General features: G+C 40.6%; 2 protein-coding genes across 5 annotated transcripts; one reads left to right on the top strand and one right to left on the bottom strand.

Moving 5' to 3' along the window:
* Positions 1-9,800: 9,800 nt before the first annotated feature.
* Positions 9,801-14,429, bottom strand: LOC128734305 (multivesicular body subunit 12B). Of its 2 annotated transcripts, XM_053828426.1 has the most exons (5): positions 14,093-14,429; positions 13,465-13,942; positions 12,519-12,669; positions 12,274-12,450; positions 9,801-12,031 (listed from the first exon to the last, which is right to left on the bottom strand). In XM_053828426.1, the coding sequence occupies exons 2-5, from the start codon at positions 13,923-13,925 to the stop codon at positions 11,912-11,914; spliced, it is 909 nt and encodes a 302-aa protein (XP_053684401.1). In that variant the 5' UTR covers positions 13,926-13,942; positions 14,093-14,429; the 3' UTR covers positions 9,801-11,911. The 2 variants fall into 2 exon arrangements, with proteins under 2 accessions (XP_053684401.1, XP_053684400.1); XM_053828425.1 differs by having other exon boundaries at positions 13,465-14,429.
* Positions 14,430-18,203: 3,774 nt separating this feature from the next.
* Positions 18,204-64,124, top strand: LOC128738396 (uncharacterized). Of its 3 annotated transcripts, XM_053833483.1 has the most exons (8): positions 18,204-19,254; positions 49,629-49,913; positions 49,982-50,129; positions 50,196-50,338; positions 50,416-56,385; positions 57,185-57,292; positions 57,370-57,829; positions 62,010-64,124. In XM_053833483.1, exons 2-8 carry the CDS (start codon positions 49,824-49,826, stop codon positions 62,126-62,128), a joined length of 7,038 nt encoding a protein of 2,345 aa, XP_053689458.1. In that variant the 5' UTR covers positions 18,204-19,254; positions 49,629-49,823; the 3' UTR covers positions 62,129-64,124. The 3 variants fall into 3 exon arrangements, with proteins under 3 accessions (XP_053689458.1, XP_053689457.1, XP_053689459.1); XM_053833482.1 differs by having other exon boundaries at positions 49,982-50,338; XM_053833484.1 differs by lacking the exon at positions 57,185-57,292 and having other exon boundaries at positions 49,982-50,338.
* The last annotated feature ends 66,854 nt before the right edge of the window (positions 64,125-130,978 follow it).

Raw genomic sequence — 130,978 nt, 5'->3', positions numbered from 1 at the left:
TCCATCGATATCAGCTATGGCAAATAACGCACGAACACGGTTTTCCGGATAAACTGATTAGAGCCGTTTATCAGGGTTCGATGAAAGCAGAAGTTTTTCAATTGTTCGAAGCGTTAGCAATAAAACCCGTTCTAGCAAGGGAAAGAAATTGCTAAGCGTCTGCTTAAATTCTACTTTGCTAAGAAACATTACTGAAACTAAAGTTTGAAAATAAAGACATTTACTGAAAAACGTCGACGTTTCTATTGATTCCGAAAAATCCGCCAATACCGGTATTTTAGCGGTATTACCGGGATTTCATCCGCCAATACCGCAATACCGGTTTTCTCCAAAAGCATCCAATACCGACAGCCCTAAACGAGAGGAATGACTTTCACTAATTTTTAGGCTATGCAGATGACTTTTATATCATAGTCCGAGACTTTGCAACGGCGGCGGCAATCCACGCCAAACTGAAAGCGGAGTCTAGGAGGAGGAGTTCGTGTATTTGGTATCGCTGGTGACCGCGGACAACGCTAGTAAGGAGATCCACGGGCGCACTCAAGCGGGAAATCGGACCTACGTTTTTCGCAAAACGCTACGATCAATAAGCACACGCCGCCGTACGAAGCTGACGATGTACAAAACCCTTATTAGACCAGTAGTTCTTTATGAATTTGAAGCCCTGACACTGCTCACGAAGGACATACGCGCCCTGTTCGAGCGGAAGGTACTGATGACGATATTTTGCGGAGAACATACTGAAAGCGGAGATTGACGGAAGCGTACGAATCGCGAGTTACAGGCACTGCTTGGAGAGATTCCGTACATCGTACATCTGGGGAAAGCCAGTAGGCTGCGGTGGGCCGGACACGTCGTAAGGATGCCGGATGACAGTGCGATAAAAACAGTTCTCTTTAACAACCGCACCGGCATCAGTAACATGGGGCTCATCGTGCAAGATGGCTCGACCAGGTCGAAAGTGATTTGCAACTTCTGAGACGACTAAGAAATTGGCGACGAGTGGCCCAAAATCAAGTTGAATGGAGACAATTGCATGAGCCACCTCGGTTCTAGGTTGTTGTCAACAACAACTACTGCATGTTTGCAAAAATACATCTACGCAGTAGGAAAATATACAGTGTGACACATATGTATTCGAACAAAAACTATTTTTGTAAATAAAAGCTGAATTTCGAATTTTACTTTTAGAAGTTGTTTACCCATAGATACAGAACGCAACAAACAATCATTACTCTATTAAATTGCATTTTGCCTGGATAACACACTTCAAACGCTTTTTAAAGTCGTTACATGCGGCACGCACTACTTCCATCGGAATATCATCCCATATCTTGGTGATAACCAACTTAAATACATCCTAATTATGATATTTATAATCCTTGAGCATACATGTTCCATAATATATTTTCCTGAAAAGTGAAGTGAAGTGAATTATAGGGGGATATCTTTCAAATGGATTGAAAAGCTCGTTGGTAGCCATCACTAATTTTTTTTTAAATTTTTGGAAAAAAGTGTCTCACTGATAGACATCTTTCCCTGGCTAATAAAATAATCGACTTTAATCTTTTTCTGGAAGCAAGGTATCCACATGCATTATTTATGTTCTAAGTAAAGCGTGGGATATAAAAACGAAAAACTGTTTATTAACTATTTCTCACCTGGCGTAGGATGATTTATCTATTTTGAACAAACGATACGTCTACTTTATTGGACATTTTTCATTTGATTTTGCCGTAAAAGTAAAAAATAGAGAACACGTAACGCCTGTCCAAAATATATAAATCACCCTACGTCCAGATAATTATTTTTGCGTGAATATCAAAACTTAAAAGTTCTTTGGCTTTATTTACACAGAAAAAAAATTAAACGGTAAAATTCGCAAGCTACTTTACATCTAGTTACAGTATAAATCGACCTCGAACAATTGGTGCATTCTTAGAAAATCCTCCTCCAATTAAATTTATTGTACGTTTGGAATAATTTGGTTTTGAGATTATCCGTTTCGTTCTAGCCAGCATGGGCGGTAGCGGAGGTGATGGTGGTGGTAGAGGTGGTCTCAGCATTAATGGTCTCCGGTTTATATTGTTGCTGAGAAAATTCATTTTCTGCGGCATCGGAGGCATCCGAGGCGGAATTGGGTGCATTCTTTCATACGTAGTTATCTCTTCACTCAAGATCAGCGGAGGAATACTTTTGTCGAACTCGTATAATTGCACTTGATCGTGCATTATAGGTGATTTTTTTAATGGTAACATTTTAGGGAATGTTTCGTATTCACTAAAAGGTTCCAAATATCCATTTACATTTTTCGAAAATGGTTGCTGGTAGCTTCTGAAAGCGGATTCCTGTGGTATTCTGTCATGGAACAAATGGTGACTGGTTGAGGGTTTATAAAGAGCAGTTTTTAATTGTGACTCCAAAGAAGGCATATAAAATGAGTACTCTTCCAGGTTATCGAAAGCTGGTGGCTTAAGGAATTTAGAACCATCATCAAAGTCAAATAAAGCTGGTGCAAAGTTCACTTGGTTTTCACTAACTCGATTATAAGTAGTGGGAATGTACGACGACGCCACGGGTAAACTATCGGCACTTTGAAGGATATGTAATGTCTCATCAGGTTTACTACTTCCAACATTTATGCGAAATTCTTCGTCACTATTGAGAAACTCTGGCTCGCCATCGATCGAAGTTGGAGATGCTTCGTATAGGAGCGTTAATGTATCGTCCAGATCCTCATTGCCGTGTCCTTTGAGCACTCGCCATCCTCCCTTAACGTCCATACTTGGAGACGGTATGAAATCTCGTTCTAGAATGCACGTAAAATCTTTGATAATGAACTATAACATAAATTGTTGTCACTAACTTTCAACTTGGTCTAACGCTAATGTACAGGTCACATAAATCATTAACAAGGTCCATAATTTTTCCATTACTAACAGATAATCAAATCCGCACTAGAGGTATGTTTCAAAACCACCAACAAGCAATTGATCGTCAATGATGGAATTGACCTACGTTTTATAATAGAAAGCAATCCACCTTCTACGATGCGGTCAAGCATGGTCGGGCCTGCCAAAGAAAGTAGTTGGCGTTCCTCAAGCTAATAACACAGTTCACGATGACAATTAGTTTCCATTGGTTAAGTGGACTGGTTATTAGTCTCATGCCCAAGACCTTGAACTTGACGCACTCTAATGTATGTTAGCAAACAGATGATAATAATGTTAACAATATTTAGTTTTTGATGCATGGCCATTTCGTACGATCTGCTTTATTTTGATATCTAGTAAAATCGATACAATAAGGTGACAGCCGGAATAGTTAAGAATTTCAAAATAGCTGTCGAACAAGTCCCTTTAAAACAAATTTTATTGATATCGCCTTACAATCAAAATTCTACCCAAATTAAAAATACGAAAGCTTATCCTAATTGTTACGATCAAAGTCACGACCGCCTAGACTGTGCTCAAAATAGCTCAGAATCTCTATTCTGAGTTCTGGCCAAAATGTATGTTTTGAATGCATTGTTGTATTCTTGTAAACGCTTGTATAAAAGTGTAATAACTCTTTATTGAACGTTTGGCATCGCAAATTATTTTCGTATAAAAAAATATATTAAAAAGTAAAGATTGAAAGAAGAAACTTAAGAAAGTTAATAACTGTGATAACTAAAATTTTGGAATTTATATCTCAAGCTGTCAAAAAAGACAAAGATATTTGAAGAAGATATGATTTACTGAAATAAAATTTCAGTAAATTGTCCATTGTTGAAAAAAATTAGTGAACATTTAAAAACGGTCCGTAATCAGCTGTTCGGCTTCTGTTTGATATCGGAAGAGGAGCGTTGTACGACCACAGACAAACAGACGAGATACTCGCGTTAATTCCATCGTCCAATCAAAAAATCGTGTTTACAAAATAAAATCGGACATAACCTAACCTTAAGCAGTTTATTCAAGAAATGGGAAATTGTTTTCAGTTAAAAGCTGTTTAGGTTGAAATTGAGTGTTTTTCATTTGAGAAAAAATCGAATTGAAATAAAATCAGACAAATGTTAAAATTTAGCCTCTCAGTTGGCATCGAGGTATGTTGTGTGTTCGAATCTCGGCTGGGAGAGGCTGTAAAAGTCCATAAGATTGAGCCTTTTCGGCCAGGGTCGAAACAAGCTAACAATTTATCCTGCATGCATGTTTGATTTTCAGTAAATGTAGCAAACTACACAGGCTACGCGTTTTAAAACCAGAAACTTTGTCACGGCGTAGGTCATTTGCGCTAGACTGAAAGCGGAGGCCAGGAGGATTGGGATGAAAATAAATGCGCCGAAGACCAAATACATGTATGGTAGAGGCTCAAACGAGAGCAACGTGCGCTTTTCGCGGACGACAATTGTTGGCAACAACGAACCAGAAGTGGTAGATGAGCTCGTATGTGGGATCGCTGGTGGCCACGGACAACAACACAAATGAGGAGATCCAGCAACGTATTCAAGCAGGACATCAAGCCTACTTCGTAAGACGGCACGATCAAGAGGCATAAGCCGCCGTACGAAGCTGACAATGTATAAACCCCCTTCTGGACCGATAGTTGTTAGGGATTTGACAATGCGCACTGAGGACACACGCGCCCTTGTGGACGGCGGACTACAACTTCAGAAACGCCTGGGAAATGGGCGACGAATAACCCAAGACCAAGTTGAATGAAGCTTAAAACAGCACGAACCACCCCGGCTCTAAGCTGCTGACGACGACGACGAAGTTCGTATAACCAGCCCCGCAAATTTTCTTGTGTCCTAAACCAGGACCCGGCATAGTCGAAACAAATAAAAGACGCTGACTTTCTATTACCTTCACATCATACACGAAGAGACTGGTCTCATTTGTTGAACAGAATGTTTCAAGCAAGCGCCAGCTGAAGTTGGTGACTGTTTCAAGTGACGACAACTGAAAGTCAGGCCAAACACGATTTGTAGATGTTGACAAAGTAGGTTAAATATTACATGCGTTATATTGTAGGAAATGTTACTCAAATTCAATTCATTTGCGTTAAAAGTTACTGACCTTCTACTGAATGTTTGATAGGAAAGTGAAAATGAAACTTCAAAACCGATCGTCATGCTGACGTGAAACCTGTTTTACTGACGCAGATTGAAACCAGAAACCAGAAGCGGAGTTGCTTCAATGAAAATCGAAGCTTCATTGCTTCATTGTCGAGTGACAATTTGCAATTGAAAGTGATGTTGTCGGGCCCTACTCTAAGCTGATGGCTGTGAAATTTCAAGCTTGAAAGTATAGAACAATTTTTCTTCTTGGGGTTCCCCACCGGCACCAGGAACAGAGTGGCCCAACGAGCAAGATGGCAGGACCAGATCAAAAGCTACTTGCGACATCTGAGACATCTGGAAAATTGTCGACGAATGGCCCAAGATTAAGTTGAATGGAGACGACTACTTGAAACAGCATGAGCCACCTGAGCCCTATGCTGACGAAGAGAACGACATTTGTTTAGGGCAGGGCTGTTCTGCACTCAGTGCACCTATTTTGCTTTTTTAGCTGTAACACCTCAATCAAGCGAAATTCGAAAATATTATGTATGGGGCATTTATAGAATCAATTATTATCCACAAGGTTGCTGAACTAAGTATTGCTCTATCTTAAGTAAGTCTTAAGTCTTAAGCACAGACAAACAGACGAGACACTCGCGATAATTCCATCGTCCAATCAAAAACCACTCATTTTTTAAAAAAAGCATGTTTCGCAACATGGCCACACCGCGGCGTGCAAGTGTTGCTTTGAGTTTTCAGTATAAAGCCATTCAAATGTATAAAACCCTACAGCATAAAACCCTGCAAATGCAAGTTACTCCGCAACATGCATATAACAGAGGGTGCTAGTGTGCAAGCAAAATGTGCAGGACGATGGTTTTTAAAGGATTTTATTCTAAGTGTCATGTCAGTTCGTCAGTGTCTTAAGTAAGCCGTAAAGCACTCCCAATTCACACAGGACGGTGCGTAGAGAGCCTGGGGTCCCCAATTGTCAGACAAAGGGTGAATAAGGGGATTCTAGAGTTTTTCGACCCAGTCCGCTGCACAGTGGATCCTCTCCAAACAAAAGCTGGACATAAATAAAAAAGTTGCCCAAAGGTGCTGAAAATGCCACCTAAGGGTAATTTTGGGTCGCTGAATCTGATTTTTGCATCTAAAATGTTCTAAAATTATCATATGAACGTCTATGGTTGATTAAAAAAATATTAATACCGTAAATCATATATTTTATTTTTCTGCAAATACCTTTTATGTATTCTTAGTGTTTTGCAACAAACTGAACTACTAAAATAAAAATAAATTGGGCATGCTCATGTTTCCAATACATAACTGTGTTTCAATTTGAGGTATTATTTCATATTCACGTATGTTTTGAAACAGATTAAAACTGTTTTTTGGCTATAGTGTTTCTTGCTATCCTTGAAATTTTGAAGCAATTTGAAAGTTATTGATGGATAACAAAAGTAATGACCTAATATGGAAGCGACATATGAATCAGAAAAAGATTTCGTTCGATTTCAGATATTTAAGATGATAAAGAAATAATAAAGAATCAGGCATGGCACAATCATTTTGATTCAATCCCCATTCATTTGACAGTACCGTCTCAATCAAGCAGAATCCGAAAAAGTTATGTATGTGGCATTTGTAGAGCTAGTTATTATCTTCAAATCTGCTGAATAAAGCTAGGCTGTATCTTTTGTATTTAAGGTACTATATGGTTGCTACCCCGTTGGAAACCGAATGAGCGTTCACTTGACTACCAACGGGGCAGCAGCATTGTAGCACAGTGAATACAAAAGATACAACTCTGCTTTATTCAGCAAAATTGTAGAAAATAACTAGCTCTACAAATGCGACATACTCAACTTTTTCAAATTTTGCTTAATTGGGACGGTACTGTCAAATCAATATGGATTGAGTCAAAGTGATCGTGCCAAACCTGTTCAGAATTCATCAAATTTGAGACCTTGGCGCAGCACGGCGCAAGATGCCACTATGATTTTTGAAAACTAGACAAAATTTCCTGTAAAATGAAACATGAGCGGTCTATGCACTAGTATGCACTCCTATGTAGATGGCGTCCTACAGACCGAAACACTGTTTCAAAATCAAATACTAACGTGTATTTCATATTGTAACTTTTATAACAATGATGTTTTGTGAAATCTAAAAATTCCATTGGATTCCCAAGAAAATTTCCTATCAAAACACATATTTGCATGGACTGGTGTTCAATATTTTAAACTTACTAAAACGAATTGAATATCACAGGGTGTACAGTTTTCGCATTGCGAATTTCAACAAATTTCACTGACTTTGGTATCTTCAAACAATTCTACAAGCTTTAGTTTTTACTCGATTTACCTCAAACCGCTACCGATTTACCGCTGGGGTTCACATGTTTACCAATATCTACGATCAGCATCAGCTTCATTTGATTAGCGGATCTCTCAGCTTGGGTATATCTGTCCGTATGTTCCTTATACTCGAAAAGTACTGAACCGATCGGCGTGAAAATTTGCTTACAAGGTTTTTGGGGCCGGGGAAGGTTCTTATGACGGTTAGAGACCCCGCCCCCCTAAGAGGAAGGGATCCCATACAAATGAAACACAAATTTCCTCATAACTCGATAAGTAATCAAGCAAGTGGAAGCAAATTTGGCATGTAGGGGTTTTAGGAGGCAGGAATTTTTTCTATGGGGAATTATGGGGGCTTCCTTACAAATGAAATACAAATTTTCTCATATCTCAAGAACTAATCAAGCAAATGGAATCAAATTTGGCATGTAAGGGTTTTTGGAGGCAAGAATTTTGTCTAAGGTGAATTAGGACTCCTCCCATATTTAGGAGGGAGGCTCCTATACAAATGAAACACAAATTTCCTCATAACTCGAGAAGTAATCAAGCAAATGGAGCCAAATTTGGCATGTGGGGATTTTGTTGGGAATTTATTTTTTGATGGTTTGAGACCCCTCACCCCTGTGGTAGAGGGATAAGGACTCACATACAAATAAAACAGAAATTTTTGTGTAACTCAAAAACTTCCATAAAACATTAGTCAATAACAAGACCGCCAAAAACTATCTATAGTAACACTAGATGATTCAGGATGAGACGGCAGCAGGCCGCGAGTGTTGCTAACCACTGGGGAGGGACAGCCCCCCCCCCCCGCAGAAATCACCTCAGTTTAGGTTTATTTGTTTTTTTTATGTGTATTGACCACTATTACTTTCCTTCAGTTGGGTCCGAACGAGCGATAGCGATAAAGGAGGATCACTCCTACAAAATGGTACTATCCACGAAAACGTTTTCCGTGAAATGGTACAATACAATCATGGCGAATATTTAAATACTATCCGCTGCATTTTATCTGGCTAAGCAATGGGGGGGGGGGGGGGTTGTCTTCTGCTTTACTGTAAGGAAAAATTCCAATTTTGTATAGTAAACTACCCATACGTTCATAGTTACGTAACTGCTTAAATGAATCATCTAACAGGGTGGCAACTGGATACGAAAAACCAAATTCCCTGATTTTTCCCGGTGTTAAATAAAATTTTAGGTTTCATATTGCGATATAATTTTAACCGAAAATGTGTTACAATCATTGACATTTGAATTGTTTATCAATCTACGAGGTATTGAGAAAAATTTCCTCACCTACTCTATTTCCCTAGGCGAATTCTTCAATCACTTTCTCTTATTCTGCCGACCAGCAAATTACACTCCTCCCGTGAGTTCCTCATCTGAGTTTTAGTGCCCATTGCCGTGGTGCTTTTCCTGCCAGTCACGCGGAAATGTTCGCATGTTTAATTTTCGTTCTTCGAGCCATAAGCCATGCAAAAAAGCAGTTTAATTGAGCTAATTTTTAATTTCGCTTTACCACTGGTGGCTGTTCTACTTTCTGACCAACGCGGCTTATTTCACTTTGCATGGATTTTTCGGGATTTACACTTCTGGGCCCAAGATAGTTGCTACACCCGCCTTTCGGTTACAACTTGTTACAACAGTACAACAGTTATGTACTGCCGTGAGTCAGTGGAATTTCTCCAACATTTTTCTCGAAAACCGAATTTCGCTGCGATGCCAAATGTCCGTCCTAAAACTTCAATGCCATTCGATTCGACTTAACTAACGCCGCGCAAAGTGAGTGCAAACTAAATTTGTTATATCATTTCATTTGCCACGCAGAATAAGGCCCTTTGCAAAACACTGAGCTAATTATCGATAACCCAATCTATCGTTTGTGTGCCGTACTTCTTTATCTATTTCTAAGTGTTCTTGACTACTCAATGAATCGATCATTGGGGTTGTTTGAAAAATTCCCTGATTTTGTTAAAAATTCCCTGATTATTCCAGGTTTTTCCAGGTAATTTCAAATTCCCTGATAATTCCAGGTTTTCCAGGTTTTTCCAGGTAGTTGCCACCCTGTCTAAGGTTGAGCTCCTCAGAAACTTGCAAAACTCGAGATTTATATACAACACAGTTTAATTTGTGGCAATGCGAAGTTTGTCGGCTCCTAGTAAAGAAACGTTATACAGATTTAGTAAGTGTTGCTTCGATGGCCCTCCCTTACCTAATTTTTTGCTTCTTCTCCTGTACGTCCGATCACATTCTGTTTGGATATTACAAACACAGTAGCTTTCATCATTTTCTTTTACAGTTCACACACTGTAAAAGTGTAAATGATAGTTTCGGTAGTTATTAAAAGAATGTTTTGTTTTCGTTTTAATGTATATTTTATATTAGACCTAACAATATATCCAATAATAATAGTATACCAATAAACAATGTAAATTGATGAAATTAATCAATTGCCAATGACTAATATATGTATAACTGCTGGGACTCTGTTTGGCTTCCAGGTTTGTCAACGGTAGTTCTCACGCGAATGTATCTTATAAATTGGACTCCACTTTTTCGAAAATGTTCTCATGTAACGCTCAATGAGAAAAGGTAGGTACATGTTTATCTGGCTATATAAAATGCTCCGGACCCAATGAAATGGCGAGGAAATAAGTTATCGCTTGGAACACATGTATGGCGTAATGTGTGTAATGCACGCCGAGTCATTCACGTTAAGCGTCGAAATATTTTTTTCTTATCATTTCTTTCTTTCCAAACGTACGTACTGAATAAAATGCGCATAATTATTAGTAGATTAATACTCGTTCTAAATTAATACTAGTTCTAAATATCCGCAGATATTCGTTGTTTTTTGGCCTAGTTTAAACCATTGCAAAAAAAATGAATCTTCCAGTGTAAACTTATAAAGAATAGAAGTAAATAAGCAGCAAATGACTCAAGGGTGGCTTAAAAACTGTCATGATTCTATGTGAAGATTTTGGAAAACCAGTCCAGCTGTGAGTGTAATGAAGAAAATGTAATGAGCATTATCTATCTTTTCACAGGTACGTGAAATCTTGAAAAATTATCTAGAGTTGATCTAGACGATCAACTAATGGGAATTTCAACGTCTTTCTTGTCACGTAGTGCATATTATAGAATAAGCGCGATGGACCGTACTCCAGTGCTGAATGAGCAAATGAGCAGCCCCGAAAGATGATTGTCCTAAACAAGAATTGCCCCTAATTTATTGATGCCCGACACCGATTTTTTTTATCTAAAGCACCTAAGCACGTTTTCTGTAGACCGTACTTACTCTCCCGAAATTATATAGGCAGCTTAACGTTTAGACTGATCACTCATTTTTGCGTCTCAACAAGAGCCATGACAGTATTTTTGCTAATTTTTGCCTATGTGTGACGCCTGAGTCCCACTGTCTGAAGCCCACACCTAAGAAAGATTATACGTTCAATACCAGGTAAATCTGAAAAGAATTATAGTTGATGTTCTATGGGTTAAACAATAACCAACTGTCCTTTGTGTGCCTGCGTCATGGTTGCAATACATTACAAATGTAACCTCAAATGTAATATAAGCGGTGATACAAAAAACTCGATATAAATTTTTAAAAATAGTAAGTTTAGTTGACATTATCATGAAGCAATCAAAACGTCCTGTAGCATATAACCTCGTGCAGGAACGCCTAATAACCCAACATTTGTTTTTTAATTAGTCTTTGTTCGGAGCTAGTATTAACAAATAATTAGAAAATCATAATCCTATGCGTCTTATTAGAATCCCAAACATCAGCCAAAAAAATAAAAATTCCGTCCAATTAAACTACTGTATAGTAGTGCAACTGAATGCATTGTCTTCTTTATTACTGAGTAGTTTATGACGCATATCTGATCACCTACTTATTGTTTTAAATGATCGCTTAATTTGGGGACGATCGGAATACATATAATAGGGTAAAGAGTTGTTGCCATATCGAACTACTAACTCTAACATACCTATTTGATTTATTTTCAGAAATATGTTTTGTTAAATTATTTCTAGCCAATATTTTAAGTTTCTTTGTAGGAAACGGCCAAACAGCATTTGCTACTTTCTGCTTTCTATGTATCAATTGTTCATGCTTACTTTATCGAGATAGGGCAATCAGTCTGCAAAGAAAATTAAGGTCTAACGTCGTCACTACTTACTCATTGATATCTCAATTTATGTGATGATTTTCGTATATTTTAACTATTCTTAGAAAAACAAAGCTATATGGTAATATAATGCTATGTTCGTATATGTGACAGCAACCAGGTTATACCTCGTACCGCCAGTTGCATTTATCTATCGGATTATATTTTTTAATATCAAAAAAATCAAGATCTAACTGTATAGATGGAGACAACATGAATGGAAGTTCTTCGGGTAAAGTGGGCAGGATTTAAAAAATACTTGCTTTTAACACTACATGAGCGTTCTAACGTTTACATTCCTTGGCAAAAAATGCATGCACAGCCAACAGCTAGTGGAAGAACGGGTTAGTATTATGAGCGTTCGTTGTCTTGGTTGTGCAGAGTATTTGCCGCTCCAGATGGAAATCGTATTCTAGTTTAGCGTCACTGACTACATGCAAGGGAGGAATCTGAAATTGGACACAATAAACTGACTGTTACAATACCAGTAGATAGAATATCTTCACAAGCTGTACATCTTAAAACTGGGACTAAAAACTAAGACACAATTTTATTTTCGCCATACGCATAATGAGCGATACCATATTTGATTTTCTTGTTTTTTTGATCAGATTGATACACAATGCTTTGCTCTCACGCCTTTCATAAGCTTTTTCGCCCAGTTTCAAGAATTTGCAGTGTCATTACAAACCTCGGTAGAATACCTGCACAGAGCAGGATTTAGTACAAACGGCACTTCTTCCATTTCAGCGTGAACATTTAACGTCCCCGTAGAATAAGCTGGCGGCTTTGGAGCAGGCCGTTTCGGAGACAACTGATATGATGGCAGTAGTTGTTCATAATCATGATCGAGAATTTCAGATGGAACCTATAATTGAAGTAAACCTTAAATTTACATACGTTTGAGAGAAATTAGAAAATCGAAACAGTACGTACCGGATAAAAAGAATTCTCTTGGCTGGCTTGGATTTTCAAATCTTCTATTGTTTTTTCGAGATCCGAAATACTTTGTCTGGAAGGCACACTCGGCGGTGCTCGGTGGGCAATCAATGTTGTCTTGTAGCAAATTAATATGCCATTGATGTCGCTAAAAGTGCGTTATATTAAAGACAAAGAAACATTTCATGTTGCTATAAGGAAAGTGCTAAAATTTATCAATACAAATATCTAATAATTTACAAATGGAATAGTAAAAACAACAGTTCCCGGAAAGCGCTAAAAAGATGGTCAAGAAGGCGACATTTTGATGTTTTGAAATGTATATGTGTTGCCATTATTGCACAGTTCAAATAGCACCCAACTGGAACGGAAAGCAGCGATATTTTGCTGCTTAAAACATAAAGCCTAATAAAATACGGAAAGAGCAAAACCTTGGTTATGATATACGTTACTAAAGCAGCTTGACCTTCTATATATTCGAAACATTTTGTATACGACTGTTAGCATAGGTATGCAGGATGTTTCATGGCTTGTTGGACTTCAATCAGTTTTGTATCTCAATGCCAACGTCGAGGAAAAAACGTAAAAACAGATTCTGGATGTATATCATTGTTTTGATCTAGGACGTTTCTACCAGTCATCGGCTGATTTCTTCGAACAATGATAGTAAAACGTTTCTAAAAACTAATGCAGTTCCAATATTGCGCCTTAGGGTAAGCGAAAAATCGTTATTGGAAAATAATAAGCATAGCGATCAGGGAATCAGAGATTGGTAAATAGTGTTTATCATAGACAAAACGATGGTGCAAGACGAACACATAATTTTATATTAGTTTAATTTTTATAAGTGTATTCCAAAATAAGATATTTTTTAAATTGATTATTTCAGTACAGTTTTCATATCCAAGAAAAAGGAATCATGTATGACATTCAATACACTTACCCCGCTAGTGTGAAGCCTTCAGGGGCTTGTCGTAGTCTAGAGCACAGTATAATATCTGTGATGGCCTGCTTGGCAACACCTTTCTTCGCCAGCCGATAGACAATCTGCTTTTTGCGCCACGCTCTCTGCTCGGTGTCGGCCGTCCGCGTAAGCTGAGAGAATCCTTCGGGTAAGGCTTCTTTGTCACCAATCACCTTTAGCGTTTCCAGTATATAATCCGGCAGTCCTTCTGTTTTCGATTGGCAGAGGTACCGAGCAGTTTTCTTGCCAAACAGAATATTCTCTCGCCACAGGTCAGCATCTTGATCTTGGTCGTAAGTTTTGTTTATTACTTGAAAGTTTTTAGGACACTTTTCATAATCTTCCACCAACTGTAGCGAAGTAATCGGTCTGTTATCAGGCAAAACGCAGATTATCGTATTGAGAATATTTTTTTGATGCTGCGTTTTTGTTTTTAACATTTTGCACGGCAGCTTATCTATTACAAGCAATCGGTGAATCACTGTATGAAATTAGCTCAAAGCAATAAACTGGAATCTATCAATTTGTTGAGCTAGATTTCTTATGAATCACACTGGCAGAAAGGTTTGATCGACCATTGAAAAACACGATAGGAAAGCCAACTAACTTATTTTGGGATTCCCAGCAGTAGCACTTGGTAGTTTTACACCTCTCTTCTAATATTATTTACTCCGACAAACTAAACGGTGAAGTAATTTTACATTTCACTTCCAATAGCAAAACTAAGAAAACCCGGATGCTCCTCTAAAAATGCAGTCGTCATTAGGAGCATAAACTACACTAAATATATCACAAAATGCTGCAAGAATATGAAGGGAAAATATCAGCCAAACGAACTGTCGACTTGTGCTTCGCACAGGTTCGCAAAACAAGAGCAAGCACAAATTATTCACAAACTATTGTAGCAGTAAGACGTGATAAAACTGACATTATTAGTAGAGAGAGGATTTTATGCAGCGAAACAGTGACTAAACGCATAAAAATCTATTCATAATATAGCGAAGATAAAAGAAGTAAAACATTTGGCAAAAAACCAACAAACCTCAACAAACCAAAACCAACTCCACTCAACTTCTTCGGAATCATCCAAATTCTCGAGAGAAAATTTCGAACTTTGCACGAAACGGCCTACGCTCACTTTTTTGACAGTCCTGAGTGGTTTGTTTACACTGTATAGAGTATAACTGTCGACCAACATTTGAAAGGGGCGGATAAGCCAACTGTCAAACAGAACGAGTGAGAGTTATTTTTGCTGGAGCAGCATCTACGGGGTGAAGTGGCTGTCAAATTAATACATTTTCGATGTCCCATGCATAGGACTAAAATGTTAATTTTGACAGGAACCAAAAAATTTGCTGGGAATTCCCCTTTACCGAGGACCATTTGAAAGTTGCTCTCTTCACTCCTACATGAGAAAGAGATAGCAACACACCATGCCCTTGAGCAGCATAGGAAAATGAGCTCTCACTCGTCCTGTTTGACAGTTGGCTTATCCGCCCTTTTCAAATGTTAGTCGACAACTATTCGCGTTGACGAACGTAAGCTGCTGCCACCTTCAAAAGTTTACTGTAGGGGTGAAGCGGAATAGGAATTTGTTGAAGAGCGCAAGAGATCGAAATATTTTGGTAGATTTTCACCCACATGTACATTGAGCTTGCTGACGTTTATCGTACGCACACATCGACGCGCGATTTGTTGTTGCTGATGTTGTTAGATTTCCACATTGATTTTACACGTTTGTTTTTGTTTTCCCCCAATTATACCCCGGTTAAAAAACATACGTTTGAGTGATAAACGATAAGTTTTTGTAGCCTTTTGCACTGGGCTTAGCAAGCTCTATTGAGCTTGCTGACGTTTATCGTACGCACACATCGACGCGCGATTTGTTGTTGCTGTTGTTAGATTTTACATTGATTTTACACGTTTGTTTTTGCTTTCCCCCAGTTATACCCCGGTTAAAAAACATACGTTTGAGTGATAAAGCAAAAGGCTACAAAAACTTATCGTTTATCACTCAACGTATGTTTTTTTACCGGGGTATAACTGGGGGAAAACAAACGTGTAAAATCAATGCACAATCTAACAACAGCAACAACAAATCGCGCGTCGATGTGTGCGTGCGGCAAACGTCAGCAATCTCAATAGAGCTTGCTAATCCCAGTGCAAAAGGCTACAAAAACTTATCGTTTATCAGTCAAACGTATGTTTTTTTACCGGGGTATAACTGGGGGAAAACAAAAACAAACGTGTAAAATCTAACAACAGCAACAACAAATCGCGCGTCGATGTGTGCGTACGATAAACGTCAGCAAGCTCAATACGGGCATTTCTATGAGTGTACAAGTGATCGTTTAATGCCGTCAACGCGAATATAATATACACTGAGAAAACTTTTCGTATAGTTTCTATGTGTCCTACATATCCAGCTTTCCACGGACGATAATGGCGGATATTGAGCACAAGTGGGCACAATCTTTTGACATGCATTGGAGGAGCGTCGAGTTCGCCCTGACGGAGTTACTATGGATACATTCATGATTGTTTGTTGTTCGAATGCAAAAATGTAAACATTGTTCAATTTTGCAGATCAGCTAAAGAGGAACATAATTGAACGGAGAACAAGTTTTATGGATTGTGGCTTTGCAGTTTTCGCAAATTTCAGGGAGAATGTCGAAATACGCAACGGAAAGTTTCTTATCAAGTCGAGACGCCGTTCGAGAGCAAACTTGACAACGGCTCGACCAACATGAAGTTAATGTTTGCGTTAATGTGCAATGTTTCGAATGTTTAATTCGCACGATTGTGAAAAAGTATTCTGAGCCAGTGCCTTCAGCAAATAATGGCCGCAAATCACTATAAAAGTTTGAATCCGTTTAGTTATGTTCCACTTCAGCTGATCTGCAAAACTAAACAATGTTTACATTTTTACACTCGAACAACAAACAAACATGAATGTATCCACAGTAACTCCGTCAGGGCGAACTCGACGCTGCTCCAATGCATGTCAGAAGATTGTGCCCACTTGTGCTAAATATTCGCCATTATCGCTCGTGGAAAGCTGGATAAAACTTAGATTTTGAGCTTGAATGCACAAATTTTATGCAGTATTGTTGTGAAATTATAAGATTGCCCAGGTAACCAATAAGCATTAGTATAAGCAGTAAATCAATCGTTTATTAGCATCCCTAGCGTTTTATACAGCAGGTTGCGGTTTATCAGCCTTTTGACTGCATAACTTTTGTAAATTCTATTTAACTTCTTCTTGTCGGTAACTAGCTGTAGATAAGCATTGCCAGCACTATATGGGGGATAGCAGTAAAGTAGCCGCATATTTTGCCAAAATAGCATTTAAGTAGCATTTAAGGCAACTTAAATGCCTATTGGCTTGCATTTAAATTGCATTAGAAATGCTTATTGGTTACCTGGGTGATTTATTCTACACCAATTTATGCCTTTAAACTTGATTTTTGTAACTTTTATTTAAATTAAGATTTGAAAATGTACTGGCAAATTATCACAGTGATATTTCTCATTGTTCACACTTTGTTAGTTGCGCCCTTATCGCGAATCACTCCGGAGTTAAATTATAGCTAAAAGGCTGTGTTTAACTGCTTTCTAATTAATTTCAGTAGTCTTAAAATGTATAAACCTTTAAGTAGGCACCAGAACCAAAAGTACCAAAACCAATGAGTGGGACATGCACAATGTATGTAATTTGACAGCCACAGTACCCCGGTGATTGCTAGAGCATTGCATACTTTTGAGATGACATGCCGCCACTCTGTATATAGTCACTCTAACTTTACAGACCATTTTTAGAGTGACTATATCCAGCTTTTTACGAGCCATAATGACGGACGTGTTCGTATTATTTGAATAGCATGTTTGACATTTCCCTAATACATCGCACGTATTCTTTCCGTACATTCCTTTAGTATTACCGTGAACGCGTGGAAAGAAAACGTGGGATGTATTAGGGAAATGTCAAAAATGCTGTTCAAATATTACGAACATGTCCGCCATTATGGCTCGTAAAAAGCTGGATACAGAGTGGCGACATGTCATCCCAAAAGTGTGCAATGCTCTAGCAATGCTTATTTTCTTTCTCTTTTCTAAATACGCGTTGGGTTGGTCGTCTGCTCGATTGGAATGACACTAACAGATAATTATCAATCCAATTTTGACATTGTCGCCACTCTATATATAGTCACTCTAACCATTTTATATGACAAGCGACAAAGGTAACGTGCTGATATTGATATTGCGCTTTCCCGTGCTGGTACTTTGACAATCCACGGATGACCCCACGGGAAAGCAATATCAATGTCAGCCACGGGGCGAATCACTTCAAATTTAATAAATATATTAAATATATTTATGCTTATTTACATACTTTTACCCGGGTGCTAAATATATTTACCGGTATTGATGAATTTCCGTTCACAAAACCAATTCCAGCTGGCTCCTCTCTCTCTCCAGGTTCCAACCAGTAGCAACATCGACACACCACTGATATACTCATTGGTTCAATACCCATGCGGCGAATTTTGACATTTTTGTGGTTACCTTCTTATCTAGATAACATACAGGGTTCACGAACACTACCAAATAAACGCCTAAACTAAACTAGTGAAGTTACACTTGAATTTCAGGCTGGCAACGCCATTTTTGTAGACCTCACAAATTCGTCTCCTGTCAGCAGCAGCAGCAGCAGTAAAAGTGCGTACAACCAATCGGAAAAGTTTGGATTTTCTGTTGCAAAAGTTATTGAGCAGTGCTCAAAATAATCGGATTTTCTCGCCTGAATCCCGCCGTGTCGGTTTAAATTAGTTTACAGCAGTTTGTTACGCGTTTTAAGAGTGATTTTCGTGTTGGAAGAAAACGGAAATTTTTTATTCCCTCACAACCCGGTTGCAAAGATCAAGAGTTTCTTCTTATTCAGTGCTTTCTGCATCCTACTCATACATTCACCGCGAGCAAGTAGAGGTTCTCTTTTCTGTGACCGTAAAACGCGTCGACGACAATTTCTCTTGAATGTGTGTATGAGCGATCGGTCTTCAGGTTGTGAAGAATTGGAAAGCAGCGTAAAGCGAACGCTTTCGTCAGTCGATTTTCGGAATAAAACCTTGTGAAAATCGTACATCTGAATCGAGAGCGTCGATTTTCCGAAAATCAGCAAGGATTTTCGAAAGCGCACAGGTGAAAAGCAAAAGTACCTGCATCAGCATTCCGTACTGTCGCTCGCTTATCAGTAGCGTGTGTGCGTGTAACGTGTTGGTGTGCGTGTCGTAAGTAGTGGGTTGTGTTTCCGGCGGTGGTGCGCGGAAGAAGCACTCGCTTTTTTTCTGTCTTACGAAGGGGCAAGTGGAAAAGTAGTGAAAAAAAGTTTCGACAAGAAGAAGAGGCTTTTTAGCTAGAGCAGAGATTTCCCGTTACGAAGTGGAGTGCAAAAGATTATTAAATTTCCAGCTCCAGATTTTCCAGCAAAAAATCTCGATTCGAGGCAAAATCTCAATCGCATCAGATTCGGCTAGCGAACGGACTGTCGGAATATAATTTTCTTGTGGGCAGTGAATCTACTAATTTCTAGCTGCAGTAACGAAAAAATAGTATATAGTGTGAAGGTTTCCATTGTTCGAAAACCGCAAACGTCATCTCACGATTTGGAGTACCAACGGCGTGAGGATATAATCGGAGTTTCTACAAAACGAGCAGAGCGGTCTTTGGTGCAGCAGAAATTAAGCACACGGATCGACCAACGACCTGCGGGTGAGTTATTTAATTTGAATTTTTGATTATATTTTATATACCTGTCATATGTTTCAATTTTGTTAAGTTCGTAGTCCAAACTGAGGCTGCAAAGTTGTGCAGGTAATAAATGGGTCGAAATAAACATGGCTAGTTGTGTTTAGTTGGACAGACATGATTTAAGTAATGTGTAATTTAATGTTCTATATGTTACTTTGCCTTAATATCATGTCACCGCCACGGCAATTTGAATTATATTGAGTAGAAATTTGTATTTAACCGCATACTAAAATTGTAAAGAGATGTAAATTACTAAAAGCGTTAATATTTATATTGCGCATCTAGTCCGAAATTTACGAAAACCGTAGTTTTATACAGGTAAAAAGCCGTATGAATAAAGCAGTGTGTTATTTTGTACCATTGAACTACCTATTCACTGAGTATTAAAAAAATGTATCATTTTTTAAAAAGATTCAAAGATTGCTTTGGAGCAGAGATCGTGTTGTAGCTAGATGTTTGAGGTAATATTAACCGATGTTGTAAATTCACAGCAATTTTTTTAATCTTGTGATAGATGTTTTAAAATAAAAAACTTTACTGATAAACGGGCGTGATTAGTTTAGCATTACATTATGTCCTTTAAACTAACACCGCGTAAATTTGATTCTTATCTTAGATAGACATTATTTAAAAAACAGGGTTTGAGTTAATCAATTATTGTGACAAACAGAATTCCAGTAAATCATAATTACTAACCACTAATGAGAAATTTCGCCTATGCACTTAGAGCTAACAATCTTCTGTAAGAAATCGACAATTACAGAGAATGTTTCCAAGTCATACCTTGCCATTGAAAGGTAGATAAAAAAACTAAAGCGAGTTTTACTCAGAAAAGCAGACAGAGTCCGCCTTGTCTGAGTGCGCGTGACAGCAGGTACCGACGATATTGGCCACGTCTGTTCGTGCAAACGTATGCGAACTATCGTAGAAACAGACAGCAGACAGGTGTGTGCGTGTATGTGAGCGAGTGACGTTCTTTCGGGGGATCTCCGTTGCCCATTCATATCAATTCCGTGTCGGTCGACTGTGCAGCGTTGTAACATCAATGACAGTCAGCCAGACGAATAAGCTGTTTTTTTTTCTATTTGTTTATGCAGCTTGGCAGAGGCAAGCTGCTTAACCTTAGAGCGGTCGCGTTAAAAAAAGTTACATAAGCGGTCGCGTCGTGTACTGAGTACACGGCGAATAATACTGCCTATATCTCAGGACTGACATGAAATAGAAGGTTGCGGTTTTCGACAAAGTTGTTTATCAATTTAAGACGCATCTGGAAACGAACAATAAAGTTTGAAAACTGATCCGCTAGATGGCGCAAATGGGGACCAAAACAAATGATTCTAGAATCTCGATACTAGAATCTCTAATATCTCGGGACTGAGAAGAGATAGACGATTGCTGTCTTTGGCAAAGTTGTTTATCTGGACGAGATCAATCTGACTGCGGATAACAAAATTCGGAACTGATACGGTAGATGGCGATTATAACGAGCATATTGAGTTTTTTTTGGAATATCTCAGAGTCGTGACGAGATAGACTGTTATTGGGTTCTACAAAGTTATTTGTTCGAACAAGACACATTTGGAAATTCATAACAAAGTTTGAAACTGTCTCAGTAGGTGGCGCGCGTGGTCAAATTATAATTTTATGATGATATCTCATGACCATGATACGATAGAAAGTGACGGTTTTTGACAAAGTTGTGTGTCTAGACAAGACGAATTTGAAAATGATCGGTCAAATTCAGAACTGTCCCGCTAGATGTCACAGTTGGTAAAATCATATTTCTTTTTGCGATATCTCAGCTTATGTCGAATAAACGGTAAAATGGCTTATCTGGTCTGGAAAAGAACACCAAAATGTTTGTAAATAGTATTCTTTTGACGATTTTCCCAAAACAGAGTTTGTGAATCATCGACAATGTTGACAAACTGAATAATGCACATATCACCTAGGGATACATGATACTTATTCAACTTACCCAAGTAGCACACTTACGATACTTTTATTTAAATCAATTTATTAATGACTCACATTAGTTGAATAACAATTAGTTGTACAGTTTTATAATGAGTATGTTATTAGGGAAGCTTGCTATGGTATGTTGAGGTAATGCTTTAAACATTAGAATGTTAGAATTATGTTGACACTTACCATAAAACAATACAAAACGAGCATTTGTTTGTTTTATTTCCTGCTATGATAATGAGAATGAAAAATGTACATTAGATTCCTAACAATTCTATAATATTCTTATTACGGTCACTTATATCATACAGGAAATAACACACACGTAATACAAGGAAAGAGTAAAGAATTCGAGCCCAATGAAAAAAGCAAGCTGTTTTGCAAATGAGTATCAAGAGAGTGCACTTCAGTCGTGTTGTCGCGTTAGCAAAACAAATAGCTTTGGTTTTATCATCACGCACACGTTAATAATTGCAAGCATCAACGTTGCCATTATGCCTGTCTGCCAAGTTAACTCCGGGATACGTTGCTGGCCCAACAAGCCACTCGTCGTATGTTCGAGTCTCGACTGGGCGGTGCCGCTTCAGAGTTAATAGGATCTTTGCACTAGCCCAGTGATTTTCCTGTACTCTAATAACCGGCAGCGATATCTATCGATAAAGAAGGGTCAAGTTCTGAAGGACGTTTATATCCATGCATGGTTTTGCTTTGCTGATAAATCTAGATTTTACCAGATTTTTTATTGCATGCCAGACAAAGTTCTAAATCTTCCAGATATTTGGTAATGTCCCAGATTTTTGCCAGATTTTTGTTTCTCCGTTCTGCAAAGGAGTCATCGCTCCTAATTTCAGACAACATTTTGTACCGGCGTTGATCAAAACTGGCAAGACGTTTCCCGAAAAAGTCCTCCCCATCGGTCAAATTGATCGCCAGATTTTGACATTTATTCGTGTTTGCCAGGTTTTCGAATAAACCTATTAGCGACCCTGGGAAGAATAGGGACTCAAACACTCTAAAATATTTTTTTAAGAATGTGATGGAAACGCAGCACGGGTTTCCAGGAATCTTGTTCTGGTGATATTTCTATATAGACGATGTAGACGACGAAATTGCTTCGTCAAAAGCATTTTGATCAGTCTGTGCTCTTCATCTTGTCTTTTGATAAAAGTTGAAGCAATACGTATCAATTGCTTCTTTCAGGAAACCATAAAAATAGCTGTTGATTGACTGGAATTGACAACGCAATCGATGATGAAAAGGACAACGATACGTTATCTAACGTGTTTTGACTACAGAAACCACTTTGTAGCGAACAGCAGTGTTCTATGCCATCATGGTTCCGCAATATTCCGAAAATAATTTGATTTTCTCATCATCTCCACCTACTACTACTTCATTCCGAATTTAATTTACCTTCATCGGAAGCATATTGACATGATAAACAACTTTGTCGAAAACATCAACCTTCTATCTCGTCATGGTTCGGAAATATCGCCAAATGAATTAAATTTCACCGTATACTCCATCTAGCGGACTAGTTCCAAACTTCAGAGTTCGTTACCAAATGCGTCTTGGCTTTACAAACAACTTTGTAGTAAATAGTAACCTTTTAGCTCATTACGGTTTTAAAATATTCTTAAATGAATTTAATTGCTTCATTATTAGCGCCATCTAGCGAATCAGTTCCGAATTTTGTTGTATATCACGGGATGTGTCTTAACTAGATAAGCAACTTTGTCGAAAGTCGCAACCTTCTATCTATTCACAAACTTGAGTTATTGCCCGCCGTGTACTCAGTACACGACGCGACCGCTTGCGTAACTTTTTTCATTTCAAAAAAGTTACGTTAGTGGTCGCGCTGGTGTACTGAGTACACGCGCGCGGACACACCATTTTTACAAGCATCTTTCGACCACTTTTTTTATTTCTTTTTTCTATATTTTGGCATCATTAGAAAGAGGAAGAGTAGATCTTCGAATACAACCAAAACCTGGTGTGATTTGATTAAAATTTCGATGATTTTTTTGCGTTTTTCGAAAACGCGTGTACTCAGTACACTAGCGCGACCGCTCTAGGGTTAAGAGCTATGCGATTGTTAGGTGCAGCAAAAATGTTTTAGGAAAAGATTGATCCAGCTTTCTTTCTGACTAATTTTCTTTTGTGCACGGTTGTTGAGTCTTGAGCCGACTGTTTATTAGTTGCATAGGGTCATACATTTCTGTATGTGCTGCATAAACCGCTGCTGCACCGATTTAAAATAAATTCATTTTCTTGTTGCAAAATCATTTTTTATATTGCCCATTTAACCTATTTCAGTTGCCATTTCTGGTATATGAAAAGAAAAAAATCTTTTCATAAAATCCGAATTAATAGCGTTGATCGACGTGTGCATCATGATTGATTAAATGAAATCCAAATTAAGTCAAAGATTCAAATTTATTCCAAGATATGTTCACTCAATTGTTTATTTATCACAGAAAATTCCAGTATCTTAATTAGGATAGAATTATAAATTTTCGAAATAAACCATGTCCAAGAAAATCGGAAAATTGCCCTTAGAGTTCTCTGAAAAAAAAGGGATGTTGAGTTTTTTTAATATTCTTTTTGTTCATAAGTCCAATAAATTCATTTAAATTTCATAAATTTGAAAAATTTTGAGTTTTGAAAAATGTCGTGTGGTGATTTTTACTAACAACAAACTAGTACTGGTTTCAGTTGAGAGAATATCGGAAGTAGTGTGGTAATGGAAAAATTTAAGTCTGGTCCAGGGATGGAAGATCAGTGATTTTGATAAAATCTGTGAGTTATCGCCACAAGCACAGATCACGATCCGTACAGATCATTACGAACACTGAATCTTTACATCTCTTACCTAGCTGCGAGAAAAAAGGTCACACATGTTGTTTGTATTGTGATTCATACGATGCACACAACCAATCGTCTGTAACTGTTATATTTCTCAACGCAATCATGCAATGAACATGATCTGACATAAGGTTTGTCATAATCTGTACGGATCGCGACAAAGTGTTTGTCGCTTACAAGTAGTGATGTCAATAAATCTGAATCTGATTGCTTCTATGATATTGATCGCTAGAAGCGATTTTTTTTCCACCCCTGGTCTGGTCTGTTACAGAACTATCATAGAATACAGAAAATTACCAAGTATGAATTCGGTTGAACGAGCAGTTGAAGAACCTGCCTGGGCAGTCAATTATTTTTCACAATTTGTATATCATTTTTTCCAGTTCTTCCAATGTTCGTTCTTTACAAAAACACATTTACTCTCCCTAGCAAGAAGTACAAATCAATTTGACCAGTATTATAAGTCAATATCAAAATGATACAAAATTGGTATCGTTTTTGTTGCAGATTTGGGGGTGACATGATTGGAAGACTGAGATAATCCTCCCCTAAGTACGTTGGGTGATTTGTGAATGTTACCTTCATACCTTAACCGTAATGTGCGGGACGCTGCCTAATAAAGCGACGAAGTATCCGTGTGTACATGCTGTGCCATATAGTTATCGAGCCTGCCTTACGACAATTCCTCCTGGTGGCTGGTAGAGAGCGTGGTAACCCTTCGGGTGTTCGTGCTGATAGATGGAGATACGCTTGAAGTGATCGACGAATTTCTTTACCTGGGTATGTTAGTGACATGTGACAATTATATGAGCCGTGAAGTAAAAAGACGGATTGCGGCTGCCAACAGGGCCTTCTACGGATTACACGAAAATATGATGAACAGATGGTAACAAGGCAATGAAAAGGCGACTAATATACGACTAAAATAAAGAGATTACAAAAAGATGAAAAGGCAAGAAAAAAAGATGCTTTATTTGTTTGTTTGTTTATTAAAGACACTTTACACCCTTCGGTGCATTCGTGTCTGATAAAAAAAAATAATGAAAAAACAGCAAATAGACGTCCAAAAAACAATGAAGAGGTGGCAGAAAAACAGCGAAAGGTGAAGAATAGATGACGAAAAAATGATGACAAATAGGCGATAAAAAAGATGGCAAACCAATGTTTTATGAAAGAGTCTAAAATTTATCGAGTTTGATTAGTTTTTGAGTTACGCGAAAATTTCTGTGTTATTTGTATGAGAGTCCTTATCCCCCCCCCCTACCACAGGGGTGGAGGGTCTCAAACCATCATAAAAATTCCTGTCTCCGAAATCCCTCACATGCCAAATTTGGTTCTATTTGCTTGACTAGTTCTCTAGTTATGAGGAAATTTGTATTTCATTTGTATGGAAGCCCCCCCTCTTAAAGGGGAGAGAAATCATAATTCCCCTTCTAAAATCGTGAATCTCGGATGACCTTTTTCACAATCTTGAGTTTTGCAAGTTTCTGGGGAGTTCATGGGTTTTTTAATATACAAATTTTCCTCACAGTAAAGTAGAAAACAACTCCCCCCATTGCTTAGCCTTTTAAAATAAAGCGGATAGCATTTAAATATTCGCCATCATTACAAACCATTTCGCCGAATACCATTTTGCGGAACACCAATTCTCGGTTGACCATAACGCGGAATATAGAATTTCGCAGAATACCATTTCGCGAAAAACCTTATGCGGGATGTACCATTTCACGGAAAATCTTTTCGTAGAAAGTACCATTTCGCAGGGGTGACTCAACTGAAGGAAAGTAATATAGATCAGTAGATCTAGGAAAATAAATAAACCTAGATAGAGGTGATCTCTACGGGGGGCTGCCCCCCGCAGTGGCCGGCGCTTCCGACGACAGGTCACCGGCAACACTCGCGGCCTGTGGTTGTCTCGCGCTGAATTATTTAATGTTACTATTAATAGTTTTTGGTGGTCTTGTTATTGATTAATGTTTTATGAAAAAGTCTAAAACTTCTCGAATTCGATTAGTTTTTGGGTTACGAAAAAAATTCTGTTTTATTTGTATGATAGTCCTTATCCCCCTACCACAGGGGTGAGGGGTCTCAAACCATCATTAAAAAAAATCCTGCCCCCAAAACCCCCCACATACCAAATTTGGTTCCATTTGCTTGATTACGGTTCGAGTTATGAGGAAATTTGTATTTCATTTGTATAGGAGCCCCCCCTGCCTCCTAAAAAGGGAGAAGGGTCCTAATTCATCATAGAAAAAATTCATGCTTCCAAAAACACCCACATGCCGAATATGGTTCCATTTGATTAATTAGTTCTCGAGTTATGAGGAAATTCGTATTTCATTTGTATGGGAGCCCCCCCTTCTAAAAAGGTAAGGGGTCCTAATTCATCATAGAAAAATTTCATGCCTCCATAAACATCCACATGCCAAATATGGTGGTATTTGGTTAATTAATTCTCGAGTTATGGAAATTTGCATTTCATTTGTACAGCCCCCCCCCCCTCCTAAAGTGAGGAGAGGTTTCAATTCACCATAGAAAAAATTCTTGTCTCCAAAAACACCCACATGTCAAATATGGTTCCATTTGATTAATTAGTTTTCGAGTTATGAGGAAATTTGTATTTCATTTGTATAGGAGCCCCCCCTCCTAAAGTGGGGAGGGGTCTCAATTCACCATAGAAACAATTTTTGTCTCCAAAAACACCCACATGTAAAATTTTGTTCCATTTGCTTGATTAATTCTCGAGTTATGCAGAAATTTGTGTTTCATTTGTATGGGAGCCCCCCTTCTTAGTGGGAGGAGGGGTCTCTAACCATCATAAGAACCTTCCCTGGCCCCAAAAACCCCTATATGCAAATTTTCACGCCGATCGGTTCAGTGGTTTTCGATTCTATAAGGAACATAAAACAGACAGAAATCCATTTTTTTAGGCATCGATTTGTATTGGAGCCCCCCCCCTTAGTGGGGGGAGGGGACTTTTGCCATCGAGAGAACCTTCCGTAGACCCAAAAACCCATACATGCAAATTTTCACGCCGATCGGTTCAGTAGTTTTCGATTCTAAAAGGAACATAGGGACAGACAGACAGAAATCCTTTTTTATAGGTATAGATTAGGACCCCTTACCTTTTTAGAAGGGGGGGCTCCCATACAAGTGAAATACAGATTTCCTCATAACTCCAGAACTAATCAAGCAAATGGAACCAAATTTAGCATGCGGTTTTTTTCGCAGGCAATATTTTTTCTATGGTGAGTTGATACCTCTCCCCTCTTTAGGATGAGAATCATGACCCCTACCGCCTTCAATAGTGGCGGGAGCTCCTTTTTTTTTGTATGCCAGAAGGGCATTGGGTTAAAAGGCCACTGCGACAGTCTTAATGATCGTCTTTTGTGGCAGGCCCCGATTGCTGTACACAGTTTACGGATCGCTCATACCCATTGATGGAGTTGAGCGGAATAGTTGTAATCCTGTGCCCCAATTCGGTACTACATGGTTTATAAAGCCAATGACCGTTTTGCGATTTAGGCTCCATACCTGATATGGAGTAAGAAGGAAACTTCCTAAGAAGTTGTGCCTTGATAATGTAAGAGCTCCGAAATAGCAGAGCAGATGCGCTGAACTTTCAGGTTCAGAGTTACAAATGCGGCACGTGTCGAATGATACCTTGCCGATATTCTTTAAATAATAAAGAGCGGGGCTGTGTCCTGTTAGGAGTCCCGTGATCGTGCGTAGTTCACTACGAGTTAAATGGAGTAGTTTTTTAGCTAGTGCAGGGTTTGGGTAGATAAACTGTTTAGCTTGTCTACAACCCTGTGTTTGATTCCAACGGGATACTATTTCTAACTTTTCTCATGCCATCAGTTCGCCTTTCACGGCGGATGTGGAGGTCCCCACGGATCGGTTCAGGCAAATAACTTGCTGAACCGATCCGTGTCTTGCTAAGTTGTCAGCAAATTCATTGCCCTCGATTCCGCAGTGACCGGGCACGCAAAGTAATAAAACTTTGTTTTGGTGGGAGAGTTCCCTCAATGCTGTGCTGCGCTCCCAAACTAATTTGGACACGCATTTGGCGGACTTGAGTGCCAGTAGTGCTGTTTGGCTGTCCGTAAAGATACCGATTTTCGCATGCCTGTACTTTTGTTTCAAGCATATTGTTGCACAGATGTCTATTGCATATACTTCTGCTTGGAAAACGGTGGGCCACTTTCCTAATGAGATAGTTTCCCTGATGCCGGGTCCGTAGATTCCGGAGCCTGTGCAGGTCCCCATTTTTGAACCATCAGTAAAAAAACAGATAGTTCCAGATGGAAGATCGGGCCCTCCATTATTCTACATTGAGCGATCTGTTTCAATCACCTCATATGGAACGTCCATATTGGGCCTGGCTTCCATGCAGTCAGAGACTGAAGTTACTAAGGGTGTCAGATTGAACTCCCGAAGTATGCGAAGATGGCCGATTTGGTCACCTTCGAGTATACTTTTACTCCTTTGCAACCGTAGTGCGCCAAGCTCTGCTTCCTTCTTTACATGAAGATGCAAAGGCAGTAAGCATAGCATTGCCTCCATGGCTGCAGTAGGTGTTGTACGCATGGCACTGGTCAGGCGCTGAACTTTGTTTAGTTTGGCTTGGGCTGTCACCTCATTCACCTTTGGCCACCATACGACTGCAACATAGGTTATCCTAGGCCGTGCAATAGTAGTATATGACCAAAAGGCTAGTTGAGGTTTCAATCCCCAGGTTTTGCCAAACAGCTGCATGCCCAGATAACCGAAGTTGCTTTCTTAACAGCATAATCTAGGTGGGTAGCCCAGTTGAGTTTTTTTATCGAGAATTATTCCGAGGTGTTTGTCCTCATTACTGAAGCCCAGTCTGACACCATTCAGTATAGGGGGAGTAATGGTATGTTTCCTTCACCTAGTGAATGATATAACTACTGTTTTGGTGTGGTTTACATGAAGTCCCTCTTGTGAGCACCATAACATGGTGGTGTTTAGAGCTCCTTGCAAGCGACTTGACATTACTGCGTCAAACTTACCTCTGACGATAAGTACAACGTCGTCGGCGTAAGCAATGGTCTCATAACCAACCTGTGATAGCTTGTGAAGGAGTACATCGGACACCAGTGACCAGAGCAGGGGGGAGAGAACTCCTTCCTGTGGACATCCTTTGATCACCGAAATCGTAACCGACGTATCTCCCAATGATGCTGTAATTTCTCTGCTCGAGAGCATTGCTTGACTCCAGCTCATTGTAGTGTGGTCGATTCTCTTTTGACAGAGAGCCGTATTAATTGACGCGAAGGGCGTGTATCGAAAGCACCTTCAATATCAAGAAAAGCACAAAGTGCTGTCTCTTGATATTTAAGCGATTTCTCAATTAACGTCACTAAGCAGTGCAGTGCGGTTTCCGTAGATTTACCGTGTTGGTATGCATGTTGACTTACATGTAACGGAGAGTTTTTTAAAAACTCATTGCGGATATAGTTATCCGTAATTGACTTCACAGCTTAAGAAGCGGTGAAGTCAGACTTATCGGTCTGAAAGCCTTAGTCATGGTTTTGTCTTTTTTGCCAGCCTTAGGTATGAACTTCCGCCTATGATGTATGACTTTCCGCCAATTCTCCGGGATATATCCCAAAGTGAAACTGGCTCGAAAGAGGTCGATGAGCTCGGGCATTATAACACCGTCCGCTTTTTGTAAGAAAATGGGTAGAATACCATCCGGACCTGGAGATTTCATTGGTTCAATGACCCATTCCGCTCCTGCCCGCCTATGTCTTGTCTGGTGGTCACTGTCGAGCCAGGGGAGTGTGTGTTTATTAGAACTTCAAGAGTTTCCCTGGTGGTAACAGTGAGACTCCCATCCTCTTTTAATTTCCCTAGACCAACGCAGTGGTCCTTGGACATCGCTTTCTGCAGACGCGTAGTCTCTGGCAGAGTTGGTATGGTTTCGCAAAATTTAACTCGTGATTTCCTTCTGGCTTTTCGTAGCTCAGCGTTGTATTTGGTGAGGAGGGCCCTGTAGTCTTCCCAGTTAGACGTGGTTTTGACCCTATTGAACAGACGCCTAGCCTTCCGACGGAGATTGCTAAGCGTCTCATTCCACCAGGGCGGGAACGGGACAGTTTACGTTATAGGCGTCTGTGATCTTGCATTGCAGGTCACTAGCGGCGATATCCAGCTCAACTGGAGTTCGTATATCATTGTGACAGGAATTACGTGAGGCAATCAGGAACCCTAAAGTTCCCTAAAGGAACTCCAATTGGTTTTCCTCGGATTCCTGAATTGTTCTCTCTTTAGAGGATTAGCCTCGATGTCGAAAATGATGTGTCTGTGGTCTGATAAACTTGGTTCGTCAGAGACATGCCAATTTTTGACTTTCTCAGCTATAGAGGCGCTTCATAAAGTAAGGTCTAAGACCTCTTGTCTGATAGCGGTTATAAAGGTGGGGTCATTCCCTACATTGATTACATTGGCATCGTTAGAAGTAAGATATTCAAGTAGGTACTCACTCCTGTTATTTGTGTCTGAGCTGCCCCACATCACGTGGTGCCCATTTGCGTCGCAGCCTATCACGTACGGCCTGTTGACTGCCGTGCAGTACCGCACTAGTTCAGCAACCTCGGGCGGTGGTATTTGGTCCTTGTCCCCTGGAAAGTAGGCGGACGCAACGACTATCTCCTGCTTACCTCTAGTCGTCGGGACTACCACCGTAATGGGAACGACGTCGCGTTGGATGAATTCTGTAATTGGAGAAAATGTTATTTTCTTATTTAACAGAATGGCAGTCCTAGGCTTGGACTGTGTATTACAATAGATCAACTTACCATTAGTGCCGGATAAACCGAGGATTGTGGTATCGTTGATCCATCGCTCCCGGATTAGAGCAGCACTCAGCTGCTCTTTGGTGAACCTCCGGCATAGGACACTAGACGCGCCCTTGGCATGGTGGAGGTTCACCTGAATGCAGCGAAAGCTGCTCAGTTTGAGGCAGGATTACCGTTTTCAGCTTGATCCAATACTGGATCGAGCCTTGGCGAACGGGTATCAGCAGCGTTTTCGCTGAGTTGAGCGGCTGGTTCCTATGTACAAATGAAATACAAATATCCTCATCATTTGACATGTGGGGGGTTTTGGAGGCAAGAATTTTTTTTATGATGGTTTGAGATCCCTCACCCCTGTGGTAGGGGGATAACGACTCTCATACAAATAAAGCTGAATTTTTTTCGTAACTCAAAAACTAATCGTACTCGAGAAATTTTAGACTCTTTCATAAAAGTTTAGTCAATAAAACAAGACCATCAAAAACTATCAACAGTAACATTAGATGATTCAGGGCGATACGACCGCAGGCCGCGAGTGTTGCCGGCGACCTGCTGTAGTAAGCGCCGGCCACTGCGGGGGAGCAGTCCCCCGTAGAGATCACCTCTATCTAGGTTTATTTATTTTCGTAGATCTACTGACCTCTATTACTTTCCTTCAGTTGGGTCACCCCTGGAAAATGGTAAAAGCAAAGCAAAGCTCAGGTGCTACATTCCGTTATCGAAACTTGACCTTCTGTTTTTATACGACAGACTTCGCAGCCAGCTGGTTGCAGGACAATTGCAGGGTCAGTTGTTACGATCCTATTAACTTCTAACAGCCTCTCCCAGTCGAGATTCGAACATACGACGACTGGTTTATTAGGCCAGCGTCATACCTCGAAACCAACTGGGAGGTATGGTGCTTTCTTACTGGTTACTGGGAAATGGTACTTTCCACGAAAAGATTTTCCGTAAAATGGTACATCCCGCGTAAGGTTTTTCGCGAAATGGTTTTCTGCGAAACTCTATATTCCGCGTTATGGTCAACCGACAATTGGTGCTCCGCAAAATGGTATTCGGCGAAATGGTTTGTAAAGCCAAGTGTCCACTATAGAGTTATTTTGGTAGAGTAAAAAGCGTAGAGCGTAGAGACTCTACCAGCTGTGTGTACACTATAAGGCGTCTCTACTACTTTACCACTCCACCTAGAGAAGCCGTAGAGAAATTTTACGTAGAGCTCTACCACGCACTCTACGGGGTGTGTCCACTGGGGAAACTGTAGAGCGTAGAGTTCAACCAAACACTATGTCAACATAGCGTTTGGTAGAGCTCTACGCTCTATCTAACCTGCTAGATAGAGCTGTAGAGAACAATTTCGCTTTTGAACCGATTTCGCAACATGACGCCATATTTTTCTGATACAACTGCTGCGAACAAATTGTGTACCTATGTATATACAGCAAAGTGTGCGTAAGATAAATGTCAGAAATATAGCACATTACAGGCCAAATGGAAATTCAAGTGAATATTTTATTTTTAAGTGAAATTATACTACCTCATATAATATTTTTATTATCCAAGAAAGTAATTTTACATTATGATAGGCCATTTTTTGGTAATAATTGACAGGTAGGGTGGTTGAAATTTACACAATGATCCAGCGTTGCCAACCGGTTTTTACGAAAATCTGGAAAACGAGAATAAAAATGTCTGCCAAAAATCTGGCCTCTGTCATCTGGCCTAATGGAAGACAATGTTTGAAAACCGTCTTTTTTGGTCTGATTAGGCATCAAAAAGTCTGGAAAATCCAGACAAATCTGGAAGGTTGGCTACGCTGCAATGATCGCAAAACTACGCAAAACATGACAGGGCGTCATGCTTTCGTAGCATGGACTCTATTCTCAGTCACCTTACTGGTCGACTGCTAGACTGCTCGATTGCTCATCTGGTCGACTAGGCTGCTCGGCTGGATTGGTTGACTAAACTGCTCGATTTGATTGCTCGACAGGACTGCTCAACTGGACTGTTGAATTCGACTGCTCGATTGGACTGATCGACTTGACTGCTCGGCTGAACTGGTTGATTGAACTGCTTGACTGGACTGTCCAACAATACTGCTCGACTCAACTGCTCGATTTAATTTCTCAACTAGCCTACTCGATTCAAATGCTCGACTGGACTACTCGACTCAGCTGTTCGACTGAACCTCGATTCAAATACTCGATTCGACTATTCGAATCGGCTACTCGACTCAATTGCTCGACCCGACTGCCCGATTCAGCTTCTCGACTAGACTACTCGATTTAACTGCTCGACTCAACTGAAATAGTTTCAAAAACGAAATCGTTCTCTACCGAGTTCTCTACAGCTCTATCTAGCAGGTTAGATAAAGCGTAGAGTATATGTAGAGCTCTACCAAACACAAAACGAACGTGTATACACTTTAGAGTTTTTTGTAGTAGAGAACTCTCCCATAGAGTTGCTGTAGAGCTCTATCAGTGAGCTCTACAGGGTGTATACACTACTCTACCTAACTCTACGTGAGATTTTTCTCTAGCTCTACCTGAAAAACTCTATAGTGGACACTTGGCTTAATGATGGCGAATATTTAAAGCTATCCGCTTTATTTTATCAGGCTAAGCAATGGGGGGAGTTTGTTTTCTACTTTACTGTGAGGAAAATTTGTATATTAAAACACCCATGAGCTCTTCAGAACTTGCAAAACTCGAGATTGTGCAAAGGTCATCCGAGATTCACGATTTATGTACAACACAGTTTAATTTGTGGCAATACGAAGTTTGTCGGGTCAGCTATTAAATAAATAAAATCAATTGATGGGTATAAGATGGGAAGTAAATAGGTCTTTTCCCTTTTGTAGTCGCGCATACAAGTGAACTTATACGAAAGTATGGCTTATAATCAGGAAGTGCAAGCCAAAAAATTTCGTGGTGGGCGGGGGGACCATGGCCCCATTGTAAACAGTATACGTAATCGGGTAAAAATGTATTTAGATTCGGAAAATTACGCGTCAAAAAGCGAAAACACTTCTTACTTCTAGTAGCGTAGAGCCGGGGTGGTTATTGCCGTATCAAGAATTCCTCTCCATTGTACTCGGTCCTGGGCTTCTCGTCACCAATTCGTTGAGCGCCTCTCACACGCACGTAGGATTCAACCTGGTCGAGTCATTTAGTCTATTCTTGGGTTGTTGAAGAGAACCCGTTTCATTGAGTCGTCCGACATGCGACATCCTTGCTCCATGGCCGACCCATTGTAGTCCCCCAACTTTCGCCAGGTGTACGATGGGAATCTCTTCAAGAGCTACGCTGGTTATGTTCAATAATCCAAAGACCGCCGTTACTCCATTGTCCCTTATTTGTTTGCTTAGTAAAAGCATTCCATAATTAATTTCGACTAACTGATTGCCCGATTTTACTCGGGACCCTTGGTCTGTAAGCCATTTGTACATCTGTCATTATAATGAAAATTGTCATAATGCAGTAATCAAAACCCTTTTTCTTCATTTGAATGTGTATATTCTTTGTCAGTTCAAAGGTTCAAAGGCTCCTCAGAAAATTGCAAAACTCCAGCTCGTGACAAAGGTCGTCTCAGATTTACAATTTATGATAGCACAGTTTAATTTGTGACAGTACGAAGTTAGCGAAGTCAGCTAGTATAGGATAAAAATCATGAATTCTTTGCATCCTCTAATATTTGTATTTTGTATTTTCTTCGATATCCAACCAAATTTGGTGATTTTGCTCATTATCCTATAGAAACATTAAATGCCTAGCCCCACCCCCTCTATATAAAGGAGTTTAGGAGATTTTTATGAGAATTAAAGATATTAACGAGTTCGATTAATTAAGAACTATTTCTTATCAAAGCTCCTCGTAACGGTCCCATTCTTATTCTTATTCAGAATGAAGGCACTTTTTGAATCGCTGTTTATCGCTGTAACCTCCCAAGCAACAATGTGAGTTTTATTGTACTCTTATGGTGGTCTTCAAGATCAATTTTGGTCTTAAATGCCATCATAAGAGTGTGATAAAACTCAAATTGTTACTTGGGCTTCGGCTTAATCCAAAGAGTTTTTAGAAGTTTGTAAACTTAAAACGTAAGGAAGATGGGTTACCTTCCAGTGTATTTCGCGAAAAATGATGAAGCCTCTACCGTCAACCGAAAGTGTGATTTGTTTGCTGAATTTTTCTCGGGAGTTTTTAGTCATGAATCAGCTTCATCGGAAAGTATTGAAGCAGCATTACTTTTTGTTCCGAGTGACGAGATTGCAGCTCAAACGTTCACAGTTACCGAAGCTGAAGTTGCTGAAGCCGTTGGTAGAATGAAACAATGCTATTGCCCTGGGCCGGATGGCATTCCTGCCGTGCTGTTGAAAAAATGCTGTGAGACTTTGGAATTGCCTATCGCTTCATTGTTCAGTCTCTCTATGCAATGCCATCAATTTCCTCGGAGCTGGAAGACCTCCTTTATGTTTCCTGTATTTAAAAAAGGAGACAGGCGTAATGTCGAACACTACCGCGGAGTTACTTCTCTGGGTGCTTGCATGAAGGTTTTGGAAGCAATTGTTTATAAGCATCTCTTGTTCCATTCTGAGAACTATATATCTACGTCGCAGCATGGCTTTTTTCCTGGAAGATCAGTATCAACTGATCTGTTGGAGTTTACCTCTGTATGCTTACGTGCAATAAACCAGGCTAAACTCAATAAATTGGGTGTCTCCGCTGGTTTAGTTGCTTGGTTTGAATCTTATTTACGAGACCGCAGAATGGCTGTTAAATTGGGTGCATCACTGTCATGTTGGTTCTTAAACAATACTGGAGTACCTCAGGGTAGCACTTTAGGACCGCTATTGTTTTCTTTGTTTGTAAACGACATGTCCCATCTATTGCCGCCAGGCACGTGATTACTGTACGCGGATGATGCCAAAATCTACATGACTGTTCGTAACAACGACGATTGCCTGAGACTTCAAGAACTGATCAACCGGTTTGCAGAGTGGAGCGAATGCAATTGTATGACTATAAGCGTTCCAAAATGTGCCGTTATCAGTTTCTTTCGAAAAAAACACACGTTGTATGATTATCGCATTAATGGTCAAGTACTGCAACGTAGTGATAGTGTTACCGATCTTGGAGTTGTTTTCGATAAACAATTAACGTTTAGACTTCACTATGAATTGATAATCAACAAAGCACCGCGACAGCTAGGAACGATACTTAGGATTGGTAACAAGTTTCAGGACCCTGGTACATTACGTACTTTATATTGCTCGCTTGTACGCTCGGTTTTGGAAACAAGGTGCGCTGTTTGGGACCCCCATTTTGAGAGTTGGTCTCTTCGCATTGAAAAAATACAGAAACGTTTCGTCCGAAAAATATGCCACATGTTACCTTGGAGGAATCCTGATAATCTGCCATCGTACGAGAACTTGTGCCATTTAATTGGTATTGCTCCGCTTCAGCAACGGCGGAAGGATATCGTCGCTAATACGACACACAAAATACTAGTGGGGAAATACGACAGTCCTGGTATTTTCTCATCAGTCCTGCTACACTGCCCACTGCGACCTCAACGACACCAACAGCTTTTACATGTGGGAACACACCGCACCAACTACGGCTTGCACGAACCGATCCGTCATTTGGCAACTGAATATAACCGTCGAAGGCAGAATTTTAATTTTTGACACTTGATTTATGTTATTTTGATTTGTATTGTATTTATGTTTTATGTATATTGTACACAAGAAAAGATGTTAAGTTTTTGCGCCACCTAGAGAATGTATAGTTTGTGCAACTCTAGGTGGCTTTTCCCAGCCTATTTCATTCAGACCTCGTGTCGGTTGAAATTAAAATGAATAAATAATAATAATATACTGATTAGTTGATAAGTTCTACACCACGTCAAGATTCAGTTTTATCGTAGCGGGCTATTTTAAAACGAAATTTTAGAAAAAAGTCATTTTCGAAGCGCAATGCACTTAAAATATGTTCAGTTTTGTTACTATCTGAACAGTTACCAAAGTTCCTAAAAAAAATGCCGTGGTGTTGTTAGGTAATTATAAATGTACGTCTTAAGTTACCGGCATCCGAATAAAATTGGGCCCTTTTCGTCACATCAGCACAATCAGTTCAATTCGATTATTCGCTGGCTGTTCGACGATGTCGTTTCCGGCGACAATAAGGAGGTCGTCCGGAAGTGATTATTAAATCAATAGCCATCGACGTCGGAAGATGACGTTTATCAGAAACTGTTTACTCGAAGGCGTGAAAATAGGAAAGCGAAATAGAACACCTACAAGACGTTTACCTAAAAAAAAAGGAAAACATTCGAACGTTGCTGTCGGCGCTACACGTAATGATTTCAGTTTAAAATAATAGGCCATTTAATTGCCTTCGGTATCATTGGTTATAAGTTGCTCTGTCGATATTGCCACTATAACGTACATTAGAAAGAAGGTTGCAAAATTTTCTTATAGCAGTGTGCGGTGGAATCGTAAATCTTTTTCCTCTGGAGTCAAATTTGTTTCTTGTTTTTCTTCACTTTCCATTATTTTGACTTCTATTTTGACTGCTATATGGAGTGCGCGCTATATGGCACAGAGTTGAATGTTATACGTACTTTTGGCTTTCAGCTACAATCTGGTGCAAAGTTAAGTATCCAATTTGCTTGTATCTGTGTCTGTTTCTGTTTTCTGTCAGACTGAATGGTTCATTATAGGATGGAAGAAGATGCCCAACAGCTTCACTGCAGTTTACCCTTGAACAGTCTTGAAACTGTGCATAGTAGCTGCATATTTTGGTTTTAAATATGAAAATTTTCCAAAAATATCGTACAAAACGGACTTAGAATTTCTTGAAATTTTACATACGAGCATGGTTTTTAGATTTATCAATGATAGCAATGCTTGAGAAATCCTTGTTTCCTTATTTTTCTAGAAAACTATGAGAAAATATCCGACTTTTTTTAGACATCGTTTATTACATAAGTTCATAACTCTTTAATCAAGTGTTGTAAAACACAAATTTTTTTTTCGTTATATTATAGAGATTTTAAAATTAAATTTCATTAATCTCTTGTAAAACACAAATGTTTTTAATAAAATGTTAGAAAATTTGAAAATGTTTACTTTCTAGGACGATTGGTTCATAAAATCCTGAGACCCTTCAGCCCAAACCTGTGCGATAGCCTTGAACAACAAGTCAGCTGTTGTATTTATGTTCGAATCTCGGCTGGGAGATACTGTTTGAGTCAACAGAATCGTAACTCTAGCCTCGCAATTGTCCTGTACCCTAACAGCTGGCTGCGAAGTCTGGCGTTTAAAAAATAGAAGGTCAAGTTTCGATAATGGAACGGTTTTGGTTGTCTGTCTTTGCTTTGCTTACTTATTATTTATCATCTTTCCACCTTTTTCTCGAACAGCGTAGAATCGGGGTGACATGTGCTGTATCAAAAACCTGTCTCCATCCTCTTATCTATTTAGCACGTTGGGCCCCTCTTATTCTAATGCCGCTGGGGTTCTAGAAGAGAATAGATTTCGCTGCACTGTCATCCGGCATTCTTGCGACATGGCTGACTTTCGCCAGTTGTACAATGGGAATCTATCCAAGTAGTATACTGCCCATAGATGCTGAATTGACTAATAGGCCACGAACAGGAAATTGAGAAAAATGCAATTTTATCACTTTTATCTGTCAAAGAGGTTTTACGTGGCAATGGAAATCTGTTTAATGTGCATATTACCCGTCATACATGCCGGAGCCATGCCGTTGAACAGCAACAACGATATCTGTGGCCAAATTCCCTCCGGGGAACATTTTTAACGCAGTAGCCATTTTTTCATTCATAAACACCAGGAGAGTTGACAATCCAGGGAAAAATTGGGCTAACGTGCATACGTTGTCAATTATCTTACGCTGGTGAGACTTCAAAAATGGGTTTAAACTATTTGAAACCGTACGGAAACATAAGTGAGGACGAAGTGGACGATGAGACATCTAATCCGTGCACCTCGAAGAAGTTGCCGACGAAGCGTGAGGCTCAAGCGTTTGGCACTAGAAGGTAGAAGCCGTTCGTCATGTCGTCGTTAATGGGAGCTGCCGTATAGACTGTCGTGGCAATAAAAAAAATAACGAGATTCGATCCAAAAACTTAGCGATTGCTAGCCTTACGCCTGAAACCACCACACCACATGGTCTGATCAACTGTGTATGTGTGAAGGAAAAATGTGAAATAAGAATACATCGATTGCTGCGCCTGCGGTACATTATCCTCACAGATATTGTATGTATGTATGGGGCTAGCCACCATCACCTCAAGGGTTTCCCATTGTATGCAAGTAGAATTACTGCAGAATCAAATTTATCTACCTAGTAACTTTCATGTCACGGTGGATCAATAAGCAATATCGCTTATGATTCCACGGGAATATAAGACACTGCTTCCAGCATAGACTTCTGGTTTCTAGATACATAACTTCGCCGTGCAAACTTATCTTGCTTGATGATTTGTGTACTAGAAGGGCGCGTCAAAATGATTTGGGCTGGTTACCACATCCCTCATCCAGTCTTCGTTTCATTTAATACCCTGATGCTCCTTCCCCTTTACGATAATGATGGTATATGGCAATGTAATAAAATATGTGTTATATGAATATACATTATATGAAGATATATGGACAAAAATAGAACAATCTCACCAGCAGTCCTTCGAATGAAATAGGGGTACATCATTTGAGTTTACATGAGTGCTTCCATTATTAATTTAATTTTTTCTTCTGGTATCCATGAGCATTCTTTAAACTTTCTTCGGCCCGAATTTTTACTGTACGGTAGGAGGTGCTTGCTCCATGAGCTAAGACGAAACAAAAAATTAAAATAATTTATTTTAAGCTTACCTACTAACCCGGTCGTGTGGCTCAGCCGTCATCCAAACCCGCAGTCTTGAGATCAGGCAGCCGGGAACCACCCATCATCGCACCTCCTAGCTTGGCTTCTTAATAGAGTATTACCGGGTAAGGCCACGTGGAGGCGCTAGGTAGGGGTTTGGGATGGCTGGAGCTATGTTGGACGCTTCCTCATTTATTTATTTATTTATATATATACTAGTCTTCGAAATTTCGTACAGACAGTTCTTAGTAATTACTTATTCTAAGTTTGAAAGTAGTCCGAGTAACATTAAAATCATAATCGTCAGAAACAGTATTAAATACACGACAACATACGTCAAATGGATTGTTTTGAGCGAATTGAGTACGGTGCATTGGAAGCCTAAAGAAATCAGCTCGTCGAGTATGCCTTGGTGGAACGTTAAATCGGACTCGACTTAGGAGCTCCGGGCTGTCGATATTACCTCCAAGAAGATCAAAGATGAATAGTCGTTGCAGCAAAGTTCTCCTATTCGCCAACGTTGGCGTTTGCCTTCTCTATTTCATACCCGTTTGTAATCAGCACGGATATTAGCCATTTTCTCATTTATTTTGGATATTAGCCAAATTTGTTTCACGTCGTGTGCTTCCAGAAATGCAGTTTTTTACAATCGGCTTTCGTGGGGATGTTGTTTGGGGTTTATATTATCATGTGATATTATGATCTCGATTTTGGAAAAAATGGCATATTAGCCAATTTTTCATTTATGGGTGGTATAGCTTGGGGTACTTGCACCTGTGCCACTCTCCGCTTTCCGTTTGAACTCCATCAAAAATAGTAGGTACGCAACACTCTTTTTTCAAATTGGGATTTTGAATTTGGCATAGTTCGATGTTGGCATGGTTTGATTTTGGCATACCTCGATTTTGGTAACATCCGCTTTTGGCAGTATCCGTTTTTGGCAACACAAAATATTTTACTTCCAAAAATATGCTTAAATATCAGTTAGTTTCCGCATACATACTTTAAATGACGAAAAAATATTGCCCTAAGTGTGTTCATGAGAAAAAGTTTGCGGTTATAGAATTTTTCGAACAATATTTTATATTTTCGTAGGACTACCCTTTACCGCAGGTCGCTAAAAACTTACTTGTACCGCACGGATAGCTTTTGGCGGATTTTGTAAACATAAAAAGGTTGCAATCAAAAAGGGTCTCGATTGGCATGGTTTCGATTTTGGCAACATAGGCGACTCGGCATTTGTTGCGAAATTCGAAATCCTACTGTACCTAAAGTGCAAGTGCTACATTATAGTTTCAAGTTCGTAAAGGACTACCGCACACTATGTCCGAAGGCACTTATTATTTAACTTTTATGTGCCTCAAATTTATCTACAGGATGTTAGTATTGGTCAAAACAATTAATTTAAAAAATCTTGAGTTTTTTGAAAAAATCAATTTTTAAATTTACATAGGGGTTATTTCCTCTCAAGTCATCTTACCCGTTGTAATCGACCACCGATTTCAACCAAATTTGGTATAATTGCTCATACCGACCCCATATTGCATTTCTCAAAGTTTTGTACGAATTGATCAATCACCCTTGCAGTGTCATGCAGTGAAAAATGAGTTTTTTCGAAAATCTGAGAAAAATAGAGATAAAATTTAGTACAAAATTAAGTGTTCGCAAACCCTTCAAAATCGCTGTCTGAAGGAAGTATATCGGAAACCACGTTTGTATTCGACGCTCGAAATGTCTAACGAACCAGCCACATCTGTCTTGCTGGTAGCAGCACTTCGTGAAAAACAAATACTGATTCAAATGCATGATATCCTGTGGAATCCATCAACGCATCATAACCGACAGTTTGAACGGGTTTTACATAGTCACTTCCCTAGAACTCAGACTAGTCTGTCAATATCAAGAGTAAATACCAAATTCGTAAAAAGAGCGTTTTCATACTACGGTAAAAAGCAATATAATGCACTCCCAGCCATCATGAAAGACGAGAGAAACTTGAAATTTAAAGACTCGGTGTTACGATTAATGCGACTGAAATTTCCACAATTCTTGCGGTTAATGGATCCAATTTTTTGAATGCTAAACATACGAGCACTCCCTTCAAAGAGATCCAAATCTCACTGGGAGTGCTAATCAGCCAAGTTAGTTAGATTACCCAGTAAATTTAGATAAGAACTTAGTAAGCCAACATTTACACTGTAGCCTCATCCTATCATATATTTGATGTTCGATGCATTGATCCAAATCCTCCTAGTCTCCATTGCCGTCTTGAGGTTTCTAGTGATGATGTCGAGGTCGTCTGCGAAGGCAAGAAGTTGGCTACTTTTGCTAAAGACCGTTAATCTCGTGTCGATGCTCGTTCGCTGGATCACACCGTTAACAGCGACGGTAAATAACAACATTCGAAGGCACTACAGAGTGTGCTCACTCGAAGATACGCTGCCGGAAGAGGACGAGCTGGACGAAGCCCCTCTCGAGGACGGTTGGAACACCATCAAAACAGCCATTAGCAGTGTAGCGGACAGCTCCGTTGGGGATGTGGCACGAAATCAGCGGAATGTTTGGTTAGACGATGAATATAAGAGAGTGATGGATGGGGAGAATGCTGCACGGACGGCCAACATGCGCAGTGCCACACGTCAGAACGTGGAAAGACACAAACATAAGAAGATGCAGCGAAACCAAATCTTCCGGCGGAACAGGCGCTACTTGAAAGAGCAGGAATATGCAGATTTGGAACGGCTGCGTCGTTTTCAGGAAATGTGAAAGTTCTACCAGAAGCTGAACGGATCCCGCACAGGCTTTGTGCCGCAAACTAAAAGTTGTCGGAATAAGAATGGCAGTATCCTGACGGACGATCGTGAGAGGGCCGATAGCTTAGGTGGAAGTAGCACTTCGATGAACACCTGCATGGCGCCCAGGCGGAGAACCCTGACGGCGGGGAAAGCGATTTTAACAGTGCCACAAACGGGAAAGAGGTACCAGCTCAAACGATAGGCGAAGTTAAGGAGGCTGAAGAACAATAAATCAGTTGAGAAAGATGGCATCGGAGCGGATCTTATTAAAATTGGACCAAAAATACTGGGCTTTTGTATGCACCGGCTAATTGCTAGACTTTAGGATACGGAGCAGCTACGCTAGGAGTGGAAAGATGGGGTTATCTGCCCCATCTATAAAATAGGCGGCAAGTTTGACTGTGAGAACTGTCGAGCGATCACCGTTCTCAATGCCGCCTATAAAGTGCTGTCCCAAATCATTTTCCGCCGACTATCACCAATTGCGAACAGATTTGTGGGAACTTATCAAGTCGGCTTCGTCGAAGGTCGGTCTTCTAGGGATCAAATATTTACAATATTTACAATACATATTACTATATTTTTGCGCCAGATCCTCCAAAAGGGCCGTGAATACCGAGTTGCCAGGCGCCATTTGTTCGTTGAATTCAAAGCCGCGTATGATACCATCGACCGGAAAGAGCTATGGAAAATCATGAACGAGAACAGCTTCCTCCGGAAACTCATCAAACTGATTAAATCTACGATGGAGGGTACACAGTGCTGTGTTCGGATTTCGGGTGAATTGTCAAGTTCATTCGAATCACACGGAGGGCTTCGTCAAGGTGATGGTCTCTCATGCCTGCTGTTCAACATAGCGCTACAAGGTGTTATGAACCGAGCGGATATCAACACGCGGGGCACGATATTCATAAGATGATGTATGATTTCAGATGATCAATATTCAAATTCAGATATGCAGTTTATTCACCAAAAAATATCTGGATCAGGTATTCTTCAGTAATTTTCTCCTGCTCGGGTTGGGTAGCTTCGATCAACCACGTCAATTTGTCCAGAAACCGTTCTCGTACATGATTTGGCATAATTCCTCACGTTCCACTCTATCCGTGGGTGGAAACTCAACCAGGAAAACCGGGAAAATCAGGAAAAGACCAGGAATTTTATTTCACCAGGAAAAACCGGGAAAAAGCCAGGAATTTTTATCTAAAACCAGGAAAAAGTTCTGTTGCTTGCTGACGACTTAATTACTTATGCGTCCATGTCCGCTAGTTCGGCAGAACAAAATGTTTGATTTCCCAAATACAGCAATCTGCCATGACCTTGATCTGTCGCCAAGAGCATTTCGAATCAATAGTCTGAATACAGTCGACTAGGATACAGCGCCAATAGCCTCTAGCTCTGCCTATTCTGTGTTGTCCCTGCGGGTTCCAGTTGACTGTCTTTCTGTAGATTTCGTTCTCTACTCTCCTCAAAACGCGGTTGTGTCCACTGAAATACATCAGATCGCGCAGGCAATAGAACGGATTTCACGTTCAAATTGAAAATTCGTGTTGTGGTCGATAAAAGGATCTGATTTGAGACCTGTTGCTTTAGAGTTATCGCAGAGACCATCAAGTTTTCCCTGCACATCATATTGCATTTGAGAGAGAAAGATAATGTCGTCGGCCAAATCGAGGTCAATTAATTGCTCATTTGTCAAAGGGTTCCAGGGCAATCCTCGGTTAAGTTTACTGTCAATGGCTCCAATTAAAATTTCGTCAATAATAACGAGGATCAGTTGCGGTGAAAGTATGTAACCCTGTCTCACTCCTGCAGCAACCCGGCAGGAGGCCTCATAATGAGCGTCGATAAGCTCTCGTCGATAAGAACTAGCTTATCAGGAACTCCTCTACGCCTTAGTGCGCCCCAGATATTTTCGTGATTTTGTCAGTCGAATGCTTTTTTTGAAATCAACAAGCACTAGAAGAAGACAGCCTTGGATTTCGATGATTTACTCGAATATTATATTGACCGTCGTGATCCGATCCACACATGATTGGTCGGCACAGAATCCAGTTTGCTTAAATGAGTTTACCCGTAACTTGGTTGGTAGCTAAACTTGGTTAAAACTACTTAAAATTCCCTTAAAGTGTACAAACTCTGATTTTGAGTAGTTCTTCAACCACAAAATTGGTAGTAGGAACTTAAAAGTGCGTTATTTATCACAGAGAATAATTCAATTATTGGTAGCAAGTAGACAAAATTGGTTAAATTTTTACCCAAAATTTGAGTTTGTACACTTTGAGGGCATATTGAGTAGTGTCAACTAAGTTTTAGCTAAATCCGACCTATTTACAGGTAGTACCATTTTAGAGAGCACTATCGAATAGTAGTATCGTTTTTTTCTGGATTCGATTGAGAATCACCTTTCAAAGTACTTTATGAGTGATACAGTGCACCATGATACCGCCCTAGTTCCCACATTCAGATAGGTTCCATCAGAGCCGAAGTTTAGACCGACCAACCCTTGCGGTCGCGCTTCGGAGGGGCCTTGCGCTTGGTGATGACTAGAGAAAAATGTTAAAAAATTTCAATCCTTGGCTGTAAACAACACAATTGGCTATTCAGAATATATTTGCATGATTTCCATTGTTTCCTTTTCTCTTTTATTTAAATGCAGAGTGTAGTGCCAAGAAAAAATCGATGAAAATGCCAAACGATTCGACTCAGCTTGCACATTGGTTGGTTTCGATCAAATGGGCACTTATATCTTTTGAACCAATTAAATCTTCAGGTCCGGATGGCATTCTACCCACTTTTTTCACAGAAAATCACTTAAATATCAGGAGACGGCACTTTGTGCTTTCCTTGATATTGAAGGAGCATTCGATTACACGTCGTTCATTTCAATTATTGCGGCTTTTTTTTTAAACTCAATTCACCACACTCAATGAGCTAGATTCAAGCAATACTTCCGAGCAGAGAAATCACAACATCATTGGAAGATACGTCGGTCACGATTTCGGCGATCAAAAGATGTCCATAAGGAGTTCTCTCCCTAATAACCAAGCTATAATGAGATTATTGCTGAAGCCCTAAACGAAGAACTTATCGTCAGGGAAAAGTTTAACGCAGTACTGTCAAGTTGTTTGTTAGTAGCTCTAAACACCACCATGTTATAATGCTTACAAGACGGACCTAATATAAACCCCACAAAAACAGTCGCTATATCATTCACTATTCACATGCTATTTCTTCCCTATACTGATTGGTGTCAGGTTGAGCTTCAGAAACCGCCTAGACTATACTGTTAAGAAAGCATTCCGTTGAAATCAAATACAGGGTAGTAGACTAAACAGTTAAACAGTTTATCTATCCGAATTCTGCAGTAGCTAAAAAACTACTCAACTTGACTCGTAGTGAACAATCACGGAACTCCTAACTGGACACAATCCCGCTTTTGATCGTTTAAAGAATATCGGATGATTCCGGAACCTGCCGCTTTTGTAACTCTGAACTTGAAAGTTCAGCGCATCTGCCCTGCAATTACGGGGCTCTGGCTTTATCCAGGCATAACTTCTCTAGGCAAAATTTCTTTCCTAGAGCCCAATCCCTCAAGTACGTTGATTTTATTAACCATGTAGTACCGACTTAAGGCACAAGATTTCAACTATCGAGCTCAACTCCATCAATGGGCATAAGCAGTCCGTAAACTGTGATAGAGCAATCGGAGCCTACCTCAAAAGATGATCATTAAGACTGTTACAGTGGCCTTTTATCCAAAAAAAAGCCTTACTGTTTAATCTGCACAGGGCCTCGAGCGTTGTAACGTCGGTTCCATTCTTGGTGATTTACCAAGATGCCTTGCATCAACTCCACAGAAAAATCCAGGCATTGCTGAAGAGCTGATGCAACATTGGCGGTGACAATACTGGGTAAGCTTTCAGCATCTCGGTTGACATGCAGAATTTTCCTGGTTCTCTGCAAGACTTTATATATTTGAGTGCTGCTTCGATTTGAACTAACAACAGCATCTAGGAGCTGATTAGGTCGATGCTACGTAGTGTGGGCGCATGCGCTGCTGATTTTGTTGACCTTTCGATATTTGAGACTCCGAATAGTTATTTAAATGTACAGTTCAACGGTTAAGCTTGTCTGTACGGTCGATTAGTTATTGGTCAGCTCTTCCCGTGAGCGACATTCTCGCATTGGTGCACACCACTAAGGCGGTAAAAACTTTCTACATGTCCACTTCTATTAAGTGGATATGTCTATTGGCGGTAGCCCTTTCTTCCTCCAATCCTGGATTTCGCCGTGTTTGGAATCAGCCAACGGTTGTTTTCATTGTGTATCCGTTTCCATCTCATCAAGGCGAATAGGTACAGTATTTGGAGCTATGACTGTGCCTGTATTGAGCCAAGCGGCCAAAAGAGGTAACTTACTTCACTGGGTAAGGGTATGTAAAATAATTTGTGGCCACATTCCACAATTTTGAGTTTTACCAAATTGAATAGAAAGCTTTCAGTTCAAGCTACAGAATGATCTGAGTAGTTTTAAATCGAAGTGCGAAATTTCTTTTTAAATGAGGTAACTTATAAATGAAACGGGTGATTCCAAGCCTTTTCAGTGCAGCAAATATAAATTTCTATTTTTACTCTTTCGTATTTAGTAAAAAGGGAACAGCTAAATCGATAAACTTTCCAGCGTAATATTCCACACAAAAAAACTTTTATTCTTGTACCTAATTTTAAACTATATTCACCAACCAGGATTTTTTCCAAAATCGTCCAGGAAAACCGGGAAAAAACCAGGAATTTGAAATCACCAATTGAGTTGCCACAAGGTGCCTTAAGCAGTCTTTGTCCATTTCGGAATACTTAGCATCATGTAGTTGCAGCAGCACCATTCAAAGCAGAAGTCGACCAACGTTTTGAAGTCTATAATAGTAATAAGCTGATAGATCTTAGTGTCATCCGCATATAATAGTCGTGAGATAGGTGGTAATAATTTAGTGATATCATTAACAAACAACGAAAAAGGTAAAGTTCCCAAGATACTGCCTTGAGGAACTACAGAATTATTGTTAACCCAGGTAGACTGGGACAAGCCTAACTTTACAACAATTTTCGGGTTGCGTAAATAAGATTCTCACACACGGTCAAATGTCGCCTTCAGGCTTGGTTTGTATAGAGTATAAATCTGAAAGCTTCGGTCTATACTACGCAAACAGTAAGAAGTGAATTCCGATAAACGTGTAGTCACGGACCTGCTAGAAAAAAGCCATGTTGTGCAGTATGTAGATAGAACTTTAATTAACTTTTATACAGCAAATCTGCAAAGACTGAAGTCTCAAGATTAGTGCTGAAGTTTTAAATTGTTCTAGAATTTTTTTTTTCGACTGATGCAGGTTTTAATAGATCAATTTAACATGTCCGAGCGAGCATTGGGCACTGTTTTTGATTTGAACAAATTAGTACACAAACTACTATCTTGCAGATCAAATTTTGTTGCCTTGTATTTTTTTTCTTATACTATTGTTTTTTCCACATTAAAGATTTTTTCAAGATAGGATAACTTTTGTAACGTTAGTATCACAATTTTTTTAGCTCAGTTGAGCAAAGAGAATTTTCTCTGAATTATAAGGCATTATTTGTTGTGACCTTGTATACGCGTAGTATGAAGGACCTCTTAAAGCATATTTTTTAATATACATACATCTCTAACTGTCCGTAATCAAATCAAACTGTATCAAAGGAAAACTGCGTGTTGCCCTCATAACGCGCTTGCAGTGGCACGTCGAGGTTTAGCCATAGCGTACCGAATGCCACTGGCAGCGCGCACACCAGCGAAGCAGACCTTGGATGGCACACAGACCGAGGGGTAGGAAAAATTGATGGCGTTATCAAAGCGTCTCACGTACGTGCTTACCTCCGCACTTTTTTTCGCCATACATTTTCATTTGCAAAACTCTTTCTCGCATACAGCAGTGAAACAGCATTTTCTATTTCGTTTCACCGCTGGCTGCAATTTTTTTTTTGTTTATAATCAATCAGTATGAAAGATGCTGATCTGATCTTGTTGATCCGAAGCTGGAAATAAAATAAAATTTCGATGCATCGCACTACTAGTGCACTGATTCTGATCGAAGTTCGACTTTTTATGCTGACTTTACATTCACAAATGTGCGAAAAAAACGGTGGTGTGTATTAATGATTTGTTTCTTTGTTGGCGCCTCAATGTGAATGTAGTGCTACTTACAGCTTAGTGTGTTGGGGTAGGTTTGATATTCTTTATGCAATACAGATTATGCTTCCTTTGAATTAACGAAGTCATATCGAATTCCATATTATATTATAAAATAATAAAATGAGATCGTTCATTGCCAAGATAGTGTAGGTTACTGTTGAACAGAGACCATCCAAATACGTTGTGCAATGGTAAGTCGTAATTGGAATAGACTGGCCTGGCCTCTGCATCGTCTGTACTCCAGCCAGAGTGTGTAGGAGAAAGTGAAATGAAAAGCTTTTTGAGGAAAAGTGAGCGTCGGCTGAACGTCTTGCATGTCTCAAGGTGATTCACCGGTTTAAATATTAATGTGCTGTACATATGCACCAACAACAATTGCTGAAGCCTAAAACATTTCGATAAGTACCGCACACAGTGATACGGTGTTATAGGCTATACTGGTTGGACCAGAAGCGATAATATTTCACGCTTCGATGGACTTGGAAAATAAACTAGAAATGATTAACTGTACCCTCTGCTACGACTAATAATTATTCTGCGTCAGCGGAAGTCATAACATTATTTTTTTATAGGTTTTTAAATTTATTTAGGGTAGTTGTTGATCAACCTATGAACAATATCCTTAACCAGTTCATTTGTGTCGACTCCGAGTGAGTTGTTTCATGATTGGATTTTAGGTTCAACTAAATATGCTTCATTTCCTTTACTTTCAATCAATTATATTTAAAACAGCAAAAAAGGTGATTGACCATTTTTTTATTTTTATTTTTTTACAGAAACCGCTACAGGCATCAAGTTAGTCGTTTACACTCCGCGGAGGACAAATAACATTTGCTGCGATCATTCCGTAAAAAAAACACATTCGTCGGGCCTACACACGCACGAAGCAACTCCTCGCGCAATCAACTTGTACTGGTTGAGGCGCGCAAGAGGCTTCCACACTTTTTCGCTGATGAAGATTCTCTGGCAGCATGAATGCATTGGGGGGAACTAGGGGGGAGCGCAATGCAAAGCCCAAATTCGCAGCGTTAGATATCAATAAACTATACAGCACAAGTCGGGTACGCCATCCCATCGATTCAAAATTCAAGCGAGACTCTACTAATTTGTTTTAATATTTTCATCTCAGGGAGAATCTCTTGAACCATCCACTCAGAAAAGTGCAGCTCCTCGCAAACATGGAATGCAAAGTTTGGGTAAGGTTCCCTCGGCTCGCCGACCTCCAGCAAACCTTCCGTCTCTGAAAGCTGAAATTTCCACACCGTCTGATCAGCAAGGTACCTGGGCTAACGAGACTGGAGATATTCAAAATAACAATTCTAGTATTACCACAACATCCGCAGTAACAGCATCGCCTCTATCAACAACCACTAGTAGCAGCAATTTAAACAATAACGCAACGGCTAGCGTCGGAGCTTCACATATTTCTTCACACACGAACAGTCAGCAAATTCACCCTTCGAGCGCTTCTTCACAATGGAGTTCGGTAGGTTCCTTTGCCATCGTCATCCCGCAAGTCATTAGCTTATTTTACAGTATGATGTGTTTGCTTATGTCTTTCAGAACGAGTTCCCCTCCCTGGATGGCACTGGTCAGTATGGTCCGAGCGGCAAACTGCTGCAGCAGCAGCATCATTACGATGGCGGCAGCGACGGTCGGTTGATGAATCAGTATATGGATGCTCCACAGGTCAGTCTAAGGCCACAGACGGATGCAGCCAGTTGGATGCAGCAGCAGCAGAGCAGTGGAGGCGTAGGCTGCGGAGGCAGTTTAAACGGGCCAAGCAGCAGCCAACAGGTCCCGGGCCACCAACAGCAGCAACAACAACAGCAACCCGCGGCACCGCTTCCGCCGCAGTTTCGAGCACTAATGCCACCGTTCATGTATCGTGGAAGCGGAGGCGGAGGTGGAAACTCAGTGACACCTCCACCGGGCTCGAACGAAGACGTGGGACGCAGTGGCAGAGAAGGTGGTGGTGGTGGAAGCAGGGATGGTGGTGGTGTTGGAGGAGGCGGAGGAGGAGGAGGTGGGGGTGGTGTTGCCGGTGGTTCTGGTGGGCGGAACAACAACAGCGGCGGATACAACAGTATGTTGCCAAGCTTTGTTCTTCCTTCGACAAATCATCAATCCCATGGCTCCAGTTATTCACCAACACAATCAGGTGGTAGATATCGGGACACATATTCCGGAGGGCGTCGTAATCAGGCGCAGCCTCCGCGACTTGCCAACCGTCAGCAGCAGCAACAGCAGCAGCAGCAACAACACCAACAAGATGATTCTCGCTCGCAGCAGGCTACTCCTTACATAGATCCCGATATTGTTGTACAAAGGCCAATCATTCGCGATGAGGAGCTGCAACGTATTGAGGCAATTTCCAAGGACGAAGGCTGGGCAAAGGATGATGAAATTGATTACAATCAAAAGCTACAGTTCTCGGACGATGAATCGGAACCAAGTCCACCGAAAGAAACGCCACCGATGGCGCCAGCCAAGCACGAAAAGAGTCACGTATCGCCACAACAACAACAGCAACAACCACAACAGCAGCAATTACTCCAACAGCAGCAATCACATCAACAGCAGCAATCGCACCAACAGCAACCGCATCCGCAGCAACCACAGCATGATGATGATAAACGAATGACTTGGAGTCGCGAGGTAGAGCGAGAGCAGGAGAGGTTGGACCAAGAACGTGCAGAGCATGAACGATTCGAAAAAGAACGAGACCAACAACCCGTACGCCCTTTGCCGCAGCAAAATGGCCATGTAGGCGGAGGGCGTGGTGGACTGGATGCAGAGGCAAAAGAAAGGCTCAAACAACGTCGCGAAGAAGATCAACGACGAGAAATGGAACGGAAACAAGCTGCTGCAAGGAAACTGCAGGAGTTGGAACAGAAATTGAATCGGAAGAAGACTGAAGAAACGACAAGTGGATTACCACAGGCTAAAGATGAAGAAGAGCGCGAACCGCCTGTTACCGGTTATAGTGAATCGACTGAAAGTAAAGATCGCACTAGTACAGGCAGCCGTGGAGATCGAGATAAAGCCGATTCGAAGGAAACTCGGGATCGTGAATGGGAACGTTACGAATATGGTAGACATGAACGTTACGATCGTGATAGACCTGATCAGAATCGTGATCAACGGGGTGGGGAACGGACCGGAGAATGGGGTGATATGCCACCGTTCTCCAAGACTTTTCAATCAAATTTACCGCCTCGCTTCCAGAAGCGCAAGCTGGAACGGAATTCTTCCGGCAATAGCTTGCAAGGAAATACAGGATTTATTGCTAGGGATCAGCCTAACAACAGAAGCACTGCCAACCAAGGGCCAACGGGATCTTCCCAATCGCAGCAACAGCAAAGTGATGGCAAAAGTGTTCCATTTGCACAGCAGTACGATCCTCGATTTATTCATAGCCAGCAAAGCTATGGCAAGAATCAAACTGGATCGCAGCGACGAGGCGGACCAATAGATGATGGCCCTCGTCGGGATATAAGACACGATCGTTCCGACGATCGCGATCGCGATAGAGATCGAGATCGAGAACGGGAAATGGTCCCTAGAGAAATTATGAAACGACGAATAGACTCGGAGGAAGACGATCGATTCAGTAGCAGTGGCAGAGAATCCTCTAGCAAACTGAGCGGCGGTAGAACGACCCCGCAGTTAGTACGAAGTGTTTCGGACACGTCTCAACGGAAAACAAGCGTTTCAAGCGATGATAATACTCGCCACTCAGAGCAGCATCATGCGAGTGTAAAGGAATCCATAGGATCGTGGGAGAGCGAGGCCGAGAAGGAGGACCGCAGGCAAGCGGAAGCGGCAGCTGCATTAGCTAAAGAAAATCAGCTGCAGCAATTCCACCAGCAGCAGCAACCATTAGACAACCGTCGAACATCTGAGTCATCAGTAATGTCCGAAGGCGAGCCAAAGCAGATACTCCAGCGTATCAAAGAATCATCACCAGCGCTCTCCGAAAAACAAGGTAAAGATAGAAATGAAGATTCAAAAATAATCGACCACAAGTCTTTGCCGAAAGCTTGGGAAGATTCGGTTGAAGTGTCAGATGAGAACACGATAGTAAAAGCAGCTCATGAGTTGAGTTCAACTTCAGTAGAAGACAAAAAGGATTCTTTGGGCTCAGAAGGAATGAAAAACGATAGTACTAGCGGACGTGGATCCGATTTGGATAGCAGTAAAATGAATACTTCGCAGGGAAGTGCTGTTAGTGGAAAGGATTCAGACGATAGCAAATATGGTATTAAAAAACCGATGCATCCGCGAGGCTCAGGAAGACACGACAATCGAGGAGGTGGTCATTCCCGGGCTGGTTATGGCGGAGGTAGCGGAGGATATCATCGTGGGGGAAGCAGCTGGGGACGAAGAGGCGGTGGTGGTGGATCTAGAACGGGTGGACACGGAAGAAATTATAATCAAGATTACTGGAGTGAGTCTGATTTTTCAGAAGATGGAGAGGATGAATACAGAAAAGATGGAAAATTCGATCGAAAAGAGGGAAGTGGTTATTACAGGCATGGAGGTTCTTTAGCAGGTCAAGGTCACAATACGAAGGAAGGTTTCGCACCACGCGGGGAACCTTCCCGTCGAGGAAGGGGAGGAATGAGCTCTTCCATGGGGGGCCCGGGTTTCCGCAAGACAACAGTTGGCAAGAAAATTGACGGCTATGGTCCACCTAGTTCGAAAAGCCCATTCGGAAGTAATGAGGATAAAGGAGAAGCTAAGCATCAGGTATCGGCAAAGGATGTTAAAGCATCTGATCAAATTAGCGCTGATGATCGGACAAAACAAAAACAGGCGGCCTTGAGTGCTGGATTAACAAACAAGCCGGCAGGAGTACCAAAGGCATCCGGTTCGCTACCACAGAGAAGTCCATCTGGTAACATGAAACCGCCTGGTAAACCAGCTGAAGAAACGCTCTCGGAGCAGGATAAGCTCAAAATTGCTGATAAAAAACCTCGTAATGATAGCAAGAGCGAATCTCACGATGAGAAAATCAAGGAGAAACCTAAAACCGAAAACGAGAATCATGAGATGGATGATGCAGGAAAGGATAGCCTAAAAGGCGGGCCTCATCGTTCCAAGCAGACGCAACAAGCCAATGTTTCGAAAGTTTCACAACAGACTTCGTCCCTGCCGGCAGGAAAAGTTGCTGCGCCAGTTAAACCTGTCGTTTCAGCAGTTACTGGTCAGGTTGCGTCCGCTATTCAGAAAACAACTTCGGCTGTAGTAGTGGGAGCACAGCCCAAGCCGAACCAAGATCTTCGCAATCAATCTAGCAACGTTCGTTCACCCAATCTTCCACCGCGTTTGGTTAAACAAAAAGATCGACAGCGAGACACTGGTTTCCAGGATGGAGCACACAGCGGAGGAGAAGCGAATGATCAAGAATCCGCTGCAGGTACAGTGACTTTGCAACAACCTCAAGACAAATTGGCCACGTTGAGTATAACCACTTCCAAGACTGATACTAGTAAGACTTTATTGGATGGTGCAACTCCTCCCGTGAATACGATTATTTTCGAAAATACGAACTACAAATCTTCGACGGCCGCTGTAGCAGCATCAGTCACAGTAGTTCAACAACATCATCACTCTCAGCAGCAGCAGGTTCACCAAGCCTCGCAACCATCTCAACAACAAGCTTCAGCAGCTGCTCAAATGAAACGACAACTTTCTGGAGGTCCTACAGGGTCACTCGGAGCAATGCAACATCAGCAGCAAGCAATTGTTCAAATGACCAAATCTGAGCACCAGGTTCGCCAACATTCGCAAGAGGAAGTATTTAAGGGTTCAGCTGGTATGCAATCCGCAACTGGATCAATGCAAGAGATGCTGGTAGAACAGCCACAAAGACCACCGTCGGCAAACGGTCCACCTTCGCAGCCACAAGTGATTCAACAGCAACAGCAACAACACGCGCAAGGCACATTAATGCAGCAGCCACAACAGCAAGGACAACCCAGTTCTCAAGCTGATGCAATCACAAGTGCTCTCCAGGGAATGACTTTCCAGAAACCATCAGATGCAGACTATGAAAAAGAGATAAAACCATTCTCTTTCGAAGCTGATATCTCGCAGCTCATTGAAGCCAAACAGAAGGCTGCCGGGCTATGTCTCTCCAAAGCTCAGAACATGATTTCACCGTCGACCGCCGAGTTGAACATGAAGATTGCTAGTGTAAAGAAAGTTTGGGAAATGCCATCTGTTGCAGAACACACCGCTGAAGATCCTACCAGCGCAGCAGCAGCAGCAGTCCATCTGGCAGCCAATTTTGCTGCCGTTTCATCGCAACATCAACAGCACCTACATCAGTTCCAACATTCGCACGGAAACTTGACTCACAGTCATCCGGCACATACGCTGGCAGCGGCTACTGGTCAATCCTATAGTGGAAGCTTTGGCCAGGAGCAGCCCTCAATTGAACAGCACTTTGGCAAACCAGGCGGTGGTGAAGTTGTAATTGGTGGAACAGGAGCTGGTGGCGACGTTGACACAGGATACAACACCCAACAGCATGCTGCCGTAGGACAAGGAGGAAATGTTCAACATCAAACAGCGAATTTGAACATGAAACATGCGGCGGATGTATTAGCTAACAATGCTCAAGTGTGCAAAGTTAAGCCGACCCAACAGAACATGCATCAATCCACGGGACTGGGACTTTCTCCACCTCCAATGCAGCAAGGCACAATCCCATCCGCACCACAAACATACTATCAACCATCGCAATACGGCATGTCTGCCATTCCTTCACCACCTGCCGTCATTTACAATTCATCTGCCATGCCCTCTCAAGGTGGCCTTTACAATGCATTCCAAATCGAAGCAGCAGGTCGTACCCAATTTTCGCAGTACCCTGGTCACTATGGCACAACCGGAACAGCGCCGTACAATGCTTATATGACTACACCACCAAATCTACAAACTGCTCCGACCCCCGACATGTATCAGAGCCTCACTTCCCAATTTCGAATGGGCGGTGCCGTCCAATCACCGTATAACCCATCGCCCTCGCAGCAGTTAAACAATCCAAATACTATGCTAATCTCGTCCAATACAAATTCGCTTATGTCATCATCGGTGAAACCATCGTCTCAACAAATCGGTGCAATCGGCTCGAAGAGCGGCTCTGTTGGACAGCACTACCAGCAGCAGTACTTGGGAATGTTCCCTCCAGCGCCACCTATGCAAAACAACAGTTTCTACTCTAACTCAGCCGGTGGCCAGAGTGCATTTTTCGGTGGTGCCGGGGCTACACAGAACTACGGAATCCAGGCAGCCACGACCAGCATATTCGGTAGCCATGGTGGACAAAATCCTTCCAGTGCGCCGCCACAGCAGCAGTTGCCAAGCTATGCGGGTGCATCGCAGTTCCTCAATTCACCTTTACTGGCGGCCAACACCGCCATTGCACAGCAGTATCGTGGCGGACCGACCAACAATCCACAGACGGCAGCCGCAGCGGCGTATATGAAAAGCAACCAACCCCAATCGCACATGCAGGATTCTGTGAGTTACCAACCGTATAAACGCTAAATGTATTGCTATCGGTATTTTCTTTTGTCCTTGTTGATTTTTTTGTTACATTTCGTATATTTTGGAAACTAATTACATAAAAGGAAAGAATTGGGGTGACATTGAACACCGTATAAAGCTGAATTGGTGTCGAACGATATTCCTTAGGCAATATTGACAGAACACTATTTTGTATGGATACATTCAAGCAATAAAAACCGAAATCTCAATGTTGTTATATTTTTAATACGATTTGTTCAACTGCTCTCCATGGTAGACTGTGTTCAATTTCACCGCATTTATTGCAACTTATTCCTTTGATGTTTTGTGTGTTGGAACTTCTTTGTTCCTTAGTGAACTCCGCATGATCATTAGTAAATAAGTGGAACAAGCGTTCTACAGAAGGATGTGAATAAGACCGAGGGCAGTCAGTAGAGTCTTCAAGCACTGCAGTCACACTCTCTCGAGACTTGAGTATCAACTTTGAACTTTGTTGAAAAGCTAAATACGTAGCTTCGCCTCAAACGCTAAAACTGTTTTTCTTTCAAATTTTGCCATCTCTTTTAGATAAACTTATCAGTGATATTTTCCTGGTTTACCAAGTCCAGGACGTAACTATACGTATTGTTATGTAGATAAATTGGTGTATTTAAAAACCAACAGTAATAAACCATTGTTGACTGACTACCTTTCGTTGATAAGCCATTTGCTTGATATTTTTACGTAGTCCGCTGTATTCAGTTAGCTTAAAACTGTAGAATCTAAATCCGTTTTTCACTATCACCTATTGCAGAATGGTCGACAGTTGAAAAGTCCATTGAATACTGATGGGTTGAATAATTTGAAACAGATTCCACCACAAGCAAGTCCGCCACATCACAAGGGCTATGCAACGACCACGGTAATTCTTTACCACAATAGCCTTAGCTGATGCAGTCACGGGACGTTTTCTAATGCAATTACATTTTTCTTATACAGTGGGAACTTCAAAATCAACTCATGCAACAGCAACAACAGCAAAATCAGCAGTCAAATCCCCAACAACAAGTATCGCAACAGCAGGGCAATCCAGGGCAACACCCGCAGCAGCAACAGCAGCAGCAAATGGGGCAACCACCGCAGTCTCAGCAACCTAATTCGAATCGTAACATGATGCAACCTAACCAGCAACCCCCGGTGGGAATGGGTGGTGCAGGTGGCGGCGGTGGTCGTCCTCCACCGCAAGGTGTTCAAGGCGGTGGTATGCAGCAGCGCTATCCATCACCGATCCAACGCCCTACCAATTACTCGCAGCCACCAGTTCCAGGGATGCACCAGCCGCGACCAATGCGCCAGTCCAACCACAATCCGGGTCAGCAACAGCAACAGCAACAGCAACAGGCTAACATGGGCCAAGCGATGGGCAACCCAAATAAGCACTATTACGGCGGTAATCGAGGTGAGTGCAGTCGTGATATTCTAATGTAGGATTGCGTTTTTGTTTACTATCACTGGAAAACATTTTATGAAAGCGGATCCATTATTTTGAAACAAAACATTATAAACACCAATCTACATGACATTCAAGTGATCGGTATTAAGCCTCCCAGTTGGCCTTGAGGTACGATGCTGATCCAACAAGCGTATGTTCGAATCTCGGCTTGAGAGAGGTTGTTAGAGTCAATAGAATCGTATCGAATCGTTCTGTACTTTTAACACCTGGCTGCGAAGTCTGTTGTATAAAAACAGAAGGTCAAGTTTCGCTAACGGAATGTAGCACCTTGGTTTTGCTTTTTTTAATCTTTGGGCCAACCTAAATTTCGCAATTTCAATTTACTAACCCTTTCAGTATATTCAATATGAGCCATATAACCAGCAGGAAACGACAACATTGCGAAAGCGCCATGCTTGGGGTATACGGGCCATTGTGTTCGGTTTATATAATACTGGCTGACCCGTCAAACTTCGTTCGTATTGCCACAAATTAAACTGTGTTGTACATAAATCATGAATGATCTTTGTCATAATCTCGAGTTTCGCAAGTTTCTGAGGAGTTCAACCTTAGATGATTCATTTTGGCAGTGACGTAACTATGAAAGTATCCTATGAAAGTAACCAATAAGCATCACCAATGCTATTCGAATGCAAGCCACTAAGCATTTAAGTCGCCTGAAATGTTACTTATATGCTATTTTGGCAAAATATACAGCTTCTTTACTGCTAACCTTCTTATAGTGCTGATAATGCTAATTTGCTGCTAATTACCGACACGAAGAATTTGAATAGAATTTTGGATGCCAATTTACAACACCTATGCACTAATATAAACTATAAATAAACTATAATAAACTAATATAGGGTAGCACGGGGCAAGATGCCCACCTTAAGCTCACTATAAATATATACGAAGAAATCTACAGCAAAGGGCTCAAAACCCTCGCTACGTTATCTTTTACAGTCTTTTCTATAACCTGTATGCATATTGGGTGCTAAAGGTAATAACGCATATCAAATATTCACGAGCAAAAATTCATCGATTTTTGGGAATTTTTCCAACCTGCGGGGCAAGATGACCACCCTTGCGGGGCAAGATGACCATCCTTTCCAAAAGCTATTAAATTGTGTTTCACGTATAATCTAAATAATAAAAATTATGGATTCAAGCTGGTCATAAACTATTTTAAACATTATTTGAATAATTTGGAGTGTTTAGTTAACCATAAAAAAGTTGTTCATTGAATGTACGTATTCCTCTGTGGTCATTATTAGACAGAAATATGTTAAACAATGTATTTTTATCGAAAACAAATAAATATGCATGTTTATTCCGTTACAAATATTTTATGCAGCGATTGTTGCTGATTTAAGGTTATGTTTATGCAATTCAGGGTAGCAATCATGGTCTATAAAGCGGTGCGCATTTTGCCCCGCAAGTAGATTTATTTTTTAAAAGCAATTTGTGGTAAATACATTATCTGCATAATTGCGGCAATATCAACATCTGATTCATTACTAAAACCAATGCCACGATAACTCTTTCGTTAGATGAAAATTTTTTTAAATCGTGATTAAAACCTTATTTTATGGCTGCGCAATCTTATAATAAATGCAGTATTTTTAATCATCGATCTATTTTTTATGTTATCGAAGAGTTCAATGATTTTATTTTTGTAATTGTTTGAATTATTGTTAGATGTAGTGTTTATTTATGCGTACGGTTACTAATTATATACCTTTATAGCGTATATAACGATTTTTGGAAGGGTGGTCATCTTGCCCCGGGTGGGCATCTTGCCCCGTGCTACCCTACAACAACGTGCAGTATAAAATGCCAGAATTGCTGCTTATGTTAATACTTATTGGTCACCTGGGATAGGTAGAAAACAACTTCCCTAATTGAAAGCGGATAGCAATATTCGCCGTGATTGTACAACATTTCGCCGAATACCATTTTGCGAAAAACCTTAAGCGGAATATACCATTTCACGGAAAATTTTTGCGTGGAAAGTACAATTTCGCAGGGGCGATCCTCTGCTTACTCGCTGCCGCTCGTTCGGACCCAACTGAAGCAAAAGTAATAGAGGTCAGTAGACCGAGGAAAATAAATAAACCTAGACAGTAATGATTTCTGCGGGCGGTTGCCCCCCCAGTGGCCGGCGCTTCCGACGATGGGTCGCACCGTGGGATGAAACCCAAATCTAGGTGGACAAAAGTAATTACGCTAAAACCGTTAGTCGTAGGTATATAGTAAGTTCGGAGTAAATTTGTTATTTTAACCTCCGCATTTTTTGGTGTATATGACATTAGGATGACCATCATAGTAAGCGAGTGCAAAATATAAACTTTTTTATGGCTTGAGTTAACTGAACAAAATGTTCTACAAAGTTAAAGAACATTAAATTTTAAGTAACTTTGTCAAAAATATTAAAGTTCTATCTCTTATGGTTGATGGGCTGGAGCTATTTAAAGTTTTTTGGTCGGGGTGGACCTTAAAAATCCGGTTTCTCTTTATATCTTGTTTCGTGTTTATTTCTCACAAATCATGCCTTCTGAGCACTTTCACACGCATGGAGAACGCATATTTTGTTTGAAGGAATCAAGTTGCTATCTCCTTCGGTTCCAAAGTTACAGGCATTTTTTCTAAAAAAATATGGTTTTTTCAAATGTCAATAACGTAAAAACTGCTCAAAAGCAGCAAATGAAATTTTGTATAAATGTTTAGTAATATATTGGCCGGTTTACCGGTTTACTTACCAAAATCACACTTTTTACGTAAAAAGAATGTATTAAAAAAACGAATTCATTCCGCAAAAAACGTGCATTCCGCTAAATGATTTTAGTGAGACAAATAACTTTCTAGAAAACTATGAACACGTAGAAATTGAGCAGAATAAGTTAGCGGCCAAAAAACTGTTTTTAAGGGTTTGTCCATAAATAACGTTTCATAGCTAATTTATATGAAGAGATATAGCTATGATGTCTTTGACAAAGTTGTTTGTACAGTTGGATTTCGAATTTGGCATGGTTCGATTTTGGCATGCCTCGATTTTGGCAACAAAAGTATCCGTTTTTGGCATCACAGGATATTTCTCTTCTAAAAATATGCTTAAATATCAATCAGTTTCCGCATACATGCTTTAAATGACGAAAAAATGATGCCCTGAGTATGTTCATGAAAAAAAGTTAACTGGTTTCGAACAATAATATTTTTTTGCCGTAGGACTACGTTTCACCGCAGGATGTCAATAACTTATTTGCACCGGACGGATAGCTCTTGTTGGACTTTTTAAACATAAAATGGTTGTAATCGTTGATTAATGATATTTAGTCAACTTCTAAAGCATTTACATTATTTTTTTTTTTCATATCGAAAAAGGGTCTCGATTTTGGCACGGTTTCGATTTTAGCAACATAGGCGATACGCATTTGTTGCCAAATTCGAAATCCTACTGTATTGACATTTATTATATCTTTGCTGAACGCATCAAACCTGTATCTTGAATATGTGAGAAAATAAATTTCGTATTTCACTTTTAAATGGTTCCTGTAAAATGAAGGGTTTTTTTTATATCAAAGCAATATTGCCAGACACCATACGCGAAAAACCTCGTGTTTCGGCGTAATCTCACCCAATCACGTATTCCGTTATTTGGACCACTGTTCATAAAGGTCCATAAAGGGTTAAACGCCTCAAACACTCATTTGGCTGTTCATATGACCTCAAAAAAATCATTAAATAACTAAAAAAAAAGTTTTTGTAGTAACTTTAAAGGGCCAAACAAAAAATTTATTTTTGGGGCTGATATAATCGGGGGCTGATAGAATCGGAACCATACTGTATGGTATTACTTGGTTTCATCATTTCCTGTATTCTCATAAAAACAATGCCGCCGGGATGCATATCTTGAAGATTTCTCTTCCATTATTTTATTTTCGAATGAATGCAAAACCTTCCTTTCTTTGTTTTAAATAGATTATTAAATTTATTAATAATGAAGTGAGGGTTAGCAGCAAACGGTTCTGGTTCAGGTTTTATGTCGGCAGAATTTCGTATTCAACTCAACTTCTCTTTATATAAAAAATATAAACTTCCCTGTTTCAAATAAATTTTATTTGACTAATATACTTTGTCGTTGCAGGAGGTGGTCACGTCAACACAATGAATGAACAAAATCTGGGAGGAAAGCCAGGCGGCGGGGCTAACGATAAACCCATCATGGATGGTGATGTGAACAAGGATGATTCAAAGAAGAAGTAATCTCTACAAGACAGGCAATTGTAGTGACATTTTGGAGGTTATACAGGAGATAAAAGTATTTATTCTACAATTTGTAACGGGAGCGAATATGAAAAGGATAACTTTGTTCGAAATAGCAAACATTACCGAAAATAATTCATGAACAGTAAACTAAAAACTATTTATTCAAACTGAATACGGAGACTATCAGAGCAAATCGTTTGGTTGAAGAAGACAAAAGAAAGCTGAAACTAAATTGGTGCAGATTCGTTCTGAAAGCAGTATGAGCTAAACCTGAATTAAAACTTATACAGCTGAAATGTGAACTCGCTATCGAAAACCAGTGAAATGTATCGGTTTGACTGAGCTTCACTATAAACATAAAGATGGGCAAAATAAACCTTATACTTACTTAAATTATTTGACATGTGTTGTAATTGTCAACATTTTAGCCACGAAACAGTAATCCAAATATGGACACATGAGCCGAAATGATTTACTTCTGATTGTCTCGTACCCATAACATTTTGCGAATCAGCCGAAACTGATTCTTAAACTTGGAGAAATTAGAAGTAATTATCATTCCTACTGCAAAACGTTATACTGCAAGTACATATAATCTTTTGAATAATCGCTACGTTATCGTACATGCGCAATAGTTATAAAACATTCTTGAACACAATTTGTAACAAATCGTCTCTCATGTTGAACCACGGAGGGACGTAATTTAAATGAGAAAGAGGGTAAAAATAGCGGAAAAAACTGTCAAATGCTAGTTGCTGATACGGGGAAAGGGATTCGGCGAGAAAATAAAATGAAATAAACTATTGCTAAACACAACTATTATTACTATTACTACTATGACTACTACTAGTTAAGAATCTGACATAAGAGCGCAGCAGTTTCCCTCGTGCCTATTCGGCTGGGAATTTGTGTCGCTCTTTTGTGTTGAAAATCTTGCTTCTGAGAGAACAAATTAAAAAAAATCACGGCGCGAGTCGTAAATCGTACATTGAAAACTTATATATGGGCAAGCAAATATTCAAACAAAGAAAACAAGTGTGTCTACTCGGAAGACTATTAGCTTAATAAAATTAGGAAAGCAAAACACAAAATGCTGAAACATGGAAAAATACTGTATAATGGAACTACACTACATATACTAAACAACCGCAACAACAGAAAAAAAAGTTTCAAGCAACTACAATTAGTAATTCACCTTATTATAATTATTATAACAATCTTATTATGAATAAAGAGAATACGGAATACCTTGAGCATATAATGGTTATATAATTTGTCGTAAATCCACAATGACCGATATAGAGCCGGAAAGTTAAGGTAATAGGAAAAAATCGTAAAACAGCTTTTTTTTCGTTTATTCGATTTAGTAAAATCCTGAATGAAGGTAAAAGTAATCCGCATTAACTTTACTGAGTCATGATTAAATATTCTACGTAAAAATAACATTATAGTAATTAGAGCGAAGTGCGGAACGGAATAACATTTAAATTTCAATCCAGAAACAAACAAAATGAATATAAACACTATGACCTACAACACTGCAATGTGAGTATATGAGGAGAGAAATTTGAGCAAAGCGCGAATTCGAACTTGCAAAACGTAGCGAGATGAGTTTTTAGTTTATATTTAAAGAAAAAAAAGTTTTATTTATTTCTACATTAACGAAACAAATTCATTACAGAGAAAAAAAGGAGATGATGATTAGATGAAAAATGTACACCCACGCACGCATATATAACAAATGGTAATAAAAAAACAAGATTAATGAACAATTCGCATGATTAGAGAGTTGGCGTTGAGACTAGGTTGAAGCGTGGAATAGTGGTGTAGTAGGAACAGCAGCATACAAGGACGAATGTTGATGAAACATTATAAAAGTGAATACATCAAAGTATCTAAAACAATTCAAACACAAAAAAAGTTTATAAAATTCATAAAAATGAGCCGAAAAAAAATATAAAACAAATAAAAATCGATAATACGAAAATCTAGGAAAAACTCAGCGCTAGACCTTTTCATTGTATGCCGAAAATGTTAAAATTGGGGACTACGTATCGTGGTCTACAGGAATTCGACAGGAGCGTCTTTCGAAGTCTAAAGATTTTCTGCCATGGAACGCCTTTTTATTTCTTTATGTCACTAATCGGCGGTTACTAGTAAAGCCAATATATAAGCTCATCTACCGACGACAGCTTGCTGCTGCGCGGATTCAGGAACTGTCGATTAATAGCAACTGGAACTGCAATTTTGTCAAATAGAGTATTAAACTAATTTTCTTCAATTGCAGAATTCAATCAACGCAACGTCGTCACAATCAAAATTCAAGTCCCGACGAGAAAAATTGCAAATGTAGTGCTTGGGAGTAACACGTCATTTGTGCAACACTATCAGATTCATTACTTTTTGTTGGCCCAACAAAGCGCAAGGAAAAGAATGTAAGTCTAGCACTGACTGCTGATAGAGACCGTGAATACCTCCACGAGTGTGACAGGACAGGAATAGGGAAGTTAATAGGGAAGGGCACATTGATAATCCCCCTTTGGAAGTGATAGTGGATTTGCCAGCTTCTATTGAATTTAAACATATTTTGACGTATGTGAAGAGAAGTTTCGAAAAGCGATTTTTTTGTCCTTGCCGATGTAATCGGTCAGGTCGATTGGCGTTGCCTTGACTTACCTGCCTTATGTTAATGTTAATGATGCTGTCAGTTACTTTTCTCAGACTGTCAAACATCAACTTTGACATCCTATCTCGCACTCAGATACCAGTTCAGGGTGATACTCATTTTGATTTCCAAAGTGCCTTATCTCATGTTGTACGCAAATACTATACTTTTTCAAAGCGACTGTTTAACATAGCTTACTTCTTACTTCTAGCAGCACTCGCTCCTTGGTTAGTCGACAATTTGTTGAGCGTCTTGACACGCGCATGTTGGCTTTCATTGGCTTCGTTGGACCCCTCTGTACTAGGTGCAGGTGAGGTTCCTGAAGAGAACAGATTTTACTGCACAGTCCACCGGCATCATTACGACGTGACCAGCCCACATAGTCTCCCAACTTTCGCAAGGCGTACGATGGGAACCTGCAAGTAGTACCTGCAGCTCGTGGCTCATACGCCTACACCACTCTCCGCTTTCCGTTTGTACACCGCCAAAAATAGTCCGCAGCACCTTTCGTTCCAATACGACAAATGCACGTATGCCTTCGGTGAGCATAGTCACGGTCATAAGTCCCTAGAGGACTACCGGTCTGATTAGCGTTTTGTATATTGTCTGCTTTGTGCTATGACGTATGCTTCTTGATCGAAGCGTTTTGCTGAGGAAAGAGTACGTCCGACTTTCAGCTTTAATATGTCGTTGAATCTCAATAATCATATTATTGGCGGTGACCAAAGATCCCAAATATATGAACTCATCAACCACAGGCAGTTCATTGCCACCAATAGTAACTAGGGCGCAAACGTTGTTTTCTCTGGAACCTCTTCCTACCATATATTTGGTTTTTGATACATTGATTTGTAACCCAGGCTTCCTATCCTCATTATTAAGTATGGCATAGATTGCCTCCGGCATCCCAGGGTTTCTAGTAATGATGTCAAGGTCGTCTGTGAAGGCTAGGTGTTGGTTACTTTTACCGAAAAAAGCTTCTCTCGTATCGATGCCTACTCGTCGGGTCACACCTTCAATAGCAATGATCAATAACATACTAGACAGTCCATCCCCATGCCACAACTTTCTGCTAAAGCAAAAGCAAACCCTAGGTGCAACATTCCGTTATCGAAACTTGACCTTCTGTTTTTTGTACGACAGACTTCGCAGCCAGGTGTTAGAGTACAGGACAATTGCAGGGCCAGTTGCTACGATCCTATTGACTCTAACAGCCTCTCCCAGCTGAAATTCGAACATACGACGACTGGCTTATTAGGCCAGCATCATACCTCGAGGCCAACTGGGAGGACAAACTTTCTGCACGATGCCTAAAAAACACGCACGTAGCATACCGCTCGCTCCAGGATAGCTTTGATCAGCCGCGACAATTTGTCCGAAAACCTTTCTGCTGCATTATCTGCCTGTTCGCGCTCGACTATATCTTATACTGCTCTGATATAGCATAGCATAGCATAAACAGGTGCACAAATTCGTAATTGGTGCCAGCAACAATGCTTTGTTCAAAAGAACAACTAACTTGTGTTTTTTACCAGTAACATGAAATTCGGGGTTCAATTTCATGCTTCTAAACAAAAGTCAAAAGGTCACCGTCCTGGCCACGTCCTTGCAGATGTTGGGGATAGGAAAGGAATATTAGTCCAACGTTTACTTTACCCTCTAACGGGTAACATCGTAAAAACGCTATCAAGCTAATGACTATTTTACCATGAAAGTACACTCAAAAGAACCCTAGGTTCTCATTTTAATGCAAACATAATTATCTGGAGCTGCGCCAGATAAGAAAAAGTCCAATTTCTCTTTTTAGTTTTTCATGTCTACCGCTCTACCCAGATATTTTTTCAGTTCAAATATATTTCAAAATTGAAATGAAGCATGAAATTTACTCCTAGAAAAATTTGAGGTCAATCATTTGGTCAATCTAGATGTTCTTTTTCTTCAAAAGTGAAAAAGAGAATATTCGCGCATTAATTATTTTAGGAATTTTTTGGAATTTTTGTTTTTGACAGATGATAACTTTTGAATGCATGATCAGAATGTTGTGATATTATTATCAAAAGGTCAGGAAATATGTTCTGAACACCTTTTGCATATTCTGAATTCAAAACAAATTTCATATGCGGCTCTGGAGCTCCAAAAGTAAAGGCCGTCTACAGACGGTCTTACCCGTTAGAGGGTTAAGAGAACCGTAGAGAACTCTCCGTGCCCTCATAAAAATCCCGGAAGTTGAGAATTACTAGTAAATAATGGAAACCCTAGGATACAGCTGGTAGATGTGATTTCTTTGATTGTTAGATTGTGTGTTAGATTTAGGTAGGTTGCCTTACTAAGGCCACACTACTGAGTCTCGTGATGGGGTTGCCTTTTCTGGCAGTATACGACCTTAGTTTCTATCGGGGTTGGTTACCCGATCATCGCTAAGTATTCTGGCTCGTACCATGAGGAGATAGGGATAGGAGTTGCTAGATAACAGGCGAGAACCACTGAGGGGTCTATATTGAGCATTATCCAGCCGTTCACCAGCCTTCAAACTGGATTTGAATTAAGACCTAAAATTTGACTTAAGATTGGACTTAAGACTTGAAGTTGTTTTTGAAAATGGATTCGAAATCAGACCTAAAATAAAATTTTAAATTTTACTTGTGTTTCAGTGGGAAACTGGATACCATTTCGGACGATCCCGTAGCGAAAACTCGTGTAATTTTAGAGTTTGCTTTAAGCTGTAGATAAATGATTTGTAATTTGTTTGTTTTACAGTGGTACATTAGATTTTAATCAACTTACATTTCTAGTTCTAATTTTAGTTTTAAACTTTCCCTGTCCAACAATTTTAATCTGTTAAGTGCCGTTTAGCTTTTCTGTGACTGCTCTGTGTGCTGTGCTATTCTGACTGTTGTGTGTCTGAGATATGATCTTTAAGTAATCTGTAGTTGTGTTAAAAGGTATAGGTTGGTGTGTATGTGTGTTATCAGTTATCAGTGCTTATCTCACTAGTAAATTAATGCAGGTTGTTGTGTTGTCAATTTAAGCGGAGCTACTTCGATGCCTCAGTGGCCAAACAGTTGCTGTTCTGAACAACTTGAAACTAGCCTTTGAATTGAACTTAAAATCCACTCCACTCCAATTAAAAAATGGCTTCAAATTGATTATGAAACTGTAGTTGAAAGCGGCCTTTGTAATCCCCATAATATAAGAATCAAAAACTTCCTTATTTCCTTATTTGGATGTCCGCCCTCACTAGCCAAATCCCTCCTTTTGTCCCCAGTCACATGCGCGTCTGTTTTTTTTTCGGAAATTTTTATGAAGAAAGAGCAACAAAGGCTTGTGAAGGTTCCTCCCTTTGACGATCCGGTGACGTTCCGTTGCTGGTGGTTGACGGTTAGTTTGATTTGGTCTTTATTCGTGTAAAGTTTAAACACTGCTTCCTGAGATATTGAAAAACATTATCTGATCTGTTCTGACCCAAATCGATTAGACAGACTCTTACAAGAGGAAAATATATAGGTAGACCCATTCGAAAAAAAAAATCTACAGTGTATCAAATAGCATTCATTACAGCAAACCGTATGCAGAATGCAGCATCTAACTATAAAACCGACACCACCGTCGCGCATCAATTAGTCTATCAACATTTTGTGCTGACACTACAGAAATAGGTACTAAATACACTACATACCTTGTACCGTATTGAACTAGTTTTGCTTGAGCGTGAGATAAGTAACTTTAATTGCTGGAAAATAACTTGTCATGCTTGTTATTTTCGTTCATTGTGGCTTACACTGGAGGGTTATGTAAACGGCTGACCTGGGAAAGTGTAATGATTTCCATTGTGGAAGTGTTTAGTTTTAAAATATGTTAGTTGTATGATTATGTAGGTAACATATGTAAATAGAGTTAGCGGATCTATGTAGTTAGCTCGTACCATTTTGTAGTATAATTTGTATTGCTTCTATTTTCACTATTATTATCATAGATTGGAGGCATTTATTGCCTTCCTCGCCAAAAAAAGTAATTGATATTTTCGAATAAATGTGAATGCATTTCACAATTAATTGTATTCTTTTTCATTTATTTTGTAAATTATTTGTAAACGGAAGTTTGTGTTGAAGTGTCTGGAACTGGTAGCAAATGTGAAATTCAATGTGGTCAAGCTGATCTCTGCGGAAAGGACATAAATAATACGCTTAATTACGTTTCTTCCAAAATCGGGCTAAGCGGGCTATTCAAAGAAAAAGCGTCATCTAACGACGCACGGTCCGAACACATCCGATTGCAACAATTTGACAACCGTGCAAGAAACGTGTTGAGAGTGGTCAGTCTATCTCAAATGGAACCCCGTGAAATGACAATTCCAAAAGCTGCGAATATGCCCAATGTGGATGTACAAGGAGCACCGGATTGCCTGGAGGCACGCAACGAGGCATGGTGGGAATTCGTCATGTTCCTTAGTCAATTTTATAAGCAACGCCTGTTTATCTGATTGCTGTCATCTCTGTCATTCTGGTCCTGTTCATGGTGGTTTTGCAAGTATCTCCCAGCCTGCACTTCCAGGTAAGTATGCGTGCAATACAAAATTTTCTCTCGTCGACGAATTGAACAATTTCAGTCGCTTTCCATCAACAAGTCACCGCAATAAACATTTAGTGGATTCTGATTGCAATGAACCTTCTCTTCATCCTACTCTGCTGCCGGGCCGCGCTGTGGACAGCAATGTGGAACCTGGACGTATGTTAGCGATCAACGTAAGGAATCCGGCCTCCCTTCACCTATGCGCCTCAATGGAGGTGATAAAAAAATATTAACAACTACCGAGGAATCTCGTCATTGTGTGCCATTTCAGAGTTATTTAAGCGTCATGACTCCGCTGCTTTCACACTATACCTGAGTGATGACCAACTTGGATTTATCGCAGGTAGATAAACCACTGTGAATCACCTATCATTTGTTGCGGATCGCAATCACTTACTTACTTACTTACTTACTTTACCAACCGAGAGCCGGGTGGCTCTTGCCGTATCAAGAATTCCTCTTCTTTGTACTCGGTCCTGGGCTACTCGTCTCCAATTCGTTACGCGTCTTGACACACGCAAGTCAGCTTCAACTTGGTCGAGCCATCTACCACATTGGGTCCCTCTATTCCTGGTGACGGTGGGGTTCTTGAAGAGAACGGATTTCACTGCACAGTCGTCTGGCATCCTTGTGACGTGACCAGCCCACCGTTGTCTCCCAACTTTCGCCAGGTGTACGATTGGAATCTCTCCAAGCAGTGTCTGAAACTCGTGGTTCATACGCCTCCGCCACTCTCCGCTTTCCGTTTGTACTCCGCCAAAAATAGTCCGCAACACCTTCTGTTCAAATACGACTAGTGCACGTATGTCTTCCGCAAGCAAAGTTACTGTCTCAAGTCCGTAGCCTGTAGGTCCGTAATCCGTAGGTCTGATTAGCGTTCTGCACATCGTCAGCTTTGTACGGCCGCGTATACTTCTTGATCGAAGCGTCTTTCGGAGAGAAAAGTAGGCTCGATTTGTAGTTTGAATGCGTTGTTAAATCTCCTTACTCGTAATATTGTCAGCAGCGGTGACCAGATATCTAGGATATATACGATATATATCTAGGATATATATATCTAGGATATATATATATCTAGGATATATACGAATTCATCAACCATTTCCTGTTTATCGTCGTCAATAGTCACTGTCCGTGGGAGGTTAACGTTACTTTCTTGGGAGCCTCTTCCTACCATATATTTGGTTTTCGACGCATTAATTTGTAACCCTATCCTCCTAGCCTCTGTTTTTAGTCTGGCGTAGATTGCCTTCGCCGTCCCACGGTTTCTAGTAATGATGTCGAAGTCGTCTGCAAAAGCTAGGAGTTGGCTACTCTTGCTGAAGATCGTTCCTCTCGTTTCGATGCCCGCTCGCCGGATAGCGATATTGAATAACATACAAGACAGTCCATCCCCTTGCCGCAACCCTCTGCGCGACTCGAAAGGACTCGAAAGTGTCCTCGAAATGCGCACGTAGCGCATCACTCGCTCCAGAGTAACTTTGGCTAGCCGCGTAAGTCTGTCCGGAAAACCGTACTCGTGCATTATCTGCCATAGCTGTTCTCGTTCAATTGTATCGTATGCTGCCCTGAAATCCACGAAAATATGATGCGTGGGCCCGTTGTACTCTCGACATTTCTGGAGAATTTTTCGAGGAGTAAAAATTTGATCCGTAGTAGCACGAGCCCCCATAAAGTCCGCCTGGTACTACCCTACGAATTCTCTTGCTATTGGGGATAGACGACGCAACAAAATTTGGGAGAGCACCTTGTAGGCGGCGTTGTCCAACGTGATGCCGCGGTAATTACAGCAATCTAGCCGGTCGCCCTTTTTGTAGATGGGACAGACTACACCTTCCATCCACTCCTCCGGTAGTTTCTCCTCCTTCCAAATCCTAGAAATTATCCAATGAAGTGCCGCTGCTAGCGGTTCTTGGCCATTTTTGTAGAGCTCTGCCGGGATTCGATCTTTTTCGGCGGCTCTATTATTCTTCAGCAGACCGATTTCTCGCCGGATCTCTTCGAGATCGGGAGGCGGTACGCTGTTGTCGTTTGTAGATACTCCGAGGTTAACTTCCATTGCGTCTCCTGCTGCTATATCGCCGTTGAGGTGTTCATCGAAGAACTGCTTCCACCTGTCGACCACCTCGCGCTCGTTTGTGATTGGATCCCCTTCCTCGTTCCCACACATGTTTTAGTGTGGGCGAGTTTGGTTCACTTTCTCGTAAAACTTGCGGGTGCCATTAGCCCGGAATAGTTGTTCTAGCTCCTCACGATTTCTGTCCTCCTTCTGACGCTTTTTCCTCCTCATGATCGGTTGTGGGCTACCGCTCTCCAATTCCTCGGATACCGTGTACTCTCCACCATATCTCGCTCCACCTGATCTAACCATCTTGTTGCTGCGCTCCTAATCATTTTGTTCCTACCGGATTTGAGGCAAACGTCATCTTTGCGGGGTAGTTGTCCGGGATTTTTGCAACGGGCCCTGCCCATCGTATCCATGCTGCTTTTGCCACCTTTTGAATACAGGGTTCGCCACAGAGCTGTACGAGGTCATGGTTCATCCTTCGCCACCACATACCGTTTTCCTGTACGCCGCCGAAGATCGTTCTTAGCACTCGTCTTTTGAAAACTTCGAGCACTCGTAGCTCTTCTTCGAGCACTGTCCATGTTTCATGTTCGTAGAGAACAATCGGTCTAATGTGCGTCTTAAACACTTTTATCTTTGTACGGGAGCTTAGGCTGCTCGAGCGCAATTGCTTGTAAAGCATAGTAAGCACGAATTCCGCTGATAATACGCCTTCAAATCTCACGGCCGCCGTTACCAGTGAGCGAAGGTAGATAAATTCGTCAACTACCTGAAACTCATCACCATTTATCGTTATATTACTGCGGCATCGGTCGGCCTCGGTTCCGCAGCACAGCGTGTACTTTGTTTCAGACGTGTTTACCATTAACCCAATCTTTTCTGCTTCGCGCTTTAGTCTGATGTACAGTTCAGCAACCGCCACAAATGTTCTGCCGATAATATCTATATCATCGGCAAAGCAGACGAATTGACTAGATTTGCTTAAGATCGCGTGTTGATATCCGCTCGGTTCATAACACCTTGTACCTTGACGAAGCCTCTGTGTGATTTGAATGAACAAAATCCGAACACAGCACAGTGTAGGATTACGGACCCTCTTCGTCATACGTAAACACGATCCAGACTTCATTGCGAGTTTTTATAAGAATTAATCCATAAGTACTCAAGTTTTTTACACTAGATAAATCTGATACATTTTGCCTGTACATGTATACCCATTTAGCCAGCAAGAAAATATGTCGGAACTTACATTTCTCAGTGGAACAATTTTTCATGCTCCAGCGGGAGTTCGTAATACGAAAATTCACTTCGTCATAAGCAAGATTTCTTTCGTTCATCATGGACAGACAGCAATTATTTACAAAAATCTATGCACGTATTCTTTAAGCCGTGTCCAAGAGCTACCCAACTACTATAAAAATAGTGGAAATAGTTTGAATCACAGCTCAAAATTTCAAGTAGTTACTCTTCGTCATACTCGAGCTTCTCTTCGTCATACTCAAAACTGGTAGAATCTTGGTTTTTCTACCAGTTTTGAGTATGACGAAGAGAAGCCGGACTTCTATGTTTTGAACAAATTTTGAAAAATAGTAATGTTCTAACATAATATTTTCCTCGATAGCGAAGAGACAGTCCATAAATATCAATACCAGGTTGGTTTGACTGTAATTCGCATCGAAACTATTTATAATGCTGTTTTCTTGTCGATATGTCTGGAAAGTAGACGAAGACCCGTCGTAGACGAACATATCCAGCACCCTACCATCCATCGTGCATTGAATCAGTTTAATGAGTTTCCTGGAGAAGCTGTTCGCATCCGTGATTTTCTGTAGCTCTTTCCGGACGACAAATAGGCCGTGGGAACTCTGTATTCAAGGCCCTTTTGGAGGATCTGCGGCAGTGTAAATGCTTGATCCGTTGTAGACCGTCCTTCGATGAAACCGGCTTGGTAAGTTTCCACAAATCTGTTCGCAATTGGTGATAAATAGTTGGTGGAAAATGATTTGTGATAGCGTTTTTCAGGCGGTATTGACGGTGACGGTGATCGTTCGATAGTTCTCACAGTCCAGCTTGTCGCCCTTTGTGTAGATCGGGTAGATAACCCTGTCCGGTAGCTGTTCCGTATCCCACCTTCTCCCCACTTGTTGCAACGTCGAAATCCCTTTTCCCGCCGCCATTCTGGTGTTTACCGAAATGCTTCTCCTGCTTTTCGATCACCTCACGAACGACCGACAAAATAATGCCATTGCACAGTGGTCCAGCAGCGAAAATTAAGTGGAAAGTTTTTTGTGATTCAAAACAGCTCCCCACAATGTTCAGCAAAGTTGTACAACTCTAAAAAACAATCAATGCGAAATCAACGACTAAGTTCCAGTTTGGCTTGTAAACACATAACACATAATAACTTTTTAGAAGAAAGAGATAGAAGGATAATTCTTTCTATAAAGTTGTAGCTAAAGATCATACAAGTAACTTTGCCAAAGACATAGTAGGCGTATTTTTAGGCGTTTCTAACTTACAGGGTGTTTTATAAAAAGACCTCTCAAAAATCACTTTTTCGCTGATTACTTCAAATGCAATGATTTTATTGTATCATAATGTTTTACAAAGTTGGTTATCTTATCAAAAGACATATTTTTGTAGAACATTGTAGGTTGAAAACTCATACGTATAACGAGTTATAACGTTTTTCCTGTGTTTTTTTAGTCTTTTTTGGAATAGAATATCTCAAAAAGGGGCAAACGAAAAAAATCAAACTTGGCCGTTTCTGAAAGCTTAGAGTTTTATCTCAAATATATGTGAAAATAAAAAACTGGTTTTTTCTATAACTCGAGTAATTTCAGTTTAATTATTTCATGTTTGACCATTTTCTACTATGCAGTATTTTCCAATATCTTCTTGAAGACGATTAAAGTCAACATGTCAATAGCAAAAAGGAAATTTGTCGTACCATGACACAATTCGAACTCCGGATAAGTTAAGCGATCTAGTTTTTCGACCATGTGCTAGTTTTCGAACCACTGCTAAAATATTCATTATGTAAGTTTTTATAACGGTAGTTTTTACAATTGTTTATTGTCAAGATATATGGGCTTCGCCCATCATCCAATCCCTACATAAATATAAAAATTATAATACCAAATACAAAATAATATAAAATGCAGAGGTTTTAGTGTACATGTAATTTACCTCTCAGAAATAGTCAGAAAGTTTTTTCTTAGTAGTATCAGTCGACATGTTTAAGTTTAGTATGTTTCTAAAATTGTTCATTAGCTGCATACAGCGGCAGGCTGGTTCATTGCGCGCGTAGTTAGTTCGACGGTGGTTTAGAGTGAAGGGCCTTGGTCTCCACAGAACTACTGTACTCTGGTTAGCAGTTATCCTGGATTTCAAATAATCACTGTCGTATCGTCCTCTCTGCAAATGGAGCTCAGCACCAGCTGTTTTTGATAAATATCTATCTTACAATTTTTATTATTTTACAAATAGTCATGGAAATCTTCACTTGGATATATGCACATGAAATTAAACTTTATATTGATATTTCTGATTCTAGTCTAAAGTAATCTTTTAAATTACTTTAGTGTCAGAAAGCTGAGAAGTCTTAAAATTGATGTCTTATACGTATTCAGGAACAGGAACATGACTATAATCGTAGTAAAAAAGGAGGAACGTTTTCAAGCAAATCCTATTAGAATCCTGGAGTTTTTCGTCAAAAGATTCGAGGGTACCGTTACTGTTATTTTAAATTAGTATCTAAAATGTTCGTGAAAGTAATTCGGTAGTTTAGGAGATTCTTTCCCATTTAATTCTATATTAGCTATATCGCCAATTGTTCATAAAATGCTAGTACACGGCGCAGATATTATTAAGGCTACGACACTACCCATAGGGTTATTAAGCGAAGAAGTACAGGAAACGCGAAATAAATACATTCGTAAGTTCAGGGAATTTCACGCCAGAAAATTTAACCGGATTGCCAATTTGGAGGATGTATTCAAACGCCTCCTGCTGTCGTCCGATCCAGTCATTGCAATACAAAATCGTACGTATTGTACACGTACTCTGGAGCTTCCACCAAGCGCAAACCAATTAATAATATAATAAATTATTATATTGCTAACAATAATAAAATATTTCGAAAACAAAACATTTTTTGAATCTCTCAAATAAATGACTACCCTTTTTGTTTTCCAAATCAACGATATTCTAATATAAGGTGGTTGAAGTTTGCGAAAAGGATCTAAAGGTTTTTTCTCCTTTACCTCTTTGCCTGTTTTGATATACTTACCTGCGATTAAAAAATGACATAACTAAAATAACAGTTAACAATATTACGTATGAAATAGCCAATATTTTTTTTGGTGGATTGGTAGATGGTAGATTGAGCATATTTGCAAAATAATGAAAATTGAAAAATAGATATTTATCAAAAACAGCTGGTGCTGATAGAAAACTGATGTCATATTCGGAGTTCGAAGGCTATTTTACGTGACAATCAGAAGAAATTGTGTCAAGGTACGATAAATTTCTTTTTTACTATTGACATATTGACTTTAATCGTCTTCAAGAAGATATTGAAAAATACTGCATAGTAGAAAATGGTCAAACATGAAATAATTAAACTGAAATTACTCGAGTTAGAGAAAAAACCAGTTTTTTATTTTCACATATGTTTGAGATAAAACTCTAAGCTTTCAGAAACGGCCAAGTTTGATTTTTTTCGTTTGCCCCTTTTTGAGATATTCTATTCCAAAATAGACTAAAAAAATACAGGAAAAACGTTAGAACTCGTTATACGTATGAGTTTTCAACATACAATGTTCTACAAAAATATGTCTTTTGATAAGATTACCAACTTTGTAAAACATTACGATGCAATAAAACCACTGCATTTGAAGAAATCAGCGAAAAAATGATTTTTGAGAGGTCTGGTTGTAAAACACCCTGTAAGTTAGAAACGCCTAAAAATACGCCTACTATGTCTTTGGCAAAGTTACTTATATAATCTTTAGCTACAACTTTGTCAAAGAAATTATCCTTCTATCTCTTTCTTATAAAAAGTTATTATGGATTATGAGTTTACAAGCCAAACTGGAACTTAGTCGTTGACTTCGCATTAATTGTCTTTTAGAGTTGTACAACTTTGCTGAACATTGTAGGGAGCTATTATAAATCGCTTAGCCGCAAGAGTAAGTTTCCACTTAACTTTCGTTTCTGGACCACTGTGCATTGTTATTGGGAGCTTTGCCCAAAATTAAACGCGGTTTAAAGGAAACACCTTATGATTTCTGTGTAATTTCTTCCAATAACATCAAAAACGACCCGGCAACCATGAAAGATCATTGCATTTTTGAGTAGCGCGGTGAATAACTTTCAATGAAACTCACAATATCCCGACACATTTCGGTTCGTGACACAAAGCCTTTGCGAGATCCATACAGTTTCTGGTAGAACTTTCGCGTCTCCTGAAAACGATGTAACCGCTCCAACTCTGGATATTCCTGTTCTGCCGGGTAGCGCTTTTTCTTCAGAAAAATTTTCTTTATGTCTTTCCATCAGTCTCCTACATTCATTGTCAAACCAAACTTTCCGCTGATTCCATGACACATGCCCAATGGAGCTCTTCGCTATGCTGCTTTGATTGTTTTGATGATGTTCCAACAGTCCTCGAGAGGGGATTCGTCCAGCTTATCCTCTTCTGGCAGCGCAGTTTTGAGAGGGTTCGCGTAGTTTGCGGTGACGTCTATCAGCTTCAGCTGTGCGAGATTCAACAGAGGCCGGCGTCGGTACCGAAGTTTTGGGCGCATCTTAACCATCACTGACTGGGTATCAGCGGCAGTGTGTTGCGTTGTTTCAGTTCCAACGTCGTAGGTCGTAAACTGATTGTGACAGTTGCAGGTTTTCAACCAAATGCATTTCCAGCCTCGTCAGGAATCCCACAAGGCAGTTGTTTGGGACGGTCGATCTTCCTGTGCTGTGCTTCGATGATATTAACCATGTACTTAAAGGTTTTCGTTTATCCTTCGCCGATCATTTAAAGATTTACTTGAAGATACGCTACATGATTGATGCAATTGTTCTTACAAAAGCTTGACATCTTTATGAATGGATGTAATCTGAACTGCATGCTCGTCAATCCATAAAAATGCTCCATTATTTCTTTCTTCCGTATTCGAGAACCTAACTACAATACAATTTTTGGTATTAGGGTGACCGTGAATCCACCTATTGGGGTGATTCAAACTTTTGTTTATTTTAAACACTCCCAAAAAATTTTGTTCTTCAGAAAAGCTGTAGAACACGCTAATCTAAGCAACATTGCTAAATATAGTAGCTATCTATCTTTCACTGGTTGTGAAATATAATGATTTGTTTACCTTTACAACTATCTGTAGGGTGAAGTATGTGTCCGTACGGTAAAATAGTGTCTTCGCGCGCTGTTCCGCTCTTACATGCTCTATTCAACTTCACTATTCGAGAAAGCGCGCCTACAAAACGTGTTCATTGCATGCCGGCCGGTATGCAATTCGCATGGAGAAACGATCGAAGCTTTTTGTAGCGACTCTCTCACTAGCTCTCACATAAATTTTTATGCTGCATCGAAGCGTATTCGCTCATTGTGTGTATGCTGCCGGCGGTATGTTTTACGTTCATTCATTCAGTATCCTCTGGCAAGCGGTACGCTTCGGTACGGGCTGTTTAGTGCCAGTCGGTTGGGATCGGTTGCGGTTCGATTCAGGCGGTTCGTGGTTGTAAACGGTTCGTAAGTAAGTTGCGTACGGTCGGTCGATTGTTGTGCGAGACTGTCTACCTGCGGATTGGCAGATATCAGACATCGGCTAAGCGCACCCGCCGCCATCCAGTGTATTTGATCGCAAGCGAATGCTGCAGCACTGTGTGTGATGCTGGCTCATCGTGTTTCGTCTCCTTCGTGCACCTTTCTAACCTCTGTGTTTCGTTTATTTTTGCTTTGACTGCAGGTTGGCGGGGCTCGGTCGGGTCAGGTAAAAACGTGCTTATCAGATTCGAGGTGAAGTCGTGATTTTTGTCAAATGTTGATACATACAAGGGCAGTTGGAGTGTCGTGGTTGCGATGTAGATATTTTGTTTGACGATATGAGTGGTGTAAGATAAATTTCTAGTTTTTTACGCGGAAGTAAACTGTGATGGAAGTGTGGCTAGCAAGGCTTTCAGAAACTAAAAATAGTGACTAGGAAAATGTGTGTTTTTTAAAATAAATAATACAGGAATCAAGCAAACGAAAATATAGTGCTCGAGGCCTGCTGATAAAGCCCATGCAATAATCGTAAAAATCGGCTTAATGCGAAGCAGTTCACGGGTTGCGATTTCCTCGACTGCGGTGAGATAATGAATATTGATCCAACAGAAAGCGGACTGAATTTTGATCGACAGCAGAGAAAAAACTCTCTTTTCGTGTGATTGTGCGACGGCGAGAAATTTCAGATGTCAAGAAAGGTGAGATTTCTACTATTTAAAATTTTACTTCTCTATTACGCGAGGTTGGCGTGTATTAATTGTAATTAAACTTTCAACTAAACGCGTAACTAAATTATTTGTAGTTGCTGTTTTATAGTATTGGTATTTGTTCTTTGCTTCTTTGAAAATAACCAATTTATTTTACATCTGTGTAAACGAAATTAGTTTTCGCAAAAAAAAGAGAGTGTGTGTTTTAAATGTAACCCTCGGATCAGTAGTTTCTACCATGGTTTTTCTTTCTGTGTAGAACTTCAAACTAAGCCGTATCCTGCCAGTTTGATCGTGAGTTTCTTTTGCATAACCTTAGATTAGCTTCTTGTGCATAATGTAGCGCTAAGAGTAGTTTAAGAATCCCCCTTAATTGACGAAGACGGAGTTCCAACTTCTATCAGAACATACTTCTTACCCGTGAAATACACATTTTGTGTTTTAGTTGCCTGGATAATACACTCAAGTCGCTTTTTATGCGAAGGATACGTCCCGCGTAAATCAAAACCGCGTAAAAAACCGCGTAAATTCCGAAATTCGCGTAAAAAACCGCGAAAATTCCGAAAATTGCGTAAAAAACCGCGTAAATTCCGAAATTCGCGTAAAAACAGCGTAAATTCCGAAATTCGCATAAAAAAACCGCGTAAATTCCGAAAATCGCGTAAAGAAACCGCCTACATTCCGGAATTCGCGTAAAAAAACCGCGTAAATTCCGAAATTCACGTTTTTTTTGGAAATAGACGCCCCAAGGATTTTTTTTCAGTTAGAACTATAGCGCAAGGAGCTCGGTTCATGTCGACCTTGCGAAAGTATTACGTTGGATTTCTGTTTATGTTTATTATTGCTGATTGCAAGAAAAATTATTCTTTTCAAAATGCGCAATCGCTCATAAAAGAACTATTAAGCATTGAATCGTTTCAGTGTCGTTGGCGCACTTATTGCTTGGAATGTATCGAAAAATTTTCAATTTAAAATAGCAGTTTTATGAGCGATTGCGTACTTTTGACGGTACAATTTCTCTGGCAATCAGCAATATTTACAGAATGATTTTACTCGCCTTTATTACGGTGAATTCCGTGGCTGTGCATTCCATTCACTTCCAATGCAAGGAGTAGGTTTCAAGTTTACTATGAAACCGCATAAAAAGAGACGTACACTTCAATTCTTACGGCACATCCTTTTAAGGGGACATAAACAACTAAAATTTTTGAAAAAATCACTGTTTTTTTCATTTCTGATTTTGAATCTACAATCTTTTTTGATACTAATTTTGTAATGATCCGACCACGGGAAGTGACCGAAAAACTATCACGCACATAAGCATTCCAGCGCGGCGTGGAACAACCTCGATGGAATAAAACACCGCTCCTGTAAAAACACGATTTTCAAACTTTATGTACCTTTTTCTCAGAAAAAACACAACGCATTGAAACAAACTTGTTTTTGTTTTGTTGGTAGAAGCTTGACAACAACTTTTATGACTTTTGATCTCTGTAAACAAAACACAGCTAAACAAAAAAAAAAGAAGAAAAAACTATGGCTGAAAAAATAAAATTTCGTCGTTTACTTCTTTTTTCTCTGGCTGTGTTCCGTTTACAAAGCTCAAAAGTTATAAAAATCTTTGCCAAGCTTCTACTAATAAAACAGAAAAAAAAACAGTTTGTTTCAATACGTTGTGTAGCTTCTGACAAGGTTTGAAAATCGTGTGTTTATAGGAGCGGCGTTTTATTCCGTCGAGGTTGTTCCACGCCGCATTGGAATGTTTATGTGCATGATCGTTTTTTCGGCCGCCTTCCGTGGTCGGATCATTACAAAATTAGTATCAAAATAAGCGGAAAAGATTGTAGAATCAAAACCTGAAATAAAAAAAAATTTAGTCGTTTACGTCCCATTGTGAGATGAAAGCCAAATCTAGATGGACAAAAGTAATTACGCTAAAACCGTTATTCCTAAGTATATAGTATCTTCGGAGAAAATTTGTTATGTGTAATTTGTGTAATTAGCTAAACATTTGTAGTGTGTGTTTAGCTAACAGCTACGGTCGACGCTCTCGTTCGTCGTTGCAGCCCGAGCTGTTGAAACCGATTACTCGCGAGGATTTGCACTCCCGCCCGTAAGTAGAATCGAGGGCGAGAACGAAAAAGAAAAGAAAAAGTAATGCAAAACCTGTATCCCAGTGCCTCACTAGGCCTCAGGGGGAAGCTGATTGCTCAGGAGTTATTTGAATAAGCTATGCAAGAAAAAGACGTGAGGATGTGCGTGCGCGAGTGTGTAGGTAGCCGAATGTCTGCACACGAAATGTAATCATTACTAAATGTAACAGGCTATACGTTGTTCATGCGTTTGCGCCACACTCCATTTTCCATTGTATCACTAAATATTAATCCCATAAATTTACCGTGAAACTCTAAGCAACTGTCGATCAGCTTCTTTAAACGTTCATGATTCATATCCGCAAACGAGCTGTCAAGAGAATTAGAATCATGTAGAGTTTGTGTCAGTTTGGTGCGAATTTGCAAGCTACGGCATTTCAGCTGGCAACGTAATCCGTAGAAAGGCTGATTCGCAATTGCAATTCGCTATTTTACTTCGTGTACTTCGTTTGGAAAAGGGTAACCCTAATCTTGCGGTTCGGACAGGTTCTTGTCTACAGCCTGGATGTTGTTTGCTAAGCTGCGTCGCCATGAGGCTCTGGTTCTACCTCGTCTACGCTGTCTTTGCGGATTCCGGGCGTGTGCTTCTCTGCAGATCTCGTTTGCTCCTTTCCTCAAGGTGTGTCCGATCCATTTCCATATACGTTCACGAATTTTTATTGCTATCGACCGTTGATGATATCGACGATAGAGTTCCTCATTGAATATTCAGTTGTCAGCGATCTGCAGTTTTTGCGTTCGACAGGCATACAACAGTACGGATTGAACGTTTAAGGAGACACCGAAAGTGGCTAACGTTATTGTGTTAAAGCGACACACACTGTACTGTACATTTCATGTGTTCGTTAAAACCCTAAACGTTTATTTGCATTAGTATTGGTAATATATGTCAAATGGCAGAGCTTGCAAACATAAACACAGCTGATCCGCAGCCAACCGCACCGACTACGAACATCCCGAAATATGGTTTATTTTCTTTACCAAGAAATTCCGATTTATCTAAGATTTGCAGCAGTAATCCTATTGATCCTATGCATTCAATTGTAGGAATACCATACCATAAGGAATAAAATAAGAAAACAAAAAAAAATACGAAATTATTTACTTGAGTGTAAACTTTTAGCTGTTCCCTGCAGGGACAATATGAAATGCAAAAATGTAAAAAAACACAACACTACCAACAAGTAACGTTAAAAGAGAGGAGAGAAATTTGATGACTGACAAACGCTCACTCATACTCGAGCAGCGGATATTCAAGAGAGACATTTGGCATACGAACGTTTAGAATCAGTTTTTGGAGTAGTGTTATAGAAGACGGACTTAAAACTGTAAAACCCTCGCATCATGGATACTACAAATAGGATGGCTTATTAAACCGCTTGCAATGAAGGCGAGTTTTTGATCGCTGGTCAGCTGTTAGTTTGTTTATATTCTCTAAGCTTATCGATGCGGCAAAAGCAGAAAGCTCTTTAAAAGCTCATTGATGTCGCGAAACTTTGAGACCGTGGTGCTGTTTTTTCGGAAAGCGCTAGTGTAACGAAATATTTGCGCAACCAAATATCTATTAAGGGGACATGAACGACTAAATATTTTGAAAAAATCATTATTTTTTTTATTTCAGATTTTGATTCTGCAGTTTTTTCCGCTTATTTTGATACTAATTTTGCAATGATCCTACCACGGGAAGTGGCCGAAAAACGTCGTAAATAAAACACAGCTTGAGAAAAACGATAAAGAAGAAGAAAAGATGGCTGAAAAAAAATTAAATTTTGTCTTCTTTTTCTTTTTTCTCAGGCTGTGTTTCGTTTACAAACCTCAAAAGTTATAAAAGTCTTTGCCAAGCTTCTACCAACAAAACAAAAAAAAAGTTTGTTCCAATACGTTGTGTAGTTTCTGGGAAAAAGGTACATAAAGTTTGAAAATCGTGGTTTTCCGGGAGCGGTGTTTTATTCCGCCGAAATCGTTCCACGCTTCACTGGAATGCTTATGTGTATGATCGTTTTACAGCCACTCCCCGTGGTCGGATCATTACAAATTTAGTATCAAAATAAGCGGAAAAGACTGCAGAATCAAAAGCTGAAATAAAAAAATTATAATTTTCTCAAATTTTTTAGTCGTTTATGTCCTCTTATCCAATTCCAGATTATACGTTTTATGAACACGTAATGATCTATATGATCCGTTGAATTTATTTCCATTAGCAATTATATTTTGCTGAGCGTTTGTTGATATATACCGGGTCGATAAATGGAATGACAAGATTTAGGAAATTCTAACAGCACTGGGAGCACTGATTACGTGCTTTGCCAATACATATGCATTTGTAAGGCACAAAACAATACATGCATCGAACGGTAGCCATTTATCCAGCCATCTTTGAGCCGTTTTCGGTTTTCCCTTATGTTGAAAACTTTGGTTTTAGTTTGTAGAATGATCTGGCTTGAGCGCCAAATGTTTCGCAGACCTGCAGAGGGCCCCTGGCCTTCCAGCCAGACCCGTGTGGTTATATGAGTCTTGGTAGCACTGTCGGACGTTGTCTGGCTACCAAGATATTATAAGACGTCAACATGCTCAACTAGTTGTCCCGCTACTGTGAAGATTGTGGGGTTGTCAGTGTGCACTACCATACACCTAGACTTCATTGACTGTGAAACCTGCCGCATGGACTTTCTCGGAGATGCATATCGTTTCGGTATAGTGCGAGCAAAACAATGTCGTCGGCTATGTCGAGGTCATTTAGCTGCTCCATTGTTAGAGGATTCTAAGGCAATCCTCGATTTGGTCTACTGTCAATCGCACCAACTAGCATCTCACCATAACGATGAGGAACAACAGTGGTGCTATCTCACACCAGCAGTAACCCTCATAGGATCGGACAAGACGTCGTTGTGCAAAACCTTGCACGAGAATGCCTCGTACTACGCCTCGATGAGATGGACTAGTTTATCTGGAACTCCTCTACGCGCAAATGCGCCCCAGATATTTTCGTGGTTGAGTCGGTCAAACGCATTTTCGAAGTCAACGAAGACCTGCAGAAGAGAGTCCTGGAATTCGATTGATTTGCCTCAATATAATGCGGAGCGGCGTGATACGATCTACACATGATCGGTTAGCGCGGAATCTAGCTGGTCGCTTTCGGAGAGTAGCATCGATCTTCTTCTGAATCCGGTTGAGGATTACCTCATAGAGTACTTTGAGAGTAATATAGCAACGTGACGCCACACCGCCGCATTCAGTTATGTCTCTTTTTTAAGGACTTTGACCAATATGCCCTGCATCTAGTCCACCGAAAAAGTTGCGGTTTCTTAAAAAAAGCAAAGCCTAGGTGCTATATTCCTTTATCGAAATTTGACCTTCTGTTTTTATACGACAGACTTCGCAGCTAACTGTTAGAGTACAGGACAATTGCAGGGCCAGTTGCTACGATCCAATTGACTCTAACAACCTCTCCCAGTTGAGATTCGAACATACGTCGACTGACTTATTAGGCCAGCATCATACCTTGAGACCAACTTGGAGGTTCTTATTTATTGCTAAAAAGCTGATGCGTCATCTAGGCTGATAAGAATGAGTCAGCTTTGCGATTCATGGCTGAAATATAGTTCATCTCTGGCACTTTGCTGGATTTTATACTTCTGATAAATGCTTGAATTTCATCCAGTGGTAGCGCCACTGGGTTGACGCGATTAATGCAATGAACTATTGGCGTCATACGCCGCTATTTTTGTTGGTCTCTGACATTTGAATCTCGAAATAGTTGTTCAAAATGTTCAGTTAATCGCTTAAGCTGATCTGAACGGTCAGTCAGTAGCTGACCAGCTCTGTCCTTTAGCGTCATTTTTGTATTCATCCTGGCATCACTAAGGCGGCGAGAAATATCGTACAACAAACAGATATCACCATTGGCGGCGGCGGTTTCCCCGCGTTCGGCTAGAGAGTGAGTCCAGGCTCTCTTGTCCCGCTTACAAGCTCGTTTAACAGCCCTCTCCAGTTCTAAGTATCTATAACAGGCAGCTGTCTTATCACGGGTAACTGTCCGATCTGGTCCGCGCTGGCTCAATACCGGCTTTCGCCTCTGTCCGCTTGTCGATCTTCCTCCAAGTTTCATCCGAAATCCACTCCTTTCACCGCTGTTTGCCTTGCCGAGGGTTTCGTCACTGGTTGTGATAAAGGCGTTCTTGATGCCGGTCTATTACTCTTCTACGGTTCTATAAGGTGGTAATTCCGAGGCTCGGAAATGATGTTGTTCGACAACCTCAGGATTCACCAATCGGCGGACATCATAATGGCACCCAGCTTTCTCCTCCTGTCGTTGGACACGTGCGCAAAAACAAGGTGATGGTCGGATGCTATATAAGCGCTGCGTTTGTTGCGTACATCAAGAGGGCTCCTTCGCTTTCTTCGGCTAATGCAGATGTGGTCGATTTGGTTTTCTGTGGTTCTGTGGTTCGGAAAACCCACCTTTAGGTGCTGGTCTATGGGAAAAGGCGATCCACCAATGACCATGTTGTTAATAACAAAAAATTCTGTAAACAGCTCCCCGTTTTCACTCATCTCTCCTAGGCTATGGCGTCCCATGACGCTTTCAAGGTCCGCGTTGTTTGAGTAAGCGTTGAAGTCGTCCAAGTGGAAGTCCCTCTTCGGGATTTTCTCAACCACGTTGTTCAACTGGCTGTAGAAACTCTCTTTTTCCTGCAGGTCGGCAGCATCTGTTGGCGCATCGTATTGGATTGCTGTAAGATTTCTAACCCGTGTTGTCAATCTGATAACGATAATTCTTTCGTATATTGGTTCTCACTTCATCAGGACCCGAATGTCCCTGGGCTCAATAGGAATCCAACTCCTCTTTCTCGAGTAGCGTTTTCACCTCGAATGCCAGAGTAGAGCATGACCGGCCCGGATTAGGTTTTGTGTGCTCCAGTACCCAACCAGCGGTATTCGCTCAGCCCCAGTATTTCAAGTTTTAGGCAGCCGGCCTCTCCTTGCAAGCTGAGGCATGTTCCAATTCGTGTTCGTGTTTTCATGCTTTAGGCCGTTGCCAAGAATCTAGATCGATTACATTTTTTAACGTAGTATTTTCGGGTATAGAGGGTTGTTAGCCTAAGGTCCCAATCCCGCCGACGGGGCTGCCATGTTAGATTGGGCGGGAGCCACTGTTTTCCCTTCCTTGTTTACGTGCAACCACGGAGGATGCGTACCACAGCCAGCACCACGTGGAGGTAGGGATAGGAGTTGCACATGTTCACCCTTTGCCCCAGCTGATTACTACTCAGCGAAAATTTGCGCATTTATGTGTTTGTATGCAATGCACCGGAGGATCTGTAAAGGAGGAGCGTGGTTATTGACAAGAAAGGATCCCGGACGTTGAAGGATGCCGGTCAATGCGCTCTAAATATAGAGGTCAGAATAGACCTAGGTGACAAGCTGAAAGCTATGCCATAAGGTGCATGAAGCGCGAAGTGTACCAAGCAAGCAAATTTCGTGAATATAATCAAATGACACGAAAAAACACGAGAAGGGTTGAACGTGTAGCGAGAATGCTGGATGAGCTACTAGTAAAGGCCGGTTAGTTCGTAGCAAAAATTTTCAAATTCACTTAATTTTTTTTTGTTCGATTATAGTCCCTTTAACCAGCTTGGGTCATTCGTGACTTCTGCGGGGTTGGGATTTGAACCCGGGTCCTCGGCGTGTATGCTAACCACTACGCCGGCTCTGACCCCAATTCACTTAGTACTAACACAGACAAACAGACATAACCCTCGTTTTTCATTCTTCGTATCTTTTAAACTATCATTTCAAATTTGGGCTTAGTTGGGAATGTCTCGGTTTTGGTCAAAGTAGCGCTTTTTAATGAAAGAAGGAGATTTCCCCTTAAAAAATACTTACTACTTCGGGGCATACTCCTGTTGCTTTTTGATACTTGGGAATGTTGTTCATAGATGGTACTAGTGTTCAGGAAAAATGTGTGGTACGATATTTTTGTTGATTTTTCTTTCAAGTGTTATGTCTGTTTGTCTGTGGTACTAATATCCAACAAAAATGTTAAAATAAAAGTTTCACAATTAATATTTTATTAATTTTTTTATTTATTGTTCCATTATGACGAGGAGACATAATGAATAGAATATCAAATAACAATGGAAATATTATTATCCTTTGAGATGATCATCATAATAAGCTGGTTTTTTATATGCTGACTGACTTAAAGTCGATGGCAGCCATTTACCAGTAAGAGCTTAAAATTCAAGCAATTCAAGTCTTCATTAAACTTTTGAATTTCGAAAGAAATTTTTATGTTCAAAATAATAATTCTGTTCTTAAAAGCTATATTAAGAGAATAAAAACAAACAAAAATAAAAATATTTATAAATAAAATTGTACACAACATAGTTAAATTCTTCCTCAGTATATGTGTCTGTTAAAATTAAAGCATTTTATATCTAAAATATGCCATAATGGTTTCTATTTTCAGAATCCAAACCTTCAGGATAAATATCCGGAAAAAGTAACGACACCATTACAGCATATATAGCAGCGTTTGACTGCACCGGTAGCGACGTGATTGACGAACAGAAATGATTCACCCTAGCCGGTAGAAAATTCCACTGATATCGATTTTCTCATACCCTGCAGCATCGCAGCATCCCGTGGAATGAAACGACGTGCCTCTTGCGGTAGCTAAATGTACTAGACAACGGCATCATAATATCGTTTATGTACGTACGTATCACGAAAAGAGCCCGAAGACCGCCGTTCGCGGACGTGATCAAGTGAGTTACTAGCCACGGGAAGGGTTTACTACTGAAAGGACGGGGGGCAATCGTAAAGGAATAACTAATCTTCTCGGGCGGTGTGGTTGGTGAAACGGGGGTTATCGATTTTCCCGTTTGCTTAGAAACGGCCGGTTTTAACAGTGAGCTAAAGCATTCAGAGTGCTTCAGAAACCAAACAAAAAAAAAGTTAAAGGAGAGCGATACGAATCTGTCGTTTGTGGAGGCACATTTGCGTGTTGGAAATTCACGCAGCAAAAGAGAGGAATAAGGCAATCAAGCGAAATCGAAAGTGAAATTCCATAAAAAGTAAGAAATATTAATGGGAAGGTGTGAGTGTCTGCGTTTTGTAGTAAAGGTCAGCAGAAGAAGTGAGTAAAGAGGAAAAGTGTGTCATTGATCGATTGCAGCATTCGTGCGAAGTGCGGAACAGCGGAACGGAAACCGAGAAGTGAAGATCATTCGGTAGTACAATTTCGCGGAATGGTTGTAAGTTGTCTGCTGCTCTGAGTGAAGTGTTGCTGTTTATGGCCATCGACGCTCGAAAGCTGTCACCCATCGGCCAAGTTGAGTCAAAGTGAAACTTTGTTGTTTTGTTTTTGTGGACCCAGAAAGAGAAGGTGGCAGAGGCTCAAAAACATGTTAATTTTTTGCTTCTGAAACTGGAATTCAGCTTGGTCTGTAAGAAAAATAAAAGCCAAATATAAATATAGAAAGTTGAGCACGAGAATAAAAAGTGAGTTGGACAAATTATTACTTGTCACAAGTTAATTCGAAGAAGAATTGGAGATACAAGGAGAACAGTTATCAACATGATGCGACGTCGATTACCGAGTAAATTTAATAATATCAGCTACCCCAGTCGGGTGGAAGGTTGGTTGGATTTTTGTGGTAAGTAATTTTTAAAGTTCTATTGATTTTCTTTGATGTTGAATATTTTCAGACGATTAGCATAGTTGATATCATCTTTGACAACTTCGGTTGTAACTTGGAGGGTTCAATCCCCCCAATGAATGTCGAGCTTTTTTGAATGACACATTGTGTTAATATTTGTAAAAGAAAGCAGAAAAAAACAACAGTAACATTAACGACTTTTTCAACCATGGCATGTATTTAAGTCGGTAACGGTTTGAAATACGTTGAACGCGAACATCGGAACGGCAAGCAAAAGGAACGTTCGTTCTTCCATTGGCATTCGCATCCGCACTGCGGTGTTGATTGATTTGCACAGTATTTACCAATTAGTCTCTGTTGGCGATGATTGATGTGCAAACAGCTGATAAAGAACTGCCAATTTTGGACCGGTTCGATTCCGGCCCTTACCAAATATACCATGCAGCCAACAACAACCCAACGGCACGACGGGTTATGAATGTGCACAGTTATTAAATTACAGCTGAATGGCATGGATAACATTGCATGGTCCATCGTGATTCTTCAACCAACTCAAATTCGCCATTGTGTCATTATGTTTCCGAAAAAAGAGAACGTGTCCGAATCCCGTTACGAGCCATTGTTCTTCTTGAGTGGCAGTACGCGGTCGTAAATAGAACTGAGACCACCTCGGCCCTCGGTATCAGATTCGGAAAAGTTATAACAATACTTTAGTTTTTTTTTGAATAAATTATGTTTGTTTCAGTCTTAGTCTCACTATCTATGAACGCTGTGGTAAGAATCTGTTTGATTTTGTTTAAATCAGGCGGTAGAACTAACTGATTATTAACTATTGCAATTAACTTGTTCATTCATCTATTAGAGGTGCTTTGCGCTGGTGATTCCTATATAACATACGTTTTAACGGTCTATACTAGGTAGGGCAACTGGAACGTGACTAGAATTACTAACTAGTAGATATTGTTCGAGTCGTTCTGATTGGAAGCATTGATTGAATTTGGTAGTGTGGACTACTTCCAAGTAAACAATATGTTATACTGACTAGTTCAATGAAAATCGTTGCACGCTTTTGTTTACTCATATGTCATCTAGGTACTTCCAATAGTCGTAGAGAGCAAGCGGAAATCGTTTGTATGTTTGCTAGTATTTGTTGTAAGAAATTTAGTGACGAATAGGGTTAAAGAAAATATTTTATTGTAGCTTAAAACAGCGCTCAACTCACCGCATCTTAGTAAGAATTATTCGGATGACCTATCTCTACCTATGATGTTTCACGGTGGTTGAAACTCCTGTCGATTTTTTTTTGTGTGCCGGAGGGGCATGGGGTTCAAAAAAAGCCACTGCGCAGTCACGAAGATTGTCTTTTGTAGCTGGCCCCGATTGCTGTACACAGTTTATGGATTGCTCATACCCATTGATAGAGTTGAGCTGGGTTGTAAGACTTGTGCCCCAATTAGGTGCTACATCGCTACTAGCACGGTTGTTACAAAGTTGTTGTGGTATCCGAAATATGACTAATTTCAGTCGTAATCCGGTAGCTACAACTAAATGGACCTAAAGTGTGCTGCTTTGGATGGTTAATAAAACTAATAAACCTTTTTGGGATAAAGTTTCCATACAGAGTATGGAGTTAATAGGTAGCTTCCGAAGAAGCTGTACCTAGAAGACGCTAGAGCTCCACAGGAGCAGAGCACGTGCGCTGAACTTTCTAGTTCTAAATTGAAAAAGCGGCAAATGTCGGTTAAGACCTTGCAATTCTCTCTAAATGGTAAAAATCGGGACAATATCCGGTGAGGTATCCCGTAATTGTGCGCAGTTCCTTACACGTTAAGGTAAGTAGTTTTTTAACTACCGCAGGGTCTGGGTAGATAAACTGTTTAGCTTGTCTACAGCCCTGCGCTTTATACCAACTGGATGCTATTTCTAGCTTTTCCCAGGTCGGTAATTCGCTTTTGACAGCGGATATGAAGGTGCCCAGAAACGGTCCGGGGTCAATGAACTGATGAGCAGATCCTTGTCTCGGTAGGCTGTCGGCAAGTTCATTGCCCTCGATTCCGCAGTGTCCAAGCACCCAGAATAATGAAACTTTGTTCTGGCGGGAGAGCTCCCTCAAGGTTGTGCTGCACAACCAAACTAATTTGGATGCACATTTGGTGGACTTGAGAGCCAGCAGTGCAGCCTGGCTGTCCGTAAAGAATTCGATTTTTGCACGCCTATACTTTCGTTTTAGACACATCTTGGCGCAGATGTATATTGCATATACTTCCGCTTGGAACACGGTGGTCCATTTGCCCAGTGGAAGAGCGTCCTTTATTCCATGTCCGTAGACTCCGCCCAAGTAATAATTCTAAAGCCACTTGGTTTTACTTAAATTTTATAAAGGTTTTATTGCGGTATTAATCATTACCTCTGGGTTTATTGTGGTATTGCGCAATACCAAGAGTATACGAGTCCAAACACACTTATAGCTAGAAAACCATGATAAAACTGCTAATAAAGCCAGTTTAATGTGGTTGTTTATATTACCACGTTAAAACCTTTTGGCTGCACCACGTCTCTTATCAACTTACCATAAGTGTGGCGTGGCAATACAAAATGGCGCATCAATCAAAATTGATCTTATCGCGGTTACTTGTCAAGCCGCAATAAATCTGTTAGTTTTATAGAGCTATTCAAATGGTAACACCCTAACCAAACAGTGCTGCTATTATGAAGAATACCAAAGTTCAACACCAAAATCATTTTTTTATGCGAAGCCATATTGCCATATTGTAGTACACCCAATTCTTTTTTTGCACGGATTTTTTTTACACGGATTTTTTTTGCACGACTTTTTTGCACGGTTTCTCGAAGTAACACGGTTTTTCTAAAATTTCACCAACAACAGTTGTACACCCAATTCTTTTTTTACACGGCTTCTGGTACGCGGAATTTTTTTTGCACGACTTTTTTTGCACGGTTTCTTGAAATAACACGGATTTTTTTTACACGGTTTCTCGAAATAACACGGTTTATTTTTGCACGGTTTTTTTTACACGGGACGCATCCCCCGAGTAAAAAAAGAATTGGGTGTATTTGGTGTTAGCTCGCAAACAATAGTTCATCAAAGCAAAATGTTTTGCAGAAAGAAAGTTATTATCAATTGGTTTTCCTGTCAGAGAAAGCAACTAAAATGATTTCTAGAAATTGAGATTGATTAACTGAATATTTTCAATTTGTTAAAACAAGTAGTTTTCGAAAATTGCAAAATTTCAGTGGCGCGCTGATTATATCGACCTATCATATCAAATATGTACGATGAAATTAAATGCGCATATACTGCAAACCAAAGAAATTGCTTAAAATTTAATAAATATTCTATGGGATATTTTATTCTGGTCGCTATAAACCAAATCGTTCAGAATGATCTGTCAGTAAAATTTAAACTTTTCTGACCACGGAATATATTTTCAAGTTGACAACTTATTTAGCTCATGCCAAAAAAGCGAAAAGCTTTTTTGAATTATGACGATGGCTGTCAAGCAGCGAAAGCTTAACCGGTTTTATTGCTGCTTTCAGCAGAGCATGATACGACTACTTCAGGTTATAACCTGATTCTTATAGCGGTTATGAAAACATTCTGAGGAGTGGGCCACTTGATCAGAAAGCAGTTTTATAGCGGTCATCAGAAAGTTCTGATGGAGCTCACAGTTTCATTAGCGGTTTTATGAAATTGGTCATGAAAACCACTATACGAACGTAATAAAACTTGGAATTGTTACTTGGGCGGAACCTGTACATTGTACAGGTACCAATTTGTGATCCATCTGTAAAGAAGCAGATGGTACCGGACGGAAGAAAACAGGCCCTCCATTGCTCCATACATCGCGATCAGTAACAATTACACTGTACAGAACATTCATATTAGGCCGTGCCTCCTTCCAGTCAGATATTGTCGTTACTAGGGGTGATAGATTGAACTCCCTTAGTACGCGAAGGTGACCAATTTGGTCCCCCTCAAGTATGTTATGACACCTTTGCAACCTTAGTGCACCGAGTTCGGCTTCCTTCTGCACATGAAGTTGTGAAGGCAGTTAGCATAACATTGCCTCCATAGCTGCAGTTGGTGTTGTGCGCATAGCGCTGGTCACTGTCAAACATGCCAGACGTTGAACTTTGTTTAGCTTGGCCTGTGCTGTCACATCATAACCACCATACAAGAGCGGCATAAGTTAGCCTTGGACGGGCGATAATAGTGTACGATGTTACCGTTCGTAACATTTGTATATATATGTTGTCAGAAATATTACAGGTAAGATTTGTCATGGAATCCATTTAATAGTCTCCGAAGTACTAAATACGGCCAATTCGAATGTATACTAAACAAATAGGGTTAGATATTAAGCACACATTACACTTAACACGAAAATCGATAAAATAACCGGTTCAAGTTGAGTTCAATGGGTGGCTGGAAAAGGAAGTAAAAGGAAACTGTGAAAGAGATGGCGAATGAAGGGGAATGATAGCGACAGTCTGGACAGGAGAAGGTAATTGGTAACGAACCACTGACTAAAAGACATCGCAGTGAACGAACAACGTGGTTTTAGACTGAGTGTCAAGAAGAATGAAATTAAAACTTATATCTAGATAGGATATTTAAAATAAAGAGTGAAAGTTTTAAAAAAAAGAGGGAAATACGGATCAGGTAAACTAAAAATGCGGATAAATTGCATAATTAGGTGTGCGGAAAAGTTCACGGAAAAATCCTAACCACACATCGCGTAATCCGTCTTTCCAATAGGACCCGTTTGATGAGTCTAAATCAACCGTAGCCGAACGAAGTTACTCCTTTGGACCGGTGGAACCACGGAATAATTACCAGCCACGCTAGATGAATGCTGAATCCACCCCAAAGCTTCATTACTGGGAGGATCGCAACCGTACCACCACGGATCAATCGTTTACCACGTGTCTCCATTCAACGTGACAAGAAGAACCGGCCGCTAACCTTGGCCCTCTTCCGAGCAGTTGGATCAATTTCGTCGAGCCTGCGGATAGGCAAAGTTCCGTCTACACAGTGACCTGTACCCGGAAAGAACCCCGTGATAGACTCTCGCAATTATACGAGCAGGTATACGTAGGAATCGTCTAGCTGTCCGCCACGTGTCGCTGGTCAGCAAGGCTAGAGTAGCCAGCCGCTGGAATCGTCAATGATCTACAGCTAGTAGATAACAGAGCCCCGCCTAGGTTCATATCGTCGTCCTGCCGTCAGTCTGTCACCCCATCCCAGCCGTAAGTGAACATCCACCACCACACTACTCATACACGCACACACAGATTATTGTACTATTCAGGGCTAATTAAAAGGTAAAATTATATACAGCAGACTTTTTCATTCGTACACTTATCACAGTCCTGATTAACGGATTAAGCCAGAGCCGACCTTGAGCCGTAAGAGACTCACGCTCGTGCTCGAGTGTGAAAAGAGGTCGTGAGCACCCACCCCAGACGGTCCCCAGTGGTTCGACCAGGGACCAGGGATATAGCAGGTGGAACCCCTCTGGTTCCGCCTTTAACAATGACCAAAGGGCTAGTTGAGGTTTCAGTCCCCAGGCATTGCCAAAGAGTACATGCACAGATGGCTGTAGTTGGTTTCTTGACAGTCCAGTTCAGTTTATGATCTAGGATAATATCAAGATGTTTAACTTCATTGCTGAAGCTTAGTCTGACGCCATTCAGTGTAAATGGAGTAAGAGTATATCTTCTCCGCCTAGTAAATGGTATCACGAGTGTTTTAGAAGGGTTTATATTAAGCCGCTCTCGTAAATATCACGAAATAATGGTGTTTATAGACAATAAGTACAATAAGGACAATAAGTACAACCTCGTCGGCTTACGCAATGACCTTATAACCATGCTGTGATACCTTGTGCAAGAGTGCGTCGACCACCAGTGACCAAAGCAAGGGGAGTCAACTCCTCCTTGACGACATCCTTTGATCGCTGAGATTGTGATCGACGCATCTCCCAATGAGGCTGTGATTGATGTAACCACGTTCTTATTTAAAAAAAAAACACAATTCCGATTTAATTCTGAGAACGGTAATTACACGTGGCTCGGCCACTTCGCACGGAATGATCTCTTATTATATCGTGAAATAGAATAGCAAAACTTCAAGGAAGTCAAATAAAAATCAGTTAAATCTCTCAGAGGTGTTACCATTGGCATAGCTAGGTAATTTTCCTTTTCCCTGGGGGCGTAGGGGGCGCCTTCCAAAAAAATTTACACTATGATCCTGTTACGCTGGCTGTCACCAGGCTGATCCTGTTACGACGGTAATACCAGGCGGTCTTCATGAGAACCCGCGCAATTACGGACCAGATGTTTACCATCTAACAAATCTTGCAGAAATATCGGGAGTAAAACGTGTCTATGCAACACATCTATCTAGATTTCAAAACAGCATACGATACACTCGATTGAGGCCAGCTATGGTAGATAATGCACGAACACGGTTTTCCGGATAAACTGACGCAACTGATGAGAGATACATTGGATCGAGTGATGTATTTCGTGTGCAACTCGGGAACACTGTCGAATTCTTTTGAGACGCGGCGAGGGCTGAGACAAGGTGATCACTTATCTTGCATGGTATATAACATCGCTCTTGAGGGGTTGATCCGACGAAAGCGGAGCCTAGGAGGATTGGGCTAAACATAAATGCGCCGAAGCCTAACATCAAAGAAAGAAGCTCGATGGAAACAAACACCTGCCTCCCTATTGAGGGCCGAACTAGAAGTGGCAGATGAGTTCGCATATTTGGGATCGGTTGTGACTACGGACAACAACACTAGTAAGGAGTTCCAGCGGCGCGGGAAATCGGGCTTACTTTACCTTTTGCAAAACGCTACGATCAAGAAGCATGCGCCACCATACGAAGAACAGTAGTTCTTTATGAACTTCAAGCCGTGACACTGTTCATGGAGGACATACGCGCCCTTGCCGTGTTAGAGCGAAAGGTACTGCGGACGATATTTGGAGGAGTACAAACTAAAAGCGTAGAGTGGCGGAGACGTATGAATCACGAGAAACGGTTTGGAGAGAATTCCACCGTCATTTGGCGAAAGTCGGTAGGCTACGGTGGACCGGACACGTCGTAAGGATACCGGAAGGCAGTACGACGAAAACAATTCTCTTTAACAACTGCACCAGCACCAGGAACAGGGAGACTCAACGTGCAAAGATAGCTCGACCAAGTCGAAAGTGATTTGTGACTTCTGAGACTGAAAAATTGGTGACGAATGGCCCAAGATCGAGTTGAATGGAAACGACTGCTTCAAGCAGCATGAGCCGCGGTGGCTACTAGGCTTCTGACGGCTACTGACGACGACGACAACTATGCGTTTGTGATGCATAGTGAAAAAAACATCTACGCATTTATAATGGGGAAACCCCCTCTAGCTACGCCAATGGGTGTTACTCGTACGCAATAGTACCAGTTTACTGTACGGTTTCGAGTTTAAAGGCGCCGCTGAGGTCCTGCAGTCTACGTGGCACATAGCAGACGCGATGGCTCGCGCTGGTAGACAAAACATTTTAACTGTCGTGCTGCACTAGCAAAAACAATATTAATAACCGCTTTCGCTGACCTTACACGAACGGTAACCTAGGTAATGCAAAGCTGAACATAAAAGAAGGCAAATCAATATCTTCCGGGACTAAATTTCGGGTTCAGAATATGTTAAGATAGGATGCGCGGTTAGGGGCGCTACATCTCCCCCATTTTACAGAGCTGCAAACAATCTCAGGAGGAGATTGCGAGCAACAGCTAGCGTAGGAAACAAGAACAACTTTTTATACAATTTTCATTACGGGCTTTACGTTTCATTATTAAAAAAATAAAAAGAACTCCTTAGTTTAAACACATTATCTGAAGATTTTCTTTGGTAAATATTACATGCGTTCTTACAATCAAGAAGTGTTTTCGTTCTTATGGTCATGTTAGCACAAATCAGTATTTTATCGTTACCGTCTGCCGGGGAAGGTTAGGTTTTTGTTCTTTACTTGTTATATAGGGTATTGTCGTTATCGTCGGGCCACTGTTATGGTCGAGCCATCACGATTTTACAATTCTAGTAACTCATTATATCTATGACACAACAATTGTAAAACTTCTTATTGTGATAGCTAACTTTTCACAATATTGTGAGTTTCAATCGTGTATTCAAAACACCCGTACTGAATTCAGTGAATAAATCTTACAAAAAAAAGTTTTCCAGGCGCAATGAACTTTTCTTCAAGAAATGATTCATGAAATGCAATTATCGAGATAAATTTTTAAAATATATGAAGTGTGTTGTGCTGCACACGAAGGCTATAGAAAAATCCCCCCCAGTAAGGTGTTTGGGAAGGCTAAGGTGAAATGCTAGAAAATTGTATTTGTAAAGGTCGGGCCACTTGAGAAGTCATGGTTGGGCCACCATAATGTTAAGCGCAGAAACGCAATAAACGCTAGAGAATGTCAGTCTCGTAAAATGTGATGAAATAAAGCAAAATTAATACGATAAAAACCTAGATTTTTGTTGATTTTTTCATTGTAGTTGCACACTTCGGAAAAGGCGATTGTAGCAATATTGATTTTACAAGATTGCCAAAATTTCGCAAAAATGCAATTAAAAATAGGGTATTTATACCTATATGAACCATTGTTCACGGAATTCATTCTTTTCATGTTTCTTTCTATATAGAATTTCAATACGTATGTCTCAGATTTTCTTTGGTGGCCCAACCTGTTCAACATGGCCCGACTATGACAACATTTTTTGTCTTCACGTAAATGCCTATAACTTTTTTATTTTTCAAGTAATCAGTTCAAAACTTACCGGACATATATCTTATATTTAGATTTCCAAAATTCTTTTTGAAACAAAAGTTATGGGCGAATTCCAAAAACGTGGCCCAACCACGACGACACTCCCCTACACAATTAAGCGATTAAGTTGATTCAAAGCCTGTCAATATATACTTCAATGGTTAGTTAACTACTGCCAGAAAGATGGTTTAGTTGCAATGAACATTGATAATATTAAAATTATATGAACTTTGGAACAATCTCACCCCTTCTATGGGGTGACATTGTGCCAAAACCATAAAGTTAAGCTAAATACCTAATGATTAAGGCCATTGAAAATCATTTCAAAAGTTTTTGTCACCCCCCCCCCCCCCCTCTTGGAAATTGGCTTGAAAAATCGGGGGGCAAAAAAATAATTTGTAGGATATGAGCTATTTTTTTTATAAAATCAATTGTCTTTGGGCTCTACAGCCTGAAAAACTTGAAAAACGAGTGTACAAGTTGAGTTAACGCTTCTAGCATGAAATAGAAATGGAAATTCAAACAGCGGAATTTCCGAAAATCGGCCAAAAAAATTTTCTTTCGTTTAAGTCTTTTTCCGTAGATTTTTGCATGGAAATTGACAACGTATATATTAAAAGCAAGAATAGATTTGGTTTCCATGTTTAAACTTAAAATAAAAATGCCTAAATTCCATATTTTTTTTGCTCGATTAAAAAATTCTCTTTGTTTTTTTTCGCCCCCCCCCCCATTCAGTGGCCCAACACCGGAGGGACAAAAACTTTTTTAAATATTTGTAATGGCCTAAACAGTAGCGTATCTATGAACAAAACACATGTAGAACAATATGAACTAGTCCGTATGGGGCCGAATATGAACCACGTGGGCTATTATAAGTCGGGGGACGACTAAAAACAACACACCTTACAAGTTATAATGAAACGTATGGACGAAAACTACACGGGGGTCTACAACTACCAATTATAAGTACGTGGTTTATACACTACTACTAAATGTGTAGAAGCGTCTCCATGCTTTAGAAAGGGGAAATGAAAGGGACGTAAAATCTCAGAAAACTTATCTATTTGAATGATCAAGTTAATGGCAAAGTTAATTATTTACTTCGTACGAGATACTGCAGTTAGACGACATGCAATCAACTTCATCTTTTAAACCAACACTATATATAAGGTAAAGCATATTTGTTTCATATTAAAGTGTTTATTCAAAGGATTTGAAATTTCTAGAGGGAAAGTAAAAATAAATTTTATTTATTTAGCTGACTTACGATACTGCTTGCTCTTTAATGGATAGTGCAATCTAAATTGTCAAAATATTGTGTTCCCTAGTAAGCAATGCCAGTATATTGATGTACATTCATGCATTTTTGTTGTGTATGTGAATTTTACACGCCGAAACGATCGTTATAGTTTGGCACAATCTCACCGCGTGGAGCTCGGAAAAATCAAAAGTCGTCCAACGCATAATAACCTTTCAATGTATTGTAAATGAATACTTTATCCATCTTCAGAATAGCAAGTTGATGCGATTTCTTGTTTCGGTCTGTTTATATGGGAAATTTATTGTCAACGTTTTTTCCCAATATTTTAACCCTAAAGTTTGAAACCCTTTTTAAGCCAAACTATTCGCTAATATTATTTGTGTTCCATTCCACGTTATGAATAAATATGTTATGTTTCAAATCATCTTGAATTTGAGCCATCATCAGTTTGCATATATTTAATCTATTTTTGGCACCGCTATCTTCGTATCGGATGTTGTCCCTTCGTATCTCGTAATAACGTTCCCGTGAGTTATTGGCTGCGCAATCAGGCATCATTAGTAGCTAATGGTCATTATTCGGATATCGACTTTAAACGGGCCCCTTGGCCTACTACTCAATTGGCTAGCGGTCTTTATTGCGTCCAAATGGCTGATTGGACAATGTTGCAATTTTAAACGGATTCGACAGGTCATATGTAGCGCAACCAGTGCAATTGTAATCATCGTTACTTTAGCTTGAGATGATTTTTTAGTTATGGCGCAGTCGTCTACTGACTTTTGACGACGTTGCGCTCTTGTTGTTTCTTGATTATTTAGTTTGCTGATTTGTGGCGCTGTCAGTCGCTAAATTGGCCTCCACTTGATGTATCCTTGGATTATCGTCTACCGGTAACGTATGCATTAAAAAAAAGCTTTTTTCTGATGGTGATAAAAACACCAAGACAGCGAATTGAGTTTGATAAATTTTCCATTTTTTAATTATATTAACTCACTTGCCAAAAAATTCTACAGCTCTATCAGTCGAACTCTAACAGTGAAGCTACTCCGTTCAGAAGTGTGCGACGGTTCAAAGAACGGTACTGCGCTGCGTCGAAAACGAACATCGTGCGGCACTTTGTGGACGGCGGATACGCCCGTTCCGGCATCTACAAGATCTTGGCACTATTGGACAGCAGTCAGAGCATCGGAAAAAAGTCCGGTTCCGGACGACCGAAACCCTGGAGCTCCAAAGGATGCGTAAGAGGAAGACTGAGGGACAAGTGGCTACATCGCTGGGTGTGCTTAGCTGGGAGGTCGGTGCAACCGGATAAGCAGTGAAAAAAGAACCTGGCGGACATGGACATACATATCAGGAAGCGGCAGTCCTGCCCACTGGTATTGGAGTTGCACCGGCTGAAAAAGATGATCAAGACGATTTTCCCGGCGAATCGCGGCAGGGCACTTCGTATTTTACTTTTTCCACGAAGGAAGTGAGCTCCGAGGTGAAGTTCATTTCACATACCAAGTTCCCCAAGAAGGTGCTGCTGTGGCTAACAATCAGCGAGAAGGGGATGTCAAAGCCGCTCTTCTTTCACTCCGGACTGGCCGTGAACGGGGAAATTTATAGTACGAAGTGCCTGCCGGAAGTTGCGTCGTTCATCAAGAAATACCACACGTACGAAACTCACTTTTCTTCATGTCTTCCTCAGATTTGGCTTCCTTAGGATGCTTCCGTAGTGCCTGCTTCATAATAGGCCAGTGGTTTTCATTGGACCTTAGTTCCGGTGCATTAGGGGTTCATGTCCTTGGGTACGAAACTAACCCCGTTGGCTTCGTACCACTCCAGGACATCCTTTGAATAGTGGTACGAAGCTAGATCCGGCAAGAAGATCGTAGGGCCCTCGTGTTGCTTCAACAGAGAAAATAGACGCTTCTGTAGGCACTCCTTGAAGTAGATCTACCCGTTTATAGTCCCGGTAGTCACGAACGGCGCAATCCGTTTGCCGTATAAGCAGATCGCTTGCCAAATCATGTTTTTTGGCAAACCTTCAAAGTTTCTGCATCCTTAATTCCTCCAGAACATCAAACTTATGCTGGGCAGTGAAGCTGCCTGAAGACCGCCTTGCCCTTGATGTTAGTCTCACCATCCATCCATCAAAACTATGTTTGCAGGATAGTTGTCCGGCATTCTAGCAACGTATCTGCCCAACGTATCTGCCCAGCTTTAACCACTTTCTGAATACTTGGTTCGCCGTAGACACGCGCGAGCTCGTGGTTCATTCTTCGCCTCCATACACCGTTCTCTTGCACTCCGCCAAAGATGGTTCTAGCACCCGCAACTCCTAGTGCTCGTAGGTCCTCTTCTAGTAGTGTCCACGTTTTGTGCCTATAGAGGACAACCGGTCTAATGAGTGTTTTGTACAGTGTGCACTTTGTACGGGGGCTCAGATTGTTCGACCGCAAGTGTTTGTGGAGTCCGCAGTAAGCTCGACTTCCGCTGATAATACGCCTTTTAATCTTACGGCTGGTATTGTTGTCCTCATTTGCCAGTGAGCCAAGGTATACGAACTCGTCGAATACCTCGAACTCGTCCTCGTCGATTACTACGGTACTGCCCAGTTCCAAAAATCTAGTGAGCCGCTTTTAAAAATTTGAAAAATGCTTTAATATCGATATTTTCTCCTAGCAGTGGCAGCGCCATCTTGCCCTATTCTCAGGGTTCCATTCAAGTATAAAGATCCATTACGGTGTCATATTTCCGAGCGCTTTCCGCCCTCTGTGCTTACTGCCTGTCTATACCTACCGTGAGTTCACGTTTCGCAGTCAGCCAGCTAGCCAGCCAGTCAGTCAGTCAGTCAGTGGAGTGGAAATGCACTCTGCTCTGCCTGTCATGGAACCTGAGCAAATGCAAACTCCCACACGCCCGTTGGATCGCTACGCTGAAAAGATTTTCAGTTGATGCTGGTTGCTGCTTATCGCTGCTGTTCCACAGCAGTGGGAGAAAATGCTTGCATTTGGTTTCGGATGACTCTTTGGAAAATCCGAAACTGTAAGATGTCAAGTAGCCACCCAACGCTATTGATTTCATAATAGGTACAAGCGAAAATACCGTGAAGCGGGATTACTTTGGACTGTGAGACGCATTCATGTTTGATTTTCTTTCGCTAAAAAGTGATGGATATAGTTATCAGCTTTATAAGATTAGATTAGAATCTTTATTTTAGATGCTTCCAGCCTGTGGCTGGTTCACCTCTTACAGTTTCAAAACCATTTGCGATGAAAATTGATATAGGTTTGAGTCGCGGATAAAAGGAAGTCGTAAAACTCATTATATTATTTTCCATCTTCTCATCATTTGTCAACGTCTGGGTCAACAACTGCAAGTAGAATGATTTTCTTTAATTTCATGTTCATCTCACTGTTTTCTCAAATCTCAAATTCACGTATCTCCAAGCTGGGCAGAACAATTCTCATAAAATATGTATACCTTTCTTGTACATTCATGGAGAACAAAGGTTCTAAACGAAGAGATACGTGACTATGTATAATTTTAGCAGCAGGTATTAGCCTAAGAATGTGCTTACTGTAAAGAATCTAGCACGTGATTCGGTCACGTCACATCAGAAACGGGCAAAGAATTTAGTTCACACAAAAAGAAAGAATGCATTCTTTCCATCGCAAATGGGAAATTTGGGTTGGCGTTAAGTGCTGAGGAAGATTTTCTCTTAAACATGGCTTCCAGTTGGAAACAAGTTTCTTTATAACTAAATTTCCAAACACAATTTTACCGGAGTCTATTGATATTTTTAGGATGCTAGTGGTCATCTCATATCATCTAAAAGGGACGCCTAGTAGAACATTTTAACCAGTTTTATATTTTAAATTGCGTACAATATATAAAGAAAAATACTGATTTGTTACAGTATTAGCCAGTTTGGTGAAAAGTAGCCATTAGTGTCATACAACAATTATAATTTATTTTAATTATTATGGGCTAAATTTATCTGCACAAATGCAGAATGGCAAACTTTCTCACGCCCACCAGTACAAACCTTATTCTTCGAATTATGGTTATTTGCTCTTCAAATCCCTAGAACAGCGGGTCTACATGGAAATGGCCAGACAACAAAGTGAGATCTAGGTGGAACGAACAAAAATAAAAGGGCAGGATCCGCTTAGAGCTGCCACAATGCCGGATCAAAGTGTAAACCAAAGTGTTTGCCTTCCTGCTGACACTGCACTGCACTGCACTGCACTGGCTCATTTCCAACGGACGTTTGCTTTGCAGTCTTCGATGGCCGATGTAGAATGCCTACAAGTGTTTACCTGTGCCTACCTGTGCACCAGATGAAGACAGTGCATCTGATCTGAATCGTTGAAAATAAAGGTAAACACAATCATTCAACCGTTTACGATCGTTGTTACTCCACGGAAACACTGGCAGGTACATTAGTTTCGACAGGATTTGGTTTGTGATCAGCAGTAAAACATTTCCGTTTTTGTAGCGTTGCATACATAATTTTTATAATTATTTTTTATTATAAATATTAAAGGAATGCATTTAATGCATCTGTTTGGCTTTAATAGAAAATCATCGTGCCTAATAATTGCACATTTCCAGCATAAAGGATCTTACTGGTGGTTGCTTAATCATATTTCAACCGTTTTGCTCTGCCCAGTTGTGGTTATGAGACTATGTAGTTAATTTTTTTTACGCAAAATCTTTGTTTGCACTATACACCGTATCGTCGTATGCTCCTCGGCTCGGATGAGGCTGCATTCCGTTCACATGGGTGCCCGTCCGGCTCAGGTAGATTTGAAATAATAAGAAACCTAATAACTTCGTTCCTCTCTGTTGGTTAGCTGGACTTATGCAGTCAGGTGGTGCAAATGGTAAGAGAATTACTCCTATTTTACGTGGTATTACTACGCACATCTTTGCAATTTCTGGTGATTAGATCATGTACAATTTAGAGCTTAGTAAACTCGATCGTTTGATTCGTGTAACTACGACGACGTTAACCCAGAATTGTTGACGCTGTTTTGGAATGTATTTATTTTTCTCGACTCATTTTCAACAAAAATCGTGTATCATCGTAAAAATATCACAATTTTCTAATATTCACTTTTCGAATTGGTTATGTTCGATGCTTATTAAATATATACGATTTCTGGACGGACGTTCGTCCAACTGTTACTTATTGACCTTCATCGGCAGCAAGCAGCACACAAATTTTAGACGACTTGGTTTAACGATTTCAGGTGCTTTTCCGGAGTGAAAATTTATCTACACTCGGCAAATTAATTTCATTGTGTCTTTCGTTTTACTCGTTTGTACCATTTTCGTAAGTTATTGCTTTCTGGTATGGCACCTATGCTGTTGGAAAGTTGTTAAATATTGATTCCCTTCCATTTCCCGGGTGCAAACATCACTGGACTTGAAAATTATACGCTTTAGATTTTAAACATTTATTACTTCTTGCTAATGGATGCCTTCAGCTTTTGTAAGTCAGTTTTCTTCTGCTGGTTTATAAATTTCTTATAAAATGTTGTGTACGACATGTCCAACAGCTTACATCGATGGTGCTGATTAGTGAAAAGAAAAAAAAACTATCATGATTTCACAGAAACTAATTTGTTTTTTTTTCATTCAAAAGCTGTACGATGGATCGTGTTAAATGTGTAGATCGTGATGAAAGCAATACGTAAAGAGACTGAGATGCGACAAAAGACAAAACTTTAGTTACTACGGAAAACCACGTTTGATTGAATGATAATTATACCAACGTTTGGTTGAATGACAATTATGATAGCTTGCCAAATCTGGCTAGAAAAGGCAATCAATTTCGTGCTGCTTCAGAAAAGGCAGCTACCGCCTTTGAAGGCACCCCTTTTGATAAATTTTCTGGTTCATGGTTCCAAGGGTTAGGAAAGCATCACTTTTCAACTCGCTGTTGTAGATTGCTTGCCAAACAAAGAACTTTTTCAAAAACTTCGACTTCTTTTTTCTTTAATTTTTTGGCATTCCTCCGATAGTACGAATTGCAAATTTCTTGTCCAGAAGTTTGTCTGAAAACGGCCTTGCCGTATTTACGTTTCATCATCCTTAAAGAAGCAATCGTATTTCGTCAGTAAATTCGCTTTCTTGAGCATTTCTTTGCCTCCATATTTTGTTTTCCGTTTTGAAAACATCTCAAACCAGTCTTTTTTTTTACTTTTTGGACATAGGGATGTGAATATGTATATATTTACCAGCCGAGAGCCGGGGTGGCTCTTGCCGTATCAAGAATTGCTCTCTATTGTACTCGGTCCTGGGCTACACGTCGCCAACTCGTTGCGCGCCTCGACACATGGCCCCTTTATTCCTGGTGCCGGTGGGGTTCTTGAAGAGAACGGTCTTCAATGCACAGACGTCCGGCATCCTTGCGACGTGGCCGGCCCACCGTAGTCTCCCTACTTTCACCAGGTGTACGATGGATATCTCTCCAAGTAGTGCCTGCAACTCGTGGTTCATATGTATCCGCCACTCTCCGCTTTCCGTTTGTACTCCGCCAAAAATACTCCGCAACACCTTTCGTTCAAAGACGGCAAGTGCACGTATGTCTTCCGTAAGAAAAGTTACTGTCTCAAGTCCGTAGAGGACTACCGGTCTTATTAGCGTTTTGTACATCGTCAGTTTTGTGCGGCGGCGTATGCTCCTGGATCGAAGCGTCTTGCGGAGGGAAAAGTAGGCTCGATTTCCAGCTTGAATGCGTCATAGGATCTCCTTACTCGTATTATTGTCAGCGGTGACCAGAGATTCCAAATATACGAACTCATCAACCACTTCCAGTTCATCAACAATCTATAGTCACTGTCCGTGGGAGGCAAACGTTGTTTTCTCTGGAGCCTCTTCCTACTATATATTTGGTTTTCGACGCATTGATTTATTTGTAACCCTATCCTCCTAGCCTCCGTTTTAAGTCTAGCGTAGATTGCCTCCGCCGTCCCAAGGTTTCTAGTAATTTATTTATTTATTTATTTATTTATTTATTTATTTATTTATTGGTTCATATCCATCCGACCTGTTAGGTTTCTAAGGAAGATTGGCTTGGACGGGGAAGAGCCAAATAGAGGCCATCCTACTGTAGGCATAAAAACCCCGTCATCTTCTAACTATGTACAAATAACACATTACATTTCACATATCAAATAAACATTTTCATGGTCAAATAATTATAATAATAGAAATGATGTCGAGGTCGTCTGCAAAGGCTTGGTGTTGGCTACTCATGCTGAAGATCGTTCCTGTCGTTTTGATGCCCGCTCGCCGGATCACATCTTCAATAGCGATATTGAATAACATACAGGACAGTCCATCCCCTTGCCACAACCCTCTGCGCGATTCGAAAGGAATCGAAAGTGTCCTCGAAATGCGCACGTAGCACATCACTCGCTTCAGAGTAACTTTGATTAGCCGCGTCAGGCTGTCCGGAAAACCGTGCTCGTGCATTATCTGCCATAGCTGTTCTCGTTCAACTGTATCGTATGATGCCCTGAAGTCCACGAAAATATGATGCGTGGGCACTTTGTACTCTCGACATTTCTGGAGGATTTGTCGGAGAGTAAAAATTTGATCCGTAGTAGCACGCGCCCTCATAAAGCCCACCTGATACTGCCCTACGAATTCTCTTGCTATTGGGAATAGACGACGCTACAAAACCGGAGGCTACCGGAGAGCACCTTGTAGGCGGCGTTGACCAACGTGATGCCGCGGTAATTACAGCAATCTAGCCGGTCGCCCTTTTTGTCAATCCACTCCTCCGGTAGATTCTCCTCCTCCCAAATCCTAGAAATTATCCAATGAACTGCCGCTGCTAGCGGTTCTTGGCCATTTTTGTATAGCACTGCCGGGAGTCGGTCCTTGCCGGCGGCTCTATTATTCTTCAGCTGACGCATTTCTCGCTGGATCTCTTCGAGATCGGGAGCCGCCACGCTGTTGTCGTTTATAGGCACTCCGAGGTTAACTTGCATTGCGTCTCTTGCTGCTATATCGCCGTTGAGGTGCTCATCAAAATACTGCTTCCACCTGTCGACCACCTCGCGCTCGTTTGTGATTAGATCCCCTTCCTCGTCCTACATATGTCAGATTTAGGTGTGTAGCCCTTACGAATTTAGTTCACTTTCCCGTAAAACTTGCGCGTATCATTAGCCCGGATTAGATGTTCCAGCTCCTCACAATCTCTGTCCTCCTTCTGGCGCTTTTTCCTTCTCAGAATCGTGGTCAAATCATTCCGCGCTCGTCTATAATTGGCCAAAATGCTTAGATAATTTTTCCAAGCTTGTTGACGTTCCCCGTCAAACCAATGATTTCGTGCACTCGAGGTTTCCACTCCTAGCACCGCGGTTGCGGCCTCGTTGATGGCCGAGCGTATAATACTCCATTCGTCTTCAAGGGTCGAAGCATCTAGCTTCCACAGAGGAGCGCGCGCGTCGTTCTCGGCAACTGGCGGGTTGTTTAGCTGCCGAATGTTTAACCGAGGAAGGCGGTTTTATTGCGAGGTATAAACTGTCGATAGTTTTGAGCGCAAGTGTACAGTTACTAGGTAATGGTCCGAGTTGATATCCACACCCCGTAGGGAGCATACGTTGGTGATGTTCGAGAAAGATCGGCCCTCGGATTATGGTATATGGTATGGTCGATTTAGTTCGAAATTCGTTGGTCAGGTGATCGCCAGGTGGCTTTGTGGATATCTTTGTGGGGAAAGAAAGTGCTTCTGACCACCAAGCTTCGGAAAGCTGCAAAGTTGATGCATCGATGGCCGTTATCGTTCGTGTCGGTGTGCAGGCTATGGGTCCCGATACATTGCTTCTCTGCCGACCTGGGCGTGCATATCCCCGATAACGATCTTGATGTCCCGTCGTGAGCAGCTGTCGTACGTTGCCTCCACCTGCGCATAGAACGCTTCCTTCTCGTCGCTGGGTCTACCTTCGTGTGGACAATGCACGTTTATGATGGTGTAGTTGAAGAAACGGCCTTATATCCTCAACATGCACATTCTTTCATTGATCGCTCTCCAGTCCAATACGCGATCCTGCAATTTGCTCAACACTAGGAAGCTCGTTCCCAGCTCGTTGGTCGCTCCACCGCTCTGAAAAAATTGGGGTTTACCGCCACAGGTTCTCCACACCTTCTCGCTTTTGCGATAGATCTCCTGCAGTGCCACGATGCCAAACATTCAGAGTTCTAACTGATCGAGCAGCACCTTGTCGCCACCAATGAAATTTAGCGATCTGCAGTTCCAGGTAGCAAGTTTCCATTCTATGTCCTTATTTCGACGCATTAGTCCATGCTGAATGTTCCGAGTAAGATTGTCTTGACTCTTTTTAGCTATTAGGGTTAGGTAGGTAGCCGTACCAATGCCTATGCAAGTCTCGTGATGGGGTTGCCATCTTACAGTGCCGAAACACACTGTGCCTCCTTCCCTGTTGGTATACGACCTTATTTTTATTTAATTAGTTTCCACCGGGGTTGGTTACCCGATCTCCGCTAAGGTTGCTCGTATCTCGGCTGGTACCACCAGGTGGTAGTGGTAGGAGTTGCAGGATAAGAGGCTGAGGACCACTATGGGGCCCGTTTTACGCATTATCTAACCATTTACCAACCGGAATAGGGATGTGAAGCTGCTGCTATTTTTGCCGCATGGCTCGATATCAACGAGGAATAGCCTTGTCAGCCTTGAGTGTGTGTTCCCATGTCAGGAGTCGCTCTCGATGGTTGCACGATTCCTTAGCCAAGTGAGAACGACAAATGGAAACTCGGTACTGGGAGCTGCAGAACGCTGAAGTTCGCAGGTGGCGTCCGAGTGCTGCTCGAACAGCTTGAGTACCGCACACTCGGTAGCGAAGCTCTGCAGGAAATCTGGTGCAAAAGAGAAAAGGTTTGGATGATCCCAGTAGAATGTAATTTCCTAGATTTACCAAAGCGATGACACTACAAACGAACGGGAAATGGGCTTTGTAGTGTTGGGTATAACGCAGGATTGCGTGATAGATTAGAAGGCTATCAATGTGAGGTTGTGTCTATTGAGCTCCAAGGTCCTCAATTACAGCATCATCAACGTGTACTGCCCGCACGAAGGTAGACCCGATGATGAGAAGAAAGTTTTATGCGCAGCTGGAGGACACGTACGACAGCTGTTCGCCATGAGTCATCAAGATCGTCATCGGGAACATAAACGCCCAGGTCTGTAGGGAAGAAATGTATAGACCGATGTTAAGATTGCATAGAATGTGCATATCGACACGAACGATAATGTGTGTAAACGCTGTGTATGTGTGTAAACGATAATGTGTAAACTTCGCCTCCGTAGCCGCTTAGTTGGTTTCGAGGTACGATGCTGGTCTAACAAGCCAGTTGTCGTATGTCCGAATCTCGGCTATGCGGTGCTGCGCTAGATAGAGTCAGTAGGATTTTTGCACTAGCCCCGTAGCTGGCGTGTACTCTAATAGCCGGCTGTGAAGTCTGTCGATAAAGCAGGGTCAAGTCTTAAGAAAGACGTTTAAGCCCAAGGTTTTGCTTTTTTGCTTTGTGTATACTTGGCAGCTTCCTAAACCTGGTGCTCCGAAATACGTTTTTTCCACACAAAAAATATCCACAAAGCCACCTGGAGGTCACCCGACTAACATAGAATAAACCGGATTGACTACGTTCTCATAGATGGTCGGTTTTTTGTTCCATCACAAACATGCATTTCTTACAGGGTGCAGTAGCAGCATATGTGCGCTCAAAACTGGTAATCGCGTACCAGACACGTCAAAGCCGTCCTCCTCGGTTCAACATTAAGCAGCTAGATAACTCGCAATCTGTCGAAAACTACGCGCGAATACTAGATGAAGTACTGTTTTCTTCTGAGGAGTTAGGTGCTTCAATCTTCGAAGACGGTTGGGACAGAATACGTTCGGTCATCGGACAGGCCTCTCCGCGGCACTGGGTCAAGAGCCCCGGAGTTTACGAAATGATTGGTTTGAAGGGGAATGCCTACAAGCGGTAGAGAGGAAGAAAATGGCTTGGAAAAATTATCTCAGCATTGCCACTAGGGAGAACTTGGCCAAATACCGACGAGTAAGGAACCAGTTAATGACGATTCTGAGAAGTAAAATGCACCAGAAGGAGGACAGAGATCGTGGTCGATTGGTGGAAGTAGTTCTTCGATGAACACCTCAATGGCGAAGTTGCAGAAGGAGGCGGTACGGAAGTTAACCTAGGAATGCCCATGGCAGATAATAATGTCCTAACACCTGATCTCCAAAAAGTCAAACGAGAAATCAGGTTGCTGAAGACCAACAAAGCCGCTAGTAAGGACTACCGGCCAGAAGAGCTTTATAAACATGGTCAAGAGACGCTGACAACGGCTCTTTCTAAAACCGAGATTATTTCCAAAATTTGGGAAGACGAGACCTTTACCGGTGGAACAGATGGAACGAGTGATTTATTCGGCATAACGCTGGTAAACGCCTTTAACAAAGGTACTTTCCCAGATCCTGTTACGCTGGTTGTCATCGACAGCACAAAATTTTGTAGAGAATTATCAGGCGAATTATTTTTACCATCCGATAGATTGCAGAAATATCGAGAGTACAACGTGCCCACGCGCCACGGCTTTGTTGTCTTATTTGCCGCCAATTCGTTGAGCATCTCGACACAAGCAAATCGACTTCAACCTGGTCGAGCCATCTAGTAAGTTGGGTCTCTCTATCCCTAAACCCCCTCATACACGTACGAACATGGTGCCCGAAAATGTTGGTGAATTCATGTTGTCATGAATTCACGAGTTGTTTGTCCCCTGAGTAGTTATGCAGAAAGACGCTACGAGACTGCGTTTTCAAGTGTGAAGATAGTAAAATATTTGCACACAGCAACTGTTGGATGTTAAAATTGGTTAAAATTGTTAAAATTTGAACTTCCTTCCGTTGGCAATCAACGATTAGACAAGAAAATGTAACCATATTACCTTTGAAAAAGGCCAAAACCAAAGGCCGAAACGTCAGGCAGTATAAAAAGCCGTTTTCAATATAAAACTGACTGGAAAGCTGAAAATCCGCAATACAATATATGTCCTCAGTCGATCTTAACAGCAAAAAATATAATTGTCGCAAGTAACTCCAAGTAACACAATAAACTTGTGTTTTTTTCGGCCGTAGTTACTTTGATTGATTTATGTAGAAAAGCATAAATCTTTTTTTTTTCATAGGACGGTCACGTATCCAGGAAAAAACCTAAAGCTCACGTCTCAATGAACACGTTCATTATTATTCACCCGTTGAAAAGCTGGCATGTCGTAGGTACCAGCCAGCGAGCGGTAGGCTACTTTTCTTTACGAGATTGCAACAAAATCTGGCCGAAGGGTCTGCCGTATCCTTTGTCGTTTGCCTCTCTACGTGTACCTACAAGTCGTGTCACCTTTTACCATTCATTGTTTTTTGAAATAAGGACAGGTTTAATAGCTACCTTGAGACACATACCTCTATTTACAGCGCGGTGCTGGAGTTATATGACATAGTTCCGTGAATGTGACGTTTTATCTGAGGTTCAAATCAACAGCTAGCTTTTTATGCGGGTATCGTGTCAGGTCAGCAGGACAGAGCTTGATGAGTTTAGATTGCATTAGGTTGGTTTTTATGAAATGCAACCGAATGAGTAATGGAAAGAAACAAGCACACTTGTTGCTTTCAAGTTTCATTATATTGATAAAAAATACAAAAATTATCCATGTAGATAGTAACCTGTTACAATCGAATTTTTTACTGGATGGATCCCATGACTACAATGGACGTAATCGATAAAATTACATCCGTGTTACGCAGACCCAGTTTGTCTTTAAGTTGTTTTTTTATCAATTCCACTGGGCTTCAACAAGTCTATGAAATTAACTACCGTCCGAACACTAAACCGGAACTGGTGTTCGCTTTGGGAAAGGAAGCAAAATAAAACTGTCAATGGATGTTTATTTTTTGTCATCACTCGACTGCGCTTCAATGCGATCGGGGTCGGTCAAAGTGCGAAACCGAAGGAACCCCGGGGAAGCGAATGAACGCAAGCCAACCGAGCGGTAATAGCAGCAGCAGCGATTAGTGATTGTAGCAGCCACCCCCACGGAGCATGCCAAGAGCCCATTTTTTTATTACCTTCTGTCCTGCCCCACGTCGAAAAAGTGACGGTAGTACCACTTTTCTTTGGCTACTTTGGTGAAACCCTTTCAGCTGCCGATGCCGGTGCAGTTCGATACGGCTGCGCGGCGGCGGCAGGTTGACGTTGGGCGGTGAAATGTAGGTTAGTTACACTTCGCTCGTGAACCTATTAATTATGTTAAAACAAAAAGCTGAAATTTAATCCAATTTCCTGTGCGCTCGCTGGTTTAAATTACAGATATGCGGGTCATGGTAGCGAGTTTCACTTTTTGTCATTTCTCCTAAATTGCTAATAGTGCACTAACCTACCTGTTCGTTAGTTGTTTGAGGTATAGTTGAGTTAATCTGACAACCTGATTAAAATTATAGTTATTTTATGAAATTTATTTTCTCGTACAACACGTACAGTACAGTTACACATTTTGGTTTAGTGACATGGTTCAAACGGCATGCTTTTTGCATGATAAATTTAGTGGTTAAGATCATAAGTGTGAAATGGAATTGCTAATTACTTTTTTGCTAGTACTAGATAAGAAATCTGCTTTATTATTTTCGTTGCTCTCAATTTTGAAGCTACTGAATATTATTTTTGCTGCTATTAAACATAATTTTTGGAACTATTGGTAAAATTAGGACCCCGTTAACCAGTGTTTACAACAGAAAAAATATTTTATTCACTCTACTTGTTTTCGAGTAATTGTTTCCTATCGACATCTTGGGCAGTTATTTCCCACTTATCTCGACTACTTGCAACGACTTTCTGTGAGTTTTTCCGAACCGCACAATCTCTGGCCTTTCAAGAAACTCTTCCAAAGGTTCCATAAACTTAAAACCACAGAAAAAAACGGTATGCATCTACATTTCTGAATTTTTACGAAGAGAAGAACTGTCAAAATTAAGTTTCCGGGCAGTGCAGGTAGTTTCAGTGCTCGAGCGTACCAGAACGCAAAACAAGCACGTGATGTTCAGGCTTACTAAAGCTCTTCAACAATCTTTAATATTAGTTCCATATTATATCACTGGGATTTGGCTTGTTGATGCTCATGTTATAAAGTCAATTTTGTTGTAGAATATGGTCATCTCTGTGGTAGTCATATATAATCGTATGTTTTCTTACTTACTTAGGTGGCTTGCCGTCCTAAGACGAAGCCTGTTGAACAAAGTTTCTCCATGTAACTCGGTTGAGGGCTACCGCTCTCCAATTCCTCGGACACCGAGTACTCTCTGCCAGATCTCGCTCCACCTGGTCTAACCATCTTGCTCGCTGCGCTCCTGGTCGTCTTGTTCCTACCGGATTTGAGGCGAATACCATCTTTGCAGGGTAGTTGTCCGGCATTCTTACAACATGTCCTGCCCATAGTATCCGTCCAGCTTTAGCCACCTTCTGGATACTGGGTTAGAGCTGTGCGAGTTCATGGTTCATCCTCCGCCTCCATACTCCGTTCTCCTGTACACCGCCGAAGATCGTTCTTAGCACTCGTCGTTCGAAAACTCCGAGCACTCGTAGGTCCTCCTCGAGCATTGTCCATGTTTCATGCTCGTAGAGAACAACCGGTCTAATAAGCGTCTTGTACAGGGTGCACTTTGTACGGGGACTTAGTCTGCTCGACCGCAATTGCTTGTGGAGCCCATAGTAAGCACGACTTCCGCTGATAATACGCCTCCGAATCTTACGGCTGGTATCATTGTCCGCTGTTACCAGTGAGCCAAGGTAGACAAATTCATCGACTACCTCAAACTCATCGCCGTCGATCAATATACTACTGCCCAAGCGGTGTCGTTCGGCCTCGGTTCCGCTGGCCAGCATGTACTTTGTTTTAGACGAATTTACCTTTAACCCAATCTCTTCTGCTTCGCGCTGGTGTACTGTTCAGCCACCGCCACAGATGTTCTGCCGTTAATATCAATGTCATCAGCAAAGCAGACGAATTGACGAGATTTGTTGAATATCGTGCCCCGCGTGTTGTTATCCGCTCGGTCCATGACACCTTGTAGCGCTATGTTGAACAGCAGGCATAAAAGACCATCACCTTGACGAAGCCCTCTGTGTGCTTCGAATGAACATGACAATCCAACCGAAATCCGAACACAGCACTATGTACCATCCACCGTAGATTTAATCAGTTTGATGAGCTTCCTGGGAAAGCTGTTCTCGTCCATGATTTCCCATAGCTCTTTCCGGTCGATGGTATCATATGCGGCTTTGAAGTCAACGAATAAGCGATGCGTGAGAACTCTGTATTCATGGCCCTGAATGGCTGTATTCATTTTGGAGGATTTGCCGCAGTGTAAATATTATTGGTCCGTTGTAGACCGACCTTCGACGAAGCCGGCTTGATAAGTTTCCACAAATCTATTCGCAATTGGTGATAGACAGCGGAAAATGATTTGGGACAGCACTTTATAGGCGACATTGGGAACGATGATCGCTCGATAGTTCTCACAGTCCAACTTGTCGCCCTTTCTATAGATCGGGCAGATAACCCCATCTTTCCACTCCTCCGGTAGCTGTTCCGTATCCCAAATTCTAGCAATTAATCGGTGCATGCAAACGGCCAGCTTTTCTGGTCCCATTTTAATAAGCTCCGCTCCGATGCCACCTTTTCCAGCTGACTTATTGTTCTTTAGCTGCATGATGGCCTCCTTAACTTCGCCTATCGTTGGGGCTGGCACCTCTTCTCCGGTTGTTGCACCGTCGAAATCGCTTTCCCCGCCGTCCCAAATTTAAGCATGCACAAAAATCCGTAGATTTGACATCGCTGCCGGGAATAGGTACTTCGTATGACCATATTCTTGGAGGTGACGAAGCGAATGAGCCAATGAGTCAATGGCCGTTTTCATTTGAAAGCGGGTGTGCGCTGGTCTTTCCAACAACTGGTCTGAATTCCTTCTCTTGACCAACCTGAGCGTTGAGGTCTCCGTTTGAGGTATGGCCGCCACTGGCGTACGTTGGGAGGATTGGCGGTATCCTCCAGTGACCTCTTGGTATAACGAATCCGGTCAAAAGAACACATATTCTGTCGCGTGATACATCTTGATGAAGGCGGTAACTTGCACTATGTACTTCGGATTGTATATCTCCCGATTCACTGCAAGCTCCGAAGGAAAGAGCAGCGGCTTGAACATCCTCTTCTCGCAATTCGTCAGCCACAGAAGGGCCTATTTAGGGAATTTGGTGCTAGAGATATGTTTGACGTCATCGTTTGCCTCCTTGTACCCGATCCATTGCCAACCGTTGCCGTTCAGCGTCAAGTAGGTTTCGTCATCTATTTTGGCCACAACGTCGCGTTTCACCGAAAAGATGTTTTTCGCCAGCATCTTCAGTTGCTCCTTCTGGACCGACCTCGACTGATGTTTCCGCATAAAAATGTTCATTTTGGTCATCACCGTTTGGTCGATTGCTCCGATCTCCCGATATATGGCGCGGAACCAAGCGCGTAACGATGAGGCCAGCTTACTCTCGGTCTTCTACTTTAACTTTTGCTGCACTTTGCGGTCGCGCAGCACCATCGGGTGGTCGGAAATAGGCTTCCGTTTCATTCTCTCGGAAAGGATGTAGCAAATGCCGAATCGGCTATGTCCGGCCTACACGAAGTGTCTTATTATGTCCAACTTCTTCGCTGCGGTGCGGCAGTACGAACAAAGCATCGAGCATAGTGGCTTTACTGTTTTCGTAATAGTTGCTGCAAATCAATTGTTACGGCTTTCAATGCAGGGGAATCGCATCAAAATCATTAAAATCAGCTCATTTGTTAAATGTATACGTTATATTAAAATACGGATGGTCTGCTACACACAATCATAGAGAAATAAACTCCAGTCGATTAGTTAAAACTTACGTTCCAGGAATAGAACCTTTCTGTGAGGTACAAACACGGTTCTTAACGTGAAACCAACTATGGTCACTGGAATTGGAAACCGGAAAAAACTCAGTGTATATGTTCCCGCTGTGTAGATATTTTATTTCTCACTAGGCATCACAAAAGCGTAGTTGTCGTCGTCGTCAGTGGCTTAGTAGCCACTCCGGCTCATGCTGTTTCAAGTGTTCGTCTCCATTTAACTACATCTTGGCCCACTCGTCGCAAATTCCCCAGTCACAGAAGTCGCAAATCACTTTCAACGTGATCGAGCCATCTTGCACGTTGAGCCTCCCTGTTCCTGATGCTGGTGCAGAGAACTGTATTCGTCGCACTGTAGCCTACTGACTTTCGTACGTCTCCGTTGCTCTCCGCTTTCAGTTTGTACTCCGCCAAATACCGTCCGCAGTACCTTCCGCTCGAACATTGCGTATGCCTAGCGTTTTGCGAAGGGCTAAGGAAGCCCAATTTCCCGCTTAAATGCGTAACTAGATCCCCTTACTAGTGTTGTTGTCCGTGTGCACCAGCAGTCCCAAGTACACGAACCCATCTGCCACTTATAGTTCGTCGCCATCTACAGTTTCCGTCCGCGAGAGGCACGCGTTTGTTTTCTTTGAGTATTTGGTCTTGGCCGCATTTATGTTTAGAACACTCATCCTAGACTTCGATTTTGTCGGTTCACCCCTTCAAGTGCGATGTTGAACAGCATGCAAAACAAGCCGTCACCTTGTCCCACTTTCGTCGCGTCTCAAAGTAACTCGAAAGTAACTCCGAGATGCACATGAAACACAACACCCTCTCCAATGTAGCTCTGCACAGTTGCGTCAGTTTATTCGGAAAACCGTGTTCGTGCATTATCTGCCAAAGCTGGTCTCGATCGACTGTATCGTATGTTGCTTTGAAATCAATAAAGATGTGATGCGCGGACAGGTTGTACTCCCGACGTTTCTGGTAATTGCTCGGACCCTCATCAAGCCCGACTGGTATTTCCCTACAAAACCTTGTGCTATCGATGACAGCCAGAGAAATAAGATCATAATAAAAAAAATTTTGGAGGGCACCCCCCAGGCCCCCTCCAGGGAAATTTCATAGCTACGCCAATGATGGTTGTAAACAATTACTTTAAAAACATTCAAACAAGTGTGCAAAGAAGTACGAGAAAGATTTAGTTTATACCAACCCTCTTTGATCGCCTGTTAGATTGGAATTGGATTGCTAAATTTGCAAATATCTGAGATATCTTTGATAATATATGCAAATATTACATTGTGTTATAGTTTAACGCTAATTGTCTATTGAGTATTCGTAGTGAAAGCACCTGTCTTAATATATTATGTACTACTATGTGCTCAACAAAAAGGCAACAAGCATCTGCAGCTACAGCTGTTTCTTATCACCATTTGTAGACATATCGATTAATCCATATTCGTAACTTGCAGTTACATTCATGCATAAATAGCATTTAGAAAGACTCTCCAGCAGACCGTCATGTAAATATGTACCTACGTATGTGTGTATAATGATAGGCAAAGAAAACCTGTCTTATGGTTTACAAAGTGTGAGTGATAATTGAAACTAGGGTAAATTGACCTATAGTGGACCCTTTAGTATCTTATAAAAAGAAAATTCACTGGATTATAATGATTTTGTGAATATTTTGAAACGTTTATCATTTCATAATGAAGTTTAGGGTATACCTTACAGAATACAACAAAGATTTAATTAGTTTAGTATAAAAACTTGTCAAAAATGAGAAATTTATAAATGCTTATCATTAACCTTTAATCGACCACTATTTCATATTGCAGACCGTGGTCCACTATATGTTTAATGAACATGGTCCACTAAGGGCATTATTGTTCTAAAACATAACAGAATACCTAAGTGAAGTTACATTTACTCTATTTTTATTTGAATCAACCAGAGCCCAAATAACTGAAATAAATAATTTACAAAAACAGTCGCAAATTAAATCAAGAGTGGTTATGATTACGCGATATGTGATCGATGTGCGTCGCGACGTAGACGCTTAGATTCTTTCAGGTAACACGAAAGTTTCGTCAGGTATTTCTCGCTATAAGGTGCAATTGTATCTAATAGCTTCATGTATATTTTATGTTTCAATGTTCTGATTATCTAAGTATATTTGGGTTTTTAGAAAGTTATTCAAGTGACTGGTTCTTTTGGGATGGTAAAAAATCAGTTCAAATTTATTTAACCGTGCGGCACTAGTGTGGATGTGAACTTTCTATATATCAAGTGATCAATACTATGTAGTTAGTGTATTTAGAAAAGTTGATAGATTTACTGTAAACACATCAGGAGGTTGTTGCGTGTGGTTTCTGTCTTCCCATCAAACCGTGCAGCTCGAGACCGCTCTTATTGAAAACGTTCTTCGAAATCGTCTCTTTCGGAGGAAAGCTGTAAGTATTTCTGCTCACCTTTTTCGTGAGAAAACTGTAATTGAAAATCACTATGTTGTCAGAAACCTGCTAAACAATATTCGTTAGATGTCATTATCTTGAAAATAGAAAGGCAGTGAAAAAAGTATGATAATTATTTTATATTCATCACTGATACACAAGTTTTTACAGTTTAAGAATAACATGTGAAACTCATAAGCACTGCCCATGACAAAAATTGTTGCGAATGCAACATACTACCTTAATAACCAGCTGTATCCTTCAAACCGTCATTTAAACGCTGTAACTTTTCAGTCGTTTTTTTGATCATCGCGAGTTGCCTTTCATGTGCCAATTTGATTCTTTGCTTGCGCTTGTTTTCTGCTTTTTGCAGTTTTTCCAATCGTATATTTTCCTTCTCTTGTTCTCTCTGCTGATGTAGCTCCATCCGTTTCTTTGAAGTGAGAACTGGTGGACTCTTCTGTGTTTTAAATTTCCTATTCTTTTTCTTAGGTGTGTTGGGTTCCGTCAAAAAGCTCAAAATATGATTTTGCTTCGCTTTGGTGTCAGATATTGTTGAATATGCAGGATGTTGATTCTCTAAATCTGAATATTTTGTGGCAGTTTCAGGTTTTTCCTGGATTACTGAATCCATATCACCAGCAACCTGATCGGTAAAAACTTGGTTTTCAATATCCACTGTGATGAGCATTTCTCCAAAATTATAATTGATGGGTTTCGACTGATTTATTTCTTCGTAAACGACTTCAGCAGTTATCGGAGGCATTTCCGCAGAAAGATTCTGGTCTGAATTATTCAGCAATACACTGCAAAACAGCAAAAAAACAAAAACAAAATATATGAGTGGGATCTAATAAATTTACCACCATCTTACGTGTCAGTAATGATTTCCTCAATCAGCTGATTAGATTTATTTTCGTAGGTGACTGGAGATTCCATCGGAATTGATGAATCAGTAAGTTGTATTTCGCTAGGTGAAATGCTAGATCAACGTTTAAATCAATTAATTAATAGCCAATATTCATACATACGAACTTACGTTGGTGCAACATTACAAACATCCCAAATATTTAGACTATTATCGATTAACTGTGTTGTCGAATCGTCAGAAACAGCTTCCACAGCGTTTACACAAGATCTACAAAAAAGGAAATAAAATATGCGTGTACCACTCGACGGCAACTAGTAATAAAGCAATTATATTAAAAGACCAATACTTACTCTTCCGCGACTGCTGTAAAGATATCCGATATAGTATCCACATTTTTCTTACTGTTCGTTAACCCGTTTAGGCAACTATTCATATTGGACGATTCTAGTATGTAATCCTCTAAATCGAACATCCGACTGTCGTGTGCTTCAAATAGTGTTTTGTACATGTGACATAAAACTTTATCCGATTCTTGGGAAAATGATTCTGGTTGAAGCTCACGATATAGTATTGTTTTTTCTGGACTAATCAACTGAATTGATTCAAGCAGAAGCTGCCGTGGAATGATTACGTTTGCATCATGACCAATAGTTGCACGGGACACCGAAGTATTTGAACCAGCAATGCATTTTGAATAATCAACAGCATTCTCGTTGAAGGGAAACAGCCCACATACTCTAAAACCATTTACCACTGTTTTAACCTTGAAAGATGCGGTAATGGCTTTTTGTAGTATGCCACCAAATTCATTTACGCGGATCACTCGGCCTAAAATAAAGAAAATATGAATCAAATTACAGTTCTAAAAGTAATGTATGCGAACAAAAATTTTACCTGGGTTATCCATTTGCCAGATTCGCACTTGAGCACCCCACGCAGCTTTGAGGGAACGAAATATAGCGACGTCCGCTGGCTGTATTATGTGTGTGCTGTTTGCGTATAACGAAATCAAAATTATTCCCAGCTTAACACATTCTTCTGCAGTCTCAAACGGGGTATGGCTCCGGTGTCCGTCAACAAAATAGATAATAGGAAGAGGAATCTTGTTCTTTATCAAGTATGGATGAAAAACGTTCCTGATATATGCCAAAAAAGTATCCTTTGTCATCCATCCAGATTCTGATTTGCCCAAGCCCCATTCGGGATGAAAGCTTCGGGCAATATCATTAGGAATACGTTGATATGGCAAGATGACGCATGGAGGCACTGCTGCACCTGAGGCACCGTAGGTATTTAAAACGGTAATATTTTTTTTTCGAACCAGTGTCAACCAAGTAAGCGTTTTTAACGCTCTTAGGAATAATAACAGCTTTCGTATCTGGATCAAGACAGAAACCGATTTCATCTCCATTGAAGACTCGACGACTGTCTGTCAATATTCCTGCGTTTCCTTCCTCTTCAAGTAGTTCTAGAACGGATCGAAACCATTTCCTGATGTTTGACTCCGTAACAGTAGCAGCAGCTGACGTTACTTTCTCAGGTTTGCGTACCGATATTTCCGGATGCCGTTTTAAAAATCCGAGATACCACTTGTAGCCTGAAAATCGAAACTGGCGATTGTAACTCATCTATGTTTCTTGGAATTAAAAACTAACCTGCTTTCATGTTGCAGCTCTCACTGCGGGGATTGTTTTGTAGAAAGTTGGTTACTGCGAGAACTAAACGGTCCTTGGTAATGGGAAATCCTTTCCTTGCCATTCGTATAATCCATGCGACGATGTCGTTTTCTTCCGCTGGAGTCAATGCAGTTGGCTTGCCTTTCCGCGTTTTACCGGACCATTTTCCGCTGCAGCGAAACTTTACGGTGGAGCGCGGAATATTGAAACGTCTGCAAGCAGCTCTAAACGGCACACCACTTTTAATTACACTTAGACATTTGTTAATGTCGGCTTCACTGTAATTAACTCGTATTTTACCCATATTGCTGGTATTTTAGACAAGAATCACGATGCGTTCGACCTGCGCGCACGAAAATTTTTCTTTGTTTTTGTTTACTTGTAACGTCGTTGACGTTTTAAAACTAGGGATGTCCAAAAATGGAAAACCGTGTTTAATGATACCATTTATTGGACCACGAATATTTTCGATAATTTTGTGCTTTTAAAGGAAATTTAAGGTATTTATAACATTGTTGGTGTCTTTAGCGAAGGAAAGAACATCATGACTGGGATGATGTAACAAAATGAAACCACATATAACGCTATCAAACCACAGCTGTTCTTATAAATTTCTTAGCGATTCTCATCGGAAGCCAAGTCCGTTTTAACAGACGTTACGTTCACATATTAATGATATAAATATCATTATGATTATGTTACCAATAGTTTTAGTTACAATTGTAGAAATATTTTTTGAAACAATCTTCTTAGGTCATATTGAAAAATATCTCGAAATAAATAAAAACCTGTCAGGTGGTCCATAAAAGGAAAAGGGTCCACAATAGGCAAACTTACCCTAGTGACTGGTAGATGCTTTTCCAGTCACTGAGTAGAAGTCCGCCACATTTGACCCACTTTAGTCACCCGTACGTTAGAAACTTTTTTTTTTCTTTATCTGTTCGTAATCTGCGATTTTGGTAATTAAGTACGTACACTGTTTTATGATATTACGTGCTGATCACATAAGCTTGTGATTTATTTCCTTTACTGAGGTGCATACGTGCAGTAAAACTTTTCTTTTACGTAATAACTTTGGTTAATTGATATAACTGATTTGAAAGACAAAAGTAACATCTATTCTAACTTTCTTGTTAGTTTTTTTGACCTGCTTTCCTTTCGACTTGATTGTTGAGATTTCAAGCTGATTGCCTATGACGTTAGCATAAACTTTGCATTTCTAGCAAATGCTCTTTTCTGTTTTCATTATTTTTAAGTAGGATGTTCAAACGAAGGGAACGCTGGGTATGTCTAATAAAATTTTTACTGTCGGTGGTCGGCGAGAAAGCGTGTGGGTGTGCATCCATTAACGAACAGTACGCTTGTTGATGTAAGAAATTTTGGATGATCACTTTGATGACAGGGCGTAGATCGGTCGGTCGGTGGCTTATTCTGAAAACTTAGCTTACGTCGATGGTAGTGAGAATGAGCTGCAGCCAAACTACAGTTATTTAGAGTGCACACCAAATTACGTGCCATCAAGCACCGAGCTGAGAGTTATGGGCAAATTTATTGCTTCCGTTTTTGGGATTCCTTATGTTAGGAATTTCAAACTGGAATGGAGTGACAGCGAGTGACGAGATATTGTCGTTGCGTGACGGTGATAGCCCTTTGCTACTTATTATTGTGTCCATTATTGTGAGGAAGTTTAAAATGTTGCATCTAGAAGGTGTTAGTGAAACTGTCGCTATACTTTTGTGACTATTTATCACGCAGTGAAACATTTAAATACGTCATCATCGTAGAGTGTGCCAAGCAGAGGGAATCATATATTAGGCATTATTGCTAAAATAATATGCGCATGATTACAGTTATGCAATCTGCTATGCTAATAATTCCGACCGAATGCACTATCTGTGAAATAAAGAAAGGCCTTGTTCAGGTCTAATTCTTTTGGTGTATAAATCTGTTTTGTTTCTTCTGTCTGGCCCTATAAAAAATAAAATAGGTTTTGAATAGATGATGCAGGTAATAAAATATACTACTGACACACAAAAGAGCGGAAAATTATGATCAAAACATACTCATCTTCCGTGAACATCCAACCATCAACTTGAGCTGGTTTTTAAGGTTTGCTTTTTAAAACATAATTGTTGAATTAGCTCTTACAATTTTCTTGTTAAAAGTTTTATTAGTCAAATAACAGGTTTATGTATGCTTTTTATTTATTTATGTGTAGAAGATAAGCATTAGATGCGTCATAATTCAAACGCAGTCATATTTGTTGATGTTGATAATGATCGAGATATTGTAAATAATACTGAACTGCTTATGACAATAAAACTCACAGGAATCTTAGACAACCAATTTGCATTTTTATGCAACCCATGACACCGTGATATTTTTTCTATCAAGTTTGTCTGCCCAAAGCTTATTCCTATATATCTGCCATTGTTGCCGTGGCAAGGTGGAAAACCGACACACGTCAGTATGTCAGACCTGTAAGTTAACGTAAAGCTAGAAAATAATTTCCTTTCGCTTAACCACTCTTGCTTTAGAGGCAACACGTTCGGTAGACGGTTCGGTTTTCATTGAAGACAAGGGAAATAAAAATAAAAATAAATTAAAATGTTTAGTTATGGATGCGGAAGCCGGCTATAATTTATAACTGGCCGAGGGCCCTGCAACTTGCGGTCGTTCGAATTTGGGAAATTGCCTCTCTGTTGCTAGAGAAATGATGCTGCTTTTCGACAGCAGCTTGGAAGATTAGATAGAATTGCGGGGGCAATATGCAGCGAACGAGTGGGTGCAGTTTAATTTTGCTTTTGTGGTGTGGTTTCTGTGGTGCGGCACTGGAAAGTTTGATTATATTATGTATACTTATTTATTTATTTGTTGCAATGTGGACTAACTCAAATAATTTTCTTCAGATTGGTATACTTGGTATATGCTATATTGGTGGGTGGATAGCGAGTACATCAAACTTTAATAAAAAAAACAAGTAAAACATACTTAGTAAGTATAATTCTATTTGTTGAACAGTTTGATTTATTTTTTTCACCAATGTGGAATTTAGCGCTACTCTTAGTTTTATTACCCATAATTGACACTAATTTTCGTCATAACCATAGACGGTTATTATGATTCACAACACTTTAAGCAAATGAAATGTTGCAATAAATTAAGGCCAACGAAATGAAACAACAACAACGGCAAGTTGCCGACTGAAGGAAGCATGATTCATATTAAATAATTACTCGGGGCACTCCTCAATGTTGCTTGAATAACCAGTTGATTTGTGGAGCGTCGAACAATGCTCCATGTGGTGGGTAGACGGATCGGTTCGAGATGATCCTTGCATTTTCATTTGAATGGCTCCGAGATGGGGCAAATTGGTGGGTGGAAAATTGAGACGAAGGTAGTAGTCTGACTGGTGTCTCCAACAGCCGCTAGACACACGCAGACTGACGCGAATGGATTGACGCAAGAAAGCACCAGCACACCCGGACGAGCTGCGCTGCGACATGACCGACTACAGACTCTAGATGAACGGTTGCCGATGTGCTTAGAGCCATACGGACACAGAGCTGAATTAGTGCAAACTGGATGGAATTATGGTCAAGGCACGAAACATGTCGTGCTGTTGAGCAAGAAAACTGTTCGTCTGTGAAATAGAAAGCAAATTCGATAACCTGAAGCAAAATTGAAAGTGAGTTTTCTCAGCTCAAATGCCAAATTGATTTATCACGATTTGACAGAAAACTGTTTGCGGTTGACTTTGCGATGAGCCCGCAAGCCGTAAGAAGGGCATTCATGATTAGTATTTCAAGCGGGACACGCTCGCCAGTTCGAGAAGACTTGAAAGCTTTACCAACACAAATAAGCATCAATTGTCTGATGTTGTCCAACTAGTTATGCTGTGTTGGTCTTAACATTGTAATACTGTTTCAATTACATGACGTAAGACTGGTGAATCGACAAATTTCCGGCGCAGGAGCACCAAAACAGTTACAGTGTGCCAAAATATGATTGAATAATTTTAATCTATCTCAAGCTATCTTACGAGGTAGTTATTTTCATACTTGATTTATACATTTGTTAACATAATAGGTCAGTTTGAAATGTTACCGTAAATGACCTTACTTTGATAAAACATATGCTGTTTTGGTTAGAATGATTGGTGAATAATGGTGAGAATTGGTGAATAATTACTTAAATATGGGAATTACAAATCATTCAAATCATTCTTCAACCAGCTGCAGTGCAGCGCCAATACCACCGCACTGGGACTTCCACCTTCCCAGCCTGAGTAGACAATACTTGCCTTGATGATGAAGCCGAACCTCTTCTTTTGTGAAAGGCCTAAAAGCGTCTTCATAACTCGAGAGTCGTTCCTGATATCGATGTCATCCATCCAACTAAGAGGCATGTGAGATTTCGTAATTATCGTTCCGCTTTTTTACACTGTTCTTCGTACTATACCGTATTAAACGTACTACAAGAGTAAAGATAAATAGTAAGTATGAGAACATATCCCCTTACTTCAGTTCATCTAACATCACGATAGCGTCTGAGTTCTTACTGATAATTCGTACGCTTGATTTTGATATCTTAAGCCTCATTCGATCTTAACAAATTCCGTCAAAAAACCGTGTTCAAACATTTTCTGTCACAGAGCATTTCGATAAACTGAATCGTACGCTACCTTGAAATCCACGAACTGATTTGAGCTTGCAGATTTCTGACAGTGTAAACGTTCGATCTAATGTGAAGCGAACCTCTTGAAAACCAGTTCAGTGATAAAAGATTCCCAATTGAATGACTCGAGAGTTACTATAAACAATTTAATCGCTCTTTTTGTGGATAAGGCAAATGAAAATTTTTAACTTTTTAATTCGGTTTAATTTCGGAAACGGAATGAAACTCCTACATTTTACTGGCTCTACATATTGTGCATTTTTCACAATCCGCACCCAACTCCTGTTTTACTCCGCTTAATTCCTAGTAAGCAGGTTACCGTCCATACTATTCACATTACCATCATAGAGGAATTTCTGCTTCTAGGTCGTTTCCAGCGAACATGTTTCAATCTCGTTTCTCCCGACGATGGACGCTATTTTCCGCAGGCCTGGTTTCCTTGAACTTGTCTATGTTCTAACGCTTAACCGCAGTGTCGCTAGCCCTCTGGCATTCGAACCCAAGAAGTTGTCAAACTGCCTTCTATGCGCCGTCTCCCTCATAGTTGATTCAACGGCATCATAAATATTCGTCTAAAGCCACTTAATTTTTTCTTCATCTTCTGTGGCGGCTTAGAACCGAGGTGTCTTAGGTTACTCTTTTTCCATTCTTTGACGGTCTCAACACTGGGGAGTCAACCTCGATCTGATCAGGCTATCTTGCACATTGAACCTACAGTAACCACCTGACTTTTGTGTATAACGAAGATCTCTCCAAATAGTGTCTGCAGCTCATAACTCTTGAATCAGCGCCATTCTACCAAAAATAGGTCTTTCGCCCCTAGGCGACTTCCGTAAGCAAAATTACAGTTTCAAATACGCAGATAATCGGTCTAATTAGCGGCGTATGCTCTAGCGGAGGTCAAAAAGGTGCAATGCTCAATGCTCAATGACCTCCTTTCTTGTGTTGTTGTCGGTTCCAAATATTTTTACTCATTTGCTACTTCTAGTTCCTAGCCGTCAAGGGTCAACATCTATGAGAGATGCACTTAGTTTTCTCTTTAGCCTTTTTATATAGGGTTTTTTTTCTAATTCCCGTCGTAATAAGTGAAGCCATTCTAATTTTCATCATTTGTTGGGTGGATTTAATGAATACTCCAAAAGTTTTTGTGCTGATTTGACTAAAACACACTTACCTTCCGATCCGTGAACTTTGAAATCACAGAAAAGCTTACTTTATTTCTAAAATTCGTCGTACCGTTTTAAAGTTTTTCAACTTCCGAACTAAAAATCACAACAATGTTCACGAAGTTAACGCGCATGTATTTGTGTAGGACGGCATGACAAATGTTATTCTACAAAATTTCTGCAGGTCAGGCAAGTTTTCCTGGCTGTAGAATAACGACAATGCCTTGCGTGAGTTATTTTCATTTATGAATGACGGAAATTAAAAACGATTAGTCGACATTTTCTTCTTCGTCGCACGAAAAAACGTAGGAAATTTGGCTGGTAGGACTTCTTTAATGATAAAAAGCATTTAAATAGATCTCAGCTCACTTTGATTGATCGCATGTGATAGACAACAAATTAAAATATTAGGGAATAACTAGTTTTGCATTGTGTGTCATAAAAATGCTGATATTTTTAATAATTTGTGTTATATAGGACGGGAATAGGCAATTACGACGATGTATCAACATACCCTATTTTGATTTAAACTTGAATGTATGCTTTGCGACTGTAATATGCAATTTTCAGGTTCAGTTTTTCGGTTATGTAGTCTGTATTTAGCAGCTAAAACGATGTTTTGCTTCTATATCCGATTGGATTTAAACGCATTAATTCTTAGCTCAATCCACCTAGTCTACGCTTTAAGGCTGGCGTACATTGCTTTCGTCTCCGCAAAGTTTGTATTGATATTTAACGTTGAAGTCGTTTGCGAAATCTAGTAGATAGAGTCTTACTAAAAATTGTTCCTCTCGCTTCAATCCCCGCCCGCCGAATCAGACCCTCAATGGTGATGTTACATAACGCACAATATAATCTATTCCATTGCCGCAACCATCTGTGTTCCGTTTATACAAAAATCCATTCAAGTACATCATCTGCTGTTTGCGTTCGACTTTGTCGTATATTGCCTTGAAATCCACGATAATATGATGAATGAACACTTTGTACGCCCTTTATTTCTGAATGATTTGTCGGAAAATGGAAATGTGATCCGTAGTAGCACGGACCCATAGGAAGTCAGCCTGGTACTACCTTACAAATTTTCTTTCTATTGGCAATAGATGACGCGACAGATTTTGTAGAACATCTTGTAGGCGGCGTAGCCAAACAAATAGGACAAACCACTCCTTTCATTCATTCGCCCACCCAACTAGCACAGTTGTTATAAACTAGTTGTAACCGATTAATGACTGATTTCAGTCAGAAATAGGTTGCAGCAACCAGAAGTGACAAAAGTGTACTACTTGGGCAGTAGTTTGTCTCTTTCAAAACGTGGAAAATATAATGAACTTCCGTTCGACTTCGTTCCGTTAAATCATCATTTAGGTGACCATCGAAGAACTATTTCCACCTGTCGACCGTCACGCGCTCATTTGTCAGAATATCGATATACCTTCCCATTGAACTTGCACCTGTCATTAGTCCGACACAATTGTTCCAATTCTTCACGATCTCTTTTCTCTTTCTGGTGATTTTTCCTTCTCAAAATCATAGTCAAGTGATACGGCGCTTGTCAGTTTACCAAATTTTTCCTCGACAGTTAGAACCGTTTTCCAAAGTCTTTATTTTCCTCTCCATTGCTTAGTGGCATTACCCCCGTCAATCCAGTCAGATTGTGCTGTCGAGAGTTTACCTCAACTAGCGCCGCGGTAGCGACCTCTCTCACGTCAGAGCATACCCAAGCAGCAATTCAAATTTTATTACATTCCTCCAGTGGTTTTCATGACCAATTTCATAAAAACCGCTAATTAAATTATGAGCTCCACTAGAACCTTCTGCTGATCGCTATGAAACTGCTGCGACCCATTCTTCAAGAGGGTTTTATAACCTTTTTGAGAGTCGGATTATAAGCTCAAGTTGTCTTATTACGCTCTTTTTTGTTATTAAGAATGATGAATTGAATGAACTAGAAAATTTCGATATAGACCAAAAGTATATCGGAATGTGCAATGGCAGGTGAGCTTCGCATCCACGCTCTTTCGGTTTTTATCCGAATGCTTTACTCATTAATCTACTGCCGCCAGTAATATTTAGTAGTATATAATTTTGATTTCTTCTCCCAATTCCATCGTTCCCTGAATACGTGTTACAAACTTTCCATGCGACGATATTTTTTGTGTATGACTGCTCTTCTATCACCGAGAAGATAGACTGTTATCCACTCGATTTGATTTGAGATTGTTTGATTCTTTTCGGTGAAATGATAACTATGTTTGTTTTATGCGTGATGCGTTTCAGCTTACTGCATTCTTTCGGACATCTTCGGACGCCTGCAGAAGTGTAGAATTTTATTTTACTGTAATTTTAATATTTCACAATTACGCAATGATTTTTTACAAAAAATTACGAGCTTCTTATCAACATAAAGTGAACAGTTATGATACAATTTACAATAACACACAAATCTAAATTAACACGAATCTTGCACTTACTTGTGATACTACCTATGAAATTCAGTGATCAGCAGTTTCAAGTACCGAGTTTCCACTCGTCGTCCTTGTTTTGTCGCCTAGGCCCATGCCGAATATACCGAACTGCAATTGCTTGAATGTTTGTAGTAGTTTATCACGTTTCTTAATTCAGCCGCTACCTCCGGCTCAGACGCTCTTGTGAGCCGTTTCTAACCTACAACCACTCACTAGGTTGAGAAAGCGTCAAGCCTGTAAGGGCTTTGACATGGGAACAGACGCTCAGGGCTGAACAAGGTTATTCCTCGTTACTAAACTCGGTACTTGTATGAGTGCTAAGGTTGCTCGTATTCTGGGTGGTACCAAGAGATGGCAGGGATAGGAGTTGCTGGATAAGACACTGAAGACCATTGTGGTGATCTCTATTTGATTTCGCAGGTACGCGAGGTTTCGACAATACGCATCATCCCGTCGTTCGAATGTGTTATCCTCATTGAACTTCTTGATTGTTATTTGCACGGTTTCCTCACTTACCTTTTCCATTTTCACTAACTTTTTTAATCACAATCGGTGTACTGTATACCATTCGTGCCCAATTTTTCGACGTTGTTCTGTTGAAAGCTAACACATTTTCGAAAAACACAGCTGGAAAAAATATAATGCTACCCAGGTGCTGAGAGATAAAAGTAAACAGCACGACGCAGCCACAAAATTTTACTGCTTGCAAGAAAAATTATATTTTTCAGAAACGCGCAATCGTTCATAATAGCACTATTTAAGCCTGGATCGTTTCGGTGTCTTCGGCGCACTTATTGCTTGAAATGTGACGAAAAAGTGCGCCGAAGGTACCGAATCGATTCAATCTCAAATAACATTTTTATGAGCGATTGCATACTTTATGCTTTTGAATGTAAAATTTTACTTGTAATTAGCCACATAAAGGATATCGAAATGGTAGCGGTTTCCGACTGCGACTGGTATGAAATTCAATGCCGTCGATTACCTCGGTACAATTTTGAAACAGAACGTATCAAGCAGTCGTTCGGATGTGAACGTTATTATTGTTTTCAATAAGCTGGTGCTACGTCCCTCGCAGAAAAGTTGGTGCAGCAGCGCTGCCAAGAAAATTTACCTGATTTCAGAACCAAAGATCAGTGATATTACATGCTTTCAAAGCTTAATGACTACAGAATTCTAAACGTACCGCATTGAAGAAAATTATTCCAAAAATATGGCATTACGTGTGCTTGTGATGTTTTTATCCGACGATATAGGCATGCACGGTTGGCGAAAAAACACGCACTATATTATACAAAACACGACTATATTATGTATGAACATCTATTACTGATCAAATTCCAAAGTAGGTTTTCTAATAAATCCTTAAAAATATAGAGAGTATCATTTCTGGCTAAATATACAGTATCCCCCCGCTAATCCGACACTCAATAATCCGACGACTCGATACTCCGCATCTCGCTAATCCGGAAAATTCCGAATTTATTTCTTGATCCCTCTTATCAATAGAACATTCTTATGGTATTTCGAAGCTAACCAATAATTGAAAACTATTTTATAGATTAAATTGAGCTTTGCTTAGTACATATAATACAACTTAATTGCGTATTTACGACAAATTTTTTCGGATATTTCCGGAGTTGCTTACGTCTGGAAGTAAACAACACGACATTTTCAACCCCCACTGACATTAGTTTGACTGTCCGGACTATCGGGTCAAAATTCTTTAATCCGGCCATAAATTTGTCGGATTAGCGGGGTGGAGTTGTGTTTCATTATTTCTTTGTCATCACATTTTTGGGACGTGTACTTGGAGATATGTCATCAACATTAACATAT

Source organism: Sabethes cyaneus, chromosome 2 (assembly GCF_943734655.1).
Source record: "Sabethes cyaneus chromosome 2, idSabCyanKW18_F2, whole genome shotgun sequence".
In the NCBI taxonomy this organism is placed as follows: Eukaryota; Metazoa; Arthropoda; class Insecta; order Diptera; family Culicidae; genus Sabethes; species Sabethes cyaneus.
Note: the sequence above shows the minus strand (reverse complement) of the source record. Positions and strands in the feature narration are given on the sequence as shown.

Excerpts from the sequence above, each read along its gene's own strand:
- LOC128734305 (XM_053828425.1), bottom strand. The coding sequence starts at position 13,925 with ATGTTAAAAACAAAAACGCAGCATCAAAAAAATATTCTCAATACGATA. Across the intron at positions 12,451-12,518 it reads AAGAGAATTCTTTTTATCCG|GTTCCATCTGAAATTCTCGA; the intron begins GTACGTACTGTT and ends CTTCAATTATAG. Across the intron at positions 12,032-12,273 it reads TGTGCAGGTATTCTACCGAG|ATTCCTCCCTTGCATGTAGT; the intron begins GTTTGTAATGAC and ends GTCCAATTTCAG.
- LOC128738396 (XM_053833482.1), top strand. The coding sequence starts at position 49,824 with ATGAATGCATTGGGGGGAACTAGGGGGGAGCGCAATGCAAAGCCCAAA. Across the intron at positions 50,339-50,415 it reads CTTCTTCACAATGGAGTTCG|AACGAGTTCCCCTCCCTGGA; the intron begins GTAGGTTCCTTT and ends TATGTCTTTCAG. Across the intron at positions 56,386-57,184 it reads AATCGCACATGCAGGATTCT|AATGGTCGACAGTTGAAAAG; the intron begins GTGAGTTACCAA and ends CACCTATTGCAG.